This window comes from Anser anser, assembly GCF_964211835.1.
Source record: "Anser anser genome assembly, chromosome: Z".
Classification (NCBI taxonomy): domain Eukaryota; kingdom Metazoa; phylum Chordata; class Aves; order Anseriformes; family Anatidae; genus Anser; species Anser anser.
Genome location: NC_139723.1, coordinates 42,380,972 through 42,525,150, shown reverse-complemented (window position 1 = coordinate 42,525,150; position 144,179 = coordinate 42,380,972). Strand labels below are relative to the sequence as shown.

Below are 144,179 nucleotides of genomic sequence, written 5' to 3'. Positions count from 1 at the left end.
GAAAAGTGTAGTAACTAGCTGCTCTAGTTACCTTAAAATAAATGGTGATTTCATTAGAGAGGTAACTGCAACATCAGTCATTTAGATCTAAAGATATATGGAGTAAAAAAGGTCAAAAAAAAAAAATTGAAGGCTACAGCAACATTCAAGAATATTCACAAATAAGATTAAAGAATGTGATTTTAGTGGATTAATCGGACTTTAAGTTAGATGTTTTTATACTGCTTTTTTTTTTTTTTTTCCTCCTAACATGGAAAACATCTTAAGAATATCCTTTTTGGAGTGAAAATAATATAGAACCAGAATTAATAATGCAAAACAAGATTCAAAACACATACTGACTCCTAATTAATAGGAATATCCCTACTTATTTCTACTCTGGTTACGTTCTTTAAATGCCCAATGTTACAATTTCTCATTATTGACCCCAAACACATTCAACACATAAATAGACATAAAATCATGATTCTGTTACAAATTATAAGGTAAGCCCTTGGGGAGCTGTATGGTAATTTACATACACTGGGCTACAATTACTTTCTACTGTTGCAAATGTCAAAACTTCTTTTTAATTTCTGCAGGTGGACGATTCAGTTCCTCTTCTTGCTAAATAGCAAATGAAAACAATCATGCTCATTTATTTAATTTCTTTCTTTTTTTTTTTTTTTATTTTTTTGAACTACTGCTGTCTTGTTCTGCTGTAAGAAGAAAACTAGATTCTGTTTTAATACAAGACCACTTCCAAGAGGAATTCTTTTTAAAAGGTGTCAGGATCAGATATCCTTTTTAAAATGAGGGCAAGAAGCAGGTCTGTTAAGTCTTCCAGAGAACAAATTAACAAGTGGGAATGATTAAGCCAGAAATGACTTGGTGTTCTAATTGAAGAAGTCATGCAGCATGATGTCACCACCTCCCCCTCCCTTCTTCCCTCCCTCCCTCCCCCCCCGTTATTAGTATTTAATTGCTTTCAGAGAGCTCAGTGTGTCTCTCTTCTCTCTCCCACAAGAAAACACTCTCAGAATTTAAAATGCATCAAGTTATAGAAGAATGTTGCTGTTTGCACACACTTGGTCTGTTTTAAGTTCAAGTAATTAAATTAGCTAAATAAAAAACACAGAGCTGTTTATAGGCTCAGCTATGGATTTTTTGTTTTATGCATCCAGGTCTGTTTCCAGTCTCATTGGCTGGTTTAAGGACTGTGTTCTCAGTGTGCCAAACAAAGAATAGTCACATCCTGTGACAGCACCTGGTTTGCTGAACTGTTTGAATTTTTCTCTGCAGAGTGTCTGTGGAGGTTCACGGTGCTGTAGAAAACAAGAGGCAGAGGAAGACACCATGCTCTTTACTTATCCACACATATGAGGTATTCAAAATACTTCTGTCATCAGTGTTGGGACAGATTAATTCAACTTTTACACTAAAGCCAAGCAAAAGCTTTACTAATTGTTTCTATCAATTGCAGATCTTTTAGCCTGCATCAAATTATCCTGACAGAAATGCACCACAAAGTAAGTAAGAAAGACTTAAATAAATTATATTTGAAAGAAGAGCATTACACACGGCAGACTAGTTTGTTCTTCTTGCTCACACAGGTAGCTGCAGTCAGGGCAGCAGAATTACTGAAACATCGTTGTTCTGAGATTTGTATCTAGCTTGTTTCCTACATCTGCGATCACTACTGTAATACGCATAGCATACACAGTCATCTTTCAACATTTTCACTAATTTAATAATGTTGAATTCAGGAAATAAATTTAAAATAGATTTTTAAAATTTTGGTAGGCCTCTTCTGACTTTGTCACTCTAACCTCTTAAAAAATGACTGTCCTGGGAGATGTTATACACCCTTGACACCATTCCGATTGCTTTGGAAAGAATGCCCAGCCCTTATGTTGTCTGCTGGACTAGTTGTGGGTTGAAAAACTGATTTCTTAAACACTGCTGTAAGGGGCAGAACTGTGTGGCTTTTGTCCACAATTGTCCATCTAAGCTCCAGCTGCAGAGGGAAAACCAAAATCTCAGTTGGGCCTTCTGAGAGAGAAGACATGCCTGAGGGTTTCTCATTCTTACGTCTAACAGATTAAATATGAGGGAAGGAAAAAATTTGTTTTTCTCCAGATTTTGGGATGGTTGTCCCACCTTTGAGCAGCTGGATACCACAATCTTTTTAGTGTCTAACAGTTTTTCTTCTTGTATCCTAGTAGGTCTCAACTGAAAAGGAGAAAGTGGTGAATATCAAAAAATGCATGAAAAGAAATATTTGATTCTGGCTCTCGTGTCCAGGTGATGGTACCAAAGGTAAATTCCCTATCTCATTACAGGAGCTAATTCCTTCTAACCATAGATTTTTTGTTGTTTTCAATTGGTTCCAACAAATTAAAACAGAATGTATTGCACCTCACATGGATGTTTACCAAATAAGCCATTAAATATTTACTGAACTAGCACTGCTATTTGATCGCATTTCCAGTTCTGGATGTCAAAGGGCTTTCTGTGTAGTTCCTTGTCCATAGAGATGTTTATGCTATATCACCATAAAATTACAAAGTGGACAATATGTCTGAAGAAGTCATTAGAGTGAGATATATAAAAATACAGTTTCTGAAGTTCATGAAATGAAAGGAGAATCTTTGTCCCAGAGGAGCCTCATACAAACCCAGGAGCCTGAAGCACCATGTATTTTACCCCTGCTATGGGTTTGACTGCCTGTGCTCAAGGCTAGTTGTGATACTGTGCAGCTGCATAACCTGGGGTCAAACTGGTGTGAATAGTGCCATGAAAGAGCAGTGAGACGCATCAGCAGTGCTCTTTGCTTTGCTTAGGAGCAGCAGATAAGGTCAGGCCCTCATCCATCGCCTTGACCACGTATTTTTCTGATTGAACTTGACTCCATGGTTTGACTTTAGATCTTTCTCATCTGGGAACTTGCCTTGTAACCGTTGAACTCACGGCTGACCCTGGTTGTCACCATCTGATCATCAGGAGGCACGTCCTTACCGTGCAGGTGATGGAGCACAGGCACAGGCTGCCCAGATCAGCAGTGCAGGCTCCTCCTTGGAGATCTGCAAAAGCCCCTGGATGTGGCCCTGGGCAGCCTGCTCTGGGTGGCCCTGCTTGGGCAGGGGGTTGGGCCAGGTGGGCTCTGGAGGTCCCCGCCAACCTTAACCATCCTGATCAGACTTGTTCCGCTCTTCTTTTTCTGGTAATGTGGAACTGGGCCCCTTGCCAGTAAAGCTACTCTCCCACCTGCCTTGCTGCCGTTCTCAGCTCTGGGCTTGCATTCCCACACGGGCAAGCTCAGCCCTACTGCTCTCCAGAGTGTTTTTTGCTCATTAGGTATGGCTTTGTAATGCTTTTAGTTGGGTCCATCTTGTTAAAATAATGAACGGAAGGAGATAAGCTCAAAAGAAAATTTAAGGTAAGAAGATGAACAGTTTATCAGCACTGTAAAGACAGTTTTTAGAACTGTAAAGAACACTGGTATTAGAATATTATTTTTGTGTATACCTTTTTTATCCAGCCAATACACTTCCTCATGAGAACACAGCTTTTCTGAAAAATAAAGTTTCTTGAGTAAAATTTTTGTGTACATAAGTAACCTGGCTCTCTCTTTTGGTCTTTTCCCTCACCTTCCCTCTGAATTAGACCTTCACTGTTTGCTGTTCAAATCCACACTTCACCCACTCCATGTGGAGATTAATTAAACAGTCTTGGTCTAAGAAGGTTGTTTTTTTTTTTTTTTGTTATGTTTCCAGGACAATTGTGGTACATTTGTCTTCAAGGAATTATATTGTAGTATTTACATGAAGAACATCACAGGTTAGAAGAACATTTTCATATTAAGAATGTTTTTGACCCATTCTATTTTCTCTAGAGAAATTCTAGTGTCATGGATATTTTTCCCCAGATGATGTGACATCCTCAAGGTCCTCATTAAAAAATGTTTGAAGGGAATCAGTTAAATCTTTATACTAGTGAGAAGGACTAGACCTACTCTCAGGAGGTCTATTTTTGAACAGAAGTGTTTCAAATAGTTTAAGATTTTTCCATATTTTTATTATTATTAAATAAAATAATGATGTAAATATTGTTTTAATTAAGCACTGCTTTCAGAAGTGAGCCCTATTACTGTTTTATGTTTGTCACACAATGCAGACATGAAGACATTCTGTACTTTTAAGAGCAGGACTATAAAAGATCAGGGCTTCACTGGCTGTCCTGTTTCCTATCATCATGAAAATGGACACTTCAAGAGCTGCCTGTGGATGTGGCATTACTCTTATGGAGAGATCTTGTGACATAATATATTGTATATAATGAGAGACCAGAGGAGCTGGGAAAGAATGAAAGACAACAACAACAACAACAACAATTAATAATAATAATAATAATAATAATAATAATAATAATAATAATAAATTCTTTTATCTTAATGAACCATTTTACACTTTTTGCCACACCCTTGTTAAAAATTGATTGAACAATGTAGGAAAGATACATAATTAACAATATGAATTTGGTAGCAGAGACTGGATGTTGCAGACTAAGAAAGGCTGAAATAAATGAGTTATCAAGTAACATTAAACCACTCTTTTCCCTCTCTTCAAATTTATGAACAGGGCAAATGAGTTTTTAGTACTGTTAGTACAGGAAAAACAGGTGACAGACATTGTAAGTCTACACAAATATAGTATATTAACAAATGTTCAGCCTCCATGGAAATACATCAATGTAAACGGACTTGCCACAGTCTGGAATACATATAAGTGATGTCAAAATATGATTTTTTTCAGCATAGAAATTATATTCAGACACCAAACAACTTCATCAGTTGAAGGCATAGGAGGTGATGGACAGCAAGCAGAATTATGGGAAAAAGATGCATAACCTGAAGTTGCCTGAAATGTGCACCAAGATAGGTACCATGAATCATGAGAGAGTGGAGGCTGCTGTGTAGCCTGGTTGCTTCCCAACCTCTAAACCACTGCTTCTGGAGCTGTTCTTTATTTTTTTCCAAGGCTGTGTCTTTGGGGGGAAGTGATTACCTAAAAAGTAGACAGGTGGACCAACAGCTTGGAAAAAGCTGGTTTATTTTGCTTTAACATAACAGTTTTCTGCATGTGAGAGAAAATGGCAGAAAAAAATCTGGAAATCTCCAGGAATGACCAAATAACTGTGAGTTATATTACAAAAAGTTATCTATAAGCAAATTCTTACAGTTTTCTCAGTATTTTTTGTTTGTTTGTTTGTTTTAATATGAATATTTTGATTGACCTGTATGTGTAAAGATAGATAGTAATGTGATGTAAAGGTATATGGAAAACATTATTTGTTTTACCAACAAGCTTTTGCATTTCTTCATTAACAATGTTGTAAATATCAATGGTGAAAACCACATTTTCTTCAAATCTATTCACCTCAGCTACTGCTTTGACTTAAATGTAATCACTTCTTAACCCACTTTTTTAAGGTCCCTAGTCCTAAAATTGATAGGAACCAACTTCATGCCCAGAATGTCTAGAAACTCTTGTTCTACTTGATGGCTGACAGTAACAGGGAGGTCTTTAAACTACAGATCTTTTGCTGGGGATGTGAGAAAAGAAAATCTAAAGTATTTTATTTTGGTAATCCTATGAAAACAAATTTTCTGCTGCAAAATTTTCAAAATTTTGGAAATCTTTAATGCCCATTGTTGTCTTGGAAAGGATAACAGACTTTTGCTAAATATCATAATTAATTAATATCATACAGTACAGAGCACATCACCGGTTCTTGGCATACAAGGAAATCACAGCAACAAGTCAGCCAATGCAAAAGTAAACACCTTGCAAATGAATCAGTCCTTTCTACTAACTGCCTGGAAGAAAGAAAACCCAAGGAGGGAAATAATTGCTTCTATTTTCTGATAGTGTGATGACTGAGGCTCATAAATGCCTACTAGTAGGAGATATAGATGAGGTATTACAGCTACTTAGAGTTGAAAGAATTAATCAGTGAGGGCAGAATTCAACCCTTTCTGTGAACCACAAACTAATTTCACTTTGCTTCTTTGCACAGCCACACAAAAATTCTACGCCTTACTTAAAGTCCTACCTGAATCCTATACCATTGCAATGGATTATTGACTTCTCAGTGGTTGTACTTGAGCTTTCTGAGAGAAGAGTTCTCTTCCATTAAAACACTCTTAAGACTCAGAATTCTGTTGGTAAAGCTGGGCAAGTCTCTGTTGCAGGTTCTTATTACATGTTTGAAAAAACTTCTGGTATTCTTGAGTCCTAAAGAGAGTTCCCTCCCCACTTAAATCCGAGGATAGTAGTGCCAGCTTCTCACTCCCTTCTTCATATGCAAGGAGATATTGTTACAGCTATGAGCATTGGTAAGCCAAGGATTTCATAATTTTTGAGCCAGCATTCCATCACTAAATAGGTTCCTCTTTTATATTAAAATTTTCATTGACTGCAGAGCTCTTTTACAAAGACGAGAATGCATTCTGTTCTTCTTCAGCACCTTTATCAATTCCACTGCCTTTTCCAATACCTTAAGATTCAGAAAACTCAGGGGGAAAAGTAATTTTTCTGTTTGTGAAATAACGGATGTCTTCTGTAACCTTACATAAACCTTTTCTCTTATAATTTTATATTTGGCTTACATGAAATGTCCATTCCTGCCAAGACCAATATGAAGTGAACAGGTTGTGTGCTAAATCCTCTTTCACAAGGGACTGGTGTGCTCTGTGCATTATCTCTTGCAGGCTTCCTGCTTTCAGCAAAGAACACTGTAGGTTCTTCGTGCAGGGAAAATGCAGTTTGGCATGGCATAAAAACATGCCTCCTGCAGCTAGAAAAGAGAGACAAATTCTGTTGTTCTATTTCTGGTTTCAAAGCTTGTTTGATTATTCTACCTAAAACTGGAGCAGCTTAAGCATAAACAATGGAAAGTCCTATTCTCTGAACAGCACAATGGCTACCGCAGGTCTTTAAGTGTCTCTCTCTCAATTTTGGGCTTTGGCATAGGAAACCCAGACACAGACAACCAGGACAACGAGTTCCAAGAGCTGGCATGGTACCTAATAATTAGGTACTACAGCAGTCACTGTACTGTAGACCTAAGGGTCTCTGGCACTGCTAGAGATCTCAGTGTGAGAGGACACTTACTTTTTCCAAAGACTGGCAAAACTGTTGTGTGTTTGTAGCATGCAGAGCTCTGCCAAATTTTTACTGCATCAGGCAAGATGTCCTCTCAAACTCCCATTTGGTTAAGATTCCCCTGCACTACCCCTTTTAGTTTAGCCCACAGCAAACCACATATCAACATCCCATTGAGACTGGTGAGAGATTTGCTCGACTAAGAAGTTTTCTAAGAGTGCTGAATAGGATCCATTTGTGGGTTCTGCTTTGTTTTTTCATGTGAACATTCTGAAGGGGAAAAAATATTGTTTGTTGGTGTTCTCAGTAAAGGTTTTTGCTGAGAAAATTATTATAATTTTCTTTTTTGAGGCTTTGAATATGCCTGAGTAATATTTTTCATAGTCTTCAAAAATCCAGTAAAGGCAAAAAAGAAAAACATAAAAGAAAATACACCACCTAATCAGATCTGTCTGTAAGTCAAATATACTTAGGCAAGGAAAAAGAAAAGAGTTACAAGAAATTCTCTTCTTCGTCTTTTGATGTAGGACTGTGTCTTGTAAATACATAATCTCTGTGTGACAGTTTTCTTCCAGCTTGAAGGACCACCAGCAGTACAGGCTTTTGCGGACACTTCTTTACACATATGGCAAAACCATGTTCATTGGCTCTTAACTACTTTTAGCTGCTGGTGACCAATGAGCACTTCCCTCTTGAGAAAGCTGATCAGTCCAGCAGGTGTTACATGGTGTTAATGTGGAAAAGAAAATCTCCCTTATTCTGCTGACATATATTTGGGAAGCAGGTTGATTTGTGCTTGTGGGCAATGCCTAACTTTTGGCTTCAGAGTGGCAGCTGATAATTGCACTTTTTCTGGAACCATCTCTTTCGTCCAATAAAGGATGAGACACACTTCCAACATGTTGCACTAAAAGCAGAAACTATTTGAACTGTATGATTAATGTACATCGCACGTTAAGAAGGATATTGGAAAAACTTATCTCTGTATGCTTTTATATTCCTTGATCTGCCTCTGTATTTTTGCAGAACTATAGTCTTGCCTTGAGAATTAAATGTTGTATTGGCATTGCAGGCACCTCATATGCATATGAGGTGCATGTGCATGTCTGCCATAACTGGCCACACAGTTTACAAATGTTCACAAAAGTTGCTGTTTAAGTCCAATATTTAACTTGTTATAGATTACAGTACACTGGCTCCTCAAACTTCTGTCAACACATAGACATAAATTTATTGATGGACTTTGATGTCCTATTCAAACTGCAGCCATTGAAATTTAGACATCTATTAAGTCACTTTTAATATTTTCTATGAAATAAACATGAAATATGAAAGTCATTCATTCCAACTATGAGATATGGATGTTTCCCTAGATATGAATAGTAAAATAGAATGGTCTTAAAGTGTCAGACAAATGTGAGCTTAGCAATTAAAATAGGTTGGGGTGTTTTTTTCCTTTCAGTTTTGTAATGAAAATGCATACACTTTGTGACAGTTAGCTATTTGAGATGTCTTCAGATCTGAAAACACTTAAAGCACAAACACATAGAACCCTAAAACCCACCCATACACATAATATGAGGTCTGTGCTACTCTGCAGATCTGGAATCCTTGAAAAATCTTGCACTAAATACCAGTGAATTTCACAGCTTCTATTCAATTGCAAGGTTCCATTTTAGCCCATATTTATTTGGAAGTGATAAGTAGAATATTACCATACTAGTTAGACTTCAGATCAGTCTAGGAACAAACTGAGCTACTGAGCTGACTGAAACCCCTTTTTTTTTTTTTTTTCTGGTTTTGGCACGGAAAAGCAACTTTATGTTCAAACCACTCTATTTCCTTGGCCTTTGACGCTGTTTAGAGCCTGGTGCTTATGAGACAATTGAGAGAAAACAGAAAATTCACTCAGTAGATCATTTCATTCCTCCAGTGTCACGGAGGATACTTGGTCTCCATCACCAAACATATTGGCTGGAGACTAGAAGAGATCTAACCAGAGGAAAACAGAATAAGGTATTCTGCAGGGCTGAAACTGTTCAAGAGACACAGGAGTCAAAGGTTATGCAATAGGTGCAGTCTTAGCAGTGAGCCTTGAGAACCAGATGACATGGGTGCTGTGAGCTGGAGGTAGATTGCCTCCGACAACTAAGCTACCTCACTAAAATTCTGCATGTGGTAACTTCACACTGTGTTGTGGACTACTGTATGTGCTGTGACACCTCTGCCTCCATTACAGTTAAAGCCGCCTCCTCTTCCTTTGGACTGGAAACTATGTGACCTACTCTCTGGTTGACAGTCACCCATCAGATAGCTTGCCTGCCTGTACAATGAAGCTCCTAGGCTGGGCATGTGCAGTTACCACCAGGCTATATTCCTAGATGTTTCTGAGCCTTTCTAGGTATTTGCCTTGCCATGCACTTGGTGGGTTTGCAGAGACACTGTAATTCCAGCTATGACCCGTGATTTTCCACACAGCTTTTTTCCTTTCTTTTGAGCCAAGCAAAGTAAAACAGTAGCCATATGAACTGCAGGGAGATTTCCTAATGGCAAGGCTCCAACTACAGCGTCTTGTAGGAATAACAGAGACTCAAGCTAGAATCACTGTGTTGAAGATCATCTATAACGATATACCTTTTTCTATTGAGAATTATTTCAACAAAGACAATGTTAATTTTCTTTCCTGTCTCCAACTTAGCACACAGGAAGTCCTCAATGGAGATATGAGATGTGGAGTTCAGTGAGAGATGTGTTATATTTCTGTTATGAACCCTCAGTTTTCAGTTCAGAGAACATTTTTTTTGTGTGTGTTTTACATAAAAAGAACACCTTAGATACCAGTATTTCAGACCAATGTATATTTGGTATGATGGCAGATGGAAACTTCTAGCCTGCAAATTTTAATTTTGAGTTCCTCCACTTCTGTATTACTTTCAGACAGTTTGTGAACTTGAGAGCTTAAAATGCTCTGCCTGGCTAAGCACAAGTTTGTCATACTGACAACTACTAAAATGACTGGCCATACTTCACAGTTTCAAAACAGTAAAGAATGCTGACCTATGAGGGATAATGATGATTTTTTAGGGAATGTGTATACAAGCTTTTCCCTGTGTATACACAAACATGAAAATCAACTTTCCTTTTGTTTCAGTTTCTGAATTATATTTTAGAAATGCTGATCATAACAACCATATTCAGACTTCGATAAACATCAACGATTTCTTTGTTGTTGTTGCTACACACCTAAATTTAAATGAAAATTTTCCGTGTGACATTAATGTTTACTTTAGCCCACATACATAAACACGACTCTCTGATCGTATTCCACAGATGACTTCTGCATAGGAGGCAGAGTGTGTCACTGGACTCCCTGAGGCCAGAATAGAAAAACAGGTCTCATAGCTTTTTGAAAATATCCCAAAAGATTTTCAACACACAAACGGCTGGTGATTTCCCAATAGATAGCATGCTGGTGGTCCTTGTGCTCATAGTCAGCTGGTCTTGCTGGTAGAACAGCAGTTTGTTGTCTGCATTTGAAATGATCAGACAGGGGGATTGTCTTCTCTGTAGGCAATGCTGAGCCTGCAAGACAGTCTGTGATGCTTTTTTTTTTTTTTTTTTTTTTCCCCAAAAGGTACTAAGCATTTAATTTTTCTCAGTGGCTGAGTATGACACAGCTTGCTCGTGAATAAAACACAAAATACAGTTGCATTATACTAGGCGTATCCAGGATCTGTCATGCTTTTTTTCCCAGATGTTTCTGGGCCTTTCTAGGTAATTGCCTTGCCCTGCATTTTGTAAGTGTGCAGAGACACAGTAATTCTGTGTATTTCTTCATCATACTGCCTTTTTCCTTTGCTTTGAACAAAGAAAGCAAAATATTGCAGTGAGATATTTGTAAATAACACTCATCCTGAGCTGTTCACAGGTTCTTCTGGACACATGAGATTGTTTTTATTCCATTTTTATGAGCAACTTTGCAGCTCCATATTAGAAAGACCTCACACTCTGAAATGGCTAGTTTGCAGGCTTTCAGCAATTAAATAAAAATAATCCAAGAAGGAAAGAAATAGTTTCAAGTAACCGCAACGTAGACTGTCAGCTTGACTGCCAGTTAAACCTAAACCTTAACAATATTCACGTTGCAGCAATAACAGACAGTAACTATAAATGGTTCCAAAGTAGAAGGACACCAACCCACTTTAAAATGCTGGAAATAGAATTGCAACATTTAATCTCTTTTGATTTTTGTCACAAAACTAAAAAACAATGTTAAAACTTTATGAAACCAGCTCATGAACTGGCCATACATTACACAAATTACTTTGAAACTAACTTGACATTTAAAAGGCAGAGCCAGATTTAAACATTTTCAACTGTACTGACAAGTAGAAAAGAAGAAAATAGGGAAACGTAGAATGACTGGTGTTCTAAAGCATACTTTGCTAATTCTGTCTCTATTATTTTCATGTTAAATTCAACTTAAATTAAATTAAATTAAAATGTATTTATTGTGACTTTCAACATTGCAAACCACTTGACAGCTTCACAGCAGAATATTCTGACATTTGCGTCATAACTAATGATAAAACTCTTTGTAGTTAGACCTCAGGAAAAAATATTATTATTGCTGCATAATTGATTGGTTTATTTTGCACTTATGCTGAGAATATTCAACTGGCTTTGATTTTTTTTAAGAAATTAATTTTCTAATGGGATGTCTGTATAGTGGATTTATAAAGTGAAGAATATTAAATTAATCCATGCAACATTTATTTATTGTTTTGCATACCTGGTAATCATACATCCAGAAGGACTGGATGTTTTTCAGGTGTTGAAATTTATCATAAAATTTAGGCTTCCACGTCAATGAAATAGTTAAAGTATGTCAGCATACACTGATGTATTCACTGTTCTAAGAAATGACTGTTCAGGGTTATAAAAAGCCTGTATAAGATGATGAATGGCAAAGCTAGGGGTGTTTATTTGGTATTACAGTGGCAACCATTTATAACCATTTTGCTTATCAATAACTGTAGTCACAGGCGACCTCAAAATAACGTACCATTGTATAAGTCTAGGATTTTCATAAAATTTTGTGTTCAAATGAAAATTAACATAAAGTATTTATTTTCTGAATTGGGATGGTGACTTGCAACTGAAGGAAGAATCTGATTCATAATAATGATGAAATGAAGGGTATGTGTGATTTTTGTAAAGGCAGGATTGAGAGCACTGTAGTCAAAATGGAAAACGAATTTAATTTTCTCCTGTACAGGAATCAAATTATTTTTCTGCTGAAATCTATTTAATTAAAGAATATTTACAAAACAACTCTAAAAGGAGATGCAAGTGTTTTCTGTATGCTTATTAACTATAACACTGAGCTTTTTTGTTTTTGTGAAGTAACATTTATCACTTTCAGAGATGTCAAACAAACCATTTCTGTTAAACACATGGTTGTGAGTTTACTACAGCAGGCTGTCTATTGATGTAGTGGTCTTTGTTTAGGTCAGACAGTTGTAGCAGAATGTATTACTAATTACCTGTCACAATTGCAGTACTATGGGTGTTTTGCAGAATAAAAGTATACGGATTTCAAATTATAATGAGTTCATCAAAATTACCAAGTGGGGAAAACCATATCCTTATACACACAAAATTAGAAATGAAAGCAGTCATCAAGGCATCGGCAGTCACTGTCTTGGGTCCCTCATTTATTATTTTTTATTCTAGCAAACTCCCATTTTGCTAGAATGGAATGTCAAATTGTCCCAGTGTCAAATGTTTTATCACAGATTTTTTTAAGCAGCATTCCCTCTGTATTTTGTGTTTTCTTATTTAACTTAACTATTTACATTAGGAAATATTAACAGAATAAAATTTCCGGGAATTAAATAATAATTTTCCAGTAATCCAATCAATGAATATTATCTATAGTGTAATGGATTTCTTCATGTATCATAACAACATAAAGAATTGTATCATGTGCAAACGGAAATGTTAAAAGAGCTTGAGTCTACATTATATTGCACTTTATCAATTGCAATGATGTTAATGGAATAAAAAGTTTTATTTTCATAGTACCTTACAATCATTGAGCAAAAATGAAAGTAAGTCAGAGTAATGAAAGAACCATCTCCAAGGTTAGTAACAGAGACATAGAGAATGTATTGTTTACTCATTTGTTACTGAGGTTAATGGTAGTGCTTATACTGATATCAGAGTTAACGTGGCTGCTGAGATTATCCTCACATAGAAAAAACCTGAAATAGAGATTTTGTTCTTACAGTGAAGAAGATGCAGTGAAGAGATGAGATTCAAGTGTTTTTATTAACTATTGCTTACATATCTTGGATGACTGGTCATTCTTTGACTGTAGAGAAAAGTACATGTTCAAATAAACAAAAGTCAGCATCTACCATTTTCTTGTAAATCATGGTGATTTAACCATAAAGCATGAGTACAGAAATTTGAATATATTTTACAGAAAAGTTATTTTCTCTATTTATTATATGAATGATGGATGTAGGATAAATGCATAGTAACAATATATTTCATTTTGCAGCATTTTCAAAGCTATTTGAGCCATATAATTATAATTAAAATTCTAATATTCATCACTGGTCTTGTTTTTATTCATACAAGAATTATTTCAAAGAATAAGGAACTTGTATTCCACATATCAAGAAAAGCACATTATACAAAATCCCTTGAATTAATTCCATTAAAATCCAGTCATCATCTTTTGCCATTCTAAATTGCCAGATTCATCCTTTTTTTTTTTTTTTTTTTTTTTTTCATTCCTGGTAAGCATATACAAAAATTGCATTCTTCTATGGTTAAGACTTTAGAACAGTATGATATAATTTCCCATGGCAAAATTTTTGTAGTAGAATTACAGTCTAGGCAAATTAATGACAAGAAGCAAAATTCTCTAGGGATGTAGTAGAATTATTCTCATGATAACCCACACCCTTTATTTGCTTTATTCCCTCTGTCTCTTGTCTGAGCTGTATTTTTACAGAGAACTGTTGAGTCTATCATTAAAACATAAAGGTTTACAGAAGGACTTTGGAAAGGCTTAAAGTTAATTGATGTCCAAACCCTCTCAGTCTGCAAATCAATAACAAAAGACATTTTGCCTCCTTTTTGCAAACAGAGCAGACGTCTAAGTAAAATATCACCTCTGGAACAGAAGCAACTGACTTTTATGTTCTCATCACAAAAATGGAAGCTCTCCACTGGTGGCCTTTCCTATTTACACCACACACATGGCAATCTTTGACATTCATTTCCTTGAATATAAACAGAAGATACAGTCTCCATCTACTGAAGTTAATGAATTGAATGATTAGGCCTCACCATATACGCCTTTTATTCAAATGCCTAATGACTTGATCGTACTTGCAGAGTTCTGCAAAAAAAGTGCATTAAAATTAATTTTATATTACAGTGAAAAACAGATTATTGGTGAAATAGTACTTATCTGCTTAGCATAAAAGGACCTTTTCATATGAAACCTTAACCCAGATTAGATACTGCAATTTTCCTACTGCCTAAAATAAGGTTTTCATTTGGATAAAAGCCAGCTGAAATGACTAAAGGAATGGGGCTCAATTTTTGTAACTAGTCTACTAGATACTATACCATGGACAGGATACCTAATAAAAGGACATTAACTATATTAAGACCCAACAGACATCAATAAAGAAATTAAAAACTTCATGTGCTTTCACTAGAACTAGTCGGATATTTTCAGGTGAACTGGTATTTCATCAAAAATTACAAAATATGAAACTTTCAAATATATGGCATTTTTGACAAATAAGCCATACAAAAATACACTACTGAAGGAAAATATTCAAGGAACTTACCGACAATGTCAGTAACCAGCCTGTTCCACCTAGTTCAACTGAAGAATTTGAAACATGGCTTTGGGCTGAGCAACTATACTGTTGTAAATTACCTTTTCCCCATTCTGCTTTATCAATAAATACCTAAAGGTCCTGGGAAAATCTGCATACTCTTTGTTTGTACTATTGTGAGATGAGAATTTTTCTTTTTTTTTTCTTTTTCTTTTTTTTTTTTTTTTTAAGGGAGAACACAGCTTCTTGTTCAGATCTGTTATTATCGTATGCTAAACTACTGTTCTTGAGATTTGCACTATATACATTACTGACATAGCATTCTTTTTCCTGTAGAATCTTGAGTTCCAAAACACAAAAACGGGGGGGGAGGGGAGGGGGGGGGAAGAGTAGACACCTCCCCAAAAATGAATTAAAAAAAAAAATCATATAACTTAAAATCATAAGAGTGCGAGAAACTGATTATCTTATAGGATGATTTTTTTTTACTTTTTTTTTTTGCCAGGGTGTCTTATGATTCCCTAAGGGAAATGTGTCAGTCTTTACACCTATGCATAGTCCTCTTTTTTTGAAATTCAAGTTCAATGTAGCAAATAAAGTCTGCTGTAGAGAGAATCTTGTGTTTTAGGTAAAATTGACCTCCAATAAAATCTACAGGCTTCCCATGAGTTTTTTCAGGTTGCTTAGTTTTATTACGTTAAATATATATATATACATATATATATATATATATGGGCCTTCATAAAATGTGAAGGAAAAATTTAAAAAGTGCTCTAGCCTGTAATAGCTATACAGTGAGACCACGTGAGCAAAATAGTCCTGTTTTTTGTTTGCTTTTTTGTTTGTTTGTTTTTATCTTGAAATATAAACAAAATAAAAAGGGGGTGGGAAGGGAACCACAAGCTAAATTTTATGCAGGTATGAAGGATATTAGACTGTTAGCAGAATACAGAAAGAAACGCTCCTTCAGTCTGCATGTGTAACCTTTTGGCATGACCAAGCATTTAAAAAGAACTCCATAATTTTACCCATTAGCAGGTTAAAAGGAAAACCTCTACAAATTCATGCAAATAAAAATGTCATCTATTGGAAACAAGATCTGGTCCACTCATATTTCTGATGAGTTTTTAGATGTCCAGGAATGCATGGCTGAGATAAGGCAGAGAATGTGGAGAAGTGTTAACAAAATATACACATTATTTCATAAAACTATAGAAAATAGCTCTTAAATTCTCCCCATACTGAAATAGGTTTCATTCTATCACTGCATCCCCATTTGTAACTATCAGTGATACCAGTAAAGCATAAGTAGTTGAGAAAAGCAATTTTAAGTAATTAAGTTATCTAACTTAATTTTAAACTTAAGTTATCTAACTTAATTACTTAAAGGCAAGTTCTTAGCCTGTTTCACAAAGTATGTGATGATAGGTACATAGTTGAAAAGTAGTTGTGGAGAGCTGTTAATCATTGAACAATTTCTCTGTTTTTTTAAAAAATGCTTAAATAAAGGTTTAAAGATGCGTAAGAGTTTAGTTTAATTTTATCCATCTGTTAGAACAATATGTTAGAAATGGAAGACTTTGCTAAGGCTAAAGGAATGAGTTGCAAAATTGGGCATGAGATATTTATTTTCATGTATATCTGCTTGGAAATTCAATTCTATTGTTCTGCACTCTTCATCAATGTGGGGAGTTGGAGGTGTTGCAGCCCTGATTCTTTGTGTTTGCCTGTCCTTTTGTAACACTTGTATTCTCCGTTCTTATGAGTTTGAGTCCAAAACTCCTATACAAAATCAAACTGTGTGTATTTTGGGGCCTGATCACGTATAAGTCCCTTACATATAGCTTGTTGGAAAAATATATTTTTAACATGTTGATTGACTCCAAAATATTTCAGTGGACAGCAATATAAATATCAGAACTGTACTGGTTCTGGGGCTGTAAGGGAGCAGCAGAGTAGACAAAACTGCCAGCTAGCTGAACGTATGGTTTAAATTCCTGAATTAACTTTATTACATCTTACAGTCCACGGGACTGCAGTAGATGAAATAAAATAAAATTAAAAAAAAACAAAACAAAACATTTTATACATCTAATTTTTCATTCTAACACACAATTCAAAACTACTCAAGAATGCCCAGGGTTGCAAATGTTCTCCAGTCATTGCTTCCTGTCAGCATACAAGCAGTTCAGATTTCAGAAAGGATGTTTTTTTCCCTTAATATCAATAGAACAGAAAATGAAGTTTAATTAACTTGATTATCAATGAAAATTCTACAACAAAAAGGCAAAAGGGAAAAGAATCAACCAGCTATACACTTCTGGGCGACTAATGTGTGACATTTTATCTTGTTTTTCAAGAACAGTGAACCCTTGAAGTTCCCACCAACCTCAGGTGAAGTTGTGGTTGGTTAGCAGTCCTACAGACTTGGATCATGGTATCTGCAGTTTGTAGCTTACATGTAAAAGGATCCAGAACAGTGGCCATTTGGGAAATTTTTGCTTTTACATGCAAACTGCCAAGAAGCCCTTAACCCATCTGCTTGGGAGCCCCATATTTTATAAACATTCATGTTTCTACTCAGTTGATGTTTCAGAGAACTTATGCTCATTGATTTACTGTACTTAAAAGGCAATGTTTGAGCAATTGAGTTTTTTATGTATTTTTATCCATTGCTGTCAATGTTGTGTAAATGCTTCTACAGCTGGCATTATTTATACAGTTATGTAAACTATGGCTAGGCTTCATTTCCCAAGCTGAAGTTCTGAAGCATATTATAAAACTAGTGAATAAATAAAAGGAACAAAACAAAAAAGAACAATCCCCTTCTTCCTGCTATACATCTCTATGATTTTCTGAATACCATACAACATTTTCATATAGAGCTTCTGATGCAAGCTGAAGTCTCCATAGAAACCAGTTCCACGCCATCATTTTCTACAGATGACAATCTATGCAGCTTTTAGGGACAAATTGGCTATACACCAAAAACCCTACTACTTGTCCCATGAGTGAGGTTCTGTAGTTGGGAAAAGGAAAAGCAGAGCTTGGGTTTTTTATTGCAGGAATCTATTTGCTTATTTTCCAAAAAGAAGCCTTCCTTTAGGAAGGTTAAACCTATAATGCCCTCACTAATAACCCTACAATTTGTTGCATATCAAATACAGGTCAGTTTATCTATTTTCCACCTGTACTCCAAAAGTTCCTAGTGCCTAATTACACAGAGATCTTGAAACAATTTTTCACAATTTGTTATCACATTTAAACATTTTTGACATTTGAACTACAAATGATTAATAAGGTTGTCACATAAAGTAACATTGTCATATGAGTTAGGCAACATTTTTAAACATGTTCTTTTAGACCCTTTAAGACTTTAGCATATATCTTTGCATTTGTTATACTGAGCTTGTGCGTACATTGATTCTTATACAATCATGTAACCACAACAAGAAATACTACCATTAAGGGATGAAAGATGACCTTAAACACCATTTGCACTGCACCACAAGGTTCACAGTATTTGTTGGCTTTTTTCAGTCTCATATCCCAGTCCCTTGCAAATATGTGACAATTTTCTGCTTAGTTCTGCTCCAAAAAATAAAATTGTTTAATATTAAGAAACCAGTTACAACTTATACCATTGACTTAACTATTTCTGTTGCATGACAGGTTGTGAAAAATTGAATAATGAAATCACAGTAAACAGAGAAGTACTTGTCCAGTACCGGTTTATATTTCAGCTTCTCCAGAGCTAAGAATCAAGGTAAGTAGAAGAGCAACAACAAAAAGTTCTGAGGAAAGTTACTGTCAAGATCAGTGGCATGGTCACTTCCAGTCTTATCTCACAAGACCATTAGGTAGACGCACACATTTAACATCAAGCTTTTGAAAATTTCTGTTTTCCTTGTCCTTGTTTTCTTCAAATGTTTGGAGCCTTCAGGCCACACAGTCCATCTGCAGCAGGAAGGGTTGGCCATACATCTCTCCATTGTTTTCCTCAAGATTCCTGAACAGGGACAAATTCTCAGTGTGAGAATAAAAGGAATAGGTGGAAATAGAAACAGGTAATACTTTGCAGCTATATCCTGCACTGCAAAGCCACCATAGTCCACTATATTAATTATCTTAAATTGTATTAATGAATGTGATCAGTTAAGAACACATAATTACTGCTGTGGTGACAGGACAAGTTGTGCAAGTAGCCTTTTTTGTTTTTTATCCTCTATTTTCAATCATTTCATGATGCTGATAAACTAATTACTTGAACTAAAAGTTCCGGCTTTAGTGTTCACTGCAGATTGAAATTTCTTAAGAGAAGCTTCAACAACAACAAAAAACCCTTTCCCATATGCAAATATTGGAGAATGGAAATGGAAAGGGGTTTTGTTAAAGTTAAGTGCAGGAGGACTTCTGAAATTTTCACCACATGTTGCATTTGCTGAATAATATCTGTAGTCTGCTTTGCTGACATTGAGGGTCTAGTGGAAAAATAAGTGACCATTTTCTGGAAAACTTTTTCAAAATATTCCTAAAGGAATAGAAGTTTGAGTTGACAGACGACTTTAATTCCAGTACTTCCTAATTTCCAGACTTGTGATTTTGCAGCCTTAAAATATTTTTGATAGACACTATTTGACATGGGTATGAAACAAAATACAACACATTTTTTTGTCAGTGAGAATATGAAAATTATTTTTTTTCTTTTCTAAAATGCATTTGGTAGGTAAGCTAGAACTCCAATATAAACTCATGCTTATGCTTGTTAGAACAGTATACATCGAAAAAAATCTTTTCAAATATACAACCACAGGCATTTCAAAGTTTCTCTCTATTTGGACACACCCTTTTTTGTAAACTCAGATATATAAATGAATGTACTGAATGGATAATGGGATATAGATATAACCAGAAATGAGTCTACAGAAAAGTGGTAGATTGTTAAAAATACTTTCATGCCCAAACAGCTGCAAACTGATCTTCACAGTAATTTTGATCTAAGTGAGAGCAGCAGACAGGTCTTGCTTGCCTGGAATTTTAGAAATTATTGATAGGAACACAAAGTGATTTTTATTGTCATACACTAACTTACTCTTTGGACTTTTTGCAACCAGAATTGCAATAAAGAAAAAAATGTAACAATCTAAATTTGTCCTTAGAGACATGAGTACAATGAGTTCAGGGTATATTGTACTTTCGTGGTTCCCAAAGGAATTCTGTCTTTATTCCATTTGATTCATGCTTCTTTCAAGACAATTATGCTTCATGTACTTTTTGTTTACAGACCTGCTACCTGTTTTCCAAATCAGTCAGTCATATTGGAAACGTACTGGAAATATTTTGATAAAATAAACTGCATAGACCTGTTTAATTCCTCTTAAAAGAACATGAATTTTATTTAAAACCCTAACTAGAGCATGTTCTTTTTCTAGAGGTTTTGATGAATACACACTAAATGGGAAGGGGACCTGGGCAGATATGTTGGGAGGGAGTACAGAGATGGATGGAGTAGTGCAAGACTTCACTATCTGTAAAATACCTTCTCTACCAATTCTTCTTTATTCCTTACTATTATAAAGGCTATTTTAATGTCTGTTGAAATCTAAGATGTACGTCTCTATTGTGGCTGTAGGGCTAATTACAATAACAGCACAAAGAATTGAAAGCATTTTAAATTACAAAAAGCCGTAGGTCTTTACTTTGGCTAAGGAGCTTTATATCAGTAAGTAATACTTTACAAGATTTTACCATTGGTTTGACCCTTTCTTGATCAGAGATTGTGAATCATAGCACTTTGTTTATTTGTTACTAAAAGAAAATTCTGAGTGTTTTGTGGAATTTTCATCTTGAACTATTTTCTGCCTCTAAAGGTGGATATTTCTAACTGAGAAAGAATTTGCAAAGAATCTCCTGGAGTATATTTCCATGATAAAATTGCAGAAGGCCTTTATTCCTCCCTGCATAGAAAACCAACCTTTCCTCTCCTAGCCTGAGATAATATAATATAAGCTTGATCCTAATTTATCTCTGTACAACCAACTTATTCCAGAAAGGTTTGCTGCTAAATTTCTAAAGGTGGAAAGGTACGTGAGACAAATATAACCACTCCTACCTTGGCAAACATACCACTTTCCCACCCTTACTAAGAAACCAATATTACAATAGAATATTGTACAGTTATGCAATGCCACAGTATTTACACAACTGGGATTTAAAAATATTTTGTGATTTACTTTGAGTAAGTTTTGTTCTTAAATGCAGGTATTCATAATTTTGAACTTCTAACCCTTCAATGAAACTCTTTTGAGTCCAGAAATACTCCAGCTGCAACTAGGGCAATAACTAGGGCAATACACAACAACTAAGGCTAAACTGGAGACTTTTATAATGCCTTCGTATGTGGTCAGTGGCCTTACAAACCAAGAGACCACACACACACAAACAGAGGCTCTCATAACTGCCTAACATTTTCACCACCTGTCCTGAAGCGACGTTATCAGATGTGAACAAACCAGTAAAAAACAGTTTATAAGCTATAAATGGAAGCAGCTATGTCAGAGAGCTGATAAACATTTCAGTGCAAATTATTTGTACAGCAGACTGTAATTTACACTACACTAAACTGCTTTAAAGTATAGGTTTCAAGTTACAGGATGTCACAATTACTGTTTTGGGATGGGGGCTATGTATGTTGGGGTAAGGTGGGGGGTAGGATAAGAAAGAATGCAGGCAGGTGATATTTCTTCTTTAACAGATTGTGTCAAAGATAGCCTTATCTTTGCCTTGCATTTTCTGCTTCATCTTTGCCATAGTCTGTTGCCCAGGTGTGAAAGCTTGGTTTAGTTCAGAAAAAAAATATAAGGATAGCCACCACATTCAGGCAATTTGCAGCCTCCAGAGGTATCGTGGAAATGCTGATATGTCAACCTCCAGTGACATCGACATAATGAATCCAAAAAAAAAAAAAAAAAGAAGAAGTAAACTTACACATGTTACTAGTTTAAATGGACTAACATTGAGTGGAAAAACATATTTTGTATAGAAGAATCAGGTGAATATGAAGGTATCTCCACATCCAATTACAGCTGTTTAATTCTTACATTGTTCATTAAAGGCATTCACTTTATAATAGTTTCGTAGTTGCTCCTATGTCATGGCAGATCTGAAAGAAAATTAGACTCTTCTAGAACTGGATATTTTGTATGATATGTGATGTTTCGATGTTTTGACTTAAATTCTCACTTATTTGTTACTTAAGTCCAAAGATCAGCACTTATTGGCTTCCAAAACAAGAAAAAAAGAGAAGCAACTCTTCCTGCATGCAATTAGCCCTGTTAGCTTTGCACATCCCATTCAGGAAAAAAAAAATATAATAATTTTAGTTTGTATTTTCAGTGAACTTGTCCTTGAAATTGTATTCTTATATATTAACCGCTTATTGGGTTTGGTTTAAACTATCAAGGTTGTGAATTCTTGCCTATAATACTCTTGTACTAATAAGATTATCTTTCAAGAAAGTCTGATATTTAGAAAAATACTAGTAGAATCTTTTTTTGTGATATACAGGCATGTAGAAAAAACCCTTAACAGTTATAACTGGCAAAAATAATACTGAAGAATTTTCCACATATTGCTTACCACATTGGTTTTGCAATTCAGCCCCTTCAAGGTCACCTTTCTGTATTTGATAAAACTATTCTCACCTGGAAATCTTGTAAAAGCTGTATTGTGTAGTTACACAACTCTGCAGACATCTAGGGACAAATTGTTCGATTTGGTGCTATTTAGCACAGGAAATATTCCTTACTATTGCCTGTTACTGGCTATGATAGTTTGTTTCTTATCCCTTAGGCAAAGCATGAGTACTGGTATTAATGTTTAACCAACAGCCACTCACTGGTGGAGCAGTGGGCGGTGTTTGAACCACACCTTTATTCGTGATGACTTCTTGAAAATTTAGTTAGGAATTAACATCTCAATTTCATCTCTCAGATCATCATCCAGAAGACCTAGCAAGTTTTATGCTATGGAAATCTGTGTCCTGATTGGACATTTTGCAGTGTTTTTGTTATTGCTGTCTCAGAAAGACTATCAGAGAATAAGGGAAAAACAGAGAAGGTGTGAAACAGTTATCATATGGTAAAAGATAAGTGAGAATGTTTCTTCAGTTTGGGAAGGTCTGACTGAGGCAGGGTAAATGAACAGGAAAGAAATCACAGGGGTCAATGAAAGAATTACTGTAGTGAAGAGGTCTAAATCTAATGAAATTAGGGACATCCAGCAAAATTATCATGCACAGACTAATTAACAAAGGAAGTAGTGTCTTCTTACATACCTGTAAGTTGTGGAACTTGGAGTTTTATGATGTTTCAGATGTTGACTACAGGAGACTGCACAATATACAGTAGGATTAGTGTCCCCTCCCTCACCATAAATACAACTGACATTTTTCAGGATTGTCTGCAGAGCTAAATGGACTTAGGTCCAATCTGTTGCAGCAATTCTGTAAGTGAAATTGCATTGCAATGGTGGCAACACTGCTTTTTAGTATGGAAAATTTTTCTTGCTCTGATTAGCTGAGGAATGAAAGCTTGGGGCTCTGTGCCTGCAAAGATCACAAAAGGCTTTTGCTCTTTCTCCCAATTAAAGCTCTCTCACTATTCTAACCTTTTTAATTTCAGCAGTACTTTCTGTTCAGATGAACTTCAGTTTTCCTGGAAAGTAGATATTTTTCCATTAGCAAAACCCCTTTTTAAAACTTTCAGAAAACAAAACAATGTTTTTGGCAACACAGGCTCATTTATGGACTAGAAATGAAGTGTGAAAATTGTTGAAAAGTGTTACTTTTTATTGCAAATATTTCATATGTTTCTAGCAGCAGTGTTTCAGGTGTACTAGGCAACATCATCTGAGAAAACATCTGAAAATTTCAGAACTTTAAAATCACAACTTTGAAAATTAATGTTTGGGAAACAATTTTTTTTTAAGTTGACTCTTAACTGAACTTCGAGTGGCAGTCTCTCTCCTTGTAATCATTGCTTCTTTCTTCCTGTTGATTCTTCATGAATTCCTTGAGCTTCAACCCCATGACCCTTGCTAAGAAGGGTATCTTATACCCTCTCTGATGGCTGACTGTGTCTTCAAAGCAATTGTCTAATTTGGTCATGAATCACATAACCACCAGAATACATTGCACCATTTTGTCATTTGTAAAGAATCAACAGATTTAACATTTTCTCTTATTTTACTAAACAAGAGGCTTCATCCCTGAGGCAATGCTAGCCACCTGTTTCCCTGTCAACCTCTAGCAAAGAATCTTCTCCTACTACTTAGTATCGCTGATTAACTTTTAAGTATCTAGTATCAAATATTTACGCTGAGTATACCCTCTGTGGCTTTGGTGAAGCTCTGGAATTTTGCTTCAATGCTGCAAGAACTCAGACAGCAAGAACTGGACCTGATGAGGCCCCACACAGATTTCAGTATAACCTGGTTGAGTCAGGTGGCAGGGAGCTTGGAAACTGAATGAAGTTTCTGAAACCTAAGTAAAATTAATCCATCAATCAAATTCTTATTTATCAAATAATTTCTGATGAATGCATACAGCAGACGAAGAAAGGAAATACAGCAACAACAACTGAAAGAGGATAAACATCCCCTGGAATAATTTAGTGGAATGTCTAGAACTTTTCATATGCAAGTCTGTGTCCTTGAGCATGCAGTTGCAGAAACAAAATGAAAATGAACACTAAATTTTATAGCTGTGAATTGCAAATAGATGCAGATCATCAGCTTGAATCCAGGCCAGGATAGCAGTAGCTGAAAGTCATTATGTCATGGAAACAATTGTGTAGTCTGTTAAAGATGGGTTGAGATTTGCAGAAAGCTTTTCATTACCCCAAATCATGTGGGCATTAAAATGGAGGAGGAATATTATGATTTAATTCCTCTTTCAGTCCTTCCTGAAATCCAGCTCAGCAGGGGAAGAGCTAGGATGAGAGACTAGCTGTGCTATTACCTGCAGCAGATCACTGTAAACAAAAAGGCTAACATCAACCTAGTTGAAAGGAAACGGATAGTCATATGGGCAGTGTATCCACCCCCTACTCATATCCCACTCTAATCTCTAATTAAGTGTTACATGGCTTCCATTCAAGGAGACACTCCATTGGTTTCAGTCAGAGTATAATAAGCTAAAGGAAACTAAATAATGGAGTAGTGCGTTATGGACTCTTGGGGCATTAATCATACACAGAAAGAAAACAGACACCACGAACTTCACAGAAAAGCATGTTTTTCTCTTTTCCTTCAGGTGGGAACAGCCAACTACTGTCAGACATGGAGATCTCTGGTCATCTCAGCAACCAGGCAGAACTGACACTTTGCTAGTACATTACCCAGCAGGACAGAGCAGAGGGGCAGCAGACTGCTCGCTGCAGCTGGTTGTACTGGCCATCGCAAACCGCTGTGCTAACACTGTGTAACTGGCTGCACACCTCAGAAACGCTCCATTTGCTATGAGTTACTCCAGCTTTCTGGTGACACCTTCTTGTACAGTCTGTTCTTGTCTGTAACTCTATTTCTTTGTCGATAATAGTTTAGCAAGCAAAGTCTGCAAAAAAGCTAAGTACGTATATTTATAGTTGGGTTATGAGTCATGTGTGTTGCAGTGACCACCAATTTTTGAATATATCAATATTAACTTGAAGTATAGAATACTGGCTCTTTCTAAATTCAGAGTCTATACCTCATAAAATAAGTTACATTAAAATAGAATCAAGGAACAGTAACTTTAAGAATTATGATCTTCTATACCCCTCTAAAAGTCACACTTCTTTCAGGAATTTCAATTCAAATATTCTTTCATTTCCTTTTTGAAATGCATATGAACTGAACAACACCACAACCTTATTTGCAGAGACAATATATAAGACTTATTTATAAGACTAATTCTTCCTGTACCTAGAGCAGAAGGAGGAGATAGAGAAAGTAAGCCTGGCCTTTGATACCCACAGGGAACCTGTAAGCCAAACACAAGTTCTGCATTGTTCAACTTTTTGCTTCTTTAGCTTGAGCAGAAGTAGTTTTTTATTTGCTTATCTCAAGCAGCTACCCAAACTACAGTCTTTCCCTGTCTTTTATCAGTGGACAAAGCTCTGGCCTGCAGATTTTCCCAGAATTCAAACACTTCCCCTAATAGCTACAGCTTTGTAATCAACTCTCTGCTTTCCTGAGCTTTGTTTTATCCTCCTGATCACCCTTCAGCCATCAGAAGGCTCCATACCTGTGGGGAGCAGGAAACATCACCAACCCACAGCTCACCAGGGCCATGGAGACCAGGCACTGAACTCTCACATAGTGAGCACCTTGCCATATAGTGTTTCAGTGGTTCTGCAGTACTAGTAACGACAATTCATTGCCCTGGAAAGATAACACCCTTAAATTGCTTACTTCAGCAAAATTTACACAGTTGATTTTTTGCTGCTGTTGTTGTTCAAAGAATTTTATATATTTGATTTAAAATAAACAGTGGTAAAAGGGAGAAACAGTACAAGACCTCATCCTCAGAAATTGTGGCAATAAACTAAGGTGTGGAAAGAAAATTAAAGTCCTGGTGCTACAAATACCCCCTGCTTATTAACTACAACATCTTCACCTTGAAGAACCAGCAGGTCTTGTTTAAAGCACTTGAAAGGTGGGAAATTCAGGCGGACACCCATGTGTCAAGCACTCTGTGACCTGGTCTCCAGTGAGGCTGCAGGCTGCTCTGCGATGCAAAGGGCTCTCTGCTCCAGACATGAAATCCCACGTGGGCCAGAACTGGGTGTGGATTCTCAGGAAGGATGTCCTGGGAAAGAAAAAGATGCTGACAAGTTCTCACTGGTTTTCTCTAAGTGCTGGCTATGGATCATGAGGCCACAGGTTCCAGTCTATGAGGGGGCAGAGGGGCCATGCATAGAAAGGACTGATACATGCAGAAGACCCAAAAAGCATTGATCCCACTCTACCCAGTTACTCACTTGAAAATTGTATGAGAAGACAAATACAGGTTAATGGTTTCTTGTGCCTCTTACTTCAGGCAAATCTGGCAAAGTGCTGTGTCACAAGAGCCAAAAAGAAGAATTCATTTTACAAATAAAAGTGTCTGGGCTCCCACATAAAACCTTGAAATGTTGTGGGACTTTCCTTCTTGCAGCTTGTTTTATTGCCTTGTAGGCAACTGACATAGCAGTGGGCTATTCAGCTTTATTTCGTTTATTAGTTGTAGAGGGCACACACACAGACAAAGCATGCCTAGCTTAAGGCTTCCAGGAAAGAGTTAATAATTACACATTATTACATCTGCTTGGAAAAAGTGAAATTGACAAAGATATATTGCTTCTTCATCTTGAAATGCCTCGAAGCCCACCTGTCCCATGAACGTCTTGCATACACAGCAAGCTCACGCTATGTTTATTTCTAATGTAAAGTTTGTTCTTTTCATTTTGTTGGATCTCTTTCTCTGTTTTACATGCTGTATTTCTTGACATCTGTTGTGCTGCCTGAATAAGAGTAAAAAAGGTTTTAAGGAGTCCTTTGGCACTGTGAGTGCAGTGGAGATTTTTAAGATGTTTGCTGAGAGACAGGCTGTGCGAAGGATTTGTTTTTGCAAGTATTTGTGTGCATATGCGTGCATCATCCCTGTGTGTGGCCTGTGTGAATATAAAGTGCCATTTACCCCGAGGGCTCTCTGAACCACCCTCTCTGCCTGTGTAGAAAACATCTTTCTACTGTAACTAAGCAGAATAGCTATTTGTCCATTATTTCTTTTATATGTGCACACTTTGGCCCTCAGTGAGTCTCCTCTCCAATTTTGCTGTATGTTTTTCTTAGGGGCAGCCACAAGTCCTCTAACACTACAGCACAGGCACAGCAGAGTTGAGAAGAGAGAGTCAGGACACTGGAAATACACTATTGCTCATTGTCTCACAAAGCAGATGCTTCAAACTCCTTCACTCTGTGACCACCTACTAGGACTGTTCCTCCATGCATGTTTCTGCCTCCTGCCTCCAAATGCACTCAACCACCAGTCCATTTGTTGTATTTCCTTCACTCATGGCACTCCTTTCCCAGCACATGTCACCGATTTAAGTTTCTGATTCCTCAGAGGTTGCATGGATGAACTTTTTACAGAATTACACAGGACATCTACTTCATGGACCATGGAAACAAGGTCCTATCTCTATCCTATTAAACTATTTCTTCTACATGAATAAATAAGACACCAAGTAAAACCATCACAAACCAATAGTTCAAACACCTTTATGAAATGATTGTTATAAAACCTTGGAATGGATTTGTTTAATGTCTTCCTCATGCATGCTTACTGTGCATACTCACCACTAGAAATCTGTGGAGTTAATTATCAGTGCAAGCAATTCTAATCTACAGTAGTTTCTGGCATATAAAGTTCATTAGCAAAAATAAGGAAGCATAAAACACTTCACTGCTAGTACATTGAAAATTAAATTGGTCTACTTTGGAATCTGAGATAATTGATATCTACTTTATTGTGAGTAGTTCAAAAACCTTATTCCAGAGGTTGTTCCAGAGCACAATACACAGTGTTTGAATGCAGTCTTTCATTTATTTTTTTTATCACAAAAAGTGGCAAGTGTTTTAGACCCATTTTTCTGCTAGGGAAACTGTAGTTGAGGGAAGACTTTCACAACGGTTTCAGAGTTTTGCTGGTCTAATGACTTTCCGTTAGCCATTACTGCTTCCAGTATGGGCAGGCAGATTGCTCAGATTCTTCTAGTATATTTCTATTACCACCTCAAAGCTGCTCTGAAATGATTAAGCACATGGCCGGGAACCACAAGTTCTTTGTCTCTTCCAAAGCTGAACTCTGCACACAGCATTTATTTGTGTGGGTGAGGAAAAAGGTGCTCAAAAGTGGGAAGGATTCTTAGCCATCTGGAAAACTGGTACTGGTACTTACCTCTCCCAGTGCAATGCTTGGTGCACAGTACCTGCTGGAGAAACCTCATCAATGTTTCTGGTGGTATCCTAGGTCTTTTTAGCTTTTATCTCAGTGGATTCCAAATTTCCCCTTTTCTCTCCATTTTTTTTTTTTTTTGAGGATGTACCTATAAAATGGTCTATGTCTGTAAATTTAGCCTGATGACACTTTTATTTCAGATGCTTCTTTCCAGTTTACGAAGAAGGAGAACATTTAACCAGAGGGCATCAGTCCCTGTGAGAAGAGAGGCCTCTGCATGAAGCTACAGACCAGGACTGAATATTTTTTAACTTGTTTCTAGCTATTGAATGTGTCTTACTATAGGTGAATTTGTGAAAGAAAAGCACCCAAGTAATTAATTCCCAGACATTCCTTCCTCATAAATATGAAAAAATACAGAGGTTGACAAAAGTAGTGGTTGGTTATATGAACTATGAAACTATTCTCAATCTAGTATGCTTTTGGTATGGATATAAGAAGTAAATTCTTGTGCTGGTGGTCTTGATTGTTTATCCAAAAGTAGTTACATGGCATTAACAAGGAAGAAGAAATATGTATGGATTCTTCATTGAAAACCACACTTAGTTTTCTAACAACAGAGACATAACCGACATGTAGTGTTTTCTGACAGGCAACGAATTCTAGCATGAAGTTAAAACTGCATCAGCTTTTGCTTTATAAAAAGCAGCAAGCAATCTACTTGCTTTTCAGACTTGCGGATACTTGGGTTAGGAGTCTCTACATCTCTGACTGTGACACTACCTACGCTGCTCTGCTCGCCTAGCTTGAGGCATGTCCCCATGGGCTGCACTGCTGCCTCGCTGTGGTCCCCCAGGAGCTCACAGGCAGCATAGAATTGTATGTGCACTGGATTATGCCTACACTGGGTTGTGTTTGTGCTGTAGCACACTGCAGTAAGCCTAGGACATCCTGCTTTTGGATATAAGGGGCCTAAGTTCCTTAACTCTATTTTTTGGAAAGGGATTGTATGAAATATTGGCAATGACTTACGTTAGGTGCTGCTAAGGGAATGAGACAAAGAATATCTGGAAAGCACATAGTGAAATTAAGCACCACTTGGAGCCCTGAACTTCTTCCCGTGCGGTCATCTTCCTCACCTGTCAGTGTTCTTACTGCACTCACTCAGCACAGGTGAGATGCGGCTAGGAATGTTTGCTGGGTCTGGCCAGGATGGAGATAACTTCCTTCACAGTGGCCATATGGTGCTCCATTTTGGATTTGTGTCCAAAGTGGTGTCAATAGCACACTAGGGTTTTGGCTGGTGCTGAGCAGTGCTTGTACAGAGTCAAGGATTTCTCTTTTTGTCGCTCTGCTCTCCCAGCACACATGCCAGGGGAAGGGGCACAATCTGCAGCACTGACCATTGCTGAATAACACTTAGCTTAGCTGATGGCCAGGGACAACTCACCCCAGAGGGCAATTACTTAAAAGAGAACTTAACTCTTCAAACTGGCAGAGATTTAGAATAGCAGGTTCTGGTTTTGATGAATCTGGATGTGGTTGCTGACATAAACATGGCAGCGCCTATTTCATAGAAGAAATCAATGCATCATTTAATCTAGCAGAGTAAGGTAGATATCAGCTAGGTTATTGCTCATAAATATTTTGAGTTTTATCACATACCTTTAATGTTTTAATTTTTTTAACCTGGTAAACGGGTGTTATACATTATTTAGAAAATAAAAATAGATAGAAGATTTTAATACCAGAAATCTGGCATTGAGCAAAATGCTACTTCAGAGATGCTCTTACGTCAAAAATATAAAGACATTTTTAACAGAAAGACTAAGAAAAGTAACTAGATGAAAGTGTGTTAAATTAGAAGTCCACTAGTACTTTTAGCTCAATTATTAATGAATGGTGGACAGCTTAAAGATAAATTCGCATTGCTGGTTGGAAATCCAAAAAAAGACAAACTCAGAGCTAGATGGATATTGGATAATGAAAATTTTGCGTTGTACTCAGCTTTACCTTTTTTTTGAGAACAGGAAGGCGCTCATGGTTCAGAAGCATGCCCTTCCTCCTTCATAAATCTTAAGATCATAAAACACTTTGGTAAAGCCCACAAGTTCTCTTGAAGCATACTTGTAACAGCACTAGTGGCAGAAATGATGAAGTAATTGTCTCATTTAATAAGGTCCAAATTTTACTGCAGTTAATTTCTAAGTAGTCAGGAGCAGATTCAACAAAAGGTTGTATTTCTTGCTGCAATTTCTGCATAAATGACATAGGAAATTGGCTTATTTATTTAAATGGATGTCAGATGTTGCTAAAAAGACAAGAAAACTCAGTCATGGGAAACAACTTCTTAGTACAACAGGGTACTCATAACTGCCGAATAAAAGTGTAGGTAGTGAATTTTCCTTCCAGAAATATGTGTTACACCTCTAAGTCATCAGTGGCATTTCTGCATCATGAAGGTCAATGCACCAGGAGTAATCACCTGACTTAATAACCCTTAGCAGTTAGTACAACAGTGTCAGTAAAAAAACAAAACAAAACAAAAAACACCATTTAATAATAGATTTATATAAAGTTATACTTCTCGTAACTTTGGACAAGCAAAAATACATTTTTTTTTATATAGAACTCTTCAAAAATGTTTTAAAACCAGATTAGTTCTTTTTAATATTATCTCTCTGGAACACATTTATTCAGGTAAAAGCTGGAAATACTACTATGCCAGAAATACCTGTTTTTCAGTAGCAAAGAGCGTACGTATTTTCTTTTAAAGGTTGCAAGTGTAGCTCTGTGCAGACTTCACTTAGGACAAGTTAAGGAAGCAGAACATAGAGGAGACTTAAAAATGGGCACAAGTGAGCTAAATTCGTTTTAGTATCAAGCAGGAAGGAATTCCGATTCAAAGCAAGCATCCTGGTTCGGCTTTCAGGGGGAGGTAACAGGAGAGGGGCTGCAAAGAACATCCTGTTCAGCATGCTACACATCAAAATCTGGATTTTAAAAGCCTAGACAGCCTAAAAACTTGTATTTTGACACCTTAGAACTATTCTATAGGCCTCTTCTGTTCTCATATTCGTTTTCAACAGACCCATCTCTGTTTACTCTAACAGCTATGTCTATTTACTTTAGGTTCTTTGTCAGGCTCAGTGGCCACATTTCTTGAAGCTTCAACAAAATGATTTTGGTCCTGATGCTGGTAAGAATTTACACACATGCTAAACTTCCATGAAATGTATTCCTCTATGAATAACACTGCTGTCAGTGAGACCATTTTTGCAGTTCAACGTGTATGTAAGCACCTGGAGAAGCAGGGTCCTTTAACACTATCAAAGAGAGCCAGGGGCTTGTGTTTAATAGTGTCTAGCTTAACTAACATCAGTTTGCAGCTAAGGAGATGTTAGGCCATGTGACATTAACTCAGTTTTTATCTTTTAATGAGGAAATTGTCATTTCTAAAGAATAAATCTTTAGATAGATAAAACAGGTAGATAAAATTCAAGTGGGTTCAGTAAGACATTTGGTATGATGGTATATTAGAAGTTATGTGGAGTTTGATTAACCTAGGAATGGTCAGAGATGGAAAACATTAACTCACTAAATAGGAGAATGCCTTGAGTTATCCTGAAAAGTTAAAAAGAAACTATTCTTTCTGGAAACACATTTTGAGGATAAATTATTATTATTATTTTTTAATTAATTACAAGATCAGTAATTAGTGTAAAGGCAACATAGGTTGCTGTTGTCCAAGTTTTGGGATGCCAATGATCCAGAAAAGAACCCAAAAGTTATTCAAGAGTTAGTGAACTTTGAGGACAAGAGTAATGGGAAGAACTCAGTATCAAAAGAAATAAATTCAACCATTTAGCATTTGTGAATACGAATTTTCACTCTCCTGAGTGATTACCACTTGGAAAAAGAACAGAAAGGACGTCTATTATCTGTTGTGCAGTAAGACATTAAGAACTTACATTTTAAGAAGTAACCCTGTGTTTGTGAATACAAACCAAGTACAGTACTCACTGCAGCTCCTCTCCCCCCATGCTTCCCAGTAGATGATACCAAAACATTAGGATGAGTGAAGAGAAAATGGGAAAGAGGACGACAAAAAAAAAAAAAAAAAAAAGGAAAGTTACATTTTGAAATAAGCAATTCATGGGTGGTTTTATATCAGCATGACCTCTGGAATAAGCTGAACATAGCGTGTCTGAGTCCAGCAGACTCCTGTGTGGGATCTTCACTCCCATCCATGGCATTCTACCCGGCTTCAGCTGCTGTTCTGTCGTGGTTGCAGCCAAAGGAGACTCAAAAGCCTTTCATGTACAGACAGATGAAACAGGCAGTTATACTGTCTGGCTGGCATGCTAACTTTGTCTCTGCTGCTAAACAAAAGGTCTCTGTACGAGGTCACTGTATAATGAGCTGCAGTTCAGTTGTAAATACATTTTCGATGTTTCCGTCCCAGTGCAGAACAAAGAGGATTGTCCCAATTCAGGTCAACACTTCGCAACATCATCATTTGAGGAGAAAAATAATTTTTGTCATCAGTTTGTAAGCATCCCCATTTCATGGGAAGCAGGCTTCCTGATGCATTTGATACTGGCTGCGATGTCAAATGTTTGCCATTGCCCTCTTTAATCTTAATTAGTGATCTCTGCTTTGAGCTTTGTAGCATTTCTGCACACCCAATATTATGTGAATGAATCCTGTTTTGTTCATCCTTCAAAACTACACTACTTTGGTTTTCAAAGACTTTCTTTCCTCGGGTGCCTGCAAATAAATAAAATTTGAGGTGCAAAGCACCAACAAAAGATGAGCTGGACTAGGAAATGGAAGGTTGGTTGGTTTGCTTTTCCAGAAGATAATTTTTCAAATTTTTTCATGTATTTCAGTTCCTCTCCAGAATGCAAAGCCAACTTCCAGGTCTGCAGACTCATAACACTGATATTTCACTGTGGACTTTATATTTTGGATCTGAAACTGACTCAAAATTCTGTATTCACTCTAATTTTTGGGTTAAATTTTAGGACTTGGACTATTTCACACTAACTTTAACATCACCTAGTCCAACTGCCTGACCAATTCAGGGCTAACCAAAAGTTAAAGCATTATCAAATTTTTTAGATTTTTGAGGATAAATGTAATATACTCAGATAGTATTATTAAATACTAAAGAATACTTCAGAATTACAAAATCAGATTTTCTTTCAAAAACAACACACACACACACAAGCAAAAAAAAAAACAAACCAACCAACCAAAAAAAAAAAAGGAAAAAAAGAAAGACACTCATTCTTTTGAACCGAAGATTATAGGAGATTTCCTACTAATCATGTAATTACAGTTGTGAATTAGCATGGGGGAAAAAAAAAACAGCTAAATAAATTTACATCTGTTCCACTGTAACTTACAGATAAAGCAAAGTTGACAGTTTATTTAAAATTATCCAGTCTTTAATATTTTTTCAGCATGATCAGATCTAAAGAATCCTCTTGCATTAAAAAATATTAATTCAAAACCTTTGGCAGTTTCTTCTTTCTGGATAAATCCCATCTTTTGGCACATTTCTTCTGCCTTTGCACAGTTTTGTCTTTGCTACCCTGTGTTTTTGTGAACACAGCTACATTGCTCCTCAAGTTTACATGTAGATGCACAGGGGCCAGTGATTAGAGATGGCAGTAAGCATTCCAGAATTTTTTAGATTTGTTTATTTTATTCCTGAAAATGATTACTGAATGCTTTATATGATGCATCGTCTAAGTATGGAGTAGAAGCAAAAATTGTTTTCGGGTGCCACCTTTCCAGTGTCAGCTTAGTCTTTGCAACTACACTGCTAAATAGGGCACTTGGAAAATATACCGTACTAGTTCCTAAGTAAGGAAGCATACAGACAGATTTTCTTGGCAAATTCTTACACTAACATAACAGCACATTAACAAGGTACTTTATAGCAATATAGGGCAAGGTTACTGTGCAAAATGTTTAGTTTTAGGAACACCAATACCTTTCAGTATAACCCTCATACTTTCTCTGTTCTGAGTGTTTTGCATACTTTCAATTACTCTTTTCCTGGACTTCCAGAACATGTCTGCATCTTCCCATGGCTGTGATGATCCAAACTCTTTTCCACCTCTGGTGTGAAATTCCTAATGCCTGATGACTAGTTTCTTTGGAATTAATTAGAATATTCTTCCTTTTAAGACAGACCTGCATTTGTAATACACTGCTTTGACCCAGGCGTAATGGTATGGTTTCAAGCCTTTCACAAGGGGCTACCTCAAAAATGTGTCACCAAATGAGGCAGAATGTCAAATATTCCCTGAGTAAACAACTCACTAACCTCCAGCCCTGCTCACTCCTTACAAATCCATCAAGTGTAGTTGTTCCCCACTTCTGCTTCTTCTGAACTGGTGATTTCTGACTGACTAGAGCTTCTTCTAGTTATGCAAAAGCTTATCAACCAGCATGATGTAAAAGAAAAAAAAAAGTTGCTTGAAAAAGACTGCAGTCTGGCTCTTCTAAAATTGTACTTGTATTAGAAAATGGAGGTGGGGAGATTTAGAGAAAAGGTCTTCCTTCCTTCCTTCCTTCTTTCCTTGGTTAGTCAAAGCTGGGAAGTTTCTGACTTCTGTTTTCAATTGCAATTGTATTTTGTTTGACTATTGTTAAGAACAAATAGATTCTGTGAGGAAAAAAAGCTTTTAAAAGAACATGGGTGTGGTTTTTGTTTCTCCTCTCTTGCTGGTGACACAGCCTACATGATTGTACTTTGAAAATGCATTTCTTGGAGGGGGAGTTGGAGCCTGGATGTCTCCTTCAGTGTAAAAGATTCTAAAAAAGCAACAAAGACAAGGTCATATTAAAGGATTTCAGAGATTTGTCAGGATGATTCATCATGATACACTGCAAAATGTTAGAAGCACGTTAGATGTATAGTTGATTTCTCCAGTCCCTTTCTACTGCATGGAAAACTCCACCAAGCATCTCGTTTCCATTTATGAATATATACCCTTTCATTATCCCTGCCAAAGAAAACACAAAATCTTTAATATTTAAGAATAATTGAAGAAATATTAAGGAAGAACTATGGCTTATCCAGTCTAAAGGGTCTGTTTACGAGGGGCTCATGAACTTGAGTCTTTTCATTCACTGAATAAAAAAACATCTTTTTTGGAACAAGACATATAATTCAATCTCTCTCCTCAGGATACAGCAATACCACAGATGTAGAAGTCTTACACCTTTTCTATTTCTTTTGAGTATTGCTTGTTTCCTAATGTGGCTGAAACAGAGAAAACAACATAACTGGAGCAAAAGAGCTCTAAACTGCTTTATATAACTTTATTTATTTCATGAAGAATATTGGGGTGCAAATAGACTAGATTGTCTGACAGTTTCTTTTGACATACAATTATGCTTATTATTCAAGTTTATCCAGAGCCTATTTTCAAGAGGTTTCTTACTTTACAGACCAAAAAATAGCTAGCAAGAAATATAGATGGGCAAAAACAAGTATTTCAAGCACAATCAGAAGGTTATGAGTGTGCCAAAGCAAATAAACAAACACAATACGAAAGGCTTTGTTTTTGTCCTACTAAATCATAACCTTATTTTGAAAATTGGTATGTGTTTTGTAATTTTTTTGTTTTCTTGTTTTGACAAAGAAAAACATTCCTTGGAGATTTAATTCACTTTAACATACACTTTGGGGAGTTTTTTGGAACCTGACAGTAAGAAAACATCCTCTCCTTTTTATTATAACTTAAACTTTTCCTTTAATTCTGTGAATTTCTACTGCATTTTATTTAGTGTGCTTTTGTATAGGGGAAGGAGAAAGAGAAAGGAGTGATACATAAACTTGCATGGCTTCTAACACAGATGTATATTTTTTTTTCCTTTGAAAAATACATTAGGCCAAATCCTACTTTTAGTTGTAAGGTTCAGTACCAAAAATCTCTAGTGAAGTCAGTGGACTTCCTCTGGATTTACAGGTATAACAGGCTAGGCTTTATCTATGGGTATTTATGTTTTGCAACAAGTAGTGTTCCCTTGAAGTTTTAACTTACACTATATGAGCAGCTTTATCTGGATATAATCAGTACATCTTAAATGATGAATAACAAAGACTTACAAATAAATAGAAATGTTGTCTCACTCTTCAAAGGAACTGCTTGTTTGTTGTTTGCTTGTTTTGCTCTGACTTTAGTCCTTATTTAATACTGAGTCCTTATTTTATACTTGCCTTTGAGACTATTACATTTCTGCCAAAACTGCTTAAAAGGCTTTTCATCTACGTCCAAATCATCTAGGCTCTCCTTCATTCCACAATGTGCTGTTTTACTCTCAAGAAAAATCTCACTAATAAAAGTCATCAAATATCAAATTATACACTGATTTTTGAACTAACAAATATATTTCTGGGTAACATTGTATGAAGTTACTAGGAAGGCATTAATTACTTAACCAATGCCTTAAAAAGTATGTGGATATGTATATGGCTTGCTATACTATTGTACTACTATGTAAAAGCTGCAATTCTGGTGTGACTTATAAAATATTCTTCTGAAGTGATCCTGCCATCTATACCTTAAACAGAATTCTAAGGAAATTTGTAGTGTTATTGTTACCTATATAAGCACCCTTAAAGCTGTCTATGATATAGAAGAGTTACATTTAAGTCTCAGTTTTAGAGTATAGATGCTTTTATTGCTGCATGAAATTTGCATTTGATTACCTAAAAAATTTTCTAGCCCTTACCACAATAGATTTTTATCTTTCACATTGACCAAAAAATTACTATGTTTGCAACTAGGTAGAGAATTAATTCATATTATAGCTTTAACTCTTGTAATTACCTCCCTTACCTTAGAATCACAGAATAATCATAGAATCATCTAGGCTGGAAAAGACATTGAAGATCATCAAGTTCAACCACGAACCTGACCTACTGTGTCCTACCTCTAAAATGGGTACCTCAGTGCCATGTCCACACATCTCTTGAATACATCCACGGGGTGGTGACTCCACCGCTTCGCTGGGCAGCCCATTCCAATGCTTGATCACCCTTTCTGTGAAGAAACTCCAAACAGCCCCAACTCCCCCTCATATGTCTTGTTTTCTAGATCCTTCACTAGCTTGGTTGCTCTGCACATGCTTGAGAAACTCATTTTCCGTCTTGTAGTGAGGAGCCCAAAACTGAACACAGTAGTTGAAGTGCAGTCTCACCAGTGCTGTTTACAAAGGGACGTCTTCTCTCCCTAAAGTTGTTTTTATTTAAAAAACAAAATCTGGGAGTCAGGATTATGCTTTCCTTAAGACTGGGAGTTTCCATTTTATAACAATGCAAGTTATTTATCACACCTTTCAGTAGAAATTGAGAGAATGAATGTTCTGTATGCAAAGTTCCTAAAATCAATGAGTTTGGAGTACTCAGTGAATAATCAGTGAGTTTGGAATTTCTGTGAAACTTTTGTTTCAGGGAAACAGAAGCCTGAAGAATGACTGCATTTTCAAGCGATGCGGTTAGAAAAAGCAACCATTTCAAAATCTAATGCTCAGAAACTACAGGATTTCTAACCTCCAGATAGTAAGCTTAGTCTGGACATATATAATTATGTCTACAGCAATATTACTGTAGATTTCTAAGTGTTTTTCATGTCATAAAAAAGGTTTTATATTTTGAGTTAGCTATATTTTTAAAGGAATGTCATCATTTAGACCTGGTTAAGAAGACAGTAGTAATCCAGACAGGAGGTGTTAGGGCCAAAAGTTCTTATCATAGAAAAATAATCATGAACCACTAAAATGATTAAGGAGATCTTGATCACTGAGTCCATGCCAGGGATGTTTGAGCCGCAGATGTTTCAATTTAGTTAATGAAAGTAGCATGACAAACTTCCTCCCACATAATGGGATTAGACATTAATTTAAGAATATTAAGTACTCTAAATGATCAGAAGATATTCCCTTTATAAACAGGAAATCTGTGTGCAGGACAGAGCTGCAGCAGAGTAAGAAGTTACACCATCATGGAAAACTGAGTATAAGTAAACATTTTTACAGAGTGCTTTAGAGACACCTGAAAATGACAACTCCTTTGTGCCAGAGATTTTTCACATGATTAGTGTTGAAGGTGGATCAATGGCTTGTAGCAATGGTGGTGGGAGTTTGGAATATTTTTAGGAAAACAACATTTTTGGATATCACAAAATCCTTACTTGAGTGAAAAAAGTACAAACTGCCAAATTTAAACATATGAGACACTGGTTTTAAATGAAGTTGGAAAACGGATTCATAATAATTGCTTGGTCTCCTTGAAGTTAATTTAGCAGATATATCAACATGAACAGGAAGGCTAAGGACACAAAGGTAATCAGAAAAAAAGATGGAGAGCGATAAATTACTGAGGTGATTTAGAATAATAGAAAAATAGAAATATTTAGAATAATAGAAAAATAGAAATATTTAGAATAATAGAAAAATAGAATAATACAAGAACAGCACAGAACATTTACTAGTGAAAGGATTTCTGACGGTGAGTGTTAGCCAGTTGGGTTAATTCCCAACTAAAATATCACTAAAAGTAATACTTTTGATGCACAAAAGTAAGAAATGAAAGATCTTATAGCACTGACAGCACAAAGCTTGTCAGTTCAGGTAGACATTGGAGACAAATACAAGGTAAAAGAAAAACAGGGTCTCAGCTCTCCAGGAGCTTTTGATACAAGACTTGGAAAGAAAAATGAAAGATGGCAGGTGATACAAGGTGGAGTTATTTGAGGAACATTTGTTATCTAAAAAGTCAGATGTGATAGAGTCTTGTTCTTATCTCAACATCAACCCATCTCTTCTTGTGTCCTCATAGGTTCTACAATGCATTCTGGTCCAAAAAAATTGCAACCAGACAATAATGCTCTTAGGGATACAAAAATAAAGGTAATGACTCAACTAGATGAAGTTATTCTACAACACTCTTATAGCTGTATTATAATAACTTTGTGTTTTGTAACATTAACAACACTGCAATATTTGGGCTAGATTTCCGGTATATGTGTATGTAAAGGTTTAAGTATTAAAAACTTCATGTCAAAGGAGTTTGAGAAATGCTAAGACATACAGTGTCAAATTTGGCTACCCTGTACTTGTACTGTCAACCACACAAATTTTTTTTTAAGTAAATGATTGAGGGTGAATAACCATCTCTCCCATGTGTGTAACACTGTAGCGGACTGCTGTGACTAATATAAGACATATATAATCACATGATATTTCCATTAGTAACGTGCAACACAAATATAGACTGGACACCCCTCCCCCCTTTTTTTTATTTTTCCAAGCAGTAAAACCTGAATATCTGTCTCATATATTCCTTTTGTTGCTATGCAGTTTTCTGTGTATTTTATTCCACAGATTTTGTTTTAAAAGTACCTATATATATATATTTTAAATATATTTATACAACATTGTAGTTTTACTTACACTGCTGTAAGTTATTATAAAAACAGAAAATAAATTTTCATCTCATAAACTGTAAGAGTAGAAAAAATAGACTACAAAAGGAGTCATTTTTTAAGTATTACTTCCAACTGCTTGTGGAAATCAGGTTGATTATTAATGATATTTCAACTTTGTTGATGTATTGTTTACATGTTTTTCAAGTTAAAATCAGACCACAGTACTTTACTAGCTTTTAATATGTAATATTTCAATTTTGCTTGTATAATAGAAAAAAATATATATTTCTCCAGTCTTTGTCAGCAAAATGTATATTTCTCTTCTTAGAAACTCTATATTTCATTCTGCATTTCCTGAAGAAAATCAAGATTAAAGCATAAGTTTAGCTGATTCTCATGATAGTCACAGGAATTTTTAATTAAACTAGTAAATATTATTAATTAACAAATTAATATTTTAAAACTCCTGGAAGGCGATGGTTGGACCAGATGATTTGGAGGTCTTTTCCAAACTTAATGATTTATTTATGCTACTATATTAACATCCAGGTATAAAAGCAATTTTGTCTTAGAACAGTTCTTGTCTTAGAATAATATTTAAAATTTTGTTCTTGGGAAAATATTAAATGTGACTTCAAATCTAACCAACAATTTTCCTGTTCTTATTTACAATTTAGTGGTAAATTAATAAAACTGGAAAACAAAGGCTCTAAACATGATGGTTGGGTTAGCTCAACAATAGTAGATGAATTATTGAGAAAAAAAAAAAAAAAGCAGACAAGAGAGCTTTCCCTCTCCTACTAAATTATACTTGAGATCCTTATCCCTCCATTACCTTCATCCCCATATACTACTCCTTTCCCGCAAACCCAGTGTACTGTAAATTGTTACAGCTCTTAAACTGACTTGTCATATTTGGCATTAGTTTAATTAGTTTTGGCAAATGCTTTTTGGTGACTCATGGGAGAGTTCTTTTGGTCTCTTTACTAACAGATGTACCATTTCCTGTGCTAAAAGCAATGACAACAATGTCACATGGCTATAAAATTGTAGGAATTTGCTACTCGTAGGCCAATAAAAACAACTTGCCTGGAAAAAAGAAAAAAAAAAAAGAAAGAAAGGAAGAAAGGAAAAAAAAAAAGAAAAAGAAATGGATTAGATAAGACAGAGAATACGCATGCAGAAACGTTTGGTCATAAAATATTGAATCCTTTGTCACTTATCTAAACTTTGTATGTAAAATTCTGTATAACAGAAAATATTAACTTGGTCTGAAAATGACAATTATTTGGGGAAAAAAAAAAGAACTAAAAAAAAGTGACTACATTGCACAAAGCTACCTCTTTGTGTTACTTGCATGGAATAAATAGAACACACATAACTGCTGTCACTTTATCATCTTAAGTACAATTCCCTACTATCGTTATTAAAATAAGGCGTGAGAAGTAGTAGTGAATCAGTAGTATTGCTCTACGGAGTAATACTAGATGACCAGGAAATGTTCCACAATAATTTCTAAAGCATGATGTATTAATTCACACATGCTTACTCTCATTCTATGCTTTGTTTATGCCACGGAGAAGTCGCTAAAAGAAAAATAAGCTGAAGTGTAGCAATTAGGATATAGCAATTTAGGATATAGCAATTTCTTTAAATGATCCCCAACATTCCCTCCTCATTTGGAATCAGAGGGAAAGCTGCACCTCTTCTGGCATGGGTGAAAAAGAGGCAGTGGCACCTTGCCTGCAATGCCATCTTTTTGTTCCAATGAGGGCCCTGGAGGAGGCTGCCAGGTCTTTCCTAGACTCTCTTGCTCTCAAGCCCTTAGGGGAAAGCAATTTAAACTATCAGTGACCACAGAGTTTTCTGCCAAACACCTCTCACAGCTGTTCGTTCAAGTAAAGCCTTACAAACATGGGTATATATTGTCTATTCGTTTCAGTGTGCTTTCATAAACATTCTGAGATTTTTATCTCTTTTAACAAAGAACAGGAAAATCCTGTGAATCCTCAGGAGGAGAGATTTCCATGTGAATATGTGCCTGGCCATTCTGAAATATTTTTAAGATGCATGTCCTTCTGATGAGACAGCCAAAACATGTGGCTTTTGCCTGGCTGCACTATACAAATAGCATTTCAAGGTGTGGTACAGATATCTGGATGTAGGTAGACAGGAAGGACGATCCTGCTGTTAATAAACTGTGATTGTTTAGATCTAGCTGAAACATTTTTTAGATAATTCAAGGGGGGAAAAAAAAAGTTAATGAAATATTTTTTTGAACCATTTCTCAACCAGCTTCAATTACTTCATTCCCCAGTGCAATTAATCTGTCACCTTTATCAGAGCTGAATTCACCAAAACAAAACAAAAATGAAGGGAATGTATTCATCACTTAATTAAAATTAAAGGTTCAGTTTTAGACAAGCTGCCACAGGGATATGTAATTTACACTTCCTAACATCAGCCAACCCTCCTATGCCAGAGGGGGCAATTCATCATGGGGGGGGGGGGGGGGGGGTTGGGGGTATGTGGTGGTTGACGGGAGTGCTGCCGGCAGTAGGCTCCGAGTCGACACCTTTGTTAATCATCCTAGTTATGCCCCCTTCTGGACGACGCTACCCACTCCTTTAGCTCCTCCGTCAGCAGCCAGGACCCAAAAGTGACATTACTTACACTGAACCAGCAGCTTGCTGCTGCAACTTCCCGACACATCACAAGGTGGGCAGAAGAAAATGCCTCAGCATTAGAAACAAATTTTCAGGCCACAAATAAAAGATTACATACACTCACATACTTTTTTTTTTTTTTTTAATCCTATCTCTCTGCATACATGAGGACAAGAAAGAAAGGTTCTTAATGACAAACTGGACATGAAGAAAAGGCTAAAATTAAACTTGGAGTTGGAATGGTCTCAGATGTACTTTTCAAATCACCTTATGTTATATTTCCATGGTGTTTACTACGGATTCCTTCTTTCCACTTCCCTTTTGTATTAAGTAAAAAGTAAATGATTTTAAAAATCTATTATGTATAGGCCCCCATTCTGTAACATTAATTCAGGCTTCAGTTAGTCAGTTAAACAAAGTTTGATATTTGGTGTATTTCTCACCCAGTTCTTGACTATTTTGATGGCTTATGTGAAAAAAACAGCACAGCAAGCTTGGAAAAGAGCTCTCTACTCAAGAGTTCAGGAGAGCAGATTTTGGCCTTTTCAGGGATCTGCTTGGTAGACCACTATGGGACAAAGCCTTGCAGGTGGGGAGGCCAAGAAGGCTGGTTAATATTCAAGGCTCACCTCCTCCAAGCTCAGACGGGATGCACCCCAACAAAGACAAAACCATGCAAAAACACCGGGAGGCCTGCATGCATGAACAAGGAGTTCCTGGAGAAACTTTAACAGAAAAAGGTCTACAGAGGGTGGAAGTAAGGACAGATAGGGAGGAATACAGAGACATTGTCTGAGCAGGCAGGGATCAGGTTAGGAAAGTTAAAGCAAGCCCTTTTAGAGTTAAATTTGGCCAGGGAAGTCGGCAACAGGAAAAGCTTCCATAGGTACCTCAGTGATAAAAGAAAACTAGGGAAATTGTGGGCCTTCTCCAGAAGGAAATGGGAGACCTGGTTACCTGGGATACAGAGAAGGCTGAGGCACTCAATGGCTTTTTTGCCTCAGTCTTCACTGGCAAAACGTATAGCTATATAGCCCAAGCCCCATAAGGCAGGGACTGGGAGAATGAAGAACTGCCAATGGGAGGAGATGATCATGTTCAAGATCATGTAAGGAACCCAAAGGTGAACAAGCCCTTGGGAGCTGATGAGTAACATCCTGAGGTTCTGAGTGAACTGGCGGCTGTAGTTGCTAAGCCACTGTCCATCATATTTGAGAACTCATGGCAGTCTGGTAAAGTTCCCACTGAAAGGAAGAGGGGAAACATAACCCCTATTTTTAAAAAGGAGAAAAACGAAGACCTGGAGAACTACAGGCCAGTCAATCTCACTTCTGTGCCTGGCAAGATCATGGAGCAGATCCTCCTGGAAACTATGCCAAGGCACATGGAAGATAAGGAGGTGATTGGTGACGGCCAACCTGGCTTCACTAAGGGCAGATCGTGCCTGACAAGTTTCATGACCTTCTATGATGGGGTTTATATTGTGTTTACATGGCAAGGTTTTGGTAGCAAGGGGGCTGCAGGGGTTGCCTCTGTGAGCAGAGCCCAGCAGCTGCCCCATGTCAGGTCAGAGCTAGCTCCAGCTGGCCCTGAAAGGGACCTGCTGCTGGCCAGAGCTGAGCCAAGGAGTGGTGCTGGTTGGGCTTCTGGGAGAGCAGACTGAAGAAAGGCAAAAACTGTGCAACAGAAGCAGCTGGGAGGGAGAAGTGAGAAATGAGAGAGAAGCAGCCCTGCAGCCCCCCAGGTGAGTGCAGCAGGAGGGCAGGAGGTGCTCCAGGCAGGCAGCAGCAGTTCCCCTGCGGCCTGTGCAGGGAGAGGCCCCTGGTGGAGCAGGCTGTCCCCCTGCAGCCCATGGGTCCCACACGGAGCAGATCTCCACGCTGCAGCCCGTGGAGGAGCCCCCGGTGGAGCAGGTGGAGGTGGCCTGGAGGAGGCTGCGGCCCATGGAGAGCCCCCGCAGGAGCAGGCCCCGGGCCGGAGCTGCAGCCCGTGGAGAGGAGCCCACGCAGGAGCAGGGGGTCTGAGGGGAGCTGCCGCCCACCCGTGGGGGACCTGTGCTGGAGCAGTTTGCTCCTGGGGGATGGACCCCGTGGCACGGAGCCGTGTGGGAGCAGTGCTCGAAGAGCTGCTGCCTGTGGGCAGCCCCCGCAGGCTCAGTTCGGGAAGGACGGCATCCCGTGGGAGGGACCCCACGGGGAGCAGGGGCAGAGAGTGACCGTGAAGGAGCGGCAGAGACAAAGTGCTATAGAGTGACTGCAACCCCCACTTCCCCATTCCCCTGGGCCGCTCGGGGGGGTGGGGGGAGGAGGTGGAAGAGGGTGTATGGGGAGAAGATATTTTTAGTTTTCTTTTAGTTTCTCACTGTTGTAGTTTGCTAGTGATAGGCAATAAATTACATTAAACTCCCTATGCTGTCTTGTCCGTGACGGTAATCGGTCAGGAATCTCCCTGTTCTTATCTCAACTCTTGAGCTTCTTTCTATCGTATTTTCTTCCCCTTTTCCTATGAGAGTGGTCTCTAAATTGGAGAGATATGGACTTGACAAACGAACCATTTGTTGGATTAGGAATTGGCTGTATGGTCATACTCAAAGAGTTGTAGCCAATGGATCAATGTCCCAGTGGAGATCAGTAACAAATGGTGTTCCTCAGGGACCAGTATTGGGACTGGCACTGTTTAACATCTTTGTCAGTGACATGGACAGTGCAATTGAGTGCACCCTCAGCAAACTTGAAGATGACATCAAGCTGTGTTGTGCGGTCAACATGCTCAAGGGAAGGGATGCCTTTCGGAGGGACAGGCTTCAGAGGTGACCCTATGCAAACCTCATGAAGTTCAACAAGGGCAAGTGCAAGGTCCTGCACCTGGGTTGAGGCAATCCCAAGCACAAATACAGGCCGGGCAGAGAATGGATTGAGAGCAGCCCTGATGAGAAGGACCTGGGGGTGCTGGTTGACAAGAAGCACAACATGAGCCAGTAATGTGCGCTTGCAGCCTAGAAAGCCAACCATATCCTAGGCTGCATCAAAAGCTACATGGCCAGTAGGGTGAGGGAGGTGATTCTCTCCCTCTACTCTGCTCTTGTGAGACCCCACCTGGAGTACTGTGTTCAACTCTAGAGCTCCCAGCATAAGAAAGACATGGACCTGTTGGAGCAAGTCCAGAGGAGAGCCATGAAAATGATCAGATGGCTGGAGCACCTTTCTTACAAGGGAAGGCTAAGAGTTGAGGTTGTTCAGCCTGGAGAAGAGAAGGCTCCAGGGAGACCTTATAGCATCTTTCCAATACCTGGAGGGTGACTACAGAAAAGATGTGAAGGCACTCTTTGTCAGGGAGTGGAGTGATAGGACAATGGATAAAGGCTTTAAAATAAGACGGTTAGGTTTAGATTAAATATAAGGAAGACATTCTTTACTGTGAGTGTGGTGAGGCAGTGGAATGTGTTGCCCATAGACATTGTGAATGCTCCATTCCTGACAGTGTTTAACGCTAGGCTGGATGGGGCTTTGAGTAATCTGATCTAGTGAAAGATGTCCTTACCAATGGCAGGGTGGTTGGAACTATATGATCTTTAAGGTCCCTTCCAACCCAACCCATTCTATGGTTCTATAGTTCTATGAAATCTTTGTGTTTAGTTTTGATGAAATAATTGTAACTTCATCAAGCTTTGTAATGTGGAAAATCTTTTCAAAAGAAAATCACAGAAATTATATATTTGACATTAGGGATTTTTAAGCATGTCCAAGAGTTTCTTTTCTATGCTATTAAGGCTAACTTTGACTTCCTCTTTTTGACTCTGGACAATGTTTAACACATAGGGAGTTATTTTGCTAATAAAGAAAGTCTATTGTGACCTTTATATTGTCTGTGATACAAAAACTTCACACCATAACAGAAAGCAGTGTCAGATTTAATTAAAATCCTTGCAATATTATCTGTCATAATGGTGACTTTTTTTCCCATCAGCAACTGGGGAAAATGTGTCCACTCCTTTGAAAAAGTGTGAAAACATTTTGTATTAATGAAAACAAGTTGAATGTTTATTTCCAGGTTAAAATTTTGGTTGTATAAACTGAAAATGACTAAGCAAGATTTCAGTAACATAATAATAACTCAGGTTGAAAGACTTCAGACCATTTTAGGAGAAAAAAATCTTCAGATGGCAACGATTTAATTTCTCACACTAATATAGATCAGTATGATTGTCTTCCTTTGCAGACAGATAAATCGAATGAAGCTATGATGCTATGTTCTAAGAGACTATCCTGGATCTTGATGTCATTTTTATTTATTTTTTTTTGGTAAGCATTCATTTTACAATTAAAAATGCTTAGTGGATCAGAAAAAGAGGCCCTCAATGTTTCGTGTGAGTATTCATGAACACTTCAATTCCTATCTAGTGTAATTATTTGAATTTCTAATACTAATTTAGTCTCTGTCCACGTTATGCCTCTTTTATCTTCTCAAGAATTTGTAGCTAGTGAGTTGAGAAAACCATTATTTACACAATTTCTTGCTGTACCATATAGTTCATATTGTCTCCAGCAGACTTATATGAATATTCATTTCAGTACACTCTTCTCACCACTGAGCAGAGAAATGAGATATAAAGAGTTTTATCCTTTCTCTTTTAAAAATATAGACTAAACTTTTTACAACTAAAGTTTCAGCTTTTAGAATCACATACTTCATGATACATTGTCATTATAACTGAATGTTATTGCTTTCCTTTCTTTTCTCTTTCAGATTGACTCAAGAGATACCAGTCATGGGAAAACAATGTGTAACTCTAACTCACATTAAAGAAAGAATATAATTTATATGTTCATTACTGTTTAAATAATTTTAGATTGTATAAAAAGTACATGATAAACTTTGCTTATTACCAAATTTTAGTATTTGTATAGCCCGTGTCTTTTGTATTTTTCCTTAAGAAAATTGTTTCCACAACGTTTGCGTTTCTGACAGTATTGAAACTTGTTCAAGATTGCCAACTAATTTTTGTGTAAATAGTAAAAAAAATCACAAGACATCACATTGGGAGTCTGAATTACCACCCAATGTGTATCTTATTTTTAGATTTCATTACTCAAACATTTACATTTTTTAGATATGCTTTTGGCTTTGTTTTCAATTCACAATTAAGCTTAACTTGCTTGCTATTTTTGTATGCAAACTGAACCCAGTTGCAGTCATCCTCCCTGAAAGACCAACATCTTTCTTGAAACCTTAGTTCTTCTGGCATGGAGAGGTAAACTGTTATTGTTGTTGCTGTTTTGGGTTTTGCTTGTTTGTTTTATTATTTTTTATGGTTAGGAAACATACCTTTCCTGGAGCATTTGACAGTTGCTAAAGATTAAGGTCAGTTGTCCAATTCTCCCATCTCAGGAAAATTACACTACTGTTAATAAAACCTTTCAGATTTTGTGTGACAGCATGGCTTGAGCAAGGCAGAACAAGCTTAACAAGGGCAACGGTGGTAATTCTATAATACTACTCACCAATGTAACTGAAAACAGAATTCATATCAGTTTCCTACTCCAAATCTCAGGAGATTTGAAATAAGGACGGGGACACCATTACATTATTAGGCAGGAATACCAGGAATATTACTGAGGCACCAGGCTTAATAATGATTTAAAAATTAGAAATTAAACTTGAAAGCATAAGACAAGTCACCATCCTTTGTCGGTATAAGGCAAAATATTTCTGCTGCGTATTAACACTGGCAAATTTTATTTCTGCGAAAATTTTTTAAGCTCTTTTTATTTCCCATTTTATGGTTCTCAATAGGTAGGAAAGATATTAATGTGAATAGTCACAGAAGACTATTTTGCCCATCTTGTTGAAAGAATAAATAAGCATATAATCAAATAACCATATAGTTTATAAAGAATATTGAATTTGGGAATGTGTGTTTTAGCATATGGACACATACACAGGATACATAACAGACAAATTCTTCATGGCATATTTCTGGACACAAGAGTTTAGATGTCTTCTGTGTTTATCAGATCTGCATAATGAAAAGAAAAAAGAAATCATCATCGTGATGATCAATTTCATTACACGTCACTCATGCAGCTGCAATAGGTATGCTCAGCACTCTAAAATAACACTGAAGAACAGCACAAAGTTTTTGTCTGTACTCTCACTATTGACAGGGCACAGTAAGTACCATTTTTTTTCCATTCTTGCACTTTCATCTGATACATCAGGCCTCCAAAGCAGCTCTCTTACAGGGTCATAAAAAACTCTTGGATACTCTGAGTCCAGAACAAACACACACACACAGAAAACCAAAACAAAATAAAAACCCCCCACTTCTTTCACCACTTTTGGGACCAGACTTTCATTAGACTCTTCACCACTGCAAGACTCTACAAACATTTCTATCCTGCCCAGGTTCAGGCAAGCCTAAGTTGTTTCTTTGGCAGCTAAATAAGCAATCATCTCCTATCAAGCTCTACCTTTCCACAGGGAGCAATCTTCTTTAGGTCCTGGCACTCAGCCAGTGTTTTTACTCCCACGGTAACAGATTTAAAAGAAAATAAAAGAAAAGAAAACAAAAACCTCTTCCCATTCTCAAAGTGGAAAAAAAATCAGTGTTAGGCTTCTCCCTTGGAATCTCCCAAGAAAAAATTTAATATTGGTCTCAGCAGCTCCAGAGCTAATTAGGACCTTTAGTGGCTCACTGTATGTTTCTTAAGTAAAACAGGGCACAGCAAGTACCTGACAAATCAGCCTTACAGGATGGAGTTTTCTTAATCTTGGAATGCCTGATTCAAGAAAAATAAAGATAGATTGCATTTTTTATTTTTATTTTTATTTTTTTAGAAAAAGATGTTTCTACCAGTGGTGAAATGAAGACCACATCATTGTGCATGACTTGCACCACAAATTTTGATGCAAATAATTTCAAGAAATGTTTTGAAGTGTAAAAATTGCATTTATATCACATATGCAAACATACCGGGGGAAGGTGCAGGGAGGGATGGGGGAATAAATGTTCCAAATACTTCATTGAACTAAGGAAATTTAAAAGATACACATGTGAAAGTATCAAACCAAACAGCTTACATCCTTGTGTTAGCTGAGGTATAAATAGGAATGCCCTAACAGGTAAGGGTACGGGTTCACAATGAAAAGTGTGCAAAGGGGACAATCTGATAAGATTTTCTGATTCTGCAATTGTTGCTTGCTGTTCCAATCTCATCCCAAAGTAGAACTGATACATAAACACGGTTTGGGAAGCTCTAACTATATGCTAAAACTCTGGCAGCATAGAATTCAGCACGGCAGTTCCACCTCACAGTAAGATACACCTATACTGGGATCTGTTGACATCCCTAACAACTCAAGTTTTAGTATCAGGGTTTATCATGTAAAATAGTTCTTCAGGCTATTGGTACCTTCCGTGGCCAACTTACTCTGTATATTGCAAATAAAAATCTCCATTGTTTATCCCCTTTTTTTTTCTTAGTTTGCTCTTTACTGAAAGATGTACTATATATTGGCTGTGCCAGCTCCATTGCAGATCACAGGATTATATCACTGTTGATTCTTAAATGCACTTGAATGCCCCATATGCTTGTTCATATTGGTGGACAACTTGGTAACGACAGGTACGGAAGCTGGAAGTATTGCAATAGCAAGCAAGTTCTGAGAAGCCAGAAACATTACTATTAAAATTTTTTGCCAAGCTGTCCTAGCTCCACTCATGACACATGCATCTTTCAAATAACAGAACACAGCCAGAGCTTTAACTAATGGCCCTCCAGTGCTGGTTGGCTGCTTCCTATATGTGATGTAATTGTGAATCATAACATATCATGAAGTTACTCAGTCTTAGTAATAGAACAGCTTTTTTTTCACACATTTTGTTAATCTGTATAGAAAAAAGAAATGTAAGCCAAACTTCTACAGTTTGGGGTATTCTTAGCCAAGGAATGATTTTGTACAGATCAAAGTAGGTCCTCACCAGCTCTTGGAGGGTAAACCCCTACTGTAATTAATATTTACAACATCCTGCATATATATTGCAAATATTGTGACATAACAGACTCCACTTTTCAACCAAGTCTAAAACATACATTATGTCCAGATATAATAATTATAATAATTAAAGGACTCTTTTTTTTTTTTTTCCAGGAGTTGGGATAGCTGCTACTGCCTTCTGACCAAAATCCTATCCTATCCAGAGTATCGAATTATTTGATATTACTGAATATTTCATTCAATTTAATTAGCTGGATGCAATATGGACTTCCTGACCTACATACTCATTTGCAGCAAGGAAGTTGTAATCACTGTTGAGGAAAGACATATATATGAAGCCTTTGCTTTCTATGATCTGGTACTCATGCAGTGTACTGAGTGCATTTCTCAGTTTATGTTTACTTCTAGTCTGTGGTCCCAAGAGACATCTTTGGAATTGGTCATCAAAATAATCCTGATTTGTGCTCTCCTTTCATCAGTTCTGCACCCTTCCTGGAAGCAGATCCTGCATTCAGCCTTCCATTCTTTCCATGATTAACAATGCAATCTTTGCAATACATATGTGATACATATGTGATCCTGCAATTCAATATACTGTACCAAATGACCCAAACTCTTTTCTTCAATAGAAGTAATGGTCATAAATCCAAACAAGAAGAGACAGACAGCACGCTACTCCAAGCAACACTAAAGTTTGTGGGGTCTGAAATCAACAAACATTTCAATTGTGGAAGTTCCCTCCTTCCAAGAAGGAGGTGAGAATAGGAAATAACAGAAGAATACACTGAAATGTAAACTATGCCTATGACAAAGGTAGGGGTCTTATCCAGAGAAAGAAAAAAGGAAAACAAAATTCAGTTATGCAATTAATGATCTATTGATGTGCAATTTTCTTCTGCTTGGTTCACAGTTTAAAATATGATTAATATAAAAATCAATCATTTTATTTCCATATTAGACTACAATGAAAGTAAGACTGGAGGAATGTTTATACCTGAGTGATCTCTACATCTTCCATTGCATGTAGCTTCTATTCCTGATAAAGCTTTCAGTTTCCGCTCCCACTTCTCTCTTCCTTTCCACCCATTTTCATCATCTGTTTATCATTCAGTATCTTTCACAAGACTAGGGTGGCACGGATCCATTGGAAGATTGCTTTCAAGCCTTTTCTCCTTATCTTCCTGTACTTGGATGCTCTCCATGCTAACTTACTGAGGATAGGAAGGCTTTCTTCCTGAGCATAGGCTTGTGCTTTAGCACTCCACCTTCCAAGTGGGAGTTGTTTATTAAGGAAAAGGAACAGACATTTCAAACCAAAATTGAGAACTTGCTTGACAAGAAGCAGAAAAGAGACGTAAGATTGGATGGTGCACTCTAGCTAAATGGGGTGTTGCCATTTCCTCTCACTCGACACCTAGGTTGCCCTCCCACTTGATGGTGTTAAATATCAGGCAAGTGCAGAGTGATTTCTTTTGGCTGCTTAGGAGGATTCTTCTGGAGGCTATGTGGCACAGAGAATGAAAGATGAGTTATTTGATGCAGAAATAAACTCCATAGCTTAACTTTCTAATCTGAAACCAAATCTTTATCTGTAACACCTGAATGAACATCTTTATAAACTTGTAGAGCCAAAAGGATTTTGACAGTATACATAAAGTTCAGCTCCAGGGCCTCATAAGTTTTCTAATGAAATGCATCTAATTGATATCAGTAGGAGCTGGCTCTATGACTTCCAATAAACTTTAGATAAGAATTCTCCTCAGCTACTATTCCATGAAGAACTGAGACAATGCTGGCACCAAATGTTTAATAATTATCAGGTCTTCTCAGGGTGCTTTTAATTTTTTATTTTAATACTACAGAGTGGCATCAAGCCTTCTGTACTTGACACTGAGCTAAGAGCTAGATGTTAGACCAAATAATTTAGGGAACAGAATGTGAACTGAGAGACAAAAGCCTGTGGAGTAAACTGAAAAAGTTAATAGACTGTGGTAAGTTGAATAAATAACAATAGACAGCATATTAGTCTCTATTAAAAAAGCAAACTCTTCAGTAGATGGCAGGTACCACAGATATGCTATATTTTTAAGAGACAAATACAGTACAGAATAATTAATCCATGAGGCTGAGTCTGGCATCTCATGTTTCTTATGATGGCTACTTTAGTTTGGTGGCAGTCTACCTTGTCAGGGCACTCAGCCTTCTTGCTAGTTTATACAGTATAAACTTTGCAAGTAGTACCAATGAGAGGCTCACACAGGAGTGTTAGAGTCCTGATGAAGGCTGCAGCTCTTTTGCCCAACAAATGTAAGAGAAGATTAGAAAGTAGAAGCTGCATGCAACCTGCAATGTTTCAGTGTTGCAATGTCTTGCTTCAACTCTTTCATTGTCCAGTTTAGTATCCTCTCTTTGGATAACCTACTTCTCTGGTTGATGGAGATGTGGGTGACATGGGTGATGCACCAATTGGCAGCTGTCTTGGTCATAGCAACCATGGTCATAGTGACCATGAAGCATTGAGTTCAAAGTTTTTAGTGGCAGGAGAAAAACTGCCCCCAAAACATCAACCCTGGATATGGGGAGAGCAGACTTCAGGCTGCTCAGGGAACTAGTTAGCAAGGTCCCCTGGGAAACTGCTTTTGAAGGTGTCAGCATCCATCAGTGCTGGTCAGTCTTTAAGCACTGCCTCCTAAAAGCACAGGATCAGGCAATTCCAAAATATTGGAAGCCTAGCAGGTGGGGCAGAAGGCCAGCTTGGCTGACCAGGGATATTCTTCTAGAGCTTAGGGACAAAAAGAAAGTGTATGGCTGCTGGAAGCAGGGTCAGGCAACATGGAAGGAATACAGGGACACTGTTCGCCTTTGTAGGGAGAAAATTTTTGTGGCCAAAGCCCAATTAGAGTTGAAGCTGGCCAGGTCTGTGGAAGACAATAAAAACATATTTTCTTAGATATATGAACATAAAAAGGAGGACCAGAGAAAACATAGGTCTGCTACTTGATGGGGATGGTCACCTCACAAACAAGGACATAGGCAAAGCAGAGACATTTAATGCCTTCTTTGCATCTGTCTTCAACGCCAATGATGGGCTTCAGGACCCCGGTGCACTGAGCTGGAGGACCGTGACAGTGGGAATGATAAACCCCAACCAACCCTGAACGTGTGTGGGATTTGCTGCTCCACCTGGATCCATACAAGTCCATTGGTCTGGGTGGGATTCATCCCAGGGTGCGCAGAGAGCTGGCTGACATCATTGAGGGACCTCTCTCAATTATTTTTCAACAGTCTTGGGAATCTGGAGATGTCCCAGTAGACTGGAAGCTGGCAAATGTTGTGCCAATTTTCAAGAAGGGCAAGAAAGAAGACCATGGTAACTACAGGCCTGTTAGTCTCACATCAGGACCTGGTAAAATTATGGAGAAGATTATCCTGGGAGTTATTGAAGCGCACCTGAGGGACAATGCAGTCATTGGTCCCAGCCAACATGGGTTCACAAGGGGTAGGTGCTGCTTAACAAACTTAATTTCCTTTCATGATAAAATAATCCATCTAGTTGATAAAGGGAAGCCAGTTGATGTAATCTTTTTGGATTTCAGTAAAGATTTTGATACAGTTTCCTGTAGGATCCTACTGGACAAAATGTCCAGCATACAGCTAGATAAAAACATAACATGCTGGGTGAACAATTGGCTGACAAGTAGGGCCCAACGGGTTATTGTAAATGGGGCTACATCAGGCTGGTGGCCAGTCACCAGTGAGGTCCTCCAGGGCTCCATTTTAGGGCCAGTTCTTTTCAGTGTTTTCATAAATGATTTGGATGTAAGACTAGAAGGTGTTTTGAGTAAGTTTGCTGATGATACTAAACTTGGAGGAGCTGTTGACTCTGTTGAGGTTGGAAAGGCCTTGCAGAGAGATCTGGACAGATTGGAGAGCTGGGCGATCACCAACCACATGAAGTTTAACAAGAGCAAGTGCTGGGTCCTACACCTGTGACGGGGCAACAATGGTTATACATACAGACTGGGGGATAAGATGCTGGAGAGCAGCCCCGCAGAGAGGGATCTGGGGGTTGTGGTTGATAGCGAGCTGAATATGAGCCAGCAGTGCGCCCTGGCAGCCAGGAGGGCCAACCGTGTCCTGGGGTGCATCAAGCACGGCATTGCTAGTTGGTCAAGGAAAGTCCTGCTCTACTCTGCACTGGTGTGGCCTCAGCTCAAGTACTGTGTGCAGTTCTGAGCACCACAGTACAGAAAGGATGTGAAACTATTGGAAAGTGTCCACAGAAGGGCTACAAAGATGGTGAAGGGCCTAGAGGGAAAGACATACGAGGAGCAGCTGAGGTCACTTGGCCTGTTCAGCCTGGAAAAGAGGAGGCTGAGGGCTGACCTCATTGTGGTTTACAGCTTCAACATGAGGGGGAGAGGAGGGACAGGTGCTGATCTATTCTCTCTGGTGACCAGTGATAGGACCTGAGGGAATGACGTCAAGCTGCGATAGGGGAGGTTCAGGCTGGATATCACGAAGAACTTCTTCACTGAGAGGGTTGTCGCGTGGTGGAACAGGCTCCCCGGGGATGTAGTCACTGCACCAAGCCTGTCGGAGTTTAAGAAGCGTTTGGACTGTGCTTTTAGTCATATGCTCTGAATTTTTGGGTAGACCTGTGTGGAGCGAGAAGTTGGACTCGGTGATCATTGTGGGTCCCTTCCAACTCGTGATATTCTGTGATTCTATGAGATATGATGCATATTCCACTGCATATTTCAATGCATATTCCAATGTCAAGACAGGGCTTACTGCCTCACTGCTAAGCCTCATTCACTAACCCTCACAAGATTAAGTTTCAATGGCCCTCCTATGAACTCAGAAGGCACAATGCTGAAATGGTAAATAACAGTGCCTCAGGCAGAAAGTAGAAGGAAAGAGAGAGTGTTTCGTTCATCATGTTCAGGCATTACTGTAACACAGAAAAAGTATTCCTTAAATAAAATACAAAGATCTCTAAAGCCAACGCCTCAGCTGAATTGCAAACCTTCTTTTCTAAGCAGCTCTCAGTTATATGGGAGATACTATGGGAGATACTGTACTCAGTTATATGGGAGATACTATCAATTTTTCTTTTCTGAAAATGTCCTCAGATCTATATGAGGAGCATATCCCAGGGAGATAAAATTTTAATAATAAAAAATAATAAAAAAAATATAAAATTTTATATTGAAAACGATGAGTTATCAACACAAGCTGCTTTTCAAGAAGTACTTTATTTTACCATAGAGTTATCTTTAGTTCATATTCTCAATAATACCTGTCAGAGAAGGTTCAGTGGTGCTGTCTGTAGGTGCAAACTTTAATGTATGTTCAAAAGGAAGAATTGTCTTAAATCAAGATACACAGGATAGAATATGTGAAAGAGGATTTGCCTTCTCAGAGCCTCAGAGCCTCAATTTTCCTAAAGTCAGCACCATACTGTTTCAATATCAACTGAATCACTCACTCAAGGACTACTTATGATTCAAATATTCAGATCTTCTGTGATTCACATCTTGAAGTGTTTGTTTTCAGTAGAAAATAATTTCCATGTTCTGTAATATTTCTCAGAGTCACTGTGTACTCACGAACACAAGACTAGTAGGCCCATAGCTCTAATTGGTTCGTATATAGCCACTTGGAAGGCATTTTTTTGCTACTTATAGCCACAGTGGGCACTTTTGGGGCTCATCTCTCTACACAAAAACATTTCCATTGTTTGGAGCATGTCAGATGAGTAAAATTTGGCTGCCAATAGATCATCGTGTTCAGTAAGAAGTATTTGCTATAAACACTGTGCAGGACTGCAGCCTTACATTACCACCACTATGGATCATAAATTCAACTAGAAATTATTCTCTCTTGCTATTCTGCAGGCCTCAGGCCTATATTCTGCCAAGCAAGAATCTCCTGTTCATTCTAGAATCTCTCCTCAGCCCTTAGGATTTAGGCAAAATTAGCAGCCCACCCAAGACGGAATCCTAGGGCCCCTAGCAGAGGATTTTTTTTGCTTGTATCTTGCATATGATGAACAAAATACAATCTTATGGAAGACTACACTAAGAAAAGGGAACCTAACTTCATATGCAAAAAGGTTTGATGATTGGCACTGAGTTAGGACACAATGCTTTGTCTCAGGGCTGAGTGGTACATCATCTCTATCCAGTCTTGAGAACCTGCCTGCACAAGTCCTGCAGGTGTGGCAGATGTAAAGCTGTCTATGACCAAAAAGTTCCCGTATAAAGGAGTGAATTCTTTAACCCCTTTGTATCAACAAGGCATCTACATCTATAGACAGTGTGATAAAATGCTGAACAGGAAATGAATGATAATATTTGTAGGACAAATACAATCCTTGGCCCCCAACACACACACAAACAGATGTTCTATTTTTTCATGTCAGTGGCAATGGTGAGTTACAGTGCAGACCTGAAATCCCAGAAGCTGTGTTTGAATTATGGTGTCATTTGGGGATAGCAAATATCTTCCATCACTGCTCCATTTTTCATGAAGGAAATAAAAATGGAAGTCCCTGCTCGTCTCATGAAGTGGGTCTGGATTTAAGGGAGGTTGCAAAGAGGATGCAGCTAGTTGGAAACCAGAGGTGACCAGTTGAAGAACAAGAGGCAAAGGACACAAACTGAAACACAGGAAATACTCCCTGAACCTCAGGAAACACTTCTTTACTTTACTCTGTGGGTGACTGAACACTGGCACAGAGAGGCTCCCTCTCTAGTTGTGGACTCTCCCCCCCCAGAGATCTTCAAAAGCTGCCTGGACACAGTCCTGGACAAACAGCTTCAGGTGGTTCTGCTTGAGCAGTGGTTTGGACCAGATGACATCCAGAGGTTTCTTACAACCTCAGTCACTCTGTGGTTCTGTGGATTGTGTGAATCATGGAGTTAGAACTGTATGTTGTTATTAGATGTAGCAATGGAGGACATTGCAGTGAGCTGAAAGTATATTTTGGAAGGCAGAGGAACGACTACCAAAAAATGAAGTCTGCCAGTGTCATGTTAAAAGTTTGGACTATAGTTTCATAACGGTGTTTTCAATTATTCTCCTATCATGTGGTAGGGGGTATGACCAGAGATTCTTCCAGTTATCATTTGATAATTTGAACCTCCTCTCCCCCTCATCCCCCAAACTAAAGATATTTCATAATAGGAGGAATTGTTCTTTTTGTCCAATTCTTGGTGAAGAATTATTCACCTTCAAAGTCTCCCAATGCAGATAATTCAGTGAATCTAACAAAATAATTTAGGTCTGCTATTTATACACAAGTAAGCATTGTCAGGACTGTACTATCTACAACTCCAGACACCTCACAGGGGGCTCTGTCCATGGTGCCAGCTGAGGCATTTTCTTATTTGCTGTTAGGTAAGTGGCACAACAGAAGACTAGAAAGGATGAATACTTAGGATATAGTGTCTGAAGAATCTGAAAGACACCATGTAATATGTTTCTTTAGTCTTCTGCAGGAATACAAACCCATCAAATTACAGACATTTGCCTTTTTTTTTTTTTCCTAAAATAAAGGCTTTAAAATACTATTCATAAAACTCCACATGTGCAGAAAATGGTTTTGATCCAGAAAGCCTATAATATAGACAGATAACAGAAAAGATAAAATAGCAGAAGTCATGCAACAGTAGTAGGATGTTATAGCAATGACACTGAGCTTGTGTCTTTGCCTTTTTTCTACAAATACATTTGTTGTTTGTTTGTGTGTTTGTTTTTATCCTTCAGTATTAGTTGCCATATTGAAGAAAGGATTGAAGGAATTAATAAGCTAAATGCATTAGTATTAAATGGCAACAAAATGAATATCAGCAACCTCAAAAGCCACTTTTCTGCATAAAAGTTGACCTAGCAAAAGCTATGCCTTTAAAACTAACCTTTTCTGAAGAAGTTAATTCAAGTAAAACAAGTAAATTGAAAATATGACATAAGGCATCTAAACAAGGATCCCATTTGTGGAGATGTCATCCCTTTATCTTCTGTGAAAGAAAACAGGCCCTTACAGACTGCATTATAGCTCCATCTGTAGGAAGCTTGGACATAAATAATTTTGTGAGTCAGCAAATATACATATGGATATGTCTCTCAGCTCTGGCATTTCTTGTATCTCTTTTTGAAAGCCTGGAGTTTACAAATTAGGTCTCTAATTCTAGCTCTCCTCTGGCCCTAGAATTCCTTTCTGAAGTCAAAAGGAAAACAGGGCAAAGGGAAGATGAGATGGAAATAAAAGTAAGATCATGTTCCATGTCTTCATCCCAGTTATCTGAACTGTCTTACATATATTTTACATATATATGTATCAGAATTTAGATTAAGGCTTTTTATAAAATTCAGGTTTATGATGTGCCTGGAACGCTTTTCAAGGTTTGGTTTCTGCACCTTAAGACTTCTTCTTTGTCAACTCCAATGATAGACAATATTTTAAAGTGATAGACTGCTATAATTGTTGTTAGAATAAATGTGTGTTGTTTTTTTTTGTTCATTTGTTTTCATTTTTGTATTTGTTTTCCTCAGAAAATGATAGGAATTCTGTAGGAACTAGCTACATGGACAAGTCTTTTCTCCCTGTCTAAATGCCTGTGCTACTGCTCATCCTAAGAGGCCACAGCTGTGATGCATCTGAAAGTACACATCATAAACTAGGTAGGTATTACCATACACATCTAAGAGTTTTAGCTATCATTGGATACTAAATAAGCTAAGCTATATTTAAACTGACTTTCTTGCAGGCAGTTATTGGCTTTATTTCAATAAGACAGAGCACAGTGCAGACTGCAAAGCCTACCTGAAATAATACAAAAGCCCACACTTGCTGCGTCGATGTGGTTAAACTACTACTTGATATCCCGGTCAGCTAATATAAAGCCATGTCACTGTAGGCAAGCAGAAGGGCACATTTTTTGATGCAGTTATTTTTATGGCTATACCTGGGGATTCTTCTAATTTAGATATGAGCTATGCTGGCACGAGCGGTCTTGTTTAGAATAACTTACCATATTTACCTAAACAAATTATTTCAGTAATTTTTAGTCTAAATATATTGTTAGATATCATACTACTTATATTGCAATACTAGCATAAGTTTTCAGTATACATGTAAACCAGCTGTTTTTGCCAGTTGAAACAGCCTTTCCTAAATGATGGTAGCTACTTTTGGTAATGTGTTTTCACTGAAAGTGGTATGCAGACTGAAACAGTGCTCTATTTTCTCAGCTTAGAGGCACATTCATTCCAAAACAAAAAGCACAGAGTCAATGACTGAGCAGTACAGTCTTCTCTGATTATCTTATGCAAATGACTGCATCCACTTTAGCTGATGCAGTAAAATGATTTCTGTGTTTATACAAAATTACTTTAACCAGTCTTGGCATGAATGATTCTATTTCATTGCAGATTTATATATTGACTCTGTATGGAACTCTAATTTTTGGTAAAAAACAATACATAACAATAAAAGCTGATCTTGGAACTTGAGTTTAGCGATGTGAATCTGAAGCTTTGAAATAAGAAACTAAGAAACAAAGGATTTTTTTTTCCTGGTTGCTGTAAGTGTTCTGTGTTCTCTGGGGCAATTCTTTCATTCAGCCTCCCTGTATTTGGTTGTCTAGTTGTAAAATGTATTGCTGCTGTCAGCGTATGCTGCAATATGTTACTTGTTGGGTGTCAGAGATGCCGTGACAGGAAATATTGTTAATATGAAGTAAAGTATTTGATGAAAATTAGTTAACAACTTCCTGCAGCTTATGGTGCATTTGGTTTTCAATTACAGGTTTATCCTATCACCTATTTTGCACAAATATATGCCAAAGTTGGTAATACAGCAATTGTTCAATCACAGAGTTGTTTCTACAGCATACTGCAGTTCATTTTGTATTTAGAAACTATGGTGTCTGACAACACTTTGAAAATTCCTCTAGGCATTTTCTCTAGTGGCTAGGTTTGGTTTTGGTGAGCAATTTAAAGGCACAAGACCTGTTTGCCTTCTAATTGATAATTAGATGGCACATTAGCAATAGTCCTGATCCCTGAAAAAAAATAGCCTAGATTTACCCCACAGGACATTCCCTCTGGTGCATGAGACAAAGACAGTTCATTTTGCAGATATTATCATTTCTTGCCATTTATAGAATAGAACCAGTGTGGTAAATATGACCTATGAATCAAATTATACTCCGGGAGATTTTGACTGACTTCTCCAGATCATAGCTTTTAAAGGATCTTTGATTACAATGAATTCTGATTGTTCCAGAGTGAGCAGTACAGCAGTTAAGAGGACAAATAATACTTAGTTATGTGCAAACTGCACTTTATGTTGAATTTTATGTATTGTAATCTTCTATATAACTGCGAAGTGATGAGATGTGATTACACCAGCTACCAGTCTTCCCTAATAATATTCAAATCTTTGGACCAATTTCACCCAAAATGGAGACAAAACCACAAAATCTTTGTCAAGCTTAGTTGCAAGAGGTTCTACATCCAACCTCTTGCTGAAAGCAGGACTAATTTCAAGTTAGATTATGTTGCTCAGGTCTTCATCCAAGATTATGTTGCTCAGTTCTTCATCCAGTCAAGTTTTAAGAATCACTAAGAATGGATTCTTTACCTCCTAAAAAATCTCTGTGAAAACTACATATCTAAGGTCTAATGAAATTTATCACCTGGGTAGGTAGGCCAGTATGAGTGGCTTTGTCAAAGGCAAGGCAGACAGGAGGCAGTTAATAAACATTTTGTTTCACTTCTATTAGTTAACCAGTCAGGTCATAGCTGAGATTAATATTGTGCCCTGTGGAGGAACTGGCAAGAACCTGATGGACAATATCAAAAGGAAAATAAACGAAGAAACAAACATACAAACAAATAAATAAATAAATAAAACTTTTTAGGTCTCCTGTTTCCCAAATAGTTTGGAATGTTTTTTTTTTTTTTTTTTGGTTAGTTGCTTGCTTGCTTGTTTGCTTGCTTACTCTTACTGTTGCTGTTGTTGTTTTGGTTTTGTTTGTTTGTTCATTTTGACCTATAAAATGAATAAAACATCATAAGCAGAAGTTTCATTTTTCAACTATTTATTCTCCAGTGAAATGGAGTTCCCCTTCATGAAAAACATCTTCACAGTGGAGATACAGGAAGCAAGATACAAGATACATAATTGGCCCAGATTAAAAACTCTTATTTGCCGACATCCTTCAAATAAACTTAAACCACCTAGGTTGATTTTAACTAGGATTCAGTTTATTTCTGAAGGCAGAATGCAGACGTGCTGGTTTGTTTTCATTATATATTGTTTAATCCTACAATTCTTACAAGTTCCTAATTGTGCTTGATACAACAGAGTTCATTTAGAAATGCTCCAGAGCAAGAAAGCATCAACTGCTATAGAGTGGATTTTAGCTTCCCCAGTTAGGTTGTAACACATGAGTAATTCTGTGGATTCATACAGGTTGGGACTACTAACACCCAGCGCTGATGTATTCAGACCTTTCTAAACATAGATAAACATAGATTTAAGAGCTAGAATTAGGTTTACAAGACAGCATCATATTCAAGAATACACCAATTACAAGTTCAATTTAAAGTCTTACAGAAATTTTCTGACTTCTTCAGATAATATTAGATGTTACTACATTTAGGATGAGAACAATATTTTCCTAATTTAAATATGGAACACTACCAAATGTGTTTGGTACTACTGTTGAATTTTAATGTTTACACGTGTCCACAACTATTTTATTTTTGGTAAAAGAATAAAATTATAAAAGTCATTATAGAGGTGGAACTAGGGCATATAACTAAGGCATGTGAGAACACACAGAAGCACCTGAGATTTTTGGGAATGTACCAAATGACTGATAAGATCAGTAGAATAAAAATTAAGCACTGCTAATATGGAAATTTATGTTCATATTTTTTCATGGTGGTTCAGAAAAGTCCACGTAATATATATTCCAAATGCTGACAAACATTATAGAAAAGTCAAAAAAAGACCTCTTGCTCTGTTAAAGGTTTTCGCCAGAAATAAAAATACTATAAGACATTCCTATAATTTCTGAAAGACTGTAAACTTGTGGGCCTCTGAATGTCCATTATAGTAAGAAAACATATACAGGTTTATTCAGTGGGCTGCTGGCATGCCAGTTACCTAGCAATGAAATACAAAAATTTTTCTACATGCACATTTTATTGCACATCTGTCAATAACCCCCCTTAAGTTGTTTGATATAATTGCATCAGATGCATTACCATAGCAAAAGACCTCTCCAAAGCAAGCCTCTTAAACAGAAATTGCTTTTCAGACTAATTTCATTGCTGTTTAAATTGATACCTAACCTCTGGGTATTAAAGAAAAAATATCTTTAAAAGATACAACTAAATCTCAGCATAGAGGCAAAGGCTTACATTCAAACCACCCCTAAAAATCCACTACACATGAGCATGGTAACTGTGGTTTTCTCCATACCAGCACTGCATTCAGCAATACTTGGCAATCCAGCACTGTATGTTCTTGAAAGGGAGAGTGACATCAAAACAGCTAATCATTTCAGGGATCCAGTAATACAGACTGATTTCTTCTTATTTCGGATGTAGAGGACATTTGTTTAACTGACAAATTGGATTTTATTTCCCAGTCAACTATATCTTTCAATGACCGATCATCATCCAGTCCTGAAATAAATGTTACCTGATTAAAGTAGTAAAGGTTAAAACATTTAAAACACATGCTGTAGATCTCAGAAATCAAGTCAAGATGTGTAAGGGTAAGAATTATTAGAGGATTTATGAAATCCGCCCTGAACAAATTAATTCATCAGTTTAGCCAAAGGCCTGTCAATGAATTCAAGAGCTTTACAAAAAATGGAACATCTGTTGCATATTTAAAGGTTCTGTTTATATGTGAATGTAGTGGATTATTCTTTCTGAGACGGGATACACAGTTTACATAAATGTATTTGGAAGTTAATTTGGAATTGTTCTCACATCTTTGAGGATCAGGAGTAATCCATGGAGGACTCTAACAATTACTAGTCCTCAAGCCTTCGGAGTGACTGAGGAGAATTAGATCTTGAGTGAAGCTGAAAGATACATACATAAATCTAGGTAATGACATTGTCAAAACAATCTATTACCACATAAGGGTTAATAGTTTTACTTTTTTCTTTTTCCTTTTTTTTCTTTTTTTTTTTTTTTCTTTTAAGGAATCAAGACTGTGTGTCTTTCTAGAAACAAAGTAGAGTCTCTCTCCCTTTTGTGGTCTTTCTGAGATGATGTAATAATTTAGGCTCTAATTTGTCCCAGCACGAAGTACTTACTAATCTCATTCTGTTTTAGAAAATCACATAAGTCTCATTCAGCTGAAAGAATTTAAATGTCTTGTTGAGAAAGGATGGTACTGATCAGAAAATTTGCATTAACTGCTTAGGCACTTAGGTTTTTTGTTCTGTATATCTATACAGCTTTTTTTTTGCCTTTTTTTTTTAATACAAAACAGATTCTGTAGAAAACTAACTTAACTGTGCTTCTTTGTACTGGTTATATTAACTTAATATACATATATATATAGATAGATAGATAGATACAGCCACTTACAGTGATTTTGTAATCTGTCTTTATTTTGCCTAAGGGGTTCTAAGAAAACATCACACTGGTGCAAAAGCTATTCATACCACACAGAAGGTGGAGAACTTTGAAACACTTTTGGCCAGGAAGTTCTCTCCTCTGCTTCATTTTCTATGATGGCTGCAGCCACTCCATTTATTTTTATGGCTTCCGTAGCTGTAGCAGTTGGGTGATAAGCATCATTGAAGGCATAACAACTGCATATCTCTCAAACACACAATTTTTCCCTCCCATCTACACACATGGAGCTTGTACAAGTGATGAGTTAATCTCTTCTTTAAGATAAAAAAAATGGGGCATGCTGTATGAGCAGTGACTGTGATAAGAATGCTCTTGGGAGCTCTTTTTTCTGCTATTTTTTTCCATTTTGTTATACCTAAGACTGTATTTTCTCCATGTTCTTTTCATCTGGGTTGAGGTCAATGGAAAACACTTGACAGTTGGCCAAGGTAGACAGGGACTTCTGCCTTACACTTACAGTCTGTGTCATGCTGGCAGAACCAGCCTCTAGGACAGACAGAGAGGAACACAAGAATTTGAAACAGGGCTGGAAAGCTTTGGGCTGGCTGTAACCTTTCATGTTGTGGGAATACTCTGGTCTGTACAGCAAGCAGAAGAAACTCAGCATCTTTATCTTTATTTTTGTCTTTATCTGTGGCTGTTCTTTTCTTTTTGGCTTGCTTTACTTACCATACTTTAAGCATTTTTGTTTACAGAGCGGGGAATGTAGCTTTCAGTGCAAGAGAGCACTGTGCAGGGGCAGGCAGGTCCACCATGCAGTGCGACCAACTTGATTGAAAGTCTATTTCAGGTCAGCAAGCCATCACGCTCAGAAAGAAAAATATTCTTCCAAATGCAGTAAATTCTCCTACTCTTTGGCACTGATTTATGCTAGCAAAATGTGCTAGCAAAACCAATCATTTTAAACTAATTTAATATCAAATACTACACATGAACACATAAAGAAAAGTCTATTCTATTTAAAAATAAGAAAAAAATATTAAGGTTGGGATCCAATCCCTAAATAAGACTGATTTCATTTATTTATTTAATAAGGAAGCCTATTACATCTTCTTGAGGTAAATTAAAGGTTAAAAAAAAAAAAGTGTGCTTTTAACAGTAACAGCAATTACTTTTGCAAGTCATGGATTATTTTGTGGTTTATAGATAGCTTATTCTATATGCTACAACCTGAAAAAAATGGTACTAACATGGAGTTTACTGGTTAAAGTGATCCACAGAAACTGTTAGAATGGTACAGCTCAAAGTTACGGACAATTTGTTTATGGCTCAGGAAGACATATGTTTGCTTTGGACAGCAAGACTTTTATGGCATTTGAATTAAGTTTACTATTTTGTGGTTTTACAAAGTTTTAATTATTGATACTTGCATTTGGACATGCTTAATTATAAACTAGGAATGGGTTTCAGTTTGTTTGGAGGTCAGTGCCACAGTATATGCATGTACCTGTATGTGCACAAACTTGCAGGTTACATATTGCTTTGAAACAGAAATGTGACATACTACAGCGATCAGGTACCTGACAACAGCTGTAAATGATATTAACCCAAGAAAAGGCATACATGACAACTTAGTTTTCTCATATAAAACACAAAAGGTTTTTGATTATTTCATTAAATTAATTTAACTGGCGTAATGATTTTTTTGATGCTATAAAATCATATCACAGAATTTCTCCAATCATAGTTCCATTTGCAATTTCACCCATAACCAAAGACTTGAAAATATCCACCAGTAGTTTTAGTAGTACTGTTTTCTGTTGCTGATGTCACAAGAAGTTTCATCTTTATATGTAACTGTAACTATTGGAAAGGGTCTCAGAATTCATCTGAATCGAAGATACAGTTTGCAGTGCAGTTCACATCATGTTATGAAATGTCTCTGTGCTTGGGTTACTGGTTTAATATATTTGTTACATTAAGAGCTGATTCTGCAGAAATAATCTCTGACATACTGGCTCAGACGTTTGTGGTTTCTGGCAGCAGTGGCAGGCTGATCCTCATAGTAAAGGAGGTTAACAGACTTCGGTATTGGGGAAAAATACCCCATGAACAAAAACATCCCTGCCTTCTACACGAACACATAGCATTCTTACATGCTTCAGGGGACCTGACTAGTGAGTTGTTCGACAAGCCTCCAATTTAGCTTGTTTAGCTCCAATTTGCATCTTCAGCATATTTGTACACAGCTATAATGTTCTTCTAAAAACTGCCACTTCATCAAGCTACCCCATTTTGCTAGATGTGGTGTATGAATAATGCAAAGAAACACAGGAAATAACTTGTATAAAACACTACATTCTACTCACATTGTTAGAATAGATTTTTTTGTTTGTTTGTTTAAACAGGAGTTGTATCTTTTAATGGAGCTTCAGAGTTGCTTTCCAACATGTTGTAGGGTTTTTGGGGGGGGGCTGGGGAGGGAGTGACGTGAGAGTATGTCTCTGCATGTTTCCTTAAAAGTGTAACACATCATGTTATGTTTCACACAATTGAGGCAAATTGCTTAAAACAAGTCAGAAAGAATAAAAATTTTTCTTTATGCTTACAGCTATATGCAGATTTTTCTTCGTTTTTGAACATCATAGGAGCCTAACAATTCACAGCTGGCATCACAATTCCAAGGCAACCCTACAGTTTTATTTGATGAGCAATACTTTGGCTAGGTTTGACCTGATGATTAAGTCAGATGGCCTGTTTACAAGAGTTGTGCATTCCAGGTTTTCTGATTGTAGCTATGAAAGCTGTATGTCCAGTCTCATATATCACACTGCATTTGCATGTTACCTGGTTAGGAAGGTTTAAATCATGACTTTCTTGTTGCTTGAGGACAACTCGCTATGTACCTCCTGACTCCACCCCACCCACCCCCCCAAAAAAGGAAAAAAAAATGTGTCTTTCCACTTCTAGCCTTTTTCACTCTCTTTTTGCATGTGCACTACTTTAAAGTCTTTCCCTTCATGATTTGGTGTCAATCAAAATTCAAAAAAGTAAAATCAAGCATGAGGAAGCAAATGTTTTTTATTTTTTCCTGAAGGAAAAAAAGGGATTACGGGAACCAAACTCAACCGTAATCTCCATAAAACATTTCTATGACTACTGCTCCTAATGGAAAGCTCTGTTCCATTTCTGAAATAATTTATATTTGTAAAGTGAAACGTGTAACACATAATAAAAGATCCTCTGAAGAACAATTATGCTGATTCGGTTTAACCAGGCCCAGAGCAAAACTGAGACTGTTCCACAAGCCTTTCAAATGTTCACATATTTTTCTGAAACATTCAAAACTGCTCTACACAAATATCTGCTACAAATCCAATGGAGCTGACAAGTCTCATTAGCCAGTTCCCACTCCAGGCAATCATGAAATCTGAGTGTTGCTGACATGATCCATTTATATACAATATTTATTTAAGGACAAAACTTTACATTTTCCTCAAGTTACCCTTTAACCAGACACTTGAAGGAAATGAATCAATACTTTGTAACACTTGTGGAATCAGTCTCTCAGGTTTATTCTAGCTGAATAACACATCATCTGGCAGACAAACTTTAAAGGACAATTTTGCAGCATGTTATAAGAATTATACTGCCCTGGCTTCTAAGAGCTCAGAAGATTTAAGACTGTCTAGTCTGTTTTTGAGAAAGAATGAGTTAGCAATACAAGTTATATCTGATTTATTGAGTTAAACTCTCAAGGTGTTATCTAGTTTTATGTGTTATGCATACGTTTTACATGTTGTGCAGCATTTCCAGACACGCTTAGTTAGCATTTTCAGGATTTTGTTTTATGACTGAGGGCAAGTAAGAGAAGAATGACTTGAAGATCTTGTGAGTTATTAACAGGAAAATGAGATTGGAAGTATGCATGTAGTTAGGTTAGAATTATTGTCCTGTGTTCTGACACTGGGCTACACGGCACAAACTGGTCTCTGGCTAAGCAATCTGCCTGGTATCTAAAGCTCTTCATTTTTAAGTAGTAGCACAAGCAGTTAGCCAGAATTCAGTTTGTCCTACATACTTCACAGCATGGTTAAGGTTGGAAGGCTACAGAGATCATCTAGTCCAACCTCACCTGCTCAGAGTGAGTCACCTTAAGCAGGTTGCTTATGCATATGCCCAGCTGGGATTTGAGTATCTCCAAACATTGGTATCCCTGAGCAAACTATGCTGTAGGAGAATCACCACCTTTTGACCATTTGGAGATGCCCTTCCCTGTGCAGCCCAGCATGTTGGCCTTCTGTGCTGTGAGCCTCCACTGCTACCTCATGGCCAACTTGCTGTCCACTAAGAACCATAGGTTCTTCTCTGCAAAGTTGCTTTCCAGCCTATTGAAGTCCCTCCTGGATGGCAGCACAATTATCCGGTCTGTCAAACACTCCTTCCAATTGTGTATCACGTGTAAATTTGCTGAGGATGTACACTGTCCCACCATCTGCATGAAAATGTTCTGGCCAGTACTGGCCCCAGTATTGACCCCAACACATACCACTAGTAATGGGACTGCAGCTGGACATTGAGCTGCTCACAATCCTTTGAGCTCTGAAGTTCATCTAGTTTTCAGTCCACCTCACTACTCCTTTATCTAATCCATAGTTCATTACTCCGTCTATAAAAGATGTTATGGGAGAAAGTTCTGAAATCCTTGCTGACGTCAAGATAAATAACATACACTGCTCTCCCTTAGTCCACTAGGCCAGTCATTTCAGAAGGCTGGTCAAGCATGAGCCTGATCTCCTGAAGTACAAAATTATGATCCTGCTATTTACCTTCCCTTCTCTCCAGATCCTGGACTCCACCATCTCACGGCTGCTACCACCGATGCTGCCCCCAACCTTCACATTACCAGCCAGATCTTCTTTGTAGGTATGAGACTCAACAGAGCAGCTCCATCTGTGGAGATCACCTGTGTCAGAAAGGTGTCATCAGTGCACTCCTGGATTGCACTTGTGGAAAAAAAAAAACCCTTCTGGATTGCTTCTATGCTACAGCACTTGTCTTTTGAACATTACTGGGGTGGCTAAAGTCCCCATGAGGAAAATGGCCTGCAAACAAGGGGGTTCCTCCAATTATCCAGAAAAAGACCTCTCCTATTTCTTTCTGATCTGGCAGTCTGCAGCAGACATCCACTAAAATGTTGCCCCCTTTGGTCTGCTCTCTACTCCTAACCTATAAACTCTCAGCTGGCTTGGGATCTGTCCCCAGGCAGAGCTCTCTCAAGGAAACAGACAGTCCCACTCCGCCCTGTCCTGGTCCATCCATCCTGAACGGCCCCTGTATGTCCACACCAGCACTCCATTTGTGTGAGCTATTTCACCACACTGATCACAACCAGACTGTGTAGCCCAACAGCTGCACACAAGAGCTCTAATTTTTCTTTTATGTTTCCTAAGAAGTGTGTATTAGTGCACAGACACTTCATAGTGCCCCAGCAGACCAATATCCAACAAGAACTGCAGGAGCTTCTTGAATATTATTAATGGGGGATGTGTAAAACAGTGTGACAAACAAGCTTTAGGCAGAGACAAAAGGCATTCCAAAATGTTAATTCAGCACATATCACATAACCAAGTTCCTCTTACTAGCACTTTTAATGCTATCATGCTTAATTAATATCACTGAATTGAATGACCCCTTTTTTGTTCTGGTACAGAATTAGACAATTGTCTTATATTTCCAAAAATTCTAGGTGCTTGTGCTTTCTATGGATTTCAGCTCAATTTGCAAACAGTGCATCTGAGAACCACTAACCTGTTTTGTTTTCAGACATGCTGACATGGAGGATGCTGTAAAAAGTAACTAAGCTGCCCTTTTTAGATACACATCAATTAGTTTATTTCCTCTCTGTGTCAAAGAAGACTGAACAGGAAAGCCAAAAGTTACATGTGAAATGCTTTCAGGGATACAGCACATCTTTTCCAAGTGCTTATCCCCATTATCCTATTCATTTTGGTTATTACCTGAGTCTAACACTTAGTCTTATGAGATCTAAAATTAAATATGAGCAAAGTTCCAATTGTCATATGGAGTTTGGATATATTGAACTTTTCAGTAATATCAACTGCTTTTCAAAATAAAATCTTACAAATCTTTTCCTGCAGAAACATGGTGTGAGATATTTTTAATATCCTAGCTTCTAACTTGAGCTAGAATGATTTCCTGGAAGGACTTCTATATTCTAAAAGCTGTAACAGATAGATTACATAAGTAATTAATTCACTGACTTCTGAAAACATTTTCATGATGGGCCTGGTCCTACAAGGAAGGAATGTCCTGGTGAAAGAAGTTCTCTCTCTCTGTCCAGCTTCCATTTTTTATGTTTATTTATTTAATATTTTTTTCCCTGAAGTGTTGTAAAGTTACAGAAACTGCTTGTAATTTGTGAGAGGAATTTTAACAGCAGAGGAAAGCTATCTGATGAGATAAAAGCTAACCAACTAAAAAGCTAAGTAAGGATGCTTTCCTCCCTTTGTTGGCCATCTTAAGAAAAGTTACAAGAGCATACCTAAGTGTAATAGAGACTCATCTGAGTAACACCAGTTGGGTTTTCACGTGCAATTCTGGCTCCAGATAAGCCACCGAAGTCTTACCACTGAATGGAACCATTGGAGTGTAGTCAGAATGTTAGTCGCTGTTAGAAGAATTAAAGTGTTTAAGATTTAAAGTGTTTAAGGATTTTAACCTATTTCTTATTTCCTCCTATTGGGGAACTATGATACTGTATTTATTACAGTAAAATAACAGATGTACTCTGCTGGGAAGAATCCTTATTAAGCACAAATATCTCTGTAGAAGAATCAAATGCAACATAATATTAATTAAATAAACACCTTGTGGTATAAACAAACCTTTATCTTCAAGGATGATCCCCTTTAAAAGTTTGCCTTAGAATCACAGCTTATATTCTTGCTGATCTAAGACGTTCTGAGGGCTGAGGTTTGTTAAGTATGTGAGGTCGCAGTGGGGTTACAGTATAATTATTTTGCCAAAGCTCCAAAATCTGAAACGTGGTGCTGTTCTCAGCCTTGGTTTTGTGATGGTTCTTGTCACATTCCTTTAGAACCAATGCAGGTAACTACAAGACTACATGGGTATTTTTAAGACAATGTCTTTTATTAGTGGTGTATTTTCGAACAATCTCCCCCAATATATGCGGTGCCTGATACGCACTTTATTGTCTCAGGGATACCTCCCACGCTCATGCCTCAGAGGACCACGAGCCTAACACACCTCCCCACCGTCCCCTCTGCCCCTCCTCTCGCGACACAACCCCCAAACCTCGCGATGCTTAGCGCCGCGGCCCCGCCAGCCCCGCACTTCTCGCGAGATCTCCCCATCCCGTCACCCCCTCTCCCCCTCCCGGTTCCCCCCCCCACACCCTTCCCGCGGCCTGGCCGTGCCCCGCGGGGTGGTGCCGGGCCCCAAGATGGCCGCCGCGGCCCCGGGCCCTCCTGGGCGTCCCTCCGGGCGTCCCGCCGGGCTCCGGAGCGCTCCGCCGGGCCCGTCCTGCCCGGGGCGAAGCGGGCGGTGTCGTCCCCGCGGCCGCCCCCGGGGAGCGTGAGGCGCGGCCCCGCGGCCGGGATGTGCGAGGCGACCGCAGGTGAGGGCTGGCGGCCGGGGCGTCCCGGGGCCGGGGGTCGCTGAGGGTGGGGGGGGGTGTCGGGGGTGACGGGGGAGGCTCTGAGAGACGGTTATTTTTGAGACAAACGGCCTTGTCCTGGACTTATTGTTTATTATTTTTCCTTTGGATAAGGGGTAGTGTGTGTTTAAGTGAACCCGAAGCTCCCTGCTTCGTCATCTTTTTGGAAGACAACGTTTATATTAGCCTCCAATGTTTAGCAATTTTTAGGACTTTTAGGAAAAGTCGTGGCTTTGCTTCGTAGTGTGTTGAGTGTGCTCTGAAGGTAGGTTGTCAGAGTGTAAAAACTTCGCGCTTTACATTAAGTGGTTCAACCTCAGTATTTACAGAGGATTCGCAGTGATTTTGCTTGTTTTCTACAATAATAGTTGTTAAAGTGGGCTCGTGAGTGACAGTAGGCCGTTACGCTTTGCATTTTCTCATAAGTGGTGATGGGATAGATATAGGCAAGCATCTTAAATGTTCTCTTTTTCCACGGATGGCAAGTGTGCTGCATCCATACTTGGAAGCCATACTGGTTAATTTTTGTCATCTGTAAAGGTTTTACCCTACATAAATGATTGTTTTCTGGTTCCAAAAAAAGAAGGTAGTGAATCAGGCTAGTTGAAGTAGCAGTTCTTGCTTCAGCTTGTACAGCATTATTTTCTGGAATCTTGTAGCGGTGGTATTCTTAATACCATTATTTTGCCATTTTTCCCGTTTTTCTTCTTGCTTAGGTCTGGAGTTTTGTATTTCTGAAGTTACTGTCCAATACTCTCTATTCTGCTTTGCACCTGGAACTCTAATTCTGTCAAGTCAGAAGTGACTCGTAAAACTGAAGTAAATAACTTAGCAACTAAGGCACTGTCATCTTATCATAGCTTTAACCTGAGTGTCTTCAAATGCTACATGTCACAGATATTACTGAAAAAGAAAGTAAAATCGGAAATACTCATGTATTTTAAATTCTATTTTGCATATTTAGTACTGAGCTGGGTATCACTAGTTTCATATTTCGGTCTTGCTTCTCAGTTTTGAGAAATTGCCCAAAGATTCAAATGCTAAGGGGAGAAAGTCATATGCTCTCTCCCTCTTTTTTTTTTTTTTCATGGATTTAGGCATGTGTGTAAGACAGTACAAATACCTTAAAGTTTAAGAGATTGTATGTGATTTGTTGAATGTGCTGTCTGTACATCAGCCTTTGCCTCAGAAAGATATACTTGAGCTTCAAATTTCGGGGAGGATCTTCGGGCATGACTGAAGGTATGTAGAGCCTTATGTACAGGGCACAGGGTGTGGGGTGGAACTTCTCATCCCAAGCAAGGATGATGCAGGGGCAGCATGAGAGATCTGCAGAATCATGAATCTAATGGAGTGATCCCAGTTTATGATCTCAATAGTGTAAGAACTAGTGGGCCACGGGTTTAGGATGCAAGTCTCTCTCAGGTGAGAGAGACCAGACCTGTGAACCTCCTAGTCAGAAGACACCAAATGCAAGAAATTTGCATGCGTTGAAAGGAGAATTAAGCTACTTGGACGAGAGGTCCACTGTGGTTTACTAAACAGACGCCTGGCCCAAGAAATCTCCATAGTTCAGAAAAAAATCTTTAAGGCTAAAGAATGTTCCAAGAGAGGCATTCTGTACACTTGTGATTTTTTTATTGTGACCTGAAAGTCAATTTTTGGCCACTGCTAGTTACAGAATAGAAGGCTACGTGGATGTTTCTGTTTTCTTTTACTATATGCAGTTTAATTAATTGAATGAAGTATACTTATTACTAACTAATAAGGTGTAGAGAATAATCTTGTGAGTATACACTTCAGGAGCTCAGGGACTGGTGAGAACAACCTGTCTCCTCCATCAGCTTTTTGCACTGAGACATAAAAGTGGGGGAAGGTGGAGTTTCTTGCCTTCAGCACTTCCTCTTTTCTATTCCTTACTTTTGAAAATTAACTTGGTTGTATTTCTGTTTCTTTCATTTACTCAGCACTCAGATCACTTTTTTTTTTCCTCTACATTTGCAAAGAATTGGAGTGTGGAAGGGTGTATGTATTGCCACTGATAGCGGATATGAAGTACAAATTGTTGCAGGATTCTGTCTTGCTCCTTGGCAAAAAACCTCACTGCCTGCTTCTGCTAATGACTTTCCCAGATGCAACAAACTTATTCCAACAAATAAATAAGAAACAAAAGTTCTGAAATGAATTGTATTTGTCACTTAGTTTTTGGAAAGCTGAGCAGGGCAAGGCTAGAAGTTGTTTCCACAAACTCGGAGGCCTGCTTCCTCAGTTCAGATTTGAAAACCTTTTCATGCAATCATTAATTTACTAGGACTTTCTCTTTTGACTATAAAAAGTGAATGCCCTATTTTTTCTAATGAAGATATTTTGTTGGATGTTTCCTTGTCAACATGATGTGGATTCTTTCAACTGATACACTGCTGTTTTTAGCTTTTTCTGTTAGCAGCATATATATATACCATTTTTAAATTGTCTTTGTATATGAAATGTATGAGATAGCTGTAAATAAAGCAGATCAATCTTCTCTGTTGTTAGTATTTGATATGCTGTATGAAGGCTGTACGATTTTACAGAGACCATACAGAGGAACAGATTTTAACAGTTTAAGACCTGACATAAGGAATTTGGTATAAGGAATTTGGTAAATAATTAGCTGTTTCAGTGACCAACATAGGCATATGCTAAGATACTATATGTTCTTACAATACACTTAGTGTTGTTTCTAAACATGTTTGGTTTTTTAACCTAATGCTAGACTTTGTAAGGAGAAAGGTGATGTTTTCATACATGATTATATTTGTAAAACAACTTACTGAAGGTGCAATGCTAGATTCAGGTGGATAATGCTAGATTCAGGTGGATAAGAAATGTATGTAAGATCCTTTTAACCAGATTACATGGACTGTTAATTGGATGCTAAATCTGCAGGTATCGGCCTTTTAGTGTTTGTGTGGGCTGAGTGAAGCCATCACAGAACAATGTAATCTATCAGAGTTTGGCTTTTACAAAGGATATTTTTCATATAGATTTTCAGGCATTTATAAAACAGCAATGCTTCAGCAAACTATAATATACCTAGCTCAGGGTTTTGTTCTAAGCACTAAGCGGTTTCTAAACACTAATTCTAGTGCTGCCATCAATAAAATCTTACATCTTAAGTTATATGCATTTTTCAAACAAATTTGTATCTAATATTTAGATTAGTATGACAAATGCAATACTTTGTGCTTTTGGCTAGTTTTTCATTATGTTTTTGTTCTGCTTTTTTTTCCCTCCATAGGTAGGTGGCACGTTGGAGATAAATGCCTTGCACCTGGTACTGAAAATGGGAAACTTCGTGAAGGAACAATATCATCTATTGAAAAGGACAAGAATGGAAAATCATTTGCTACTGTATCATTCCTGGAGTCTGAAGAAAAGAAAATACTAGTATCTAAACTCTGTAGAGTTGAAGCTGGTAGAGGTCCCTGGAAAAGCATGATATTTGATGATGGTGATCTGGAAAAGCCTTTTTTTCCTTACCGAAATCTTCTGTCTTCAGCAGTGGCTTTTAAGTTATCTGACAATGGCGACTCTATCCCATATACAATTAACAGATACCTACGTGATTATCAAAGGGAAGGAGCCCAGTTTCTGTATGGACACTATGCTAATAAAAGGGGATGTATTCTTGGAGATGATATGGGCCTTGGAAAGACAATACAGGTATTTATTTTATTCTTTGTGACTACATTGAGACAAAAGGTGTTTGTTTTTTTTTTTGCAGCGTGTTATCTATGAGAGGTAAATCATTTTTTTTATTTTTAAATTGACTTATTTAAGAAAAGCCACCTCAGTGGAGTTTAACCTTCCTTTCTTGGTGTGAAATTGGAGGAGGCAGGATGTGACCATTCAGAACAGTACTTAGAGGCAGAAACCTTTGCTAATTTAAATCAGCCCCTAACAGGCCACAGAACTGGCATGTGACCACTTTTAGTGTAAGGCTGGGTAATTACAGTAGTTAAAATGTTAGTATTTGTTTCATGTTGAATGTATTTTAAGGCTTGATACCTGCACATAATGAAAGTAATTTGCACAGGCAAATGCTAAAAGTACATACACCTTTTAACTGACTGTAGGTCTTAAAATGTCTTTTTCCCTTTTTTCCTGGAAATGAATAATTTGCACTGGGAACTGGAAGAAGCAGCCATGTTTACTCCCCTATCTGGGAAAAAGTGCTTAGATGTTCCATGTTACTTTTATCACTCTGTTGGAAGTACAACTTTTGTTGATTAAAGGACAAAGTATAGCTGGATTTTTCCCTTATGCTGTGAATAGTGATTCAAATTATTCATTTTTTTTTTAATTACGGTGGTTTTGTTTGAAACAATTCTCTTTAATCTGTCTGGTTTTAATTTAGCACACTGAATGCAGTAGTGACTAGTCTTTATCCCTCTCTCATTGCTCTCCTTCCACATGTGAAATGCCAGCTCATTCCCTTGCTGGCAAGTGCTGTCTGTTGCGCTTCCATTTAGGAGAATGTCAGCTGATGCTTCAGTGTGCAGAAGCTTGTTCTGTAGCGAAGCGTTTAGAGAAATGAGTAAACTAAATTGGCAAAACCTGTCTGGATAGGGCATTTAGAGGTGTATCATGGATGAGCAGAGGTGCTACTGATCTGTTAATGCAGTTATTAAAACTAAACTGGATCCATTTACTTTGTGCTTCACCTAGTCTTGGCCCCATCCCTTGTCAATGGCAGCCTAAGAACTAAGTAGTTATGCAAGAATTGCAAATATCTGATTTAATATTGTTGAAGCATCCACATAAGACAGTAGTAAAACAGAAAAAAAATAAAGTTGAGTTATCTTGCTTCTATCTCTTGTATTTCTTGAGTGTCATAGCTGATACTGTGATGACCAGGTCATACTGAGCATACAGCGACTGTGTTCCTTTGTAGAATTTGGATGTGATGTTATGCCTTCTAATCACAGTGTCAAGTTTACATAAGGAAGTAATACGTAAGATATTCTTCAAAAAATCTACCTTATTAAAACACAGTATCTATGTTCTTCTAATGGAGTGTGGGAAAGCAGTTTGATAAGAAGTAAGTTGATAAGTAAGATAAGAATTAAAAGATGAGTTCACTTGTTCAGTACAGATTACGATGTATGAAAGAATAAATACTACTTAGACTTGATCGAGTACCAGATAACTTACTTAGTGTTACAGAAAGTTTTGCTTTTGTTTATCAATTGTCTGAGTCTTACCATTTCTAAATTATAGGATAATATCTGAGCTAGACTTTTCTGTAAGATTTTTGCATTGCAGTGTTCTTTCTACTTCCGTTTTTTGCTTAAATTGGCTTGAGCGCATGGCTCTCTCTTTTCAAGTTGAAGTGGAAACAAGTGCAATAATGTTTTTAATATGACTGCAGTAACTTAAAGTTTTCTATCAAAGCCTTTAGATTGCTTCCTGCATTATCTGAAAGAGCCAAAGGTTTCTCGGCAGAGTTGCTCTTTTATAGCCTTTGCTATCGTTACAAATGTGTGATGCATAATTCTTCTGAAACTGGAGGATCTGGAAGGCACGTGCAGATTTTGTTTGGTAGAATTTTATTCTTATTCTTGATAGGATTTAAAAAGATAGTAAAGTCAAACAACATGTGCAAGCTTGCCTCTTAGGCTCAGGATATATGAAATATTATGCATTCAATTACTTTTTCCATATATCTTTTTCCCATCTAGTCCTATATATGATGGGTTTCCCTGTGTTCTTCTCATCTAACTCTATTCTTTTCAGATATTTTTCAACCAACTATTGTGCTCTTGGCTGGCTGTTCCCCCCCATCACTGGAGAGAGAAAGCTTTGGCTATTTTTTTTTCTTTTTTGAAATCAACAGCTGACAGCTTTACCTCTGCCTTGCTACGAGCAGCTGTGAAGCAGCTGCAAAAGTCCTGGCTGTTCTGAGTAAAGGGAGCCTGGTGAACTTTGAAAAGAAGGGCACCTCTCTGATGATGCATTGGTTCTTGCTGCTGCTTAGCTGCATGGATGTCATTTGTCCCAAGTGGGTGTTACAGATTTAAATGTTCTGGCCAGATACCAGAAACCTCTTCCTTTTGCAGAAGTGGGGTTGGAGTACGGTTAGCAAGCATCTTTTCCTTCTCTCCTCATCCAACACTCATGTGCCCTTCATGTTCAGGAAGACTGCAAGATGTGCCTTATCCCTTCCTGTCTTCTTTATCATTTCTTCTGTAATTTTGAGGCATTTCTACTCAAAAGATTAAAGAGCAAAACAGAGCAATTAATAAATTTATAAATGCCCTTGTAAATTCAGGATTCTCCAAAGGGAGTAGTTTCCATTTTAAAAACTGAGATTGATTTAAAATAAAATAAATATATAAATATTATAGTATATATAAAAATACTAAATCCCATGCAGGATTTTGTCTGAAATGTTTATTTTCAGAAGAACTTGTTCATTTTCTGTTTGTATTTTTTTTTACGTAATTGCTGAGAATTGTTTTCTTTCTCAAGGTCATTTCGTTTCTGGCTGCAGTGTTGCACAAGAAGGGAACACGTGAAGATATTGAAAATAATATGCCAGAATTTTTACGGAGGACAATGAAAAAAGAATCAAAGTATAGTCCTAAGAAGGTACATCTTTTAAGGATAAACTTTTAAGGATTTTGATAAAAGGCAATAGTTGTTTTTTGTTGTTGTTGTTTATTTGCTTTAGGAGTTCTCGTATGTTCATTTTCAGTGTTTAGTTAATTTGGTATGTTAGGGGTTCGTGGCCTTTCTGGATGTGTCAGGGAAGCCTTCAGTTTTCCAGATTGTCACAGCACATTGTCTAACAGTTACCTAGTCTGTTAATGCTCTCAGTATGTAGTAGTGCAAAACATTTGGAAGTATCTGGCTGAGATTTGTGGCTAAAGTACTTTAAAAAGTCTGTGTCGGTAAGCAGAACATAATAGTTTTGTGTGATTGTGTTCCTAAACTACAACAAATGTTGTATGTATATGAGTGAATATGTTAATAGTATTTAAATATTTAAGACTAATGCATGTATTTGGAAAAGTTATTGCTAATATTCTTGAGACCCTGCCTGTTGTCTTGAATGACTATTGTAATGTCATAAATAAGGTTGATTGATCATCTACGTAATCAAATACTGTTACAGCAAATAGGGATATATGTAACTATTCTGTGTGAATGAGAGAAATAGGACGTTTGTAATCTTACGCGTCAGAGGACCCATGCAATTTCTGTTGTTCAGCGCTTATGCTATTGGAATGATTGGAATATTTGACTAGCAGAACGACCTGTATGACAATAGCTTTGTGAACAATGGTTATGGGTTCATTGAGAAATTCAGGCAAGCAGGAAGAGGTAAAGGGATAGCATGTAATGTGAGATAACAGGGGTGCTTCTGACTGGCTACAGGACAGGAAGAATTCTACTCCAGAGGCAATTAAGTATTGGAACAGGTCACAGAGACAGGTCCATCCCTTGAGTGTTTTCAAGACCTGAGTGGGAAAAGCTGTAAATGACCTTGTCTGGATTCAGTGTTGCCTCTGCTTTGACCAGAAAGTTGGATTAGAAACTTCATGAGGTCCCTTCCCATCTCACTGATGTTATTTTTCTGTGATAACGAATTATACAGATTGTCTTTAATTTTTATTTTTTTTATGCTTTCTGTTTTAGTCATGTATTGACCAGAATTATGGATTGGAGGAAGCTGCTTAACTTCTTCATTCTTCTGTTTTTAGCATCTGTTAAACATTAAATGGTATATGGATACAGATGCTATAACAAAGCAGTGTGATAGTATATCATGTCTTACTGCAGTTGATTGAGTATAATTTGAATAAATACCAGTACTACTTTGGCTATTTTTTGTAGCATTACAGTGATTTTTTTCCTGTAGTATTTACACAACCAGTAAACTTATTACTTTTTAATTTATATTGACTTCAGATATTTTCTATACTGTTCCTTGAAGTGACAGAATTAAACAGTTCAAACTACAAAGTAGTAAAATAAATCTCAAGATTTTGACATTCCTTATTAAGAAAGTTCTGTGTTGAAGATTTTCAGTAATACTATAACGGCTATTTGTTTTCAGCCTTTCCTCATAGTGGCCCCTCTTTCAGTGCTGTACAACTGGAAGGATGAGTTAGACACGTGGGGGTACTTCAAAGTCTCCATCTTACATGGCAGTAAAAAGGATGATGACTTGAGCCGCATCAAGCAGGGGAAATGTGAAGTTGCCCTTACAACGTACGAGACACTTCGCTTGTATTTAGATGAACTTAACAGGTAATGATTTTAATGCATTTTTCTACACGTGCAGCTTTAAATGTGTGTTTTATTCTGTGTTACTCCTTGAAAGTACATATTTTTTCTGTGTGATGTATTTACTGTTAAATCCAGTGACTCATTGCATGGAAGAAGTGAATCCCATTTAAATGTCTTCAGAGAGTTTACCCTGTACTATCTTTGTAATAGGATGCTTGGGAGAAGTGTTTGAATAGTTTTCATAAAACTAGTCTTTGCTGTTCAACCCATTCACAAAGTGTTCTCTAACAACTGCAGGAATTGCCTTCCTGAAACAGGGGTAGATAAAGATACGCAGAAGATATTTCTATGTTTCAATACAGTTTAAGGAAAAAGAGTTGTGGAATTTTTTTAGCAAATGTTCACAAGGAGTTTTCCTTCTTATTTGTATTTTTCACCTGCTTGATGAAATGTCTGAGTCCTAAAAACTTAGATATACGAGAGGGGGTATATGGGTGTCCAGTTTTAAATACACAATCGACTTAGCTGAATCAAAGTCTTTACGAGATTAGATCATATTAGAAGTCCTACTTTAATTGCCTCATGGCTGCCAGTGTTTTAAAATGAGGAGTTTTGCCTTTCCCTTTGTTATCTTTGGGAGTACTTTGCTTTTCACCTGATCCTAGTGGTCCTCTTTCCCTGTTTCATCTTGGAAGTAGCGTACAAGCTGCATGAACAGCTCTCTGTTAGTAGTAGCAGCCTGCCCTTAGCAGCTAGTGTGGTTTGTCAGTGGCTTTGCAGACCTTCTCGTGCCAGGTGATGGGAAAGGCGCAGGGCCCCAGTGTCCTGCTGTTCTGGACAGCCATCACCAAAACAATCTATCTCCAGATCTGTCTGTGTGCAGGGCTGAAAAAGAAGCGCAGATAGGAGAAGACTAAAGGAGTTATGCTAGCAGTACCCTCTCTTCTTCCTCTTGTCTTTCTGAGGAATTCTTCACACGTGGAGATTGAATAGCCAATGGCCAGGAAGTAGGTGCATGTGCACAGCCCATGTCAGCACAGCAGTTCCCACGTGTGAATAAATACATTGCTTTAGTGTATGGATTTACCAAACCATTTCTGCAGAGCATGTGAGTAGATGGGCTTGATATTCTTTTGACACTGAGAGGTGTCATGCTTAGCTAGAATGATGGATTGGCCTCAGACTGGTTTTAAGTAATTATTACTAAGGAAGGCTTGACAAGATTTTGTTCTCAAATGCTCTAGTTGGCTTCCAGGCTTTTGTAATAAATAGGTCAGCTGTGAAAGCTCTTCATAGCTAATTTCATATCCTCGAAGTTAGCCAAGCTTTAGATTGGGTATGTAGAAGTTCTGTAAAGAGAAAGAAAGAATACATAGACTCTGTTCTTCATGTAAATTATTAGCAGACTTTAGGAATGTAAGAAACTTGGATATGAGTATTTAGTGGGCATCAAAAATGTTACAAGATAATTTCCACAGTAGTCACGTAAAATGCGTTAAGACCTGCTCAGGAAAAAGGTTTTATATAAATGTGTCTGCTTCATCTTTTTGCTGCTTCAAATAACAAAGAATTTGTTTGAAATATTCATTCATATATGTAAAGCAATCTTATAAAATTATTAAATTTCTTCCTAGGGACTTGATGATTTGAAATTTATATCACAGTATACAGTTCATTTTGCCTCCAAATTTTATACTTGAACTGGTTGCAAACTATCATTCAGTCCCTGCTTCTGCAGTTATATGCCCCTTGGTCTCAAAATCTTGAAATTCTAAGACACCTCTGCCATGTTGGTTTTATATAGATATTGAAGAAGTTGTGTGATGCTTTCACTTAGGAAACTGCAGTTAGAAATGCTTTGAGTGTATTTCTAGTTACAGTGGATAGTTTTTTGGGGAGGAAGAAATGAGGCATACCTATGTTAATCATGGTTCAGACGTTCACAGTAAGAGATTTATTCAGTTTTTATAAATCTTCTTAATGAGTGGAATTAGTGCTGGTAAGATGTGCTGATTGATAGTGCTGGCGAGATGTGCTGTAGTCGACTGCTCCGGAGATGGAAAGCTTTCTTCACAGAAAACGTTGATAGAGTTGACATTAGTTCATCTGTTTGTCGAAGTATTTTAGCTGTTATACTTAACTATGGCAATTGAATTTAGTAAACAAATAGAATATGAGGAAACTGCTTTGTATAACACAGTGTAAAATACAAAAAAAAATACATATTTTTAGGCTATAATTATCAGGGGTATGTGTGTGATTGATGTCAATTTTTATGTGTATGTGGACTGATGGGATACGTAGTTTCAGTTAAGACAGTATTTCTTCTGCTCTTCTGTAGTGTAGAGTGGTCTGCTGTCATAGTGGATGAAGCGCATAGAATCAAGAATCCAAAAGCTCAAATAACTCAAACCATGAAGTCCTTAAAATGCAGTGTTCGCATAGGCCTTACTGGAACCATTCTTCAAAACAATATGAAGGAACTTTGGTGTGTTATGGACTGGTAAATATCTTTTTTTTTTTTATGGTAAAACACCTGTATATCTTAATTATGCAGTGGGATTGGGATAGAGCTGGATTTGGACTCGTCTCTGACAAGACAAGAAAATACAGCATATTTGTGAGAATGTAAATATTTTTCCATATATGAATTTGAAGTAAACTCTTGTTAGAACCGCTTGTAATATGTATTTTGCATGAATTTAATAGATTTGGAGTTCCTCTTAACCTTCCTTAGTTTAGTGGGTGATGAGGCACTGGCACAGGTTGCCCAGAGAGGTTGTGGATGCTCCATCCCTGGAGGTATTCAAGGTCAGCTTAGATGAGGCCCTGAGCAACCTGATCTAGTGGGTGGCATCCCTGCCTATGGCAAGAAGGTTGGAACTAGATGATCTTTGAGGTCCCTTCCAAGTCATTCTATGATTCATTCTATTCTATGATTCCTTCTTTGAGGAATTTGGGAAGCATTTAGTGTTTTTTTTTCCCCTTCATTTATCTTTCTTTTCTAAGGACACTATTTTTTTTGCTCTTGTCCCTTCCACACACTAGGTTGAGAAAGATTACACAGCTTTGAATGACATCATGCGTTTGTTTTGTCCAATATGTGCAGGTCAATCTGACATACTTGGAAGTTGGAAGTAATAATATTTTGCTGCTTTTCAAAATGAACAAGTGCAAATTTTACAATGCAGCGGTCTTGTCCAAGGAAACTTCTGAGGGAGAGGTGGAAATCCTAAATATAAATCCAAACATAGAAGCTTTACTGGGGATACTTTACAAAGGAAGAACAAAGGAAACGTTCTTCAAGTTTAAGGAAATCCAGGCTGAAGTGAAATGTCAGGAAAGAAATTCTTTAGTGCTAAGCTTAGTGTTGCATCTGGTCCATTAAAACTATGCTGATGTTGTTGATGGGTTGTTCCGATATATAGTGCTGCCAGTGATTACTAAACTCATGTTCCTGTTGGGTTTCTTGAAATTTTATTCAGTAAATTGTAGTATCTGTGTAGTCTGTTTTTAATAAAAACAGTAAAAATTGAAAATGTGACAGTCTAGCTTCCTATTTAAGCTCTTAAACAGGAGCAGCCTTGGAGTTTGGAGTTTCTGTATGCTTGTGACTTGGTCTGCTGAGCTGTAGATTTCTGGAGACAGCATGCCTTTTCCTAAGGGGAACGTCTTTAAAATTTGAGGATCACAATAAGTAAACGAAAAAAATTGAATGTCTGGAAGTAGTGTATATTGCTATTTATATACACCACTTTTATTCATTTCCTTAATGGTAGCTAATTTAACATCTCTTGCTGTTAGCCAAAAACAATTTATGGTATGCTTTTTTAATCAGTGGAAAGGGGTAGGCAGTCTTGGTGTAAAGAAAATGCTGCTATTCCTTCAAGACCAACCCCCTGCCCCACTCTTTTTTTCCCTACTTTTTTCCTCTTTTTTTTTTTTTTTAACAGGGCTGTACCAGGACTTTTGGGTAGTAGAATGCATTTCAAGAAGAAATTTTCTGATCCAGTGGAGCATGGTCAGAGGCACACTGCAACTAAAAGAGAGCTAGCAACAGGTCGTAAGGCCATGGCGAAGCTAGCAAGAAAAATGTCTGGCTGGTTTCTGAGACGTACTAAAGCGCTTATCAGTGATCAATTGCCAAAAAAGGAAGACAGAGTAAGAGTGCCTGTACATTTCAAATACAATGCTAATGAATATCTCTCTTCTTTACTATTGTTCCCTCTTTTGTCATGCCTCTAATAGTTCATGGTTTTCTTTTGGAGTTATGAATTTAAGAAGAATCCAGAGCCTTGAAAAAAATGCACATGCAGTAGTGTGCTTTGTTCACATAATTACTATGATTGCATGTTGAAATGGAGTTAATCAAGCATGAAAATGCTCAGCTAGACTTCTGACTAGTGATTTACACATCTATTTTATGTGCACTTCTGTGCTTACCTTTGCAAACCCAATGCAATGTGTGTAAATCTCTTGAAATTTTATGTAGGACTTCTGAATTTGCTACTTGATACATTGTATGTAGAACAGCTTGCTTTTAATCTTTTTTAACTCTCATTGTCAATCATTAAGTAGAAGAAAAAATCCCAAACTAAATGATTAATAGGTCTGTAATCCTGTTCATCTAGTGCTATTGCAAACATCATATAAACAATAATAATACTTTATAGCTGAGAGTTCTAATTAATTCTTATTAGATATATTTCCTTCTAAGTAGATGAATGCATTAATTTGAAAATATTTTTGTTTTCAAAATTTGGTATTTATTCTTCATCCTTAGATTATAATAATGTTGTCTAAACTGTCTTCTAAAGGAAAGATTAACACAAATGTCAGTCAGTTGCCTTTCTAAATCTAGCAGGTTTTATTCTTTTCATTCTCTTGTTAATGTGAGTATATGTTCAAGTTACTGCTGTATTATTATAGCTCAGCATGTTGCTGTTGCTTTGTGGGTGGCCTGGGTTAAGGAATGATCTTGGGATTTCTGTCTCCTGCTGGTTAAGACTAAAGATGTCATGGAGATGCCACCCATGGTCTCTGAGAGGACGGATAAGAATTTTGGCCATAGCACTGTGTAGATCCTTGCCTTCTCAGTGCTTATTCTGTTTGTGCTGCCTGTGGTGTTGCCCTACAAACAGCTAGTGCCTAAGAAGAGGAAAGGGCAAATTAAGCAACTGGCAAAGCACAGGGGAATCCTTAATTATGATTACACATTTCTCTCTCTCACTCTTCCCTCCTCTTATCCTTCCACAAAAGCCTTACTGAAAGGTTTATAGAAACCTAACTGCAAGTTATTATAGCTTGACATTAATATTCTTTGTAGAATTTTGGGAGAGGATAAAACAATTTTATGTACATTTTGAATACTGTTTCATACTACTTTTGTGTCAAAATGCAGATTTTTTTTTTCATTTGGGGTAGAATAAATTCCTGTAACTATTTGAGCAAATATATTACTCTTTTCTACTTTACTTGCAGTGTTCTGTGCTTTATGTCTTTTGATGCAATGCTCTTTGCTGTTATTGTTTGCTGCATGTAATTGTATTTTTGGGGTTTTCTCTTTGGCAGATGGTGTACTGTTCCCTGACAGAATTCCAGAAAGCAATATACCAGGCTGTGCTGGAGACAGAGGATGTAAGCTTAGTATTAAGAGCAGGAGAGCCCTGTAACTGCAACAGTGGCCGTAAAAGGAAGCACTGTTGTTACAAAGTAAGAATTTGCACTGTCTGAATTTTAGAACATCAGACTTTCAGATTTGAGCAGTAGATGAATTTTCTCAATAGGTTCCCTGCTGAAGGCGAGCAGATTGAAGTGGCTGTGTGGCTGTCAGTTTGGGAAATCCGACTAGAAACACTGGAGATTTCATCATGGTAAAGTTAGGGCTTTGCTAACTGCCTTAATAAGCAGTTAGCTGCTCTGCAGGTAGTCATTATTAATACAGTAAATTTGGGATGTGTTGTATTAAGTACGTCTGTGATACAGTTGACATTGGAAAGAGTAATACATTGGGATGTTCAATGTGTGTCAAGTATGCTGCTACCATGGACCTTAACTGGTCAGTGCAGAAGATGCAAATTAGAGGCAACCTGGACCCAGCAGATTGTCTGGGCTTTGACTGTGTCATGACTACAGTTAGGTCATGTCTTTCTTTGCCACTATACGTGTGCTTTGATTTATCTTACTGAAGGGAAAACTGTGACAACAGCCATCTTACAATGCAAGCAGAATGTTGTTCACTAGGAACAGCTCTGCAGGTTCCTTCCTTCTTCTTTAATGTTGATTAATCCAGCTTTGTGTTTGTTTTCTCTGTATCTCTTAGTAGACTCAGGTTAAGGAAGTATTTTAAACACCTAGAAGTATATATCTCACACTTGCTTTTCCCTCTTTTACTTCTGGCCTATTTAGGTTCTTGTGTATTGGGTTTTTGTTTTTTGTTTGTTTCCCATCCTAGTAATGTAGTTTATTTAGTCTTCTGCATCTTTATTTAAAAACAATGTCAGCCCGTTGAAGTATGCCATGAATACTGCCATTAGCTCTTTGCAAGCTCTTGTTTATTGTGATGTTTTATAGGAAAAAGTAAAATGCAGTAGAATGTGATTGACAGAGGGCATTAGACGGGTCTGGGGATACTTGAGAGGTCTTACAGACTGTCTTATTCCAAAGTTAACAATGAAATTTAGTAACCTGAGCAGGGAAAGGAAAACTAGTATTGGTCAAAACAGCCAACCATAATCAGAAAAATACCTGCTGCTGTTGCTGCTGCATTGTAGAACGTTTCAAGTTGTTTGAATTATGTTACGTGAGTTGTTTGTGAAACCTTATAAATTTTTGCAGTAAAATTAGCAGTTGTAGGGTAAGAAGTAATTCAGACAACTCTTTGATTTACATTTACATCAGTTGTAAGGTTACTGTTGTTTTGCCTACCATGGAATTCTTGGTTATATTGATTTCTGCAGATATCATGCTATCTGAAGTATTTAGCAAAGAATGAACATAGTTGTTTTTTCTTTTTGAGACGATGTTTTCTACTAAAAGGACCACGAAGCTAGGAAGAAAAACATGCTGCATTTTTCTTAGAAATACAGCATGCAGCAGTTTGGAATTAATTTTAGTGCTATGCGGAATTGCTAACGCATTGAGCCTTGTTAGAATGGTATTTTAGCTTTTCTTATTTTCAGGAGTATTTGTTTGCATCAATCGTTGTTTCTTGTTTGTTTGTTTCTTGTAGGCCAATGCTTATGGTGAAACAATTAAGTCACTGCGCTTCAGCTACCTGACAATCCTACAGAAAGTTGCAAATCATGCTGCACTGCTGCAGACAGACAACACTAGCAAGCAGCAGGTTAGTTTCAGAAGTTTTAAACAGGTGAACTTGTGGAAAATGGGGTGAAAACTTTTGAATAAAAATTTCTGCTGTCTTCTTTCTCCGTCTTAACTAACTGTAATTCAGATATTTTGCAAAATTCTCTTTCCATTCAGTAACTTAGAAAGCAGCCATTATTTAGTAGATAGAGATGGCACACAATGGAATGTTTATTTAGTTGATGATTATCTGGAAGCAGGGTCTATATTAAAATTGAAGAACTCTTGGAGAAAGAGTCATTTTAGTGATTTCTCATAAATGCAACAGAAACAGCATTATTAGAAATGTTTACAAAGTGTTTACTATTATAAGTGTTTACTTATCTTTGTGCAAATAACACATTCTAATCGCTTATTTATGTTTTTCTCTAGAATTTTATTTTCAGAGATGAGCTTCTGTAAATAATATGAGAAATGTTTTGGCAGACCAAGGGGAGAACAGTATCAGTTTCTCTTGTTACTAATGGCAAGTAACCACAAAAGGCAGAGGTTTTTAAAAAATACTTCTGGTGCACCTTAATATCCCAAAACGATCAAAGGTATCAGGGACGTTATCACTTCCTCTCAGAAACCACTAAGGAAAGGAAATGAGAAAGTCCTAGCAAATTTTGGCAAGTTTGTTCTATCAAAAAAGTTTTGGTTTTTAGGAAGTGTTACTGTTAGTGCCCAGGGCCATATATAGTTAATACGCACGTGGTTTTTTTGTGTTGTATTTGTAGTTTTTGCTGTAAAAACATTTCATAGTGATTCTTAGTTGACAGATGAGATATTTTCTGGTCCTCTGGAAAAAGAGACGTAACACGTGTGATCTATCCAGATTTTAGCAGTAGAGTTTTATTTGGCTTTTGAGCAGTTCAATTGCAATTCCCATATTGTTTTCTTTTATATCAATGGGACTGTAGAAATGCAATTACAGTAACAGAGACAGGAGAAGTTCTGGTACACAACTATCGGGTCATACAAACACCAAGTGAAGAGCTCTTTTAGACTGTGTCCTGTTGCAGTCTCTGCCCCAGAGAAGAAATCTTCACCATCTCTTACTCTAGCAACTGGATTGCTTCCTTTCACATTAGGATCTTCTCTCTTTTTTAAATGAAGCAAACCAAAACACACAGGAGATGAGTGATTCAATACTTCTATACCAAACTGAATAAAAATACATAACTCTTTCTGGTAGAGTTGCTTCAGCAGACTGTTTCAGCCTCTTTGACTCCTTTCATGGCTTACTGTTAGCTAGTGCAGCTGTGACTTTTAATGCCTATTCAAACTTCTTGCTTTTCTTTCAGGAAGCACATATCAAACGGGTGTGCAGCGAGGTCTTTTCCAGTTTTCCAGATTTCGTGCAGTTAAGCAAAGATGCAGCCTTTGAAACAATTTCTGATCCAAAGTACAGTGGAAAAATGAAGGTAAACCTACTCTTTAGAGGAAAAATAAGTATTGGTAATAATAGATCTGTCATAGTGTATGGGTGTAAGAAAATGTACACTTAATGTTTTTTATCTTACTTATTCTGTTTATGGTGGTGGTGCCACTGCAGAGATCACTTGTCTTGGATCAGGGTTGCATCATACAAAGACTGGAAAAGAGTAATTTGCGATGCTAAGACTGATATCTTAAAATACTTGCTTCGCATATTTGGTGACGGGCACTGAAATGACTCTGACACTCAAGAATGAGAATCTGGGGTTATGACAGGTGGTTCTATGAAACCAGGAACTTGGTGCCAGTCAGGAATACTTAGGAGAGAGAAATAGAGCAAAAGTAAATTATTGTGAATTGAATGACTTGTGCCTCCTTTAGTATTTTGGCTATCCCTTCTCTCAAAAAAAGTGTATTAGACCTTGAAAAGGTTCAGAGGAGAGTTGCAAAAGTGGTCAGTGCTAATGGGTGGAAGGAACCAAGTGGGCTGGGACTCTCCAACCTGGAAAAAATTTCAAATGATAGAGTTCTACACAATCATGAGTGGTATGGAGTTAGTGAAGATGTACTAAGCACTTACTGTCTTTTCTAATCCTTGGGGCATCAAATGAAGCTCATAGGAGCCAGCCTAAAGGTGATCAATATAAACATCTTAAGTATAAACCTGTAAAACTCCTCATTTCAGGAACTGTGAGTTTTCCTGGTTGGTTATAGAGAGCAACAGGATGAATAACTGAAAAAGATGTTTAATGTAGTTAATTAAAAAGAAAACTATACCTTGTTTAGGAGTATTTCTGAGATGACGGTAACTGGAGAATAAGCCATTCAGAGTGAGGTATGCTGTATATTTGCTTTCTCTGTAAACCAGGATGTTTATAACTGCTGGCTGGGGCTGGAGGGAGGCAGAAGCAAGGTCACATTTTTTTAGCAGTGATGATTACTATCCCTATATTAATTTGTTGTTATGCAAGCAACATCTTTTTCTGTTATTGCATACATGAGAGAGGCCTGTATCTGACAGGCAATATAAAGTTAATTATCTCGTGAAAGTTAACTTTATTGTTAGCTTGATACTGTTGAGATGTCAGGCTGAATGTTTACTTTGAGATCTAGGAGGTCCACTTGGTTAGAAAAATTGTTCTCTATGCCATCAGTACAGAAGTGAAGATTTGATTTACTTTTTTGGATAGATCACCCCCAACATAAGTATGAAATGAGGAAAAACAATGATTAAACATAGTGGGTATGGCGATTTAGTGAGTAGTCTAATGCTGATCTTCACTCTGTCTCGCTAGAGACTTTCCTCCCTACTATATTATGCTTTTTATTTCATTTTTGACCTTTTAGCATGTAATCAGTCCATACAGATCAATCTTCGTATATTTCGAGGTAAACAGACTGTGGGTAAATGCAAAAAAAAAGAAAAGGCACGTTCACAAGGAGGACATTGGTATGGAGAACTTCAATTTTTAAAAAATGCAGTGTATATTAAGTATTTATGGAAAACTAGATTTTTAAAGCTGTCTTTTGCTTTTGAAACATTTATTTTGAAAAGTGTTTTTTCAGTGTTTTTGGTAGATGAGAGGTAAGTGCAATATAAAATGCTGTAGAAAAGTAATAAGTTTTGAAGTGTTTTTCACAGATCGTTTTATTACCCTATGACCTTTAAAAAAAAGTCAGCTTAGACTTTTTGTACTAGTTGTAGACATTGTTTTAGTAGTAGGCAAAAGTGCAAAGCAGTGTGGACCTTTCTTTCCTCCAACATAAGAAACTATAATTATAGAATCATAGAATTATCTGAGTTTGGTGAGACCTACTAAGATTGTCAAGTCCAGTTCCTGGGTCCCCAAAGGATCACCCCCCAAAAAAAATCAGACCATGTGTCTGAGAGCATTGTCCAAATGTTTCTTGAACTCTGGCAGGCTCGGTGCTGTGACCAGTGACCTGGGGAGCCTGTTCGAGTGCCCAACTACCCTCTCAGTGAAGAGCCTGTTTCTATGTCTGTCTTGAATTGTGGCACCCAAAACTGCACACAGTACCTCAAGGTGAGGCCGCACCAGCACAGAGTAGAGCAGGACAATCATGTCCCTGACCAGCTAACAGTGCCATGCCTGATGCACCCCAGGGTATGGTTGGCCCTCCTGCATGCCAGGGCACACTGCTGGCTCATGTTCAGCTTGCTGTCAACCAAAACCCCCAGATCCCTTTCTGTGGGGCTGCTCTCCAGCCTCTCATCCCCCAGCCTGTACGTACACCCAAGGTTGCCCCTTGCCAGGTGCAAGCACTTCCAGCAAACACATCCAGCATTTGCTCTTGTTAAACTTCATATTGGTGATAGCCCAGCTCTCTAATTTGTCCAGATCTCTCTCCAAGGCCTCACACCCTCGACAGAGTCAACAGCTCCACCCAGTTTGATATTGTCTGTAAACTTGCTCAAAAAACCTTCAGGTCCTTAATCCAAATCATTATGAAAACATTGAAGGCACTGGTCCTAAAATGGAGCCCTGGAGAACCCCACTAGTGACCGGTTGTCAGCCTGATGTGACCCTATTTACAAGAACTCTCTGGGCCCAACCCGTGAGCCAATTGTTCACCCATTCTATTATGCTTTTATCTAACTGCATTCTGGTCATTTTGTCCAGAAGGATGTCTGTTTTGTCTCTCAGAGGACAGACAATGTTGAAAGCCAAACTGAAATCCAGAAAGATTACATTGACTGACTTCCTTTGGTCAACTAGCTGAGTGATCTTGTCATAGAAAGAAATGAAGTTTGTTAGACATAACTTCCCCTAGTGAACCCATGTTGGCTCTGACAAACGACTGTGTTGTCCTTTAGGTGTTTTTCAATAACTCCCAGAACAATCTTCTCCATAATTTTACCAGGCACTGAAGTGACACTGACGTAAGATCTTTTGATCTATTATTGCAAGGGGTTCTTGCATGTTTATTTTGTTTTTTACTTTATGAATTATAAAATGGAGACATTTTCAAGTGCTGCATTTATGACAGCCAAGTAGATTTATAGTATGGCTTTGCATTGTTGATGACCTCTGGTTTCATGTTTATGATGCTTCATTTGGAAATCTGTAGCACCTGTTTTGGTGTATTGCAAACTGTATAGGATTTATCTTAGAATTACTATGTGTTACTTCAGGAAATATGTCTGAATATTCTGAAGAATATGATGGTACCTCTGTGCCTGGAAAGAGAAGTTTTATGTTGTGGGCCAAGTAGCCATTTTTGAAAAACAAGGTTTTTTTGAGACCATTGAATTTTACTTCAGAATAATTGTACTGCCAAAAATTGGTCCATGTACCATGGTCCATGGTATCTGGTACTGGGTGTGAACACCCCAGGGATGGTGACTCCACCACCTCCCTGGGCAACCCGTCCCAATGCCTGACTGCTCTTCCTGAGAAGAAATGTCTCCTCATTTCCAACCTGAACCTCCCCTGGCCCAACTTGAGGCCATTCCCTCTAGTCCTATCACTAGTTATCTGCGAGAAGAGGCTCAACCCCAGCTCCCCACACCTTCCTTTCAGGAAGTTGTAGAGAGCAATGAGGTCTTCCCTGAGCCTCCTCTTCTCCAGACTAAACAACCCCAGCTCCCTCAGCCGCTCCTCACAGGACTTGTGTTCCAGGCCCTTCACCAGCTTCATAGCCCTTCTCTGGATACGTTCCAGGGCCTCAATGTCCTTCTTGTAGTGAGGGGCCCAAATACTGCTGCTGATGGTACTGGAGGTTTGTTTTCTGAGACAAGACTGTCTATCTATTCTGATTTTTTTTTTAAAGCAGAAGCTGTTTGCAATTTTTATTTTAGATTCTCTGAGCAGAGTCATTTTGAGGATATTTCAAGTAGAAGGACCTCTTACTGTCAGAAAGTGCAGAGAGGAGAGTCATCAGATATTAGAGCTTGAAAACTACTTTATGTATTTTTAACATGCTTATTGAGAAATAGAATATTTACTAATTACAGTAAAACATCTTTAATAGCCTTGTGCCACTGTAGTAGCTTTAATTTTCTGTTCTATAGATACATTCTAGAAATTAATTGAAATGCTATCATAACTTTCATCTGGTAGCATAGACATAGTAGGTATTATTTAGTTCTTTTAATTAAAAATTTAATATGTACTTCCCAGAAATTTTGGCACAGGTGATTCGTCTTCTGCAGTTGAGCATATTTGCACAGGAAAAGTTTGTGGCACTTACTTTAAATTCATTCCAGAGAGGAAGGGAAAAAGGCATGGATTCTTCAATGAAGCGCAAAACAGTTACAACTGATAGCAAAGTAATTGTAGCTGTTTTGCAGAGGTGAATTTCATGCCTAGATATTTAAGCTGAAATAGTTGAATATGTGAGAATGGAAGTAAAAGGGGTGTGCTGCCTTGTTTGGAAACCACTATTTTTCCATCATGAAGTAAAAAAAAAAAAAAAAAAAAAAAGTGGGAACTACAGACCATAAGGACAAATTACACTTTTACTTCTGAAAAGCAAAGATTGCAAATTGCAGTTTCTCCCTCTATACAAAAGCATCAGGAACTGTTTGGAAAAAGAAGTACGGTAAATGAAAGGAGAAGTAGTTTTAAAGCCTGCAGTAATCCTCAAGGCTATCTTGTCTGATAATTTCTATAGTTTTGCTAAAATTCTGTCTAAGACTATATGCTTTTGAAGTGCGAAGGGCTATTAAATGTCTGAGCAGTTGAAATGGCACTTTTTTAAAGATACACGTATATATTTCCACAGGCATCCATTTGCGGAGTTTTGGAATACTGTTCTTAATATAAAACCCTTAAATTAATCCTATGTAGTTATTTCTATTTAACGTATTGTCATTATTTTAGTAGGAATATGGAAGTCTGTGGGGAGTACCTTGCAAATAACAGTGACTTCCACTACTGAATATAAACGTAACCCAAATACACATTGTTTTGAAGGCTTAAAAATCCTATAATCTAGTATGGACACATATATGTAAGAATTCTCAGATGCGATAGGCAAAATTTCATCATAGTCAAACAACTCACAATGTGTAGTGATGTAAATTCACATGAACTCTTACAAAAATGCTTTACTTTTGTTTTGGAATGATCAATTATTATTTTTCATGAACAAATATTTGCTTTTTCAAGCTACCAGATTTCAGAATAATACTGTGATGTGCAAGCATAGAATTTATTTCTCTTTGGTGCAAAATCATTCATTACTTTTCAGTGTTCTTTATGATCTAGAATAGCTAAAATCCCAATGGACATGACATTGATCCAATTTATTTAAACAAACTGGGCGGATTTGTTTTTATGTTCTCCCATAGGAAATTATTTGACCTATACTTTACTCTGATAATAACAGAAGTACAGTAACCAAGTTCCTTCTGCTTTAAAAGCATGTCACTGTATTCTTTTTTTTTTTAATTTAGCTAAACAGAATGTATTTAACTCTTGCTAAATTACCTGATGCAATTTTTTTTCCCCAATAAAATAAATCCAGTTTTATGTTTGTATTTTTGCCTGGTTTAACTGTAAAACATCTTGTTCTACGTTGTTTTCACTTGTAACTTGCTGGCTAATATATACAAATGGGTTTATAAATGGTGTAGAATGGCTGTTTTATATTTTAGATATTGTCCAGAACTGTAAAATTAATATAAACACTCCTCATTATTTGCTTGTCAAAGATTTGTTAGGCTTTTAGTGAAATTAGAGTCAATTAAAAGTTTAAGTATTTATCACTGGGAGAAGAAAACAAAACACAAGTTTTTAAATATTTATTGCCCAGTGGGAGAAAACTACAGACATGGTGTAGAAAATTCCTCTTTCCCCTTTGTGTATTGCTTCTACGCAGTACTCTGGAGCTGCCACTGCCAGATGTGGACATGCTTCTTTTGAAAATAACAGTATCACTATTATACACACGGCTCTAGATTATTTGCTTCCCCACCAGAAGAACATTGTGTGTGGGCGGATTATTGGCATTTCAAGGTCTGTGCATAGTCTGGGAAGCTGGATCCTACTGTAAACAGAGCAACAGACAAGAGTGGGAGCGGGGAGGGGCATATGTCTCACTGCTTATTTTAAGAAGACAAGTTCCAAGAAGTTCTGAACTCAGATGTAGTACAGAAAACTTAAACAGGCCTTCCTGTTTTCAGGGGAATTCTGCACATTTGTTAAAAGCAAGAATTCGCAACCTGACCTAGCGTGCATGGAGATAAGTAACGTTTTGTTGCAGCCTATGCACTGATACAAATAGCTTCTGAATTTACCTGTTAATGGTATGATTACTTTGGAGATCACTGGAAAATGAATACATTCAGTATCCCTGTTACCTTTGAAATCTTTGTTATGTTAGCTTAAAAAAAATATTTTGTTATGCCTCTGTTTGGCTTTGCAAACAATTAGTATAGCATGTTTAAAGTCTGAAAACACAAGTAAGTGCGTGTGAGATGACCTGTAGATGAAATCTCTTCACTTGTGTTCTGTGGTTCATTTGTAGGTTCTTCAGCAGCTTTTAAATCACTTTAGAAAAAACAAGGACAAAGTTCTTCTTTTCTCCTTTTCCACAAAGGTGAGCTCCTTATGATTTTTATCGATTAACCACAGCAGTAAGTTCTGATGTGTAAAGTAGTAAGGACATAAACAGCAGTCAACCACCTGTTTTTTCTCTCTCTGCTGTGCTAAATGATGATAGAGAAGGGCAGCAGACAGTACTCCAGAAGCATGTTGAAATCTTATGTTATCTCATGATAAAAATGATGATTGCAAAATAGATGTAAGACTCTGTTTACTTCCTTACAGCTTTTTAGATTTGTTTTAGTACTTGAGGTATGTTTGGCTCATACTGAATTCAGTTGGTGCATCTTGAGTTAGAGCAGCATCACTGCAAAATATGACTGAAGTATCATACAACTGTTGTGTTAGCACTGCAAAGTATTTAAATTTCCTCTTTTGCTGGCTTTTGACCATCAGCAGTACTCAAATTTCAGCTTTGAGACTGAAACACCAAACCAGTTGTTTTAAGCTTAAGGCTGTTTAATTGGAGCTAGAGTGGTATTTGCACTTTGCTTTTAGAGACTTGCTCTATAATTTTCTTGTCAGGAAATAGTGAGTTTCTTGAAGTGGTGCAATATATAACATTGGTTTCTTTAAACATTTGTAATGATAGCACTAAAAAAGGCATTATAATACTGTGAATGACAGTTCAGAGTCTTAAATATTTTATCACTTTGTGGCTGTAAGGAAGATTGCAGGTTAACATTTAGGTGTTTATGCTGTGGTTCAGTGCTCAGGACCAGTCTGCTGGTTACTGCAATTTCTGTTACTCCATGCCTCTAAACTCTGACTGCATACCAGCCTGTTTCTCTGTGTTGGCTCTGGTGCTCATTTACCATACCTAAAGTCACATTTACTTGCTAAGATGGTAGGAAACTGTTTTAAGTTGCATATCAGCTTATTGAGGTGAACTGACTCAACATCATGTAGAGGTGGGATGGGCAGACAGGGTTGGAGTACGAGACCCTAGCAGGCCAATATTAATCACCTTAGAGTGCTGTAGAATCACAGCTATAGAAGTTCAAGGGCTTTGATATCAAAATGGGGAGGATTTGCTCCAATTTTTGGTTCTTTGCCTATAAGAAATATTCAAGAAAGATGGCAGTAGTGATTACATGTAATTGAAAAGATACCAATGAGTATTTGATTTTTTTTCTTCCCCTCTCTTCCCGTTCCCCCCCCCCCCCCTCCCCAGTTGCTAGATGTGCTGGAGCAGTACTGTATGGCGTCTGGGCTAGATTACCGAAGACTTGATGGAAATACAAAATCAGAAGATAGGATGAGAATTGTAAGAGAGTTCAACAAAACTCAAGAAATTAACATATGCCTTGTATCTACAATGTAAGAGAATTTAACTTCTTGTGGTTTTGTTTCACTCAGATGTTCTACTGTGTAAAAAATAGATTGTTCTAGATTTTGCTGTATGATCTTGTGAGGGATAACTTTTTGGAGAGAGCGAAGTATGTTTGTTGGCAAACATGGACTAACTGCTGTGGACTCAGGCTTTATAAAATTTCTAGAGGCTTCTGCCCTCCCCATCTCTTCTGTTTTTGAGGGCTTCTAAGATCTGAAGAAAGGAGATCCTCTGAATTACAGTTTCAAATTTCCAGTTCCTGTAGGAGTGAGGAAACAGTTATTGACACAATATCATTATTTACCAAAAGCTTTCTATGTATTGTAGGCGGACTCCATTTCTTGGACATGAGTAATAGAACTAGCAAGTGGGTATAAACACATGCAGTGCTTTCACACTGAAGGCTAGCTAAACACTACAATACTCTCATTCCCCCTCCTCAGAACAGCAAGGGGGAAAAATTTGCTGAGAAAAGGCTCATGGGTTGAGATAAAGACAGTTTAATTAATTAAAGGACTAATAATAGTAGGGGAAAAAAAAGTAGTAAAGGTTGCACACATGCAAAAGGAGAAAATTATTCTCTAGTTCCCATCAGCAAGCAAAGTTTGGCCATGCCTTGGGAAGCAAGGCCTCAATATGCATAACAGTTGCACAAGAAGGCACTTGCTTATATAATGAAAGCCTCCCTGTTCTCTTTCCCCCTTCCCACCTTTTATTGCTGAGCGTGACGTCATACGGTATGGAATATCCCTTTCGTTGGTTTAGGTCAGCTGCCCTGGTGATGTCCCCTCCTCACTTTTTGCCCACCCCCAGCCTGCTGGCTCTGGGGGGGGTTAGAGGAAGTCCTGATGCTGTGCCAGCATTGCTCAGCAGTAGAAACAACACTGGTGTGATACCAGTGCTGTTCTAGCTACTCGTGCAGAGCACAGCACTGTATGGGCTGCTGCAGGGAAGGTTAACTCCCCATCCCAGCCAGAATATTTTTGTGTGTGTGTGTGTGTGTCTTTGTTTGTTTTTTCGTTTGTTTTTTTGTTTGTTTGTTTTGGACATAGAATACTTTGTTCAACTAAAATCAATGAAAATATGGTGAGGATTATTTGATTCTTTTATTTTTCTGGTTACCTCTGTGTTTCATCTTACTTGAAATTTCTTACCAGGCAAGGATATAAAAGGAACAAAGAGGAACTTAAATTTCCCTGCCCAGAGAGAAAACAAGTGAAACTCCATGAAACGTGCAAACGTGCTTTTGTCTGTACAGTTACTTTGGCCCTTTGCTAAAAGCATACGTGTTGGAGTTAAATAGAAGGGTCCATACTAACTCTGTTTAATTAGAAGTCAGATATCATCTTAAAAAACATTGCAAACACGTGTCAGAACTGTCTTTGGATACCTTCTGGTGCATGTGTGGGGGCTTCTGAGGAGATTTGTGGTGCTGGTCATGTGCCTTTGCTTGTAACTGCAGATTTTGGCCATCAGTTTCCCTAAGACCTTCAGGAGTCCCTGCTCTTTGTCCCTAAAGACAGTAGGGTGTTACTGTATCCGTATCATAAGAAGACTCACTGGTCTGTGCTTATAAGTAGTGTAGTTTTGTAGCTATAACCTTTTCAGTCCTCTTCTATTAATTTACACAGAAACAATTCTGAAGGTTAGGTGAATAGAGGTGGACCTTCTCTTCTCTTATTGAGCTTGTGAATACCGAGGTAGGTGAGCTATGTATGCCTACTAGTGGTGATTGAGAGTCACATCTGGATAATACTGGTTTTCGCGTTTCTCAACTTAGTGAGTAAATGGAAGGAACAATCAAGGATGGAATTGCAGTCAATATAACCTATCTTTACTAAGTTAAACAGGAGGTGCAATTCTTAGTGTAAATCACCACAGAAGACAAAAAGTGATCTTTTTGCTTGATTGATATATAGTACTGGAAGCAGCCTAAGTTCTGTAGTCCTTTGGAAATCAGAAAATTATTTATCTCCGTTCTACCATAAAAGAGATTTTCCTTTTACTCAGATTTTTCAAGCATTAGGGCTTTATATTATTGTCTTATTTCTAACTACATAGTAAGTTGACACAAGTTGACAGAATTGGGTCATGCTCTTCTGTTGATACTGTATTGCAAATTTTTTGGCTGACTGTTCTCTGTAGTCAATTTGTATGTGTTCTGTCCCATTGCTCAAAGAGACAAATGTTGTTTTTCACCAAAAATACTTATGCATTCTTTTGGCTGTAAAAATGTGTTCTGCAAAGGATGAATTCCCAGCATAGTGATTTTGAGTCTGCCATTTTGTTTGACTGACACAATTAACAACTTTAAACGGGAAGTACCAATCAATAAATTAGTGAGTTACAGTGCAGACAGTGGTGGTGACTTCACTGTTAAACATACGGTGTTCCTGTTTTTCATTAGTATTCCATTTTTCATTCAAGCAAAATGGTCTTTTTGCCAGGAGTTGTCTCTGTATAGCCCATAGATGTTTGAAAATTCAAATTTTAATTGGTTTGTGTGTTTTTGAGAAATGGAGCCTTAAACAGTAAAGTTAAAAACTGAAGTTGTATCCCTATAGTTTGACCTCAGGTCTTGCATTTAATGTTAGTACCAAACACAGTCACATAACTATTCATAATGTTTGTAAACTCTGTATGTTGAAAGAAAATACGGTTGAGTTCATCAGAGCTTGTAAATTCCATCAGGCCAGTAGATACAGATCATGAATTCCATCCTTGATCTTTATGGAAAAATAGGTGCAGATCTGTTGGAACTTTTAGGGTTCATGAAGTAAAATTTGTTTTGGAGTACTTCAGTTCTGCACTGGTGTTGCTGGGAGATCACATGATTATTTGGAAGAAGAGAATGGTATTTTTCACAGAATTACCGAATCATCTAGGTTGGAAGAGACCTCCAAGATCATCTAGCCCAACCGCTGACCTAACACTAACAAGTCCTCCACTAAACCGTATCGCTAAGCTCTACATCTAAAAGTCTTTTAAAGACCTCCAGGGATGGTGACTCAATCACTTCCCTGGGCAGCCTATTCCAATGCCTAACAACCCTTTCAGTAAAGAAGTTCTTCCTAACATCCAACCTAAACCTCCCCTGGCACAACTTTAGCCCATTCCCCCTCGTCCTGTCACCAGGCACGTGGGAGAACAGACCAACCCCCACCTCTCTACAGCCTCCTTTAAGGTACCTGTAGAGTGCGATAAGGTCGCCCCTGAGCCTCCTCTTCTCCAGGCTCCAGCTCCCTCAGCCGCTCCTCATAAGACTTGTTCTCCAGACCCCTCACCAGCTTCGTAGCCCTTCTCTGGACTTGCTCGAGCACCTCGATGTCCTTCTTGTAGCGGGGGGCCCAAAACTGAACACAGTACTCAAGGTGCAGCCTCACCAGAGTTGGGTACAGGGGGCCAATCACCTCCCTAGACCTGCTGGCCACACTGCTACTTATACAAGCCAGGATGCTGTTGGCCTTCTTGGCCACCTGAGTGTTTAGAAATATTTAAATACTTGCTGGAGTTTCTGACTTGATAGAGTGAGAGCTTAGAACTCCATTGATGCTGCTTAGCCTGAAGAGGGGAAACTGCCTACAGACAATACCGAAGTCTATGTGGTGAGGCTCTATCACAATTTTCTGGAAGAAATAAGAACACCAAGTATTTGCACCTTAACAGCTAAGTCACCTTTATCTGGGTTTTCCATACTAGGCCTTATAATTACTCTGAAGGAATTAATTTAATGATAATCTATTCCTCCTTCTCTCTTTTATCATAGAGAGAGATTTGCTTAGATGATGATGATGGGTACAGAAATTTGTAGATTGTTTCTACCGTGAATAGGTACAGTATACATTTCCATTTTGCCTGCAGTGTTCAGAATTACTGCCCGTTACTGGACTATTCATTGCTTTAGACCTGATTACAGGGCTTCATTTAACTTCACAACTATTGCAAATAATTTTGTGTGCATTTAATTACACTGAAAGAACTCTCAGCCACAAGATTTCACTGAAACAGAACTTGTAAGCTAGAAAAGGCATACCTCAGTAAATAGAACTAAGTAGTCACAGCTTTCATGGAAACTTTCCTAATGCAATAGTGTTTTGTAACTTTTGAACATTGTGGTATTAAGTTGTCAGTGACAGGATATTAAAAAAAAAACAAGCAGTGTGCAGTCTTAAATAAAATGATCTTTTGAAAACAGTTGTTTGCAGTAGAAATGTTATAAGGCCCTTAATAAAGGGCTTTTCATTCAAGTCATATTATACTAATTTGCATTGACCATCTTGCAGTAGTATGACTTAAACAGCTGATCAAAATGATACTTAAAATGGAGGATATTTCTTACAATGCACAACTAACTACTGCATTTGTTCTGTCTATGAAGGATATAGGAGACATTGTTTTTCTGTTCTGGAGTATCTGAATTTTTGAGACATGCCTAAAATTACTGAAAGGTAAAATCTTTATAAAGCTAAGTATCCTGTTTAGTTATTTTTTTGCAGTTAGTCCATTTTAATTGCACTGAGGCTTTTCACTGGGAATTAATATTTCAGTTCCAACTACTGCATTTTTTTTACGAGAAAGCATTTGGAAAAATGTGTTGACTTATGCATCAGTCTGACTGCATGGTTGTCTTGGTAAGAGGAGAGTATGAATTCTGCCCTCAGTAAAAAGAAATACACCAAAATTCAAAAATACAGTAAGTTATTCTGAAAAACACAAAGGTTTTTATTCAACATTTCAAACGTTGAGACTGCTCATCTTCCAGAAAACTTCGTTAATATTGGCAGATTTTTACATCCTCAACCTTTCCAGGTTTTATTAACACACACTACACCACACTACACCTGGTAGGAAGAGACCACAACTGTATTTACGTTAGAAGCATATTCCATGTAAACCAGAAGGTGGTCGGGTTCTGTAAGCTTTTGGTTTCTGTTTCCATTTGTTCACTTCCCTGTAAACTTTATCTTTCCCACTGCTTTGAACAAGCAGAATATAAAGTAATCTGTTAAACAGTTGTTTGGTAAATTAAATTGAGTAGACTCTCTTAAGTTTTGCAGTAAGTCTTTGAGAAAATCCCATTTTCAAATTAGTGCTGCCTATGACTATGTAAACAATTGTTCTAGTACTTAAATGCTATTATTTAGCATGTAGTTATATAGAGAAGTTTTTGTCTTTTTTTGTAGGAACATTAGTTGAGACAGTGAAAAAGAATTTTCAGTATATGCTTATTTTGCATTTGGATGAGAAGTTGTATTTTCCTCACTGTGGTTCCTATCAATTGATGCAGCTATGCACATTTCACATTCAAGTAACTGAGCGGTTTTGTTGGATTCAGCCAGGGCATTAAGTAGTTACCTCAGGTTAAATGTATATTCTAATTCTCTGCTGGATTGTAGGCTTTACCTGTAATCGTGCCACAGCTATTAAATAATGATGGTGATTTAACTGTTACCCCTGCTACTCTTTTCCCCAACAGCAGAAAATTTTTTTACAAGGACTTTTTTTCCATGTAATGACCCCTATGAGTACTGCTCATACACAGATGTGTGGCTAGCTGTATTTTTAGCAGTTGTCTTAAATACTGTACAAATAGTCTGATGACAGTTGTTCGTTCTTCTAGATGCAACTTACCCTAGATTTTGACCGTTTCAATGCAAGAGGCATAGCACTATTGTCAAGACCATGTACTGGGACTAGAGGAAATAAAATTCAATGCAGACACTTGAGTCCCTATTTACTTAAGCTATTCTTCTCCTGTTTCTGTCGTGGTTCTATAATATTAATTGTCAAAAATATGGTTATGAATTACAGTATACTCCTTGGGGGAACTGGGTTGCATAGCTCTCAGCGTGCATGAAGAATTCAGGACTTCTGCTGTAGTGAAGGTCACAGCAGTTGGTTGTGACTGAATGGGTCATACAGTTCGTAGTCATCTTGCTACTTAGGTGAGGAGACCGTGTCTCACAGCAGTGGTTATTTAAGTGCTTGGTGGCAATCAGTTCGACATTAACACAAAGCTGTCAACTCAGCATTAACACAAAGCCATACCCCAATTTCCAGTATCTCTGTTGTGCTGTTTTAATGAGTCAAGGAAGATTCATGCTTATATGGACCTAATACATTGGGGGGAAAAAAAGTGGTGTTCTTGCTATCACATAATTCTGCTGGTTTTGTTTGTTTTGTTTTATGTTTTTAGGGCTGGTGGACTGGGTCTTAATTTTGTGGGTGCAAATGTTGTTATACTGTTTGATCCGACATGGAACCCAGCAAATGATCTTCAGGCTATTGACAGGTATATTCTCAAAATGCATAACTTGATCTATGTTGTACTCTTTTGTTTTGGTTGTGTAATCTAACTGTCCAACTATAGTTTTCCTAAGGGGAGAAATTTTTTACATAGTCTGGCTTATCTGTAAGACAGTAAGAAATGTCTGGTTAAATTATTTTTTTAGGTTTGACGTTCTTGTTTTTAATCCTTATTTTGTATCTTATTTAATATCTTAATCTTGTATTTTATTTTCCATTTTATTTTTGTGGCACTGTTACAGTTGGCTCATAAAAAAAATGTCATAGTTATTCTAACTTGTTGTTATCTCTAAAAACAAGTGCTTGGGTAGAGCCGGATGGCATTTTTCCTGTGTTTGTCAGGCCAAAGTACATTGTCATTGACCCTAGTTCAAGTGATGTTTTGAATTCCAGAATCCTTTAAGAAAAACATTTATGTTCTTTTCTACCACACCCTTGTGGAGATTAGTCTTTTACCAGCACTCGCTTCCATGATAGTATTCATTTGTGGAATATTTCTAGGAATCTTGGTTTGTCTTTCCAGGCTCTTTGACCACAGGATGTTTCCTAGGAGTTCAGGACAAACATTTGAATAGTGGAAGTAAAGAACACTGGAAGCCTTAAAAATTCAGTAGATACATGTATTTTCATGAGGAGAAACAAACTTCCTTTTGTTGTCTCATCCAATTATGTAATTCTGCTTTCAGAGTCTTTCTGATATCTAAGAGGTGTTTATGTGCACCTGTCCTACAGAAATACATATATCAGAAATAAGTGTTGTTGAAAGGGACCGTCTTTAAAAGAGTCTTCATAAGATCGCATTTCTATAAATTGGTTCAGCGTCTCATGAACTTTATACATTGAATTTTCTGAATATAATCTGTTAGAAATCTCAGAATTTGCCATTTAGATAGTCTGCTGCCTGTTCGTTAGTTGTTTTTATGATGATGTAACTTGCAAAGTGCTTTATAAAGTTAAGAAAGAACAGACTGCCCCAAGTAATCCATGATCTAACTCATGTATAATGCAAATACAAGAATATCTTGTGCAAGAGCAGATGCAGAGGGAGAGGAAAAAGACCCTGAAAAAACATAGTGGAAGTGTTTTTTAGAGAAATGGGAGACAAGCCTTATGATACAAAGAGATGAAAGTTTTTGCAGCTGGGTAGGCCTGAGAAGAAACGTGGAAAACTAAGTATAAATGAAAAGGGAATTAAATACTGAGAGAGTTTGGAAAAATTGAAAAGTAACTCATAAATGATTTAGAGTATTCCCATTTTGTTGGAATGGTGATTTTTATTTCACTGCCCTACCAGCTTGCTTTATTCTTTAATGATTTAAAAAAATGTTTTTTAATAAGTCACTTTCTTTGCAGAGCTTACAGGATTGGTCAATGCAAGGATGTTAAAGTGTTTAGGCTGATATCCTTGGGAACTGTGGAGGAGATGATGTACTTACGTCAAGTTTATAAGCAGGTAATGTTCACAAAGTATTTTAAATCAAGAGGGTTTTATAGGTGTTTCAGTTTTCATTTAGTTCTCTGACCTAGCCATGTGTCTGATGCAAATAAAATTGAAATCTAATGTACAGAAACTCAAATTATATATGTATCCTAAAGTGTACTTTTGTAAATACCATGCATAATTCAAGAATGATGTAAACTGTGCCTTTGATTGCTAAAGTTAAACTGTAATTTGATTGTATAATTACTGGCCTACATAATTTGAGACATGCTGTCTAGGAAAATGCCCATTCAGTGCTAGAACTAGAAGTGAGTAGAGCTCGAGTACTACCAACAGCTTAGAGACAGATACAAAAAAGTATAACATCTTTGGTATCCATAAAACCATAGTTTTGACATTTTTTCTTAAAGTCAAATACACTGATTATTCCAAGGACTGCAAATTTTTCAATATTTGTATGAAACTAAATCTCCCTGACTTCAAGAATTCTTGAATTCTGCCTGAGAAACTATTTACTTACAAGTTTTTGTTCCATGTGGAAGGCTTTTTAGTCTCTTCTGTTTAAGCTACTTTGGAAGAGTACATAGTAATTAAAATATTCAGAGATCAATAGAATTAATCTTATGGCTGTATTTAGTGTTTACTAAGTAAGTATACAATGCCAAAGGCTATGTAAAAAATAAGTAGTCAAGATACAGAGGGGTGTCAGTAGTTCTTATAGTAGGTATCTGATACTAGATAACAATGAAGTAAAAGATTTGAAATATATGTGTATTCATTTATTCAGTAAAACCAAGCAGGTTCATGCTATACCACAGTCTATTATACCACCATCTGCCAGGGAAATTAAAGCAAAATATCCTTCTTTAGGAATTTCTGCCTTCTCTAACTAAAGCTGTGTATATAACATAGATGCCAGGAAATTCTGACATGTTGTTGGAGCAAACACTTCTGAAATCTCTCGTGTTGTTCTGTTTTAGCAACTACACTGCGCAGTGGTTGGAAGTGAAAATGCCAAGCGGTATTTCGAGGCAGTGCAAGGATCAAAGGAACATCAGGGAGAGCTTTTTGGGATCCATAACCTTTTCAAGCTTAGGACTCATGGGTCTTGTCTTACTAAAGAAATCCTGGAGGTGTGAAGTCTTTCCCTTTCACTTTTGGTTATTAGTTTTATATTTTTCCTTTCTCATGAGATATTTTGTCATAATTTTGAATGGAAGCACTTTAAAAAACAGAATGGTGAAACTTAACCATGTGTCTTGGTAGTACCTTAAATGAAACAGGCCTGCCAATTTCTCAGCAGAATATAAACTAGAAAAATTTCCTTAAATCAAAAAAAAAGGGGAAAAATTGGATTTTAATTTGCAAAAGTTTGCTAATATATTTCTCTTCTTAATAAAAATGCAGTTAACTTAATTTTGTGATACTTTCGCATGCTTTCAACTTCACAAACAGTTAAGTTTTATGTATCAGTAGCTCACAGTGACATTTTAAGCTACAATTCCTTTTGTGAAATATTTTGATGATCATAGTAGTCTTTGTATAGTACATGTGGAGATGGCAAAAACTGTTTAATAAAATTTGCTTAAGGCTGTTTTTTCTCAGTGTTACAGGATAGAGTTGTACAACTGAGGTTTCATATTCTGTAGGCTATTGTCCCAGTTCCAAAAAGTGTAGTGCAAATTGTTAAGTATATGCAGTACATATTCCTTTTCTACTGTGCATGTTCGTTGCAACTATTTTGCATCTTAGAATTTTATTCCAGGCTTCTTTCTATCCTTCCCTTTATGTTGTCATTTTGCCTAAGAGCAGACTGGGGAGAAGCTGGGATATTTGTAATGTGCTATAGCAGTATAAATGTACCATAGCCAAAAGAGTAACACAAAGATGTAAATACGTGTACTTTGGGGATATTTAGCTCAAAACTTCTCTAAATTAAATGTAAATTTAAATATGGCATGTAATATGAACATTGTAGCAAGTATTCTGCTGTGGGGGGGAAAAAAGGTGTAAAAAATACTGAAACAGTGTAAGATACAATTTATGCCATAGGTTAGTTTTCCTGTGGATTGTGTGCTCCTGCAGGTTACATGTTGGATCAAAAGAGAAGTAAGTTTATTGCTAAAATGCAGGTCTTAGTCTGGGGTTTGCTTATTACACTTTTGATGCTTATACCTCTATAGTAAGGGGAGAAAAAATGTATTGCTAGGTTTGCCTTTATTAATTTGAGAGGATACAATTTTTGTTATATATATATTTTTGATTGTTTTAGAGGGAAGGGCAAGTAGAAGCGGGAGTTATGACAGCAACTACTTGGCTAAAGGAAGAGTCTCCTCTACACAGCTCAGAAAAGGTGAGTTATCTCTGGGGGATACAGGGCAGAGTGTGAAAGTCTCTCTAATTCCTGATGCTACAGTAGCAAATGTTGTCAGTATGTTGTTAGGCTGGTAATGCTTTTACATGCGATTGCACTTGCTGTGTTTCATTGGCTGCTTGCCTTTTGTTGTACATACTGTAAATCATTAGGTAATGTTCTGCTGTCTGGATTTACAATAGAATATTTTGAACATCTGGTGTTACAGTATTCTATGACCTTTACAATACTTCGGTGTTGTCAGGCGCAATGAAGGTTTTACTAACATGTTGTTACTATACAGCAACATTCTTTACTGATGGATTGCTCTGTACTGTCTTAAGAGTGATAGCCTTATGCTATGATATGACCTGATATAACAACCAGTCATTTAGCAGTCTGGCACCTACTGCTGTTTGGAAGATTATGGTTAGGTAATTGTGGAAAGGAATAGAGTTGTTTTAGAGGATTGAAAACTTGTTTCAGGCTTTTTTGGCCCTCTGTGGAAGACATGGGCTATTTAGTTGATGGAGTAAAACAGTGATTACCACTGCATCAGTGATTTGTTCAGTCATGGCTTTTTAATTTAAACAATGAATCTAAAGGTTTGCTTCTGGAACAAGAAAAGATTTTCTGTAAAGGCTAGGCTTAAATGGAAACATTTTAATTTTTAATTTTTTTTTTCGACTGAACACTGTATTGAGTTGATTTGGGAAATAAGCAATGGAGTCTAGAATATGGCCTCTAAGGGTGAAAATATTCACAGTGAATTATACTGAAAATTAGCCACTATCTATTATGCTTTGGAAGGGAGGTTCTGCAGGTAATTATCAATATTAATTTAAATCAGTGTGACCTCACAGTGGTCATGACCTCAAATTGGACCTGGTGACAAACAGTAACTTTTTGGTGTTATGTTAAATACTTTTATAGGCAGGATTGTATCAAGATTAGTATATTAAGCTGAACTTGTAAAACTTCTCTACATGGAAAAAAGTTGAGTATTTACCCTCTGATTTGCCATTTACATATTGTCATAGTTCTTGTCTCAGTAATATACAATTTTGGAGCTGTATTCTGGACTCCTATAGGTTTTAAGTGTTTTAGGGTTGCCTGGAGGTAATTTTTGTTGGATTGCAGTAGGCTTCAACTAATTTTAGAGCAGAATCTTAAATACTTACAGCTCCTTTAAACTTTTAGCTGCCTTATACAAGGAGGTTGACCATAGTGCAATGAGATTTTTTTATGAATACCATTCATAAAAAGGCTTTTTTATGGCTTGAACCATGAAGTCACTTTTCAAACTATACCTTTGAAAGATGGAAAGTTGCAACAAGATTAGTATAAACTGAAAAAATATGGGTGTGAATTAGGAAAATGAATGTTGATTTAGACAACATATGCTGCCCACTGCTGAGATGCATAATGATTTTTTAGTGTTATCTTTATTATTGTTCTGCTAAAGATTTTGTTCTGCCACATTTTGTTTGCAATATCTAACTGCTGTAATTTATTTTTCTTTTTTTTTTAGTATGGACAACCAGACTTTGAAGGAGATGGAGATCCCCCAAGCTCTAAGGCACAGTTAGAGAGAGAAGAAATAGATTTTCATGATGATTTTAGTGATGATGAAATGCTGGAAATTTCCATGAAAAGAAGTGACAGAAAGAAGCCTTGCAGTGTAAATAATTCAACGGTAACAAAAGGACAGCTTTCCTTAATGCAGTGTGGTTTTTCTAAATTGTTGCAGAGAGAAATTGAAACTACCAAAAAAAATGATGGTAATGACAATTCTTATCATTCAAGTTCTGATGGTCAGACTACAAGAACAAACGTAAATAGCAAAGGCACTGGGGTTCAGAAACGTCAAAGCCATGCGCATGTTTTAGAGCACAACAAAGCTGCTCAGTCACCAAATGGAACTGACAAACAAGAAATGTGTAGTGCAGATTGGCTTGTTTTATCAAACTCTGAGGAGGAAGAGGACAGAGAAGATGAGGATCAGTGCATTTCAAAGCAAAATGATGTAGTCATGGAAACTGAAAGCAGTTCTGAAGAGAATGATAATATCATCTTTCCAACCCAAGTTCCAGCATGCCACCAAGCAGTGCTTACTAAAAGAGCTGAAATACGTAGCTCAACAACTGAACATTCTGTAGAGTCAGCAAAAGATAGGTTTGTATTTAAGAGAGATGGTAAGCAACTTGGATTCTGTAGTACTGAGTCGAATTTCAGCAAAATCAGGTCTTCTGAAGATGTTAAGAACAGTGCAAGAGATTTGAAAGGTGCAAGTGACGTGAGTGATGAGTCTGATGATATTGAAATTCCCTGTAATTCTGAATCGGGAAAGTTGAGAACTTTCAGCTTTCCAAGACGGAAACAAAGGCATGCCCATAGCAATGAACTAGGTAACTTCTCCAAATCACGGCTGCAATCAAAGCCCAGTAGAAAAGAAAAGGAAAGTGAATCTCAGAATATAGATGAATTTTCATCCTCTGAAGATAACTTACCGGTTCAGAAGATTCATGCCAGAAAGCAAAGCTATAAGTGTAAAAGCCAGAGACGGACAGTTCGGTTTGGGTCCAAAATCCTCCATCCTATTCAAGATACAATGTGTTCTGTTGCAGAAAAGAAGTCCAGCAATTATGCTGGGCATAAAACCTATGCACACAAAGCAGAATTTGACCATCAGGATCACAAAGTGGAATCAATGGACAAATATTTAGGTGACTAGTCATTTAATTACCTTGCTTTTCTTTAATCTAGAGTAGTAACATGTTTAATATATCACTGTTGGCAGGTTTTAAGTTCTTTTATTCGTTATCTTGTTACAATGTACTAAGTTATCTAGTAATGTCTTTCTGTTACTCTTTCTACCTGCTAGACTTACTTTCCTGTCTTCTGGGGAAATAGGCTGCTCTGCAGTATTTTCTTGAACATTTACTGTCCATTGAAAAATGCTAGGATTAAAGATTTACTAAGAATTCACAAATTGAACTGTTTAAACAGTAAAACCTTGAAAGTCTTGACAGGGGTGGTAGTTTTTCCTCATGTGCCTTAGTTTTTATTTATGTGACTTAAGAGTTTGAAACACCATGTAGAAGATTTGATTCTGTTAGTGACTGAACTTTAAAAATTAGTATTGCAGCCATTAAATCATAGACACTTTGAAACTTCTCCTTTTTCAATCTGAAAAAGTCCCACACTGAAATGGCAGCAGCATTAAACTGGATAAATCTAATGATTGTTGTTAATTTCATAGAGCTGGGAAACCTAGGGCTGAGTGAAATTATAACAAAAGTTACAACTTTCAAGTAAAACTTTTTTTTAAGATACCATATCCTTCTTGAGGGTAACTGTGTACCTTGAGAGTTTTGGAATAACCAAGATCTTTGATATCTTTCTCCTAATATTTCAGATGGTGTTCAGGAAGTGGCTTATATACATTCGAATCAGAATGTGGTTGGATCCAGCAAGGCTGAGAATCACTTGAGCCGGTGGGCAGTGCGAGATGTATTTGAGTTGAAGCAATTTTCCCAGCTCCCTGCTAATGTAGCAGTCTGTAGTGCCAAGGTAAAGAGAAGTGTTTGGGAAATGTTGGTTTTAGTCTATTTTTATCCTCATTTTTCATCTTCAAAAGCTCTAACAAACTTGGTGGTTTTTTTTGTTAATGGCCACCATGAACGATCAAAGTCACCGAGGATGGGAGGAGGAGGAGGAGGTTCAAATGGTGGTCTAATAAATTACCTCAGTTTTTTTTTTCATGTTGGTCAGCTCTGAAAGAGTTGGGAATTGAGCAACAGAGCACCCCTCTGCGTGATCTTTCTCTGAGAGAAACAGTTGGAGTAAAGATTAGGTGTTTGAAATCAAATTCTGTGCCATGTTGTTCTGATTTGAGGCTTGAAAAATCTTCAGTTTGACCTGGATTCAGTTAACAAAAATCCAGTTTCCACAGCACATGCTAGAATCTCTGTGGCATGGAAAGTCAAACATTAATCAGTTTGAAGATTTTTTTTTTTGAGGGTGGAAACATGCAGTTGCTATAATGGGTTAAATTAATGGTCATTAGAGTCTGCGCTTAATGTCTGAAACATAAAACTAGAGTTTACTGGGAGAGCTCCTTTGCAGCAACAGATACGTTCTATGCTTTTTGTTGGTCATGCGTCTTTGTTAATTACATTTGGAATACATACAATCTGGAATAAATTCAGGTACAGTTTGTGTATTTTTATTCTTATTACGTAGTGGTTTTAATCTACTCTGATTATCTCGACGCTTTGATGTTGTTTGCATTGTTATAAACATTTGCATTTTCCTAGACTGATTCTTAAGATGAACGACAAGCATATAATAAGTAATTGGTGATAAGCAGTTTAGTCTTTACAAACATATTAGCAATCATTGTAGGAATTGTAGATATAAGATTTTGTCGTTCTAGGATGTTGAACATCCACAGTGGCTAAAAGAGTTTCTTCCAGTGTTGTTGATGTACTGTAACTAATAGAGCCATTAGCAGGGACGCCAAAGAATTTTTACACTGGGAAGATCAAACCAGGCCAACTGTTGTAAAGTGAGGCCTTTCAATTCCAACACATTTGCATTAGAATGTCCCTTCTTAACAGAAAAGTAGGTCAAAAATACTCAGGAATACTGTAGAAAGATGCTTTCTTAATGGCAGTTGCTGGTAACATTAATAAAATAAAATATAAGAGAAAGAAGATGTTGAAGAGACAACTTTGAGCAAATGGGTGTTAATCCACCTCTCTCAACATTTATTTTGTGAGAGTTCAATTGTATTGTTAGTGTAATTTACCTTTTATTACCTAGAGTTTGTGTGACTACAAATATTGTAAATTAATTTCTCTTGTTTAACTTGTCAGTCAGTTTAAGCTGTCTATTTTTTGACTCAGAAGCAATGGTAGCATCAATTCTTTTGGAGATTGAATGAGGCAGGAAGGTATCAGTAATTATGGAGAAGGCTGCCTCTTGATTTCAGTTCCCGTTCTTGCTTTGACATAGGAACATTAATCTAGAAATAATCCCCCTATGGCTGCCTATTCTTAAACGCAGAGCTTGGAATTTTTTCTTCTATCCTTAAAAAAAAAAAAAAGCTTCCAAAGCCTCATAAAACCATCTGAAAAGAGTATCTACTTAGAATGCAACTGTTATTGTGTTCATTTATTCATTATTTTAGTTTCAAAACGTTTCTGTGAAAAACATGATCATTTTTGCTCTTCTGACCATCAGACCATTTTTCATTTAATTTGCATTAGCTGAAGTTTGGTTTCATTGTCAGAGCAACTAATTTATCATAATTAAAGGGCTGATTTCAAGTGAAGCTTACACAAAAAGATTTCAAAAGATTAAAATAGCATTACATCTAATATTAAAAATACAACTAACAGTTTAAGTTTCCATCACAATTTTAAGGAAATAGTGATAGTCTTAAATCCTGGGATTTTAACTGTAAGCTGATAGTTCTTGAAAGAAAAACAAAATTTTTGACAACTGAAATTTCTCATTGATTTTGCTTTCTAGCATCTTTATTCTAACAGGGGGGTCTAAAATTATTGTGTAGCTGTTTCTGTTCACTTTGAATGATCAGTTTTTTAAATAGTTTTTTTATAGTTATTTTATATTGAAGCTTTATTTGATAGCATCATGAAGCCCTATGAATATGTCCTTTTTTTAAACACATTTAATCAAATTTTCTGATTTTCTATGTAAGACCGAACAAAAATTGATATTTTCAATTCATAAGTCTCTTTTGGACAATCGTAAAATACTTTTTGTGCTGTTCAGTTTATCTATGCCAACTCTGTCTTTCTGCTTTGATCTGCAATCTGTCTATAATAAGGTGTATCTGTCTTTTAATTTTTTTAATTTTTTTTAAGAAATGACTCTTTGGGAAAGGAATGCTAGAACATTGAAAACTAACAGAGCATTCCATTGAAGTGGATGTGTTTTCTGTTTGGAAATACTGTTTTTTCTGCAGATCTCAGACTGACTGAAGCATTTTTCTTTCTACTTATGTACGAATCTAGAACAACAGGAGTAGAAAGCAACAACATAATAAACATTAAGTAATAAGCAAAAATAATAAGTAATAAGCAACTAAGACAGCCTCATGAGAATATTGATATTTTGTTGAATTCATCTTGTTTCCTATCCACAGTGGATAAACTAGGTTTATTAGTCCTTTATTGCTGAAGCATGAAGACTAATGTAGGCACTGAAGTTGCCTACAAGCATCCATGCGGATGCTTTCTTCAAAGTGGGAAAAGTTCCATGGGAAGAAGGTCCTTGGGAGTCAAGGTAGAAGGGTTGGGGGACAGGAAGTTTTTGTTTGTCAAAGAAAGCTTTGCAGGAATTTAGAAAATCTTACTTAAGAACATGAGTAACTAATGAATAAATAAGCTTGGATTTGAATTGATTATAAGAAGTGTAAGATTTGAACTTCAAGATAGGAAAAGGTGTCTTGATGATAGTTTCTTTCCTTAATTTGACTTCAGAAAGTCTGTGAGATCTGGGCAGTGGGTATTAATGTATGTTTTTTGAAGTGTAGGTTTCAATTGAGCGTGTTTTCTATCCAGTAATGAATAGTCAGTCTGTCCTTAATGTTACTTGTGCTATGATTCATGTATCATCTGCCTTTTGTCTGATTAATGAAACATAGTCTGTTAACCTGCTATTATTCTGTACCTCTAAAGGCATAGGGTAACAAAATCTTGGTTCTTTTTCACAAGAAACAGCTCTTGCTACTATTTATCTTCTTGTTTGCTTTGTGCTCCAGGTTCCGGAACTGTGCTGATATACACCTTTAAGTCTGTTGCAGAGCTTTTGACTCTTCTTTCTGCAGAGGTATTAGGGAGCACAGTCATACTCTCAATTCTTGTTTGTTTTTAAATAAATTGTACAAACTGACTAGTTTAGCTAGAATGTCCACTCGTACAATACAGTATTCTTGTTTAGTGTGGATGTCCACAGATCCTATGTGATGGCTGAAAATTCAGTTGGGTTGGGTAACACAAATCAGAATATGAAGTGTGCCATCATGAAATAAGAGTAAAACATGTGAGAGCTGTCTCAAATTCTCAGCTGTGAAAAATTAGATAAAATCTAAAACTAGTAAAAGTAACAAGATGAAATATGCATTAAGTAGACAAACGAGAGAGTAAACCACATCTTGGATGAATAGTACTAGCCAAACTGAGTCCTGTCCAGTATTTGAATTAAAGAAAGATAACTATTTGAAGATAGTTTGTAAATGACAACGGAAGAAGCAAGCAAATGTGGCAGTCTTTATCACATGCTCTTGAAGAAACTAAGAGATACTGTATTTTGGGGAATATCTACCCTTTGTCTGATGAGGTCATCAGAATGCATAAAAATGGAAGAAGATTCTGTAGCTGTAGGTAAGATGAAGAAGTGGTTTTCAGTGAAGAGAGAAGCTGTTGTCATCTGATGGAAGGAGCTATCATAAATAGACATCTGTAGCAGTGTATATCTGCTTTAAATTTAGTTTTCAAATATAATAAGGTACTTAATAAATTAAAATTTGTAATCTTTTTACTTTAGATAGACATGGTATTTATACGCTTAGATATCCCTTAAAGGCAGAAATCTAGAATTATGGTAACAATATTTTAGCCTCCTAACAACAGTTTCTGAATCATACACATTACCTAGTGTCTGAAAATTGTCCAAATTCTGCCCATTGACCACAACTGGCAATGTCAGATCAATGTAGATTTAGAGAAGAGAGGACAGAAGAGTAGAACATACTGTTATATAATAATCTCTCCCAAAGAGCTGGTGATTCTGATAGTGCTCTTTATGTGAAAGGCACTGAAGTGTCAATAATAAGAGGTGTTTAAGTTTCTTGTTCCATGCTGAGACGTGGCAAACAGCTGTTCTGAACAAATTTTGGAGATACAGGTTATATCTCAATTTCCACTAAGTCCATCCTCTGCAAGTTCTGGGATATGCAATGTATTTTTAGAACTAAGTGTTTCAGAGACCAGTCAAGTGTGTCTCTCAGATTGCAGTTTGCAGTCTTTCATAGCAAGTCATAAATAGCAAGACATAAATTATGTCATAGCAAGACAGAAATTATGGTCAGCTGTCTGATACCATGATGCAGAGAGTATCACACCAGACTTCAGTGTTCTAAACTCCGGAGTGGAAAATGCATGTCATTTAGTGTGACATATCTACCACGGTAAAAATTACTGAGAACTGTTCTTTGCAGCCTCCTTACTCAAACAAACACAGAAGAGACTTCATCTGGTCTTTCATATAGAAGTATGAAGGAAAAAGATTATGTTTTTAAAAAAAAAGATACTAGAGTGATCTTGTTTTGCCTGCATTTTCTTTGTTGTTTTTAGGCTGCTCTAATGCCTTTGAGTCATCTTTGTTCTGCATTTTATTTTCAATTCAAATCTTCTGTTTATGCATCTGTGCAAATAGACTTGGTTAGAAATTCTCTTTTCGTCAAACGAGTGAAAAATTGTGTCTCTTGCTTCATCACTATTAAAAAAATAGTTCTTTATTTGGTTTTTCAGCTATCTTGTGTAACTGCAGAAAAAAAGGATATTGAAAACAAAAACTTCTAAAATCAAAAACTGTGAAAGAAACCTGTAGACCAGACATGGTGGCCTTCTAAAGCCAGAGTGTAATTCTCAGACTAGATGTACAGTTATTTCAGCCTTTCAGGAAACAAACAGTCTTGAGATTCATTCATGTGATACTTTGTTCAAAATTCTTTTGGCATTGTGAATTTTAGGTAAAAATGGAAGTGTTAACATTTTCTCTAAAATCTTAATCATCTCCTAAGTGTTTTAGAGGTTTTTTTCCTGGTGGGTTCCAGGTTCCAAAGCAACCTGCAGTGTAGGAGCTTGTTACTTACTTTGGTTTTTTTTGGGTAACTTGCACTGTTTTTTTGTGAAGCTTTTTCTTAGGTACAATAAGGAATAGAAGCCTCCCAGAGTCAAGATTAAATATCTTCTAATGTTTCTAGTCTATTCTGAATTAAATGACTGCATTCCTTAATTAATTCCCTAATTAATTGGCAAAAACAACCCGTGTGAAATATTTTACGCAAGTACAGAAGTCTGAAGTAGGCTTTCTTTACTTCTTGTAAAGCTGAACTTGTGAAGTATTTCTTCAATAGGGATCCTGGGAAGGGAGGGTGAGGAGGGGGGGCTGAAGCATGGGGAAGACTTTACAGAAGGCATGGATGTGTCATAAGAAAGTCAAAAATAGGAACAGGGCATACTAAATAAATTGAAAAAATGATGTCCCACATTAGAGCTAACTTGCCCCTTTTAATATGTGGAAAAGAATTAGTCGCATAGAACTTCTACTGTACCTGTTGAATATGTGGAGTCTTTTTTTTTTTTTCATCCAACTGTATGTTTTCAACTTAAGTTTACTTAGTTTTACTGAAAAGAAATGTACAAAGACAGCCATTCAATTGAGGATTAATCACTATGGCAACAGAAATGTGGTGCCTGGAAAGGGGGAGGATGTATTCTCCCCTATGCTTCCTGCCAGCTGTCATATTCAACCTCTGTGGCATGAATTCAGGCCAAAATATAGACTGTGACCAGCTCTAAGAAACTATATCTGTATTTTTATAAATTGGTACAAGAATCACACTATAAAAGAAGACTTAATCCTCTGAATTGGATGACAGACATTTGGCAGTCTTGCCAGTGTTGGACAGAGAAATAACGGGATGCTTTGTAGTAAAACCTGGATTAATGGTAAACCCCTCTTTATGTTATTGCAATGTGGTGTAAATGAGAGAACTAAGCATGCTGTCAGCCTGAGAAAAAACGTGCCCTTTGTATTTCCAGTGCAGATTTAAGTGCTGTTGAGAATACTGTAAATAAAAAAGTTGTGTTATTAAGAACTTCTCTTTATTGTATTTGTATTGCATTGACATTTTGTAGATTATTTAAACAAAGACTTTCTATCAGTTATAGTAACTCTGATTGCAGTGTGTTTGCACAGCTTTCAGGTCGAACAAGTTTAGATAGTTGTTTACAATGAGTAGGCTTTTGGGAGATAACATTCCATTATGCTTGCTCTTCTGGGATGGGGAATGCCATTCAGCTTTAAAGTAATTGTTCCCAAATGATTGGCCTGTAATGCTGCTTTATTGAGATTACTGTTTCAGTTTACAATGGAATTAACTATTTCAGTATGGTGTAGGTATTTTTAAATTTGGTGAGCAAGTAAGTGACATTCTGCGATGCAAGTAGTTGCATTTTCTTTATGGTGTACGTGCCTGGCTTTCTGTTTTGCTGCTGTTTAATGGAGGGGTGGGAGTGCAAAAGAAGGTAGATGAAAATCCACAGACTTCTGCTGGAATAAAGTTAACCTTAGCTTTGAATTTTGAGATAGGCTGATTATCTCCTCTCATCCAAACACTAACAATAAGTATGTTGATTTATGGCATTGTGTTCATTGCGAAAAGGTAATATGGTTTATAGGAATTTTTTATTTAAAAAAAAAATCAACAAATTAAAAGAAACTGCTCCTAATGAGAAAATTTGCTGGTACTGTATTGGAGAAGAAACAGTGGAACTGGGAAGTAAATGCAAAACAGAAAGAAAGCAATCTGTCCTCATTTGACTTAGTAGGCTATTTTCCACTGCCAAGCAAAATACTAGAGTCTGTGTAGTCCCTAGTCTCTGTTTGTGTGAGGAAAAAAAAAGTGGAGATGACAAATGGGAAAATAACTGTATAGTGCTCTGATAAATTTTCTTTTATCAGCAGGTGTAGCTCCATTCTCTGGTAAATATAAAAGTGCAAGTCCTGCTCTGTGTGTTGGCTGAATATTTTGGAGGAGTAATTGGAACACTGGATAAGTCTAAGTCTAACTTCTTTCTTGTAGCTTGGATGGTATTTCAGCTATTGGTCTGCTAGGATATTATCAAATATTAGGTGTCATAGAATTCATTTTAATTCAGAAATAATATAAATGCAATTGTTCAAGAGTATTTTAAAATTCCAAAGTAGGTTAGCTTTATTTTCTAGACAGTTGAGCTACTCAACATTAGCAATACAATTACTTCTAATTCTCATTCTATAATCCTATTCTGCTAGAACAATAGACCAGTTCAATCTGTGTAAGACTGCCTTTCAGTTAGGAAAGTTAAATTTAGAAGGAAAATTAACGTACATGTTAGAAATTGATTTAATATACGATAAGATTCAGGCATATTTCAAACTAGGATGTGTAAGTCACTGTAACACTTTGAAGTACGTAATTTGTTCAGTATTACATCATCTGTAAGTAGAAAAGCAATTCTGCTTTCTTTTAAAAATTAGGTGGAAGCATTCGGATTATTCAAAGAAAGTAGCTTTTCTGTGATCTTGAGTGGAGGGACCTTAATTTTAGATAAACTACGTGAAATTTTCAAAGGACACTATTATACTCAGTTTTCCTTGGCATGCAAAATGATTTAGGAAGAAATTCTTGTTGGACATGAGTATGTGTAGAAGAGAGAAAATGAGACCAAGGACAAACAGGTAACAAATATTTTAGTCTGTTTATTTCTGAAATGTCCTGACAAGTATGTAAAATGTAGACAAAGTAAAAAACTATCTAAGAATAGCATATATTCAAGAACAGAATATAGGAAAGTCCTACTTTTGGATATATATTATCCAAAAGGCTACTGGGGAGTGGGTGTGGGGGGAACCAAAAAAAGGGAAAACTAATGGGGAAAAAAAGATTAACTGAAATAATATAGAATTGTAATTTGGGTAGATAAAGTCAGTGAAATACAATGAGTATCACTTGGTCAGAATAATAACAATTGCCCAATATCTGCTGCAACTTGTAATATACCTGAGAAATCATCTGTTTTGTCAGGTTTCGAGGATAGTGGGAAAATGCAAGGTAAAATATGGCATACAGTTCTGTTATTTGCTTGCATGCCAAGTTTTAAGGGGATGGTCATACTGAACTCAGTTTTCATGCTTTTTTCTGATTGAGGTAACAAGATATTTGAGAAGGCCATTCTTGTTCACTTCAGAAACAAAAGCAGACAACAAAACTCTTCAAGGGATGGTATCCTGGATATCAGGCAGCAGTGGTTTCATGTGTAGAGAAAAGCTAGTAACACTGCTCCAGATGTGAGTGGGGAAGTCAGAGATGGGAATTGCTGCTGGAAAGCAGTATCTGGCAAGGTACCTACCATAATGATTCTTCAGTTAAGCAATAGCAGAGCGGAGGATACTCAGATGTCGTACAGCTATGGCTGAGGAGTAATTGTGCAAACGTGTTTTCATCTTCAGGCCTCTGTAGGAACTTCATTATCCTCAAAGTCCGGTTACTCAAGAAAATGCCATAGGCAAGAAGAGACAGCCTAAAAAAAATAAGTATCATCCCTGCACCTGTGTCTTTTTCTCTACTCATCTCACTCCTAGACTCTGCTCATCTGCTCTATCACACGTTTTCATCTTGCTGTACTTAAAAAGATGAACATTGTTCTCTATTGCTTTGCTTGAAGGGGCTACAGAGAAAAAGGGGGAGGTCACAGGCCTAAGATGATCGGTCACGTGTGAGGATGCTCATGCATTTGCAGTCACTGCCACAGAGCACAGCCTGTAGCAGGAAGGACATAGGCAGAAGTTTTATACCATCAAAAATAGGCATGAATTGGCTTGGGTATGTGTATGCTGTTTTAAAAACTCCTGTAACTGTGTGGTGGGAGGCGCACGGAGCAATCAGATCCAAGAGCTGTTGGAATCTCTAAGCAGAAGTGACTGCTGTACTGTAGCACTTACATTTTTTGCTTGATTCTCAGCTGCATGTCCTTGAAGAGCATGAGTCTTTAAGTGTGTACTGATGTGGGACTCAAAGGTGCAGGTGCTGGACTCATGGTTACAGCCTGTATGTAATATGTAACTCAAAGAAATTGAAACTCATTATTAGTATCCAGAACCTTAGGTATAGTTTTATGAGTAAGAAGCATACCTAACAAACGAAGAAGGAATAGAGGAAAATACCTTCTGTGGCAGAAAGATAGGAAGGGTGTACATACCGTGTTTAAGTTGAAAATACCAGAGTTTAAACGGAACGTGAAAGGTGAAAATGAATGGTTTCTCTGACATTTTTTCGTGAGTGGTAAGAGTCCCAAGGTTTTCTGAATACTTCTAAAACTGTTTTCTGCAAAGTTATGTAATGACCACTCTTCTTTCCTAGGCTCTTTAGAGCCAACGCAATAAATGAAGATGGGGCAGAATAAGAAAATAAGTGTAAAATGGGAAGAAATGACTGCTCATTTACATGTTACTTTCCATCATTGACAGTGACACTTCCGAATTTCATTTTACTGTTCTTCTTTTACATTCCACACACACCCCCACCCCCCCATTTCCTGGGATGTTTTCTGCAGTGTAACCTTTTCTCGTGTAACTTTTTTGAATCCAAAAAATGTTGCTTCTACTGATCAACTTGTATCTATAGCTCTTTGGGTGTGTTATATACATGCCTGTGTTTGAAGATAAATTTTCTATTTATCCTAAACTTTGTGCTGAGATTTTCTTGGCAAAGAGGAGTGGCATAAGTTTGAAGACACTGGTAAAAATATCACATTCAGTAATTCAATAATACATTAGTACTTTTTGTCTTTGATTAAAGGAATTTAGGTGTTACTTGTTTCCCATGCCAATGTACAATGGTTTGAGAAAGGAGAAAATGTGAAGAATGCAGTAACATATAAAGGTGTGTTACAGGTAATTCAGTATATGTGCACTTAATTTATCAGATGACCAGTGAGTATGTGGTGAAGTTTAAAGGGAAACTTCCACTTCGAGCAGTGGAAATTTCTGTGTGTACTTTAACATAGTTAAGTATTTAATAAAGACTCCTTTTGTAATTGCTTTCAATCCTTTTTAAAAAAAATCTTCTAAAATACATTTGGGATACACTAATTATTGCTTTAGCTTTGCATCATATATTTCAGAAGGCTAATTAGAAGATGTGCACTGCAGTGCACAAAAAAATTAACACAGTAATGTGTGTGATGGCATAATGTTTGGCAAGAATTCTTTTTCATCAGCATGTTCTTTTGAGAAGTTCAACAACGCTTGTGGTTATCTAAGTAAATTAATTAATATACAATACTATAAGTTAAGCAAAGGTAAAGTGCACTTCCAATGCACAGAGTCCTTGGGGTGAAGGATTTTTTTTTCCTGTATTATTCCCTTCTTCAGATCATAAATTTTTGGATGGGAGACCCTTTGTATGAATACGTTGTTGAATGTGCTAGTGTCAGTAATGTAAGAACAACAGTCAGAGGTTCCTAGCTGAATGAGATTCAATCGATTTGTCTTACTCTGCGGGATTGCCTGAGGCATATGACATGTGCTAATTCAGATTCACGAGACCAGGTTTCTAAAGTCAAAGTGGAATTGGATGTAGGAACAGATAACGGGAGGGACACATGACGGTGTGATGGTAGAGAAAGCACTTGAGGAAAAGAAAATAGCTGTCAAAACGAATTTTGCATCATAAAATAGATTTGAATAGTTAAGTTAGAAGGCAAGCATTTAAAGGGAATCAAAAAAAAACATTTTTGAGAGGGAGGAAACAGTAGAATTAATGATTAACAGATGACATCAGATTCAAAAGAAAGCTAAGAAATACAGTGCTGGAGTGTTGGTTGAAGTTTTCGCTTTTTTAATGGTAATGCAAGTAGAAAAATACAGGGAATATTTTCATCTATACATGTGGAAATGTTATCAGTAGCTTGAACATCAGCAGCCATGTGTCATTCAGAGTAACAAACTTCAGATTGGACCGTTAGACAGCCCTGACCCATCTTGAGAAAAACTACTGAAACAAGTGTTTTAGTTTTACTGATAAAACGCTTAGGCACAAAATGCTTAGGCTTATTATGCATATATATGTGTGTATATATGAATATGAATTTGGGGCTGGATTTAAGTTGGCAAACTCTCAGAAACATTCTGAAGTTCAAGAGAGCCAGTTTTATTTCAGCCTAACTGGGTGCCATGTAACTAACTGGCCTTGCTCCAGAGAGCTGTGATAAGATTTTCAAGAGTAACTCACAGTGGCCATTAGCTCTCACAACTCTTGGGGTAACTTGTTTCCACAAACTCTTTGTAGAGTCAGGAAAAATCTTTGAGCTGCTAATTTGGGTAGAAAAGGAGGAACCATCTGTGTGTATACAGTGATACCTTGCTGTTTCTTTCTGGTTGGCGCTGCTAGTCAGTGTAGTTAAGTTTTGTACTTCCAGAAGTAAATATGCCATCTCTGAAGTTATTTACAGTTAGCAGTTTTTCACAGAAATTGTCTGTCTTTGCAGAATTATACGACTTCCAGTATGTCTACAAAATTTGCCTTTTTGTCCTCCAAAGAGTTTTTAATCTGAGCGTGAACAGATATGTAAGCAAAGTGTTGCTGCCTTTTATACTTTGGTCTAGTTTATTAAGTGGTAGTTGAATGTACTTTTCTGGAGGCTTTAAATGCTTTTAAGACAGGCATTAACATGGTCGGGCTTGTATTCTACAATTATTATTAGATTACGCAATCCCAATTTCGTGACAGAGTGACAAATACTCTATGTATTGTCACAGTAAAGTCTGAATGCTATAACTATTTAGTCATGCCAAAATTACATCAGAACAGATATACTTTAAAACTGGCATTGGTTTATTTTTTTCCAATATGTTTTCCCAAGTAAGTTCTCTATCATCCGTGCAAATCTTTTTTTTTAAAAAAAAAAAAAGGAAATAAACCTGTAAATATTTTAAATATATACAGAATTAGCAAGATAACAATAGAATATTTATGCTGCAGATGACATCTGCTAATTCAATGTTAATTTTGTTGTTATCGTAATATTGAGATATAGACAGGTTTTTTAATCTTAATTTTAATTGGAGCCTTGGTTTCAGTTTTGTTTACTGTAATAATGTATTGAAATTCTGATGTTTGGAATTGTGCATGTAGCTTAAAGAGTGAAAATCTATACCTGTATAAACTCTCTTTGTATGCTAGTTTGAGGTTACTTGCCAAAGTAATGGATTGGGAACAGATGTGCAATCCTAAAGCTCAAGAACATTGTGAACAGCCCATGGAAATAAAGGAAGTGGACATGGATCAAATAGAAACACATTGGGAAGAAACACTGTAGATCCAAAACCAAATTTTGAACTGCAGATGACAAGGTGTGAACACAGTTTGTGCTTTCATCTTTCAGATAGTATCAGTAGGGGGACTGAGGACATCATTAAGCATTTTTTTTTTTTCCCTGACCTCGTTTTGGGGAAAAGATGGTATAGCTTTTCTGTTTTTCTTTGTTCCCCCCCGCCCTGTTCAAATGCATTCTTTACTTTTCATATTCCTGTTGGCTTGCCTTTTGGGAGAGGAGAAAAGTGCACAAGAACTTAGGTGAATTTCTGGGAGGGGAAAAAAAAAAAAGGTATAATATTTTTGTGCAAGAAGTTGACTGTCAATGCATGATGAGTTGACCTGTACCAGTCTTCTTGAATTCAATTGATGTCCATTAAAATTAAAATTCGCAATCTCCATGTAAGAGTCATCATGTCTACAGTGTGTTTTGCTCTTAAATGTATTATAATGTAAGTAGAATGTATAGTTGTTTTCTCCACATTTTCAGGCAAGCATAGTGATACTTTCAAAAGTAACCTTACATGTTTTATAAATTGTTTGTGTGTTAGATATTTTGATATTGACAAAAATGTTCTTTCCTTAATTTTGGTATCTCTATTTGTATCATTATATATAATAATACATATTATCAGGAATTATTAGGAAGCAGAGAATCTAAATAATATTGTACTAAATAAATCAAGTAAGATATATATCTATTAAGACTATAACATACAAATAAATCTTTTTTTTTTTTTCCCAATTATATTTGGAGGTTCTAAGTGAGGTTTGGGTTCCGTGGCCTGAGATTAAGTATTTGTATAACACCTGTTAATGCATTAGAGAACTTTGTGGTCTTTCAGTTATCCTAACTAACATGTTTGGTACAGTATCCCAGTTTACTCTTAGAGAACTAAGACTTCCCTTCACTGTACCAGGAAGCTTGTGGCATACTGGAGAGTTTACAATGCAGCTCTGAATCCCAGTCCTAGCACACAAATTCTTGAGCTTCAGAAGCAGTCACAACAACGTTGTTTCAGAGACACAGCTGTTTTGACAATTTCCATGTCTTGTTTTGGTAGAAAGATGAAGAAACCCTTGAAGAAGAGATGGTGGGGACGAACATTATGAAAAGAGGGAAAGAAATGATGTTGAACAGTAAGCAACACCTCTATGTTGTGCATCCTGTGATCCAGAAAAACAAAAAAGTACACAGAGTGGGTTCAACCACCTTCTTGGTTGGAAAGACACCCAAAGAAATCCGCAGGTGAGTCTGTTTTGGTGAGAACAAAGTAAAATTCTAAACTTAATGTTACTGTTGTCTTCGTTTCAACCCTACTCAGGGAATACTGATGATTTTCTGTGGCAAGAGCAGAACTAATGGGACACTTCCACTCAAACTTTACGGAGTAGCATAATTGATTAATAAAACAAATGGAACCCACAAATCAGTTTAATGTGTTGGTTCAGTCTGTCATACGTTATATGACACTGTGCAGATGTCATCACCGCAGTGTTCATGGTATGTGCACCATGCAGTATTGCAAGCTAATGTTTTAGCTGTTTAGAAACAAGAAATGTTACAATGTGAGCTTCTGACTGCCTACTGGTTTTGTCTAGATTTCATCACTTTCATAGACTGTAAAAACATTGGACGTTATATATACTTTTTATCATGAAACTCAGTATTTTTTTAATATTTCTTTTAATTTTTTTCCCCTTCATCTTTGGAAAGATAAGAGTTTTTCTGTCTCATTTTTCCTTTTTCCCCAAATTGTTGCTGTTAATGTTGATAATTAAATTCCATTGGTGCATAGATAGCCAGGTGGTATGTGGAAAAGAAAGTGGAAAGCTATTGCTAAGTGGGCAAACCTGGAATTGGGATTTGGTATATATTTTTAATTTGGCCTTGTGACAAGGAAATCACTATGGTAGTTGGTATATAAGCAATTTTGAAAATTACTTCTTTTGTTCCTAATTAAAGTTGTCGGTTATAAAACATTTTTTCTTCTTGATAATTACAGGAGACAATTTGAGGAAATGGTATCCCACTTCAATATGGGATCAGTGGAAGAACTTGCAGAACATATTACAAAAGTTACATCAGAAACACGGCAGAAGATGTTGAAAGAATTTTACATTTCAAAGCATCCAGAGATGGCATCTTTATTTCCAGTTGAAATACCAGCACAAGTTTCTCACGACTATGTGGAAAAAGAAGCGGATGCAAGAAACTCCAGAAAAAGAAAATCTGTTGTTAATTTTGGAAGACGCAAGTCTAGACTTTCATCAGCTAAAGAACTTCTGAGTGGAACTACAGGAATGCAGAAACAGCAAAGCTGTGAAGAAGTAGAGCAGCTTCACAATGACTCCTGTTTGCAAGATAATGTGTGTGTTAAAAATACAAAATACAAACAATCACTCACTGATGCTACTCAATATATTGAAAGGAGAAACAGTCAGGCATTCAAGGATTTTATGGCATCTGGTTCATTAAGCAGTAAATCAGAAATAATTGAGGTGCTGTCTGTAAAAAGTTGTGAAGAACAGCAGGATTCAGAAGTAACAGAGCTGCCAAGAAAAAGATCCCTGTCTCAGTCAGAAAACAAGGAGAGAAAAGCTAAGACTTATAAGAAGCCTTTTGTGGACTTGCTTGGAGATACCTCTATTCTTGATGACCTCTTCGGAAATGGTGGAAATGAGCCTACGGAATCACCAAGGAGAATCCCTTCAGGGCAAGTAGAAAAATCAAAGGAGAGACCGAAAGACTTCTGGGACATGCTGAATGAGCAGAATGAGGAGAGCCTCAGAAAGCTCACGGACCTGGCGGTCATAGAGGAGCTGTGTGAAAGAGCACCTCATCCACCAGTGACAGAAAAGAGAGGTGTATGTGAAAGTTCTCTTTGGAAAAAAAATGAGAACTTTCTATGGAAAAAACACAATATAGATGATCCAGATGAACCATCCACTGCTACATCTTGTGATGTAGCAAAATGAAGATTTTCTACATGAGTTGGACTATAATTGTTTTAGTTAAATTAACATTAAAATGTGTAGAACTTCAGCAAAACATGATACCTCCATGAAATGAAATGTAAAGTGATGAAATCATATTTATGATGATACCAATGTACATTTTACATTGACTAAATTGTATATTATCGTAAGCTGACATAACAATTTTAGATTAAATTCTTTTTGAATGTTTTGAGTGCACTTTGCTTTCTTGAATCCTGATTATATTCCTAGAGTCGGTAGCAGTGCTAAGCAGTTTTCCCTGTGTGCACATTTGCTACCCTCAGACATCTTGGCAGCATCTGAGTATGGTAACAGGATTTGACAAAGCAACTCTTCATATTTTCTGAGCTACTGAGGACTCAGGGGCTTCCAGAGATGGGTGATTTCTAGACTGCAATGGATTTTTTTTCTTTGATTTTGCTCAGTCTCTCTTCAAAGCTGTGGAGCTTCTAATTAACTTCAGTATCCTGTGGCAGTGAGTTCCTCAGCTTAGTTGATGTGAAGGAGCACCAATTTTAGTTTGTTCACTGTCATCTTCAGTGTGAGATCTACTGCATGTTAAATGATGTGAGGTTTCAAATTTCATCTGTCACTACACTTCTCCCTTTTTTTATTTTTATAGACTTCTCTGATGCCTTTGTCAGATTATGTAGTCTGAACAATACTTTGATGTTGGTAACTGTAAGGAAAAAGGTTTCTATTTTCAAGTGGAATAAAATATATTCTGATTTCTAGCAAATTTCAAGAAGAATGTATTGCCATTCAGTAATTGAGACTTGTTGTCTCTTCATTTCATACATGTATTTGGTATGAAAAGATACGGGTAGTACAATAATGTAAAACAAATATAGCCTATACTTGAAAACTGTCATTTCTTGCTCAGCTTAACAAATGAAACAAGTTTCCTTTTATAAGTACTGTATCCTGATTTTATTTAAAAATTTTAATAAAAATGTTTTATTAATTTTTTATGTTATTTTTTAAAACTGTGATATGGTATTTTATGTGCACTTAAAAAAAATACCATGCTACTGTGTATGTGGACTGTCAGGTTTTTTTTTCTAAACTCAGGCTTGCGTAGTCTTAAAAAAAAACAATGAAATAACTTTGAGGAAATTAACTGTAATCTGTTGAGTTAGTTTTGCTGTTGACACTAAATATTACTGTAAAGTGCACTGCAGCCTAAATTCAGCTTCTGCTGATAGTTGGAAGTTTTGTCAGTCGTGTTATGCTTAATACAGTGAATACAATTACGTAATTGTAATTCTTGCTGCACTACATCAGTTTACTCCACTACGATACTTCAGCTGTTTCTGCAGCAGGAACCTGGGGACGCTCCACCAAGAATGTTACTTAATACATTTTAAGTACACAAATTAAACTAGACAGCAGGAGCTCCCTTAGGGAATTTGAAGAACTCTCCAAAACTGCCACCTGGAGAGCTCCTGAAACAATCGGTCACACTCCATTGTGAAGGTTCAGTCACCCACTTTCAAGTCAGACCTTTCTCTCAAGATGGTCCATTATCTCATCTATGTGGACGGTCAGCAATTCCAAGGAATAAATGACTGAGTACAGTAGGTGTGTGCACACCGTGAATCCTGTCACCACTGAAAGCATAGGAGAATTTGTGCGTAACGTGGTCATATCCCATTATTTAACCTTTGAGCCTATTTTCAAGAGGGCAGGAGGGGGGCAGCTGTGGGTATGTTTCCTAAGTAGGCATTGTGGCATGTGATGGGCCTCGATGTGGACACATCAGTGTCTGTTGGCTCTACTGCAAGGGCTGCTGAAGGAGAGGCTGGTACGGCTGTGAATGCTTGAGGAAAGCACTTACGCCATTCCCAGCTTTGCACCAAATGCATTTCAACCTCTGCTATGTAGATTTCTCTGCAGATTTCTGTCCTTAAATGTAGAGTGTTTTGTGTTCCTCTAGTTTTGGCATGACAGCTGCTGTGTGCTCGTTTTGATCTGGTTGCTCTTTTTCAGCCAAGGCAAATATTTACGTGCGTTTTCTGCATTTGACTTCACCCTCCTACACAGGAATTGAAATGTGCCTGTATATGATCATAGTATCTAACATTAGCACTTCTCAGAACATCAAATTTATATACTATTACTTTTCACTCACAGCTTTCAGGGAAGATAATTTTTATGTTGAACTTTTTAAACCTCCTTTTTGAACAACAGTTCACTAGTGGTATGTAGGGTTGCAGATTCAGGCATTTAAAAATGAGGATTGAAGGTTCAGCCATAAGTCCTTTCTCTGATGCATGCATTAAACACATGCATTATCCAATAGAAGGATGCATAATAATGTTTTTTTTGTTTGTTTGTTTTTAATCTAGTCATGATTGCAAGGTGAGGTACATGGGCTGTACACTACCCAACTAATTCTGCAATAGAACACTAATTTATTCTACCAGGATGCTAAGGAACACGACCCTAAGAGTTCTTTATATTCTGCATCCAAAATGCTAAAAATAATTCCATACATCTGTGTAAAAGTAATACTCTTGGAGGTGTACTTTAAAGGAAAACACCTATTGGATCTTTCTTTTGTTTCTGTAGGTGATATAATACACATAATTCAGAAAGTCAGAGGTTATGTTGTCAGTTTTTGAGAACATGCAATACAGTATATGTGGAGTAAGAAGACTTCTACATACGCACAACTTGTCATCTTACTCCTGAAACACTGGCTGTAATAAAATCTCCAAATGAAAAGTTTTTCACAGATAAAGAGAAGTGGTTATAAGATAAGCAATGTCATGTCTCGTATGCCTCATAGTCTGTCACGTTTCTCAATACTACGATATCGTATGAAGGAGTACCTTATCATAACACACAACCAAAAGAGGCCAAGACTTCAACTTCATGTTGCTCTGGAAACCTTAACCATAATCTTTGATTTCTGTAAGCTTTGACATCTTAAATTTAATGCTGTATTAGCATAGGGTTTTACATTGAGTATACTGTATAAATTGTTTTATGTGAAGGGTAAATGTTATGAAATTTTAAAACCTTGGACACTGAAGCTGCACAGCAGCAGTCTGTGAATGGTGGTGGTTTTTGTGGTCTGGATGACTGCCCATTGGAAAATAAGCTTAAATTTGATCTGGAGCAGCTTCTACTTTAGGTCATGGGAAGCTGTTGTAGGCTTTGCTCTGTCTGTTAACTGTTATGCGCTTGTTGTAAGTGGGAGCCATCTAAAAACTGAACTGGGAAATCTGACTTAGTTACCTGGAACAAAGGAGCTCAGTTCTGAATGTACATGATGAAGTAGTAAGAGGCTTATAGACAACTAATGTGTGTAAAATAAATGTGTTCCCTAGTTGTTTCTCTTTCTTTAACCCTGAATCTATGCTGTTAGCATTTTATTATACAATGACATTTAAGATGCAAAATGAAATTCAGTACAGTCAATTGGAGCAGCTGCTTATTGTTTTTATTTTGTTTTGTTTTTCTTTTTTTTTTTTTTTAGTCTCAACTAAGAAAATAAAGGAACCATAAAACTGTTAGTTATTGGTGCTTTTGAATTATGTACAGTTAAAAGAAGTCAATGTAAGATAGGGAATATCTGGACCCTTCTTGTTGATATTACTAAGTAGGACATAAATTAAGGCCTTTGATTGATGGCATTAATACTGATTTTTATTTACAGATCAGCATTCTTCTGCTTAGTGAGGCAAACTGCTGCTGCTTATCCTACAGAGGAGAAGATTTGGTGGAACAAAGAATATGGCCTTCAAATGCATAAAAATGCTGCAAAGAGAAAGGGCATAGTTCCTTCGCTTCCACTGTGAAAAGACAAGAGGTGAGTGGCTTAAGCCACACCAAAGATAACAGGTTAGATAACAGGACAAGTCTCTAAGAGTAAATATTGTATAATATGTTGCTTAGGGAGGAGTGCCAATGTTGGAGGTCGTTAAGAATGCGAGAGACTAATATCTGTTAGAAACTATATGGATATAACTGTCCATATTTTAGGGCAGAGGGAAGGGCTGGTAGCTTCTCAAATAATCTGAGGGCCAGAAGGGGCTAAATAATGTCTATTTTAGTTTATACCAAAGTGCTAGGGAGAGATTTCACTCAAGCACCACTAGATTGTCAGACATGGCCTAAATCAATAGATAATGGGGAAGATGAGATCAGATTGAGTTAGGTCAACACTTCCTTCTTTCCTTTCTTTTAGAAGTTTTCATGCAGTAGAAATGTACAGGTACAAGGCTGAAATGCAGAACTAATTCCCAAGAAAGAAGTCATCATATTTCTGAAGTAATGAGGAAATTGCTTCTCATCTGTAAGATGACAAAATGTGTATGTCAAAACCTCCACAGAAATGCATGTTTTATTCACATCTATGCCAAGTACTGCTAATTTATTTGTGGAAATGCATTTTTATTTTAATCTGTAATTAAGCTGAGCCACAGGGTGATGTCTTGAAGTAAGATTTATGTTACTCTGTATCTTCCTGTGCAAATTTAACTTATTTTACTAGGGAGTATCACTTAACCCATAAATACTGCAATTTAGTGCCCTAGGGATGTGTGTATAAAATATTTTTGTCATGAATAAGATGTGTGTATGATTTTAAAAAGATGAACTAATTCAAAAAGGATGACATTTTGAAGGCATATCCTTCAAATGTTAAAAATAAACAGCTTTTTTCTTAATGGAAATCTGTGACTATCATTTTGTTTGGATTTGAAAATGAAGGAGGCTTTGGGGAATTCTGTGTTTAGGATTTCAGTGGAGTGAGATTCATACAGCTTCCACTCACAGGTTCCTGCTTGATTGCAGTGAGGCACAGACTACTGGGAAGTTGTAACAGCTTCCAATCGTAAGGAAATGGCTTCGTGGCAGTTATCACCTGATCTCAATTAACCTGATTAAATCACCTGATTAAATCAGCCCAGAGGAGAAGGATCTCTTTTTTTTTTTTTTTTTTTTTTTGTCCTTGCTTCCAGCTGGAAACGGCTTGCAAGTTTGGTTGGTTTTTTGTTTGTTTGTTTGTTTGTTTTTTCCTGTTCCTTATTGCAGTTTCCTTGCTCTTGTAGCTGATGGGGTTCTGATGGTTCTGGTTCTGGGTCCCTGACCCGACAGAAGGTTCCAATAGTTCCCCTTGGCTTCGGTGGGAATTCTTTGACGGGGGGTGGGGGGAATAGGATGCCAGTGAAATGGTAAGAAATCTGACCCTGCCTGCAGTAACAAATGCAGCTCTGTCAGCAACCTGTTTACAAAACTGTCACCAGACCCACTTAAAAACAGTGTGTGTGTCCTGGGTCTGTTTTGTAAGTGCAGTTCGGATCTTAAGCATGTTTTACAAATTAGAGCTATGCTTATAACTGGATTTGGGAATAGCCATGTGGTCCACACATTTCATTTTTCAGTCTGGGGGAGGGAGGATGAATAATTTCCAATAATGAATGTGTTTAAAAAAGTCCGGGTGTGCATACAAACATTTCATGAACACAAAAAGGCAGTTTGAAAGGATGTATTTGCTCAGCTTTAGCGGGTCATGACTTCGAGCACTGAAAGGCAGACCAACGCCAGCACCATAGCCTGAGCACAGTGAGTGAAAGCAGCATTAATAGGAAAGGGAAATAATTAATTAATAATAATTCATTCTTAGGGAAGGGAAATGGCTAACAGTATAATCACAATTTAAAAATTATCACTAGATACTTCAAAGATGAGAATACAGTTACCGTGTATGAAAAAGATGATTTAAGTTACTTGCTTAAGAATCTTTGCAGCAGAAGGAGAAGATTCTGTTCTTCCAAGGAAGCATTTAACTGCCTTTGCTATTAGGTCTTTTCCTGTTCCAGCAGTGCCCTGCATATTTTATTCACTGCATACCTTCCAGCTTATGCAACAAATGAGGTAATATTCTTATGAAAACTTTCTCTCCTTGCATTTGTACATTCCATGATTCCATACATCTTGATTCAGTGCATCCCATGGAAAAAAGTAATGACCATCTCAGTAGACTTCATGCCAGCATCTACCTTGCTGAATAATGCGCCTAAAAAATAGGTAACTGGCTCAACGTAACTCAGACAATTCAATTTCTGAGATATAAATTGTACTCCTAGATTGTGCAAGTGAGAGGTACACAGAGATTCAGAACATTTAAGATGTTATGCCCTTTTTGCTACAGAACATGTGTGGACCACAGGATCATCCTTGTGATAGTAATTGGACCTGTATCTTGTGTATGATTCTGCACAGAAGACGCTAATTCTAAAAGAGGAAAATGGGTCTGAACAAACTGATTGGTGGGCTTCACAGTTGTTCAGCTGACATCCTAACCTTTGTTGAATTGGCACCTAAAAGACTAAATTGCCTTTTTTCCAAAGACCAAGTGAAGACTGTATTCCAAAATGAAAGAAGTAATTTGATGTAGGTATTCCCTATATGCATGATACTTTAGAGTTATTTGTATTTGCTTGAGCTGAGAGGATGGAATCAAGTGGTCAGATTCTGACCTTGTGTTCAACTGAGATTGCACACATAGTAATCTATACAAACTGGAACATGAGCAGGCCTGCTGCACAAAAGCACTGTTTTCTGAAAGCGTATACACAGAGCAAAATTGCGTTAGAATTTGCATCCGTCTAAAGTAACATGTACCGATGGCTAAGTATCGGTAATATGTTTGATATTAACATTAGCAATCCCTAACTTTGCTCTCATTAAAGACAATGGCAAAGCAGCATGGATAGTTCAGATGTTAAATGAATACCAGCTCAACTCAGAATGAATCTGTGTTTTACTTCACTAGAACTGTTTATACTAAAGGGATTTTCTTCCTCTATGGTTTGATACTAAGTTGTTTCCATCAAGTGGACGCTCATGTAAACATGATCTCCTGTATCACCCTGAAAATCATTCTATGCCAATTGCTTTAAAAACAAATACCAGATGTATATTTATGTTGTTTGAAGTAAATGCTCACAACTGTAGGCAGTGCTGGCCTCTCTGTGATTAAGGCTCTGGTGGAAGTTACAGCGCAGTTCTGAGTTGTCCTGGTTCATAATTCGATGACAAAGAAAATAAATCCATACTGTGGTCTAATTGGGACTATAATTTACGTACCTCTGAGAAAGCTTCTTTCTTAGAACATCTCTTTTGTGCTGTGGTCTCATCGCCCCCACAGTAGATGCAGATTTGAACTTGCCTTGGTCCTTCTACATGCAGAAATTGTATGAGCACAGAACTGTTCAGGCTCCTCTTGCCTCTGCCTGCCCCCCACAGTTTTGTAGTTGCACTTTACAAATTACTGGATTACAATACACTACTCGTGATTTAACACTTTTATACCTGGAGGGAATATTGAGGAATATTTTGTCTGCATGCTTTGAGAGGGATATTGAGGGTTGGGAAAGGGGTCTCCCTACTATAAGAGATCAGACTGTCAGGGCCGTGCCTGGAACCAGCCTTCTGAAAGCCTGCCTAATTCTGGCCAAGCTCTAAAATCTGTTTTGTCCATGTTCCATGTACATTTCCTAGAGAGTAGCACCATTATTCTTCTTAAACTCAGGATATCTGGGTTCTAAACACACAAAGTCCTCTTTAATTTAGTTACTATGTTTTAAGCATGTCACCAGTTTGCCTTCTGTTGCTTCAGTCTTTCAGAGGCAAGAAGTGAGTGTTCAGAATTGCTGGGAAGCTGGAATGAACCTCTTCCACCCAGTGCGGAGAACTTTTTAGACTTGAACATTTTTAGCCTTGCAGGATCACAGGATGACAGACATGAAGTCTGTGATATGTGTCTGGCTTCACCTTTTGGTTTTGTTCATGTAGGAACCAGGAATTAACTGAGGGCTAGAAAAGATTACAGTCACCAGTAGCTTAATTTGGATGAGTTGAGATGGAAGCCGCTGTGCAGCTGTGGCCTCTTCACAGCCGCAGAGAGGCTGCAGCTGAACTGGAGGTGCAAACTGGAATTTCTTCATTCTTGGCTTTCTTCTGGGACTGTTTATACAGAAGAACTGCAAATCTGAAAGGGAAAGAAATAAAGGCATATTTCTAGGATCATGTTGTTCTGCGCAAAGAAAAAGGGCGATGGCCTGGGGAAAAAAAAAAGTATCAATGAGAATACTGTTAAAGATTGTACTGTAGTACATATACAGAAGTTTGCATGAACAGTTTTAACATTGGCGTTTTCTCACTTTTGGCTGTTTTTATAGCCTTAATATTTCTAGCATGGTTTTGACGCTGTGATTTTGGAAAACTTTCAGGAAAAAAAAGCAAAAAGAAAAGCAATTCAAACATGAGTGATTCCCACATGGATCATCATTAACATTTAGAATCACAATTTCTGACATTTGTCCAGTTGGAATGGCTCATAGCAGTAACTAGTAGGTTGCAGTCTCTTCTACGGACCAAACACTTAGAGGAAGAAAGGATATAGATGCTAGTAGATGTCACAGATACTAACTGAAAACAAAGGAGTGCTGGGATTTGTGAATTACTGTTTCTATTCAACAGTCTGGGGAGATTGTATTATGTATTTAAAACACAATGGATCATTCTGCCCTGGCTATTCTACTTTCTCACTGCATCTATCCTTCTGTGTCTCCTCTGCTTTTTCATTTATTTCTTGCTTGTTTTCAAGGTAAGCAGCTTCTTTAAGTGTACTGCATGAGTACCATCAATGGATATTGATGGTGTAATAAACAGAATTTCTATGCTTTCAGTTCTGGTGCCACAGCAACTCCTGGGGGCCAGAACTAGAAACTGCATAAAAAGTCCCAAACTGCCCTGTATATCCTTTTCTACCTGGGAGGATGCTTAGTTGGCCTGTGGGAAGGATGCACACATGGTCTGAGGATGGACATGGAGGAGATGCATGAGGTCAAGTTCTCCTTCTGTCGAAGAGGAATATACAGAAAATAATGGTGCTGCTCTCTATGAAACCTATATGGAGCATGGGCAAAGCACAATTTTTAGAACTTTATAACTTGGCCAAAGTTTGGGACATTTTCAGAAGGCTAGTACCAGGCGTGACCCTGACAATTTGATGCCTTACTGAAGAGAAACCCATTTTCCCACCCTCCATATCTCTAAAAAACATACAGACAAAATAGCTTCTCAATAGCTTTCAGGGGTAGGGAGGGAATGAGGAAAAAAAGGAGATTGCTCTCTTTTAACCCCATATTCAGAACAGCTGTACTATTTTACTTGAAACTTAACAGAAAAAAAAATCAGCCTGATGCAGACACCCAGCATGGAAAATTTCAGCTGGAGCACTGAGAGTTTGGCGAAGTTATAAACAACTGAAAGCAAGGTCCTATAATGGAAAGTGTTAAGCAAGTTTAGCTGTTGGTGGGAGTAACAGCCGTGCTTAAAATACATGTACAGATATACATTTGTATGCATAAGCCGCTATGCAGTGTCACCATGATAGAGCAGGTATCAGTGGGTGAGACGGTTCCTGGTATTACTGATCAGGTATAAAGCAATGAGAAGCAGCAGTCAGTCTGTAAACACTTTTACCCTCTTTGAGCTCTACGGGGGCAGCTTAGCAGACATGCTGCAATTGTCATGCATGAGAACTCCTCACCTGCCGAACACAATGAAGCTGCTACTTTTGGATCAGCGTATAGGACATATTTAAGGAGACCTGAGCAGGGTTTGGCCAATGTGTCAGCGGTTAAGCGCACTCTCTTGCTTCAGGACCCTGGGGAATTAAACTCTGGAGATAATATTTTAGCACTAGAGTAACAGCTGTGGAAAAGTTTGCCCTTTGCCTATTCTGCATGTAGTTTGTTCTCACCATACAACATAATTCCTGTGCTCGGGAGAGGAAAGGATGTGAGGTTTTCTTATATGCAATAAACTTTATCTGTTTTACTTCACTGGATTATAATGGAAAATAATATTTGAAACACTCACTGATTTTAGCTTAACTAAACAAGGAGTGACAGAACCAACATTATTCTTTAACAAAATTGTGGGGAGGGCTCCTTGTCATCTCCCTGTGCAGTAAAAATAGCTTTAAGATGTTTGCATCAGCAGTTTCTCCTCTTGAAAGCTGTGTTTAGATGGCATAGGCTTTTCACTATTTCTTTTTGGCATGGTATGCACATACTGTAGTAATCCATTTTTTCATCAGCTTGTTGCTAATAATGAGCCACCTAAGCTCTGAAACCCTCCCTCTGCCGTTAGCTGTAGAAGAATGCTTAAAGGATTTAGGGATGTCAGTCATCATCTTGTTTTTTAGCAGCAGTGTGTGTGTATGTGTGTGTGGGGACGAGGGGAAGAGAGCATGAGTTGGAGTTCAGAAATTACACTGTGTGTGTGGTCTGAGGTTATTTCTCATTTCATGAAATGCACGCTTCATTCCTGGCTCAGGCAAAACTTGCACATCACTGAATAAGTCCCTTATCCACTTTCCAAAACACTGAAGAGATTTGAAAGGGCTCTGTGGGTGGACTGCTACTATCAGCAAAAGCAAATAAGCTAACTTATTTAGCTAAGCATTTTTTAATACTTAAACATAATAACCTTCAGCAACACTTGAACAGTTGTGGCCAGCCAAGGGAAGAGAAGGGGAAAAAATGCAGAAGTTTAAGCAGTCACACCTTAATTAACATTAAAGGCTGGATTATAGTTCTTGATGTGTAAAGGTGCTGTCTGATCAGTCCAGGGAGAGCACAGGGGGAAGATTAAATGAACCGGCTGTACTGCTAGGAGACCCATGGGGTGTGCTGGCCATGATTTATTCAGGATTTCACCTTCCCTTAATCAAATGTGGTGTGCACCCAATACAGTCATGCTTGAAAAGATGAATCCAAAGACACCTTGTATCAAGCTGTTTTGGTGTCCTACAAAAGTAAACGATGCTACCAGGAAAACAATGGATGTCCAGCAGCAAAGAGTTATTGCAGCAAATATTAGTTCAGTGCTAAATCTCAGCATCCAAAATAACTTTTGGTTTATTTAATGGCAGAAAAAAAAAATAAACCCAGAATGCAATCAGGATGCTAATGAAGCAAATGAGCAATCATGGGTGGGAAAAACCTAAATGACAAGACAACACCAGGGAGCCTTACAAAACATTGTTATTCCTCTAAATGGAAATTATTTAACCAGAACAGGGCTGCGTACTGCAGATTGTTTTCAGGCCAGTAACTAACACTGATCTTGATAAATTTACTCTAAATTAACAGTGTAGATAATGCCCCAACTGTCTGACCCATGTATTTACAGGATTGACTTCATTATCTGTCTGAGCTAAGTCAAGTTGGAAGAATCTCTTTCAAAGTGATCTTGGAGCCTGAGAGATCAGGATCCGTGAAAGACCATGCAGGGTAAAGCATGGTAATGTAATTTGATCAAGGCATCCTCTGACAGGTGTGTAGCATGATCTTGCCCTTATTAGCACAGGACAGACCCACACCTCTCAAAGCAGAGTGCGGGGCTAAAGGCCTTTGCCCAGGGAGGGAGGTTCTGTTTCAGCGTGGCATGAGAGGGGAAATAGTTGGGTTATAATTGGAGGATTTTACTGAGACCTTTGCAACCCAAAGGGCAACTTTGAATACTTTTTACCTGCCAATGTTAAACCTTGGCCTGATAGGGTTTGCTAAGTGGCTGCTAGTAACCTATGTCAGAGTCTCACTGTATTATTCATTGAACAAGACTGTCCCAGGGGGCTCACTTTCTGAATAAACAGTGGACAAATGAATGTTAAGAGGTTGTTGAAGCACAGTGCTGAAGAAAAAGGTTCTTGATGCTTTTGCTTCCTTCAGTACATTAGCAGTTCTTACTTGCATGCCAAAAACTGGTGAATTGCCAAAGCCGTGTTGCATGTTGTCTTCACAGGATACAGGGAGCCAGAAAAACACTGGCAATGCTGTGCAGTTCTTATCTGTGGCCGTAGCCCAGTGCTGCTGACCTCCCTCATCATATCTTGCAATGTGGGATGGAGAGGGTGGGCTTAGCCTTCCATTTGATGTCTGATTTGCATCTGTCCCTAGTTGTCTCCACCCCAAGGGGAAACTGAGGCAAAAGGTGTGTAAACAGCACACACAAAAAGCCTGTGATGGAGCCAGGTTGCCACAGGCCTGAACTTTTCTTCTTTTTCTTCTTTTCTTAGACTGTTTAGCACCCTGTGGCAGATCTTCCACTGCACTGGCTGACTGCCCAAACAGCGAGCACAGGAGACATGAAGCACTTTGTACAGTCAAGGATGGTATGGAAATCTTTACAGTGCGTGCAGTTACAATCTAGAGAGGTTAGTCAATGTAGGCACAGAAAAGACATGTTGGGGCATATCTAATTAAAATTTAAGGGTAAGTGAGTCTGGAGAAATTGACAACTTAGCTGATGGGGAAAGGTGGGATTGGAAGAAAGTTTTAGGTTTTTCTGCAGGCCAATCACAAATGCTCCAAAGAGAGTTCTGAATAATAGTACACCAGTGTGGTATAAAAGTCATTACGTGTTTTCCCTGGCCTTGGATAACAGCAGTTATGTTGAAGTTCTCCACATTTTCACCAGCCCCAAAGCTGAAATTCATCTTCTGTTGTTGTTTATTTAGTCTGACTAGTTCTGGACAAGGTGTTAGCCCCTCATTCATTTGTGCTTAATGCACAGCAAGTCCAGCTGCCGAATATGGGACTTTTCTCGGCAGTTGTCTGCATTAGTGTCTGGCTACTAAGACCAAGCTCTGCTGCCAGACCTCCATGACACTGTCCAGACAAGGCTTTCCCAGAGTTGGATGAGCCTAGGAAAAGCAAAGAAAAAAACCCAACTCTTAATGAAATCAATGCCAATTTCAAATACCACACTATAAAGTGCTTCTACTTGTGAAGCTAGCAATCAGAAAACCTCTGCCTGGAAGAGGGCTCTGAACTGGCTCCTATTATGCGACCTGACACTGAGTTCTTGGTGGTAAATGACCACATTACTCTTTGGGGCCTGTGGGTGTCAAAGAAAAGATGCATGTGAGAAAAGTCACTAGCTGAAAGCAGGGCATGTTTTGAACACTAGAGGTAGTTTAGTAGCCCAAGCCTGTTTCTGATTAAAATCAGAGACCTTCAGATGAATGGAATGTAAACCACATACCAATTATTGGAATCCCATAAAGGAAACTCCCTTTTCCGTCTGTCTATCCATCCATCCATCCGCCCACCCACCCAAGAACAGTGTCCCAGAAATATCACTTTTTAGAAACGATGGAAAAATTCAGTGCTTACTTCCTTTTTCCTTACCTCCCAGGTGCTGGATGACAACTGAAGAGATGAAATTGCAGCGAAGCCACTTGAACACTTATCAAAGAAATGGACCTGCTAATTAAGAGGATAATATTTCCTGGCACCAAGACAAAACATACAAAGCTGAATCTCAAGGCCTTCCTCAAGCAAACTTCTGTGGGAATGTGGCTGTGTGAGGGCTGCAAGAACAAGCCTTTAAGTAAAACCCACTCTAAATGAAAGCATTAGATCAGCATGCTGGTTAGAAGAAAATGTACTTCCCTAAAACTAAGGCATGAGTATACCTGTTTCTTTTGCCAAATCTCACATTGCTTTGCATTCCCATTGCACTTTTTATTGAGGCTGTTCTGTATATTGATTACAGTAATTAATCTTTGTATCAATTCTGTGAGACAGGACATGTTTCTCCTACGTCTGCTGTGCATTTTAACTATTACACTATCTACTTTACAGATAGTAAAACTGAGGCACAAAGTTCAGAGACAGCAAATCAATGCCAGAGTACAGAGAGTCCCATTCCTGGCTCTATCCACAATACACACGGTTTTTCCTAAGCATGCAGTAATCTCAAACATGCTTCTTAAATGAGCAAATCTTCCCATATGAATGAGGGTAATATATCTGTTTTAGTGAGTATTCTGTATTTCTAACATCTATGACTCCACAAACAGAATTTAGATCACGATAAAGATAATACTATGGCATGCTTTTTATATTTACTATAATTGTGAGACAGTTCAGTCTGAGTACAAAAGGCAGCCTTTGGACAGCTGGAAGAAGTTTTACATGTTAATAATTTTGGTAAGAGTTGGTTCTACAGTGGTATTATGGTCTAGTTCACAGTAACTGTTTTTTGATACTTTGCTGGCCTCTAGAGGGATAACTTATACACAGGCTGAAGCACTAACACAGGGATTTTAAGCATTACAGCCTGCTCTTCAATCTTTCTTGCCAGGTAATTCTTTTCTATTTTGCAGGGCTTTTAAGTAGTGAGTCTTTGTAGCTCTTTGGAAACACTTTTTTCACTTCCATGATTTTCTTTCTGTCTGGGCAATAGGTGTTAAGGTATGTTTCTTCTGCTTGAAGAAATAAGGGTAGAAGATCCTGGCAATAAACACCTCTCAGCCACTGAGGTGAGAAGCTCTGAGGAAAATGTGCCAGAAGGGTGTGAGAGAAAGAAATGCAGAAAAGAGAATACAGCATTTTTAAGTGTAACTTTTATTTGTAATTTAAAAGCTCCTAAATGCTGAGAGTTCTTCTCATAAGTCCTGTCCTGGTCAGTGAGAAGCATAACTGTATTGTGTAAACAAACAAACAAACAAATGGACCGTGACTTTGAAATCCCCAGAAAGCAGCATATTTTCCTTGGCTTTTTCTGCTTTGTGCTTCTCTTCTTGCATTTGCTATATTCTCTGCTTCGTTCCCATACTCCACCTTTTTATTTCTTTCAGGATACATGTATTAAATCTGAGAAAAACACTAAACAGAAAGGTTGAGCATTTTCTGCTGAGAGTTGATAAAGTTTTATAAGCAGTAACTGCTTGCAGGGAACATTGTAGATTTCTTCAATATTAAGCATGAGGTTTTCTAATGTTTCACTGTGCTTTTCTGTAACTTGACAGCATAGCAGGCATCTTGGTGCTTTTGGAGGCCTGAGTTACTGTTCCAACTCATCTGTAGATTTTATCCAACACCAGCAGCATACATCCGCCAGAACCTCAGCTCTATCCTAGCCCATTATCTCCAGTTCTAATGGCCAGTTATCTCACAGATGAAATATCTCGTCTCATGGTATCTCCATTACCGTCCTATTAGCAGTTTTCCACCTGGAGTGAGGTTGGCTTGCTGGACCTCAACCAAAACCAGTTTAAAAGAAACATGGAATATCCTGAGTTGGAAAGGACCCACAAGGACCATTGAGTCCAAGTCCTTTTCTGCACAGGACCACCCAAAAATCAGACCTGAGACGTCTGCGAGCAGTGTCCAAACGCTTCTTGAACTCCGGCAGGCTCGGTGCCGTGACCACTGCCCTGGGGAGCCTGTCCCAGTGCCCGACCCCCCTCTGGGTGCAGAACCTTTCCCTCACACCCAGCCTGACCCTCCCCTGTCCCAGCTCCATGCCGTTCCCTCGGGTCCTGTCGCTGTCCCCAGGGAGCAGAGCTCAGCGCCTGCCCCTCCGCTCCCCTCGTGAGGGAGCTGCAGGCCGCCATGAGGCCTCCCCTCAGCCTGCTCTGCTCTGGGCTGAGCAAACCAAGGGACCTCAGCTGCGCCTCATATGTCTTGCCCTCTAGACCCTTCACCATCTTTGTTACCCTCTTTTGGACACGCTCTAAAAGTTGTAAATCCTTCTTATACTGTGGTGCCCAAAACTGCACACAGTACTCAAGGTGAGGCCGCACCAGTGCAGAATAGAGCAGGACAATCGTGTCCCCGACCAGCTAACAGTGCCATGCCTGATGCTCCCTGGGATATAACTGGCCCTCTTGGCTTCCAGGGCACACTGCTGGCTCATGTTCAGCTTGCTGTCAACCAAAACCCCCAGATCCCCTTCTGTGGGGCTGCTCTCCAGCCTCTCATCCCACAGCCTGTACGTACACTCAGGGTTGTCCCTTCCCAAGCGCAGAATCCAGCACTTGCTCTTGTTAAACTTCATATTGCTGGTGATTGCCCAGATCTCCAATTTGTCCAGATCTCTCTGTGAGGCCTCTCATTGAGGAGGCCTCATTGAGAGTAGCCTCAATGGAATCAACAGCTCCTCCAAATTTGGTACCATATGCAAACTTAATCAGTATACCTTCAAGTCCTGCATCCAAGTAATCTATTGGAATCGTTAAAGAGAACTGTCCCTAGAATGGAGCCCTGGGGAACCCCACTAGTAACTGGCTCTGATGGCTCAGTTACTGATGTAACCCCATTTACTATTACACTTTGAGCCCGAATTTATAATTCCTTTGTGCCTACTAATATGATAACCATAGAATATGCTTGTATTAACTTCTTCCTTTTTCTTTAGCATGAATGTCAAGAGCTTTCAGTGTAGGGAGAGGCCTCACCTAGGGGCTATCTTGATGTCAAATGCTATTTTAAGATTTAAGTTAACATACTTCTTGATCAAATTCTCCCACACAGTCCCTAGCACCATTTAAACATATATGGCAAATGCTACCAGGTGTGACAAAATGTCAAGTAAGATCTCACAGGTAGGTTACACATCTGTCACAGGATTTGCTTCTGTTCAGCTTATTTTTATTTTTTTTTTCTAGCAAAACACCAGAAGTCAAATGCTGTAGTAATCCTGATGTCCAGCTAGAGTCTACAGCAAAACTCATTCAGACTTCAGGAGGACTAGGCTTCCAGTCTTTTGTGGAAAAAACCCACCATTCCAGCATGCCTGTCTCCCAGGGAAACATTTCCTCTAGTTCATTCTCTGTGCTGGTATTCTGTAGGGTATGTCACCAAAATACCAAACTTTGAGCTGTTGTTTGTCAAAATTTACATGTACTCCTCAGTACATACAAGGAGTTATCAGGTTAAAACACTGCAGCGTAATGTAGCAACATATAAGCATTTGGTGAGAACTTTAAAAATTATCTGAGCAACTACTGATGCTTGCTCTGTGCTGCATCAGCAGTCAGAAAAGGTAGCTTGTGTGAAACTGGTCTTCAGGAGGGTGTGTATTTACTAAACACAATTGCCATAAATCATGGGGAATCTGTGTAGTCTCTATGTATTGTTAGGTTTTTGTTGTTGTTGTTGTTGTTGTTTTGTTTTTTTGTTTTGTTTTGTTTTTTGTTTTTTTGTTTTTTTTTTTAAAGTCTCTAAACAGAATAAGAATTAAACAAAGGAATTTAACTGATTCAATTAAGAAAATTAAAGGACCTATGTAGTGCTGCAGAGTTTCAGTGTTATTTTGCAGGCTGGGTTAGTGTGTGGTGTGCAAAAGGAGGCAATCAAATAGTAGCTGTGGGCTGTTCTGGCCCTAAAATGTGCACTAGAAATTACTGGATTAGGGGAGATGGTAACTAAAGATGCCAGGGAACTGCAACAGCGGCATGTCATCTGTGCAACAAATAACTGGGGTCAAAGAGAAAGCACAAAGACCACATTCAAGGACTGTGTCCTTTTGTTGTGGGAAACAGCCTCACAATGCAAATGCTTATTCGTTCAAAGTAACCTTGAAGAAACTGCTAGAAACAGGGACAAATTCAAAAAATATGCAGGTCAGTGCTAGCCTTTCAGGAAGACAATGCCAGGGTATTTTGGATTCATCAGCTTGCAGGTGACAA

At 37.5% G+C, this 144,179-nt stretch overlaps 1 protein-coding gene and 1 long non-coding RNA gene across 9 annotated transcripts; both read left to right on the top strand.

The window, feature by feature from the left end:
* The first annotated feature begins 1,002 nt into the window (after nt 1-1,002).
* LOC310890227 lies at nt 1,003-1,666 on the top strand. 2 transcript variants are annotated; one of them, XR_014577110.1, is made up of 4 exons: nt 1,003-1,070; nt 1,282-1,363; nt 1,463-1,508; nt 1,593-1,666. It is a non-coding gene; the product is annotated as an uncharacterized lncRNA (long non-coding RNA). The 2 variants fall into 2 exon arrangements; XR_014577111.1 differs by having other exon boundaries at nt 1,009-1,163.
* A 70,394-nt stretch (nt 1,667-72,060) lies between these two features.
* On the top strand, nt 72,061-131,362 carry ERCC6L2 (ERCC excision repair 6 like 2; the record flags this gene model as incomplete). Of its 7 annotated transcripts, XR_014577108.1 has the most annotated exons (20): nt 72,061-72,391; nt 75,711-76,135; nt 78,944-79,063; nt 80,535-80,728; nt 83,049-83,210; nt 84,661-84,868; nt 86,279-86,419; nt 87,939-88,052; nt 89,359-89,478; nt 95,984-96,055; nt 97,235-97,380; nt 103,590-103,685; nt 105,053-105,152; nt 106,121-106,273; nt 107,413-107,493; nt 109,025-110,219; nt 110,912-111,066; nt 123,539-123,708; nt 124,735-124,919; nt 125,677-127,634. XR_014577108.1 is itself a non-coding variant. In XM_083818977.1 (19 exons), exons 1-19 carry the CDS (start codon nt 72,076-72,078, stop codon nt 126,647-126,649), a joined length of 4,956 nt encoding a protein of 1,651 aa, XP_083675103.1. In that variant the 5' UTR covers nt 72,061-72,075. The 7 variants fall into 7 exon arrangements, 5 of the variants coding, with proteins under 5 accessions (XP_083675103.1, XP_083675104.1, XP_083675107.1 ...); XR_014577107.1 differs by lacking the exons at nt 123,539-123,708; nt 124,735-124,919; nt 125,677-127,634 and adding exons at nt 130,335-130,487; nt 130,866-131,360; XM_083818977.1 differs by lacking the exon at nt 123,539-123,708.
* Between the last annotated feature and the right edge of the window lie 12,817 nt (nt 131,363-144,179).